This window comes from Pinus tabuliformis, chromosome 5_1 (genome assembly GCF_031772625.1).
Source record: "Pinus tabuliformis cultivar Carrire ecotype Pingquan chromosome 5_1, CPIR1, whole genome shotgun sequence".
NCBI classification, from domain to species: domain Eukaryota; kingdom Viridiplantae; phylum Streptophyta; class Pinopsida; order Pinales; family Pinaceae; genus Pinus; species Pinus tabuliformis.
In genome coordinates this window covers 16,238,179-16,382,357 of record NC_142305.1, presented here as the reverse complement: position 1 = coordinate 16,382,357, position 144,179 = coordinate 16,238,179, and the positions used below count along the sequence as shown (strand labels likewise).

Below are 144,179 nucleotides of genomic sequence, written 5' to 3'. Positions count from 1 at the left end.
TTCTTGACTCCTTGGTTCCCAGATTTTGATCCAGCAACTGCAGTCATTACCAGGACACCTGTATGGATCAGGCTTCCAAATTTACCTGCCCACTTATGGCATACTGTTGTATATAGAGCCATAGGCAACACCTTGGGTAGTTTCATTAGGGGAGATTTCTGGCGGGAAACCAAAGGTCTCTACACATATGCCAGAATATGTGTGGATCTGGATTTAAGAAAAGGACTTCGAGACCAAATCATTCTCAAGATCAATGACTTTGTTTGGACCTAGAATCTGGATTACGAAAACACTGCTTTCCGCTGCCGCCAATGTCACCTAACAGGGCACCTGCAGAATTCTTGCCCATCGCTGCCTGCAAAATCGAAAAAGGGAAACTTTGCAAAGACCAAACCCAAGCGTTGGACCCCTTGTCCTCCGCCGCCAGCAGTGAGTTCTGATTCCTCAAGCTCGGAAGATGAGGAGAGCAATGCAGAACCGGACCAGGCGCCTCAGACGATGGATCCGTCCACTGATACTCTTGCGCACACCACTGTCACAGCAATCTCCCAGAAACGCGTCCATGAGACCTCCTCTTCTGGATCAGATAAGGAGATCCCCCTGTTGGAGAACTCCAGTCTTCATGTTGTTTTAGCTCATTCTCCCCAGGATGGTTGGATAAAAGTCAACAAAAAGAAAGGGAAAAAACATCGTGTTGAGAATTCTGCCCCTGTGGGGTAAATGTCAGTTTTTTCTCTCAAGTTAATTGCTATAGCTCCGTGAATGGTTCACCCCTTCTCCGGGACCGAGGTTGATAGTTTCATCATTTCCGGTCGGCCGGTTTCTTGTCTCTCTTGATTGTAATATATTTTTCTCAATAGAAATAGTTTAATTTTACAAACAAACAAAAAACATACGATGTTGAATTGAAGTATCATTCACCTCGTTAGATTCAAAACAACAAGCTCTTTGATTTGAGACGGTTTTCGCTAAGTTTTGAGGACTTTGAAAATTTGGCCTTTTAGTATCCTCATGGATCATTCCTCCCCACTAAGGAGCTTTTGGTCCTCCAAAAGCATGAACACAATCTACAATCCATTGAACCTATACTTTGAGTGGCCTTAAGGTTTTTAGGGCATCGAAAATGCAATTTAAATAACATAAAATTACAATATCATCAAGAATTTATCCTCGAATTTGACGAAAAGGATAAAAAAAGTAGAATAATTAGACAATGCCCATATTAAATTTTACATCAAGATAAAGTCATTATTTATGGTTGGTTCCACTTAATGCTTTGTTATTTGTTATACAAAGTCATAAATATATAATTAAAATACATAATTGCATTTATTACTACAATTTGTATCCAATTACATATAGGATAATTTATTGTAATCAAGTCATTATTCATGGCTCGTTCCACTTTGCTTTGTTAATTAGGTAAATAAAAACATAAATATATTTTAATTTTTTTCTGAATCAGGCTATTCTATTATATTACAAAAAGTCAAAAATTACATCAGTATTACAACAGGGCCTTAGCCCTATAACTCCTGCCGAGAGAATGACAGTTTGCCCAAGTTTAGACATATCCGAAATTGAACAGGTACAAAAATTGGATGCGATGACAGACTAACATTACGACACATGACATTGCTTATGGCCGACACATAGAACATATGGATAGCCAACACATAGATTTTGAGATCTAGACTGAAACCGAACACATACAGATAACGATGAGCGAAAACAGAGAAAAGCTTTCCCTTCCCGGCTGCTGAGAGCGAACTGTTGGTTGAATTATTCATCGTCGGTGGTATACGGCTCGTCCTCCACCTTGCCCCTGAATTGCTTGGGGTCATCCGAGTCGGAGAGCTGGATCCTTTGAGCCGGTTCGCTGGGGCCCGCAAGGGCAGCCTGAGAGTCTGGGGAAGAGCTTTCCTTGATTGGGCGTTGCAGATCAATAGTAGGCACCTGCATATCAATTGTGGGTACAATCCCTTGAACCGGAGGAGGGTTTCCCTGCGGTGCTTCCACTTGACCTCTAGAATTACCACAATGCTCAACAGAAACCGATACGATGAATGTGGAATTTGCCAGAGTGCAGGGTATTCTATACCTGACAGTGGGATGCGCTATGTGTCCGCATTCCATGATTTCTCCATACCCAGGTGCCCTGCCACGGCCTGCTGCTCGACCCTGGGAGCGGTGATGGTCAGAAGTTACCTCAACTGAGGAAGAGGGAGAAATTGCGGACCTCTGAGCAGAAGCTCGACCCCTTGAGCTTCCTCGACGGCTGCTCATTCTCAGACGCTCGCGCTGCATTGCCAAGTTTACCAAAGAGCAGGAATGTCCCTGCGCAATCCCCCACAGAACCAGAGGATGTTCCAACGCTGCCGCCGAGTGCCCATACGCTATGAAAGAATGCGGGAATGTGACAGAGGTTCCGGGCATTTGTAGCGCCATCTCACCAATTCGCAGGAGGACAATAAAGACTGAAAGGACTGGTATTAACTCTCGCTGAGGATCAACCGCAGGCACCCTTATGAAACCATCTGCCGGGTACTGCGTTGCTCGTTCGGGCTGACACATGCCCATGTGACGAGCCTCTGGGCTGCTACGCGTGTAAGGCACCCGCATCCGGGAAAAAACATAAATATATTATTAACATATGTAATTACAATTTATTATTACAATGTGTATTCAATTGGATATAGGATTATATATTATAACCCTCACATTATTTATGGTTATTTGATTCCCACCTTAGTTTTTTTTAAAGAGATGGGTAGGTTCTTTCCATTATATAAAGTGTTATGTAAAAATTAGTTAGTTATAGATTATTAGGCAAAGAGCATGATCAAAGATCATGCCCGTTCACCAAGAGGTACCTAAGGCGGTATATCTCAAGAGAATGTAATCATCAAATATTCAATAATTAATAAAATATTTTATCATGGCTTTCAATTATTAAACTTGTGTGTTCCATTTGGTATCAGAGGTGGACGCTCCTCTAATTCGGTTTTTGTTGACCCAGTGCACACACAGTCGCTTGGTTCCCCGTCCCTCTCTGCCGTTGAACCTTCTTATCGACCCCATTGCCATCATTCCTCTATGCTCGTTGTTCCACCATTGTGCTGCGACCGTCTCACTATCTGCCATTCTTGCCGACAAGCGCCACCACCCTGCCGCAACCACATCACTGCATCCGCTTCTTGACCTCTATCTGCCGACGTCTGTTGTGTCCCTTGGTCGCCTGCGGTTGCTGTGCCGCTCCTCGACCCTGCCATCCACCATGTTGTGTCCTCACACACTTGCAGACTTTGTTGTACCATCGTATATAGTATAACGATATATATATATATATATATATATATATATATATATATATATATATATAACTTATTTACTAATTATATATTAAAAAAACTATATGTTATAAAATTAAATTAAATTATTACTTTCAAAAAAAAATGGCGAACAAGTATACACCCCCACAAACTCGTTCAATGTCGTCAATGTCAATGGTCGATTTCAATAAAAAAATTGATTGACTTGGAGAATAGAATTACTAGCCACTCCGATGATTTCAACAAAAAATTAGTCGATCTTGAAAGTAAATTTATCGGGCATTCCAACGATATCAAGAAGCTTCAAGATACGACAAATTGGATAAAACTACAGCTTGGGCACAACCAAATCCAATCCAAAATGAATCATAATCAGACATTAGCATTGTTGAACACCTTGTGTGGAAATACAAAGGTTACACCTGAACAGATATTCCAAGATGATGGAAGTAATCAAGAGCACAATTCATCAAATTCAACAAATTCAGCAGATTCTCACGAAAAAGCAGAATCTCCAAAAAAATAAGCCACGCCCCATCAAGGAAATAGTAACGCAGCTTTTTCAAATAAGCAACTCTGGGATGCATTCAACAATCAACACCCTCTTTTCGTTCCACCATTAGCAACATATCAACGAAAGGCAAAAGTCGAGATGCCTAAATTTGATGGGAACGAAAAATGCAGTGTTGCGTGGTTGAATAAAGTAGAAGAATACTTCGAGATTTACGACATCGACAATGATGACGAAAAGATTAGGCACGCTTCCATGAAAATGGAAGGAGAAGCATATAATTGGTATATGTGGTGGAAGAAGACGACAATCGCCATCAGTTGGAGAAAATTTAAAGATGCATTCTTTAAAAGATTCCAAGGTGTAAGGGAAGAAGAGTTCTTTTCAACACTCATCAAATTACGACAAAAAGGAAGTGTGGATGAGTACACTCGAGAATGGGAGACTTTAGTAACACGAGTACCTGGGTTATCAGAATCTCATCTAATTCAATCATACATCTCCAGACTTAAAACTCATCTACAAGTAGAACTTGACCTTCATGACATTACGTCAATAGAAGTAGCAAGACGAAAAGCAAAAATTGCTGAAAAGAAATTTGAACAAATACTGTGGTCAAAACCGGAAAAAGTATATTCGAGACGAAGAATGCCCCAGTCTGTGGATTCAAATAATACAAGATATGTTCCACCACATCGTTGTGAAGGTGAAAAATCTAATGTGGAAATACAAAGGATAAAAGAAGGCAAATGCAAACGTTGTGGCGAGAAGTGGGACCCTAAACATAGGTGTGCTAAAGGAAAAGAATCAAAGAACCTATATAACTGTGAAGCAATGAATGACTCAAACAGTGAGGATTCTGACATAGAAGAAACAAAAGATGCCCCAGAATTCTCTCCAGAATTAGATGACGGAAGTATTCCGCAAGTGTCATTATCAGCTATGACAGGTATATCACAACCTCAGACTCTAAAATTGAAAGGACATATAAAGAAGAACAACATAGTGGTTCTCATCGACTCTGGTAGCACCCACAATTTTTTAGATGCAACCGTGGCAAAGAGACTCAACATTTTCTCATTTCCCTTACCAAACATGAAGGTGATGGTAGTTGATGGTAAGAAGATTGAAAAGCTTGGGAAATGCCATAAGGTCAAATTGTAGATTCAAGACTTTAATTTAGAATCTATGTTCTTCACTGTACCATTAGGTGGAGTAGATGTGGTCTTAGGTATCCAATGGCTACGAACTCTAGGCACTTATGCTGCCAACCATCAAGTATAGTTCATAAGATTTAACTGGGGAGGCCAGAGGTACAAATTATATGGATTCCAAGCACCATAGAATCAAATTGTAACGTCATCTCAGATGATGAAGATGATTCGAAAAGGAGCACCCACTTACATAGTCCAATGTCACCAATTAGAAATGTTATCTGCAAATATGATAAATGAAGAGTCACCAGAGGTATAAGATCTAATTCAGAAGCATGAAAAGGTATTTCAAGACATGCATATGAAAATGCCTCCTAACAGAGAAATTGAGCATACAATAGAAATCAAAGTAGGGTCAGACCTCGTCAACATCAAGTCGTATTGATATCCACATCCCAAAAAGACGAAAATTGAGAGATTAATCCAAAACCTTTTAAAGTGTGGGATCATCTCGAAAAGTAAAAGTATGTATGCTGCTCTAGTGGTATTGGTAAGAAAGAAGGATGGTTCATTCAGGTTATGCATTGACTATAGAGGATTAAACAAAATAACGATTAAAAACAAATTCCCAATCCCCTTTATCGACGAAATGTTGGATGAGCTACATGGCACAAAATACTTTTAAAAAATGGACTTAACGTCAGGGTATTACCAAATCAAAATTAGGTTGGAAGACATACCAAAAATGGCATTATGAACACACAAAGGTCACTATGAATTTAAAGTAATGACGTTTGGGTTAACCAATGCGCCAACAACGTTTCAAGCCACTATGAATGAATTATTTCGTCCATATCTTAGGAAGTTTGTATTAGTATTTTTTGATGATATTTTAATTTACAGTAAAACTTGGAAGGAGAACTTACAACATCTGGATAAAGTTCTTACACTACTAAAAGAGCATCAATTCTACAAAAAAAAAAAAAAAAAAATCCAAATGCACCTTTGGAAAGAAAGAAGTAGAATACCTCAGACACATTATATCCCAGGAAGGTGTAAAAGTGGACCCTAATAAAATCAAAGCTATAAGGGAATGGACCAAACCGGTTAATGTATCCAAGCTAAGAGGGTTCTTAGGATTGACTGGATATTACCAAAGATTTATTAAAAACTATGCACATATAATGACACCTCTGACAAACCTTTTAAAGAAGAATTCATTTCAATGGGATGAGGAAGCAGGAAGGTGTTTTGAAGAATTGAAGGAAGTTATGTCTAGTGCCCCGATATTGGCAACTCTAGATTTCTCTAAACTATTACTGAAGATTTATTAAAAACTATGCACATATAACGACACCTCTGACAAACCTTTTAAAGAAGAATTCATTTCAATGGGATGAGGAAGCAGGAAGGTGTTTTGAAGAATTGAAGGAAGTTATGTCTAGTGCCCTGGTATTGGCAACTCCAAATTTCTCTAAACCATTTATCATCCAGTGTGATTCTTCCAGATTCAGTATAGGTGCAGTGTTAATGCAAGAAGGGCATCCAATAGCTTTTGAAACGGGAAGCTCAATAAAAGAGAATGTCTCAAGTCCACATACAACAAGGAAATGTTCGCTATTATGCACACATTGGCTAAGTGGAGACAATATCTTTTGGGAAGAAAGTTCTCCATTCGAACATAACATAACAGTCTCCAGCACCTCCTTCAACAAAAAACACTTTCCGAAGAACAACAAAAATGGATTGAAAAATTTGCCGCCTTTGACATGGAAATACTACATAAAAGGGGAAAAGACAATGTAGTAATAGATGCCCTCTCTAGGAAAGACGAAGAACCAACACTACTTGCAGTCTCGGTTATTGTGCCTGAATGGCTTAATGAGATTCGAAGTGAGTACGCCAAGGATCCAGAAATAACTGTGATAATCAATAACCTTCCAAACAACTCAAAATTTGAATGGAAGAATGATATTCTATGGTACAAAGGAAGAATCTATCTGAATGCAAACTCCAAGTTTAAATCCAAGATACTCAAAGAGTCACATGATTCACCGTCAGCCAGACATGTAGGATTCTTTAAGACTTACTACAATGCACGTCAATCATTATTTTGGAAAGGGATGAGTCGCGATATTCAAAAGCATGTAGCAGAATGTGACACATGTCAAAGAAATAAAAGTGAAAATATTATGACACCTCGATTATTTCACCCCTTAAACATTTCGAATCAGAAATGGGAAGAAATATCAATGGACTTTATTGAAGGATTACCCGTATCTAAAGGCAAGGACAAGATTTTCGTAGTGGTCGACAGACTCACCAAATATAGGTTACACGGTTTTCCGAAAGTCATTGTGAGTGATAGAGATGCCAAATTCAAGGGTAATTTTTGGAAGGAATTGTTCAACCACATAGGATCCTACCTAAATATGAGTTCCGCTTATCACCCTCAAACAGATGGACAAATAGAGGTTGTCAATAAATGTTTGGAGGCCTACCTACGTTGCTACGCTACAGAAAAACAAAATAAGTGGGCTCAATGGTTGCATCTCGCTGAGTGGTGGTATAATTCTACTTATCACACATTAGCAAAAATAACGCCATTCCAATCTTTGTATGGGTATGAACCCCCAAAATGGAAGGATCTTGCGACCGTCCAGACAAATCTACCTACTGTTAAAAACCAACTAGAAGAAACCCAAAAAAATCGTCCAAACCCTAAAAGAAAATTTGAATAATGCAAGGAACCGTATGAAGCAACAAGCGAAAGAGAATTTGAAGTCGGAGAGTGGGTATTTGTCAAGCTCCAACCATACAAACCATTTTCCTTGAAACATAAAGGAAAAGATAAATTGGCACCGAAGTTCTATGGACCATATCAGATCAATAAAAAGATCAGCCAAGTTGCATATAGTTTAAGCCTTCCATAGAAAAGTCGTGTTCACAACGTCTTCCATGTCTCCTGCCTTAAAAGGGCACTGGGTGACCATCAATCAACGCAAACAACGCTTCCATCTCTAGATGATGAAGGAAGGGTCATTCTAGAACCAGAAGGTATCTTATCTATTAGAGAAAAGAAGCTTCGATCTCGTACAATCAAGGAATACTTGATCAAGTGGAAGGACTTACTAGAAGAAGAAGCTTCATGGGAGACTGAAGCGTTTATTCAGCAACATCCGTCATTACGTATGCTTTGAGGACAAAGCATTCTTTTGAGAGGAAGGCAATGTTATGTAAAAATTAGTTAGTTATAGATTATTAGGCAAAGGGCATGATCAAAGATCATGCCTGTTCACCAAGAGGTACCTAAGGCGGTATATAGCCAGGACCTCTCAAGAGAATGTAATCATCAAATATTCAATAATTAATAAAGATGGTTGCAGCTGTCTTTATTTTATTTTATTTCCGCTTAATAAATCTTTACTGTGAAAAAATCGCTCTGAAGCAAGATGGCTAGGGTTTACATCGGGGCCGCCGTCACAGTGCGCTGCGAGGAGGCAGAGACATCAACAGATCCCTGGAGATTGAACGCCGGACTGCCCGATCTGTCTGCGCCATTCTGGATAGGGTATTGCAGAGGACTAGAACACAAACCCCCGGCAACAAATCGAGCTTTGGTTGGAGAATGCTCGGCTCACAGGTCTTTTTCGTTTTCTCATTTACTGAATGAGGTTTATTTTCACGGTAAAACCCTTGCCCATCCTGTAACAGGTCACGGCCAGGATGAAATAGAATGCCTATGTCCAGATCCGCTTTTGATAGCGCAACCTCGCCTTGATCCGCACCCTTTGATTGCGAATAAGGGCAAGTATGGAGCGCTGAGGCCGGAGTTCCGCCAATGTACAGATCCGCATCTGATAATGCAACTCCATTCGCACCCTCTGACCACGTTAAAGGGTAAGTATGGAACAGAGTGGCCGGAGTGGGCCGCGCAAGCAGGGGCCACACAGAGCATCGCCCCCCCATTTCCAGGCGGAAGAAGAAGGAGCGGCTCGGTCCCGAGATCAGAGAGCCCTGATGCCATATATCAGGCAGATCTAGCTTATAAACCTGTGAATCAGGGACTATTCCTCACCAACACAGATCTGCTCCAGATCTTTATAAAATCTATTGAAGGCAAACATTTTTGCATGAGACTCAGTAAGGGGACGCGCGTACACGAATTAAAGAAGAGGATCCAGGGGCAACTTGGAACCCCAGCTCAATATCAAAACCTTATCTATTCTGGATACAGTTTACAGGACAACCAAACTCTCCAACACTACGGTATTACCAACGATTCAACCATCATCCTTAATCTGCGACTGTGTGGTGGTAGCAGCGGTTCCAGCTCAAAAAACACCAGCTCTTTTCGAGATGCAGTGAAAGGGAAAAAAATGGAACACAAAACAGCACCACCATCAGAGCTGCCAGGTCCATACATCGTTGAACAAAAGTCAGAATCACCAACCCTACAAGTTACTATGCCAGAGGTAAATAACATATATACCGATCTATCCAATACTGCAGTTATTTGTAGATTCAATGGCTTCTGGCCTAAATCAGATGCCCTGCATCAATGGATCTACTCAACATGGTCACCTAACTGTGAAATTTATCTCTGCCCTAAGGGTTTTTTCATAGTTAGATTTAACACAGAACAGGAAAGGGACAGCATTATCAATCAGGGCCCTTGGTTCTGGGGCAGTGCTGGCCTCTTCACCACCCCCTGGTTCTCGGACTTTGATGCTACAACAATGATAGTCTCAAAAATGCCTGTATGGGTGAGGCTACATGGACTCCCACTTCACTTCTGGCATCACAAAGTATTAATCGCCATTGGGAATTCTCTAGGGAAATTCCTAAAAATGGATGAAGAAAGAGCTATCAGGGGAATCTTCACATTTGCCAGAATATGCGTAGAAGTGGACCTGAGCGAGGGGTTACCTAACCACATCACGCTGAACTTTAATAATACTCAATGGATACAACAGCTTGACTATGAAAACACATCATTCCGATGCAGGACCTGTTTGCAGACAGGGCACCTTCAAAATAACTGCCCATTAGCTCGAAAGGACCCTAGGAAAACTAAGAAACAACCAAAAAAGCCCAAAGGCTGGCAGAACACAGACCCATTAGAAGAAGAGGACATAAATGAGGAACCCACAGAGAACCTGACGGAACCAGCCTCTCAAATGGGACAGAAACAAGCACAGGCAGCGAATCCACCATCCACTCATGCGGGGCCGATCATCACAGATCTGCATCAGGAGTTACAATTGGAAGTAAGTGGCATAAAGAGAACCCACAGCTCAGAGGGCTCAGAATCAGACAAAGAACCACAAGTGAACACAATGGAAAACCAGCTAGCTATCATTACACCCACCGCTGACTCAGGAGGATGGCGACGGGTGGAAAAGAAGAAGGGAAGGAAAGTATAGGCTCGCTGGAATATACAATTTTCTTTTTACTGTTACTCTGTTGTTTCCTGACTTTACAGGAATAGTTTCTCTGCTACCTAGTGTTATTGTCTTTTTACCGCTGCCTGTTATTAACAGGATCAGCCATTTGCATATGCCTTGGGCATCTACAAAATGTAATTTTATCAATTTTTGAATAAAATTACGACTTTTTCCTAGGGGAAAAAAATAATTAATAAAATATTTTATCATGGCTTTCAATTATTAAAATTGTGTGTCCATAAAGCTAGTTTGAAGGCTAGAACCTTTTAAAATTGATACAAAATCTTCTTTTACTTTGCTCAAAAAGGCCAAAAAAGTCTTAAAACACCAACAATCTGATTACATACAAGAAGTCTAACACAACTGAATTTGGTTTGTAGATTTCTGTGGTGTGGTTTTTGAGAAACTGAACTTCGATATTCCACAGTGCTCATCTTTTATTAGTCGACGTTTCGAGTCTAGATCAAGACTCATCATCAGGACTCTCAAAAACAGGACAACTGAATTTATAAACATTTCAAAAAACTCCTAATATTTCTAAATATTTGCATAACATATAATACTTTTGAAAAGAGATCAGTCTTCAACCATTGTTCCTAACACAAAGACATCAACATTTTCAGGCACTTTTGAGCATTGGAATCATAGGGCATTCGCCAGGTGCTTGCTCACTTCATCAATCTTTAAATCTTGTTGCTTTTGTGCCTCATGCTTTACAAACATCCCTTCCTTATCATCAACAAGTGGCATTGCTAGGTCAGAAATAATTTGTTCAAGTTTGAGGACTAGTCGATTAAGAGCTATATACACATGTTCCATCTTATCCTACATCCAACCAATTTTCTAATGTAATAGAACAAGCTGAGATTGCTCTTGAGTTTGCTTCATTTCCCTTTGTTCAACCATCAAATTGATTATAAACTCCATAGTCATTGTCATATGGACCAGATGGGGCTAGTTCATTGTTCTCTGCATGCGACGACTCCATCCTACATTCATAATATACCTCTCTAACTTTTGCACTGTCAAGAGTCCTAAACCATAACTTTGGAGTAACAATGGAGCTCACTTTTTTTTTAATAGCAATTTAGGACCAGTCCATACCTCACCCTTCAACTGAATGTCGAAAATCCTCATACAATCTATTCATTAGACAATTATGCCCTCAATTAACTCCTCCACCATGATCACCTCTCGCCATCAATTCTAGAGGCTCCATTCTTGGTTGTTGCATCTTGGAAGTAAGAATTGTAACTAATTGCAATCCTCCAGTTTTAATAGTTTGATTCTTGCCTTCATCTACACACACTCTTAATGTCAGTTTCTCCCCTTCATGCTCAAGTTTACTGCCACTTGATACTCCCCTTCACGCTCAAGTTTACTGCCACTTGATATCAACTCCATTAATGAACATGGCTCAAACAAAACATTATGGTTCTAAGAATATGACTAACATATTTTCATATCCTTTCATATCTAACATAACTAAGAATCTACATTTACCTAGCTAGCATACAAACCTTGGACACATGATCTCTGGGCGTCATCCCACGAATCCATTGTTTGAATTTAATTATAGACCGTCAGTTCACAATTGGCAATATCAACCTACCCCTTTGGTATTTATTGGTTTACCTTTGGGATTGCCCCCATTTCAGGTCTTCTTTAATGCCCTTTTTTAGAGCAAGAACAAATTCAAATGACTTTTGAATTGGAATGCTCATGGGAGGTATTGGGTTAAGGTGGAGTCATCTATTTCCATTAATCTTGGTTCGAGACCTGTCCACAGTGTGCCAACAAGTGAACAATGACATTGAGATTCCTTTTAACATGAAAGAACTCAATGGTATGAAACTTGGAAATTTGCAAACATATTCAATGTAACATGGGGCATTGCATAGACAATGTGTCCTCTTCAGCTTTATATACTTGCTGGATTACGAGAATAGAGTCACTAAAATTCATCAACTATAAGATTTTCTTTACTAGTGCCAATTCTAATCCTTTCTAGAGAGCTAAGAACTCAACTTAATTGTTGGTTGATATCCCTAACCCCCATGCATATTTAATCTCTGGTTCTTTTTCGAGGCGGAAAATAACCCCTCCTACTCCAGCCTCCTTGATTTGATTCCCACCTTAGTTATTTATCAAAAGTTATTTTATTATTCAGTTGTTTTAAAACCATTAAAGAAGAATGTCCAAATCTTAAATCCTCTAATGAGCATATTCATTTGTCCTTTATCCATTTCTGTTTATTCATTTTAAATTAATGTATACTTTAATTAGACATTGTTGGAGCTCCATGTCATTTATTAAAGTTAATAAGTTTGATATGCTTTTGGTTATGAACAATTAGGCTCAAACCTTTGCTTTCCCTTTACAAAGGATCTATATTTTAGGGATATTAAAGGAAGGGTCATTACATCTTGACTCAAATTATTTTGATGTTTTATAATGCTTAATGAATTAAACAATTGTATTTGTTGAAATCATGGGTTCAACTTTCTTCAAAATCTTATTTAATGGTCAAGCATTATTGAGTAGCCTTTTAACATGAAGATTTATTATTTCTCACTTAAAAAATATTACAGGACCATAACCTTTGCACAAGACGCTACCACATGCCTGTATTAAAAAACATTGTTTACATTGGAAAACTAGATTTCATCATCCTAGTCCATTATATTCAACACAATCTGGTTGGGAGAGTATATGTTTTTGTTTTTATTTTTATTTTTTTATTTCCATGAAAATATTCATAAAGTCATATTTCATAAATGGTTCATGAGATAGATGCCACATACAAATAACATGTATGCCTAATCTTTAAGAACACAAATAAATTCGACCTTCTAACCTCCTAAAACACAAATAAATTCGAACTTCTAACCTCCTAGCTCTTAAAGCTAAAAAAACATATACTTAAATCAACATTAATACACATCCAAACATAAAATTTAAAAACTAAATTACTAATTTTTAGAAATATAATGATAAATATACCCACCAAATTTTCAAAAACTTCAATAAATAATAACTTCTAAATTTAACAAAACCTCACATATATTTAAAATAAACTTTATAATATTTGAAGAGTTTTAATATTAAACATTCACCTCGTATTAAGAAATAAAACATCTTTTAAAATTTAGATATTTAATGTTGAAATAAACTTAACAAATATACCTATACCTCCTTACCCGACAAATTTAAATTCTAACCTTAACAATACCTTAAAGTGAACTGATTACATAATTTCCCGGAATTATATATAATTGTTAAACATTCTTCAGCGATCAAAACAAACTAAGACAACTTTTAACATTTGGATATAATAAAAAAAAAACACCTTTTAACATTTGGATATTCATCTAGAATAACCCCTTTTTAGAACAACATTTCAATAGCAAACCCACAACTTCTTTGCAAATTCAAACTTAATCAAAATTATAACAATGCACCACTTTCACTCTTTTTATTGACTTTTCATGTATTCAATTTACGCGATTATAATATTTATTTACAATGTTATTTAATGAATAACGAAGTTGAATTTCATAAAGAGTTTATTTACATTGTTATTTTAATGAATAATAAAAGTTAATTTCATATTCCAACAAAGAGTTTATTTTAAAGTGTCATATTCCCTAGGTTGTCTTTTGCCTATCATTGCAGACATATAAAAACATGTTGGGTCACATGTCCCAGGGACTTGGATTTGTTATCTAGTGAATGGATTTTATATAATCCTACACTATTTTCAATGAAATCTCCTTCCTTTTTCCTTTTAATTATTTTGAATGCCAAGCATTTTCTTAAACTATTTCACAAGCAAAGGAGTGAGGCATATACAACAATAATTATTCTTACAAAATTCAATAATTATTCTTACAAAATTCCTTTCATGTATATGTGGATACCCTCCAACCAAAGTACATGCTTGCTGCATTCTAGTCACACTTTTTAAATGGAAGGATCAAGGGTCCCTTTCAATCATTTTCTTTTTTATTCATTTTTTCCAACGTGCTTGCCATAAAACAATACACCACCAACTCTAATCAACACAACACTGGACAACCAACCCACCTTGAATAGGCAACCCATAAGTAGTAATAAAAAGTCAAACAAAGCAAGTGTTCTACACCACCTTCTCTCCTCTCCCATCATAGAGAATAAGGCACCAAAGAAGGCAAGTATGAGAATGCAATGTGACACCAATCAAGGTAAACATCATGTTTTTATGAATATATGTTATGTACTTTTCTTTAAAATTCCATTGGCCAACTTTTTTTTCGCTATCACTTAACCTTAATTTCCAATAAATTGAGTTAATGTTTTTTCAAATAATATGAAGTGTGATATTATAAAGAGTTTGACTGGTTATTTGAATTAAATATTTATATATGAACAATAAAATAAAATTATTTTAAACATGTTTAAATTATAATTATAATTAAATAAAAAATAAAAGTTTTATTACTTTCATTAAAATTAAATTAATATTACATATTTAATTTGTAATATGATGATGGTTAACGTTCACTAAGACTAATATGGTTTATTGGACAATATAATAATATTTTATTTAAATAAAAATTATTTAAGAACTAGTATTTTAAAATTTTAATTCAAGTAAAAGTCATTATAATTATTTAAGCATATACTAAAAGAACTTAGCTCAAAAAGTATGGTTCACGATTTGTGTCCCAAGTGACGTGGATTCAAGTCTCCGAAGACATGTTAGCATGTGTGGCATTTATGAAATAGTTCTACTAATGGTGGAATAGTGACAACTGCTTTTACGAAGTTATCAATTGTGCCAAATAGAATGTACTCATTACTATTTAAAAATAATAATTGTTTAAGCATATTTAAAACAATTCTTGAATTTAATGTGAAAGGCAATTTTACCATACATTTAATAAAGAATATGTTAACTATATATACACACAATGTAGTTTAATTTTTTTCTTTTGGATGTGGTTCACGAACTCCAGAGATTGGTGACCGTTATGTCCACGGAAACTATCCCGGGTAGATCCCAAAGGGGCCAGTCTCGTCGGCTCATATCAGAGCCTAACCCCAAAGGGTGTCGATGAGAATTGACCTTGTGACCTCTCATAGCGAGGTTGTTATGCAACATGTACTCGACCTATTGAACTAACCCCTAGGGCTACACAATGTAGTTTAATTAATAGAATGATCATTTTCTGAGTATTTTTTCTGGTCAATTTTGTTCAAAATCTTTGCAAATATTAAATCATATGTGTGAGTTATTTAATTTGCAAAGATTGAATAACTTAGAAAGCTTTTCAGGGTGCTCAACACACACACACACACACGCGCACACACATAATAAGCAAATGAATTTACAGTATATTAATATGCAAAAAAATTACATAGTTTACATCCAAGTGTTCATTCTCTGCCTCTATGTGAGGAAACCAGAGATGAGAACTGAAAGACTTTGCCCCAAGAAGGAGAAACTAGAGCCTGGAAGTCTTACAATTTAAAAAAAAACAGCTAACATTTAACCAGAAACTTACGCCTAAGATCTAACATTACATAGCTTTGCATGAGAAATTAAAATTGGTGTGGAGCCAAAACCATCAGTGAGTCACGAGGCTCAACGACACATGTCCACCATCCACACAAAAATGAATACTAAAGGGAGCCTGCTATGAGGCTAGACCGGATTGAGAGAACCAACTTGAAAGTCGCCATAAGGCCAGTGTGCTAGATTTTGTCACATTAGAATTACATGGTTGTCACGTTGGTGCCACATTGTACCTGGGCGCTGCCTTGAGCTTGCATGTTTCCAGTGTCCACCGGAAGTTCCTCCAGGATGTAGTAGTCGTAGGGAATGGGACTAGGAGGGGAGGAAGGAGGAGCATCGTCCACCGAGGGTATGGGAGCATGAGAGGGAGGTGGTTTGGCCATGGAGCACAGGGGATGGGCAAAGATGAGGAGCCAACAGGAGGGGAGTGCGAAGGATATGGAGCAGGAGAAGAGGAGGAATGGATGTTTGGTGGGAATTTGATGTAGAGGACTCTGGCCAGACATCTGGGCAAGGAGAAAGAGTGGCTCTGGTTGGTTGAGAGCTCGATTATCCAACCAAAGGCCTTCAACCTCTCTTGAGCTCTCTCCTTAAGATGGTAGGCGAGGAGGTTTTGGAGAGCCCAGAGCGTTGGACAACCTTTGCGAGTCTCTGCCTCCTCCATAACATGAACATCTTTTCTAATGGACTTTGGTATGCCATAATTGAACATCACAACAAGGGTGGCGTTGCCAAAGGTGGTGGGAAGATGCCTATGGCCTTTGCCTCTATTAGGGCGTTGACCTCTCCCCTTGCCATAGTTCATTGTCTGATATCCATAGAGTAGGGTCGCAACGCTGGAGCCGAAGGGAGCACTGGAGGGGATGACAAAGGGAGAATGAAGTCTGGAGAAGGAAATGTCGACGGCGCTAGTCATTTTATTGTAGGGGCGCAGGAGTAAAGGAACCTTGTACGGGGACAACTTGAGCCAACGAGGTGGAGTAAAGGCCATGAGTACCGCTTGGTGAGGGACGCGAGCCAAATGGAGGTTGCTGACTAGAGGACTTGGGAATTGTGCCAATGATCTCGAGAGCACTCAGATCTAGGGATCTCATCTTTTATCCTTGCCATAGGGCAGGTATAACATATTAGATAAATGCTTTGATCTTGAATTAACTAGATTTTGACCAAAAATTAAATAACATTATAATAATGTTAACTTTACAAAACTAAATTCATTTATTTTTTGAAATATTTTAATTTTTATTTATTTTAAAGTTAATTGGTTCATTTTCTTTTCCTCTTATTCTACAACGATGACGACGTATCGCCATCGTTAGTGCACCTGAGCTTGCATATAATTACACCATGTGTTGTCCCATCATTTTTGCTTTCTCTGGAACACCTGGAAATCCCAACACGCCGCATCAAATTTGCATAAGTAATAAGTAATAACAAGAATTCTACCCTTTTATGTTACCAAATTCCAAGACCCCAAGCAAACACTTTCTAGAAATGGAGCCGCATGATCTTGCAGTGACTTGGCATATCCATTTTAAGTTGTGATGTATCCTATTACATCATAAAAAAAGTTTTGGGGTGCACATACATGATGAGTCAGGAGGACTCACTTGCTCACACAATCCTAAATGGCTTTTATTCTTAAAATCCATAGAAATGTACATACATCACATTTCATACACGCAATAATTGGAGCATAGGGACTGCCACATGCATCAAATATCTAACCCTTCACCTTTGGAATGCCTCAATTATTATAATAATTTTCAGGCCAGGAGGTAACTCCACAATGGGAATTGTGATTTTTCATTAAGATTGCTCATGGATATATACGTGGAGGAAGATATTATTGGGCTTCACCTCCTAGTGCTTCTTCATAATCCTAATCTCCTTATTTTCTATTACATTACTTTACACGAATTTCCTAATCCCAAAGATTAGGTGTCAACATTCCCCCCCTTAATCTGAAGGGATGTTGGTGAGTCCAAGCATCATTTTGAATCTTTCGAACTTTTCCCTTCCAAGCGCTTTGGTGAAGATGTCTACAATATGCTCATTTGTGGAACAATGAAGTAGATGGATTGTCTTGGCCTCAACATGATGTTGAATCAAATGGTATGTTGTATTGATGTGTTTTGTTCGATCATGGAACTTTGGGTTCTTAGCCAACTTTATTGTAGAAGTGTTATCAATCATGAGAGGAGTTGAATGCACTTGTTTCACCTGCAAATATTCCAGATTTTTCTTGAGCCACACAATTTCCTTTGTTGCTTCAGCTACTGCCACATATTTTGCCTTTGTTTTGGAATCTGTTGGAACTAATTGTTTGTGTGACCTCCAGGAGTAGCATAACCTGAAGTAGATACTCCAGTTTCGTTATCTCCATCGAAGTATGAATCAGAGTATCCAATCAAGTTGAAGTCGCCCACCCATGTATACTTGAGTCCAAAGTCTTGAGTTCCCTTCAAGTACTTTAGAACTCTTTTTGTAGCAGACCAATGTCCCTCATAAGGCTTTTGCATAAACCTAAGAGGATTCCAACAACAAATGAAATATTCGGTGTGGTAGTAGTCAAGTAGTTGAGACTTCCTACAGGTTGCCTATACCTTGTCGCATCCTCAAATTATTTTCCTTTAATGGATGTGAGCTTCAAGTTCTGTTCCATTAGAGTAGTCAAAGGATTGCACTCAGCCATGCCAAAATTGTTCAACCGATCTCCAATGTACTTCATATGAGAGAGGAATATAAATTTCAGATGTTGAGTTACTTCAATACCAAGATAGTAGTGAACATAGCCCAAGTCAACCATTTCAAAACCTTTCCTCAATTCCTTCTTTATGGATGCAATGTAGCTCTCATTGTTCCTTGTCATCAAAAGATCATCTACATACACCACAAGATATACAATTGTTTTGCCAACTTTCTTGACAAACAAAGTTGCATCATCAAGATCATAATGTTTGAAGTTGAGTTTCAAAAGATGCTCAGTTAGCTTTTCATACCAAGCTCACAATGCTTGCTTGAGGTCATACAGGGATTTCACAAGCTTGCATACTGTGTGTTCTTGGCCCTTCAGAACAAATCCTTCTGGCTGGGACATAAAAACATTCTCTTTCAAATCTCCATTCAAGAAAGCAGTTTTTACATCCATTTGATGGAATTTCCAACCGTTATGAGATGCCAAGGCAAAGAGTGTCTGAATGGTAGCCCATTTTGTTGTGGGGGAAAAAGTCTCCTCATAATCGATCCCTTCCTTCTGTGCAAAACCTTTTGCCACAAGCCTAGCTTTGTGCTTGTCAAGTGAGCCATCAACTTTATACTTGTTCTTGTAGACCCACTTGCAGCCAATTGATTTGGTTCCCAATGGAGGATCAACTAGCTTCCAAGTGTCATTCTTTATCAAGGCATCATATTCCTTTTGCATCACTTCTTTCCATTCATCATGAGAAGCGGCTTCTTTGAAGGAAGTTGGTTCAAAATCTGTAGACAAATTTAGTTCACAATCATAAGAAACATCCATATCAACAGGTGAATCAAAATCATACTACATCACCTCCATTTTGCCTAATGTACTTCGTGTTCTTGTCTTTCCAACCTCATCAGGAAGAACACTTTCAAGTGTCTTTGTTATCCATTTTGGAGGACCTTTATGAGATGGCTCAGGCTGCTCAGTTGACGGAGTTGGGGTCGAGTCAAGATTTAGTCTCCCAATTTTGTCAATCACATCACTCAAAGTATCATCAGTGGATGGAGCTTCATGTGGGGGAGAGAGTGCTTCAGAAGAAGATTCCACAAATTGATCCAGTATAAGAATCCCCCTTCAAGATGTGGAATCTGGTTATCAAATTCTTGAAATGATTTTGCATGTCTGAATCTATCCAAGCGATCAAGCTACCGCTCAACAACATTTTCAGCTTTAGAAGATTCAAGAAATATCACGTCTCTAGATAGAACAAACTTCTTATTAACTTCATCATAAAGACGGTATGCTTTGGGAGGTATTTGAATACCCCAAGAAGATACACTTACAACTCCTTGCACCAAGTTTGTTTCTTTGTTCCTTTGTTATCAAGGCATAACAGGTGGAACTAAAGACCCTAGGTGCTTTACCGAAGGAATGTGGCCATACCACATTTCATAAGGAGTCTTGTTTCTAATAGCATTAGATGGACATCTATTCTTTACATACACAACACATAGAACTGCATATGCCCCAAAAATCAATTTTACATTCTTGAAAAACATCATGGAACGTACCATATTTAAGATTGTCCCGATAATTCTTTCAGCTACTCTGTTATGTTGGGGATTATAAGGCAAAATTGTTTGATGTTTGATCCCATGCCGATGAAGATAGTTTTCAAATTCATTTGAAGTGCATTCTTTTCTATTGTTAGTGCGAATAGAGCCAATATGAGATTGTGTATCATTTTCAATCCATGCATGAAAGTTCTTGAATGTTTGAAGAGCATCAAATTTGTTCTTGAATAAATAAACCCAACACATTCTGGTGTAGTCATCAATAAATGTCATCATATATTTATTTCCATTTGCAGAAGGAACATGCATTGGGCCACATAAATTTGAATGAATAAGTTCAAGTTCCGTATGTGCTCTTGAATGTGAATTATGAAAAGACTGTTTTTTGTGCTTTCCTAAGATACAAGCATCACATTGTTTAGGTTTCCTAGGAATTGTAGGCAAACTAGTAACACCACTTTTCTTCAACATACGAAGGTTGTCATAATTCAAATGTCCAAATCTAGCATGCCATAAAAGACTTGATGGAAATGTACCTTCATCATAATGAGAAGTTTTTTGCATAAGCAAAGGTACTTTGTAGCTTCAAAAGTCTTTCTTCTTTTATCCCCATCATGACAAGTGAGTGATCTAATGCTTTTCCGACCTCAACCTTTCCATCAAACATATGAATAGAGTGTCCTTACTGGCGGATGTGGAGCAAAGACAACAAGTTTATCCTCAGCTCCGGGAGATATAAAACATCATGTAGAAGAAAGTCTGGAAGACCAGGCAGTTTGAGCTTGATTGTGCCAAGCCCCAATGTCTTGAGTTTTGACTTGGATGCAAAGTATACTGCTCCATTAACATTGTCAGTAAATTCTTCAAAAAAATCTCTTATAAAAGTCATGTGGCAAGTTTCTCTTGAATAAAGAAACAAATCATTTTTCCAAGAAGCAAGTGAAGGATTAAACTAGTCTTCAATTACTCCAATATTACAATGTGCCACAACACAGTGAGCAGATTCAGGTGCTTTACCTTTACCTTTGTCATTGGTTTTACCTTTGGCTTCATTTCTTTCCTGCTCAATTTTGTCCTAAGGAAACTTACATGTGGATGCATCATGTCCATCTCTATTGCAACATATGCAATGAAGATCAGACTTTTCTCCTTGGAAATCTCTGGCCCCTTACCTCTAAAATTTATTTTTCCTCTTCCTCTTCGTCCACCTCTCCCTCTAGAAGAATCTTGTGCGTGATTCTTCTCTATATGTGCAAGACACACAACTTCTTCAGAAGACTGAGGAGCTATCTTCTTCCCAGAAGCCTTCTCTCTCTCAACAAACTTATTCTCAAGGGAGTCAAAGGTAATCTCCTTGAGGTTTCCACTTGCTTGCAATGACTTAAGATGATAATTTGCATAAGTGGGATATAGTGCCTTGACATAAGCTATAAGAGGAATGTCTATTTGAACACCATTGGTTTTAATATCATGCATAATAGATCTTGCTTCTGATGTTAAAGCAAGAAGGTCATCATTTTTCAATTCAAGACTAAATAATTCAATCATCAATTGGACAACTTCAAGTTCCGAGTGCGAGTCATAGAGTTCCTTCAACTTCTGTAAGAAAGCATTTGAAAATTGTGAAATATGGCGACTCACCTCTTCATTTATAGATGTTGCAATCAATGCATAGGCCTTGTTGTTCTTGTTTTCCCAAATGACGATCTCCTTATATGAGGTGAGCTTTGCAGGTTCATCATCTCCTTCTCCTACACAAACTCATTTCCACAACTCATTGAAAATGAGAGTGTGTTTTATCTTCCGCAAGGGGTGTGGATTGTACAACTTTGAGATACATAGCGTTTGTTGGCTATATCTTTATTATATTTAAAATTTCCCTAGATGTTACATGATTTCAATTATATTGGAAAATTTCGTAAATGTTATATGATTTAGATATCTTAAAATAATGAATATATAATTTTTTTAGTCAAAGCATATTTTTTTCCAATTATATTTTGAAATGTAAAAGGATTTAATATTTTCTAAAAAAATTATTATATTTAAATTTTTATTTGCCATTGTTGTCACATTATGTTCTTATTGTCTTTTATTTTGATTTAATTGTTGTAGTGTATTATTTTGAAAATGATATATTAATACACTCATAAGCAATTATATATATATATATATATATATGAGTTGTCTTTAGTGCGACTTTTTGGAAGCTTTTCTGGTCTAATTTCTCTAAAATCCGGTAGGAATTCATTGAAATTACAAGATTGGACCTTGCACAATAGAAGTGCCCTAGGGGTTTTTCATGGTGCCGAATTCATATATATAGTCAAAAAACTAGCCTAAATAACACAAATCAAGATTTCACATCAAAATTTTCACTGGGTTTCGGCACCGGAAACTCCAAAAAGTCACACTAAAGACAACTCATCTATATTATACGAGTTGTCTTTAGTGCAACTTTTTGGAAGCTTTTCCGGTGGGTTTTTCCGATCTGATTTCTCTAAAATCCGACATGAATTTATTGAAATCACAAGCTTGATGGGTAACCCCTACACAATCGAAGTGCCCTAGGGGTTTTTCAGGCTGCTAAATTCATATATGCAATCAAAAAACCAGTCTAAATAACGCAAATTAATATTTTACCTCAATTTTTTCCGTCGGATTCTGGCACTAGAAAGCCCAAAAAGTTACACTAGAGACAACTCATATATATATATATATATATATATATATATATATATATAAATTACTCTTACCTACTATTAAATAATTACTTATGTTAAAAAAAATCAATAAAAAAATATTCATATAATTCGTTTCACAATTTTATATTTGTTGGGCCACTTCTTACAACACATCATGACATCAAACTATTTTATTTAAACTAACCAGCAAGAAATGCTAGCTATGTGACCTTGTATATATTAAATGTTTAATTACATGAAAAAATCAATAAAAAATATTCATATAATTCATTTCACAATTTTATCTTTATTCGGACACTTCTTACAACACATCATGACATCAAACTATTTTATTTAAATTAAGCTACAAGAAACTCTAGGTATGTGACTTGGTATATATTAATTTTAATATCTTTTACAAAAGATTTATTTATAAAACTATCATTATCAATTATTTCTTATAAATTTAATATCTTTTTAAAATAATTTATTTATATCTAGATAAATCAATAAAATAACATAATAAAATAATGAATAATTTATATATTATTTAAATTATTTTCTAAATTTAATTTGAAAGATTAAAAACAATTATATCTCCCCAATTAATAAAAAATATCAAATATTTTCCTTCTTTAATAATAAGATCTTTGAACCCTGGATGCGGGTGTTAGATGAACATTTAATGCACCTCGGCCCTCGAACAAGCAGATGGCTGATCCATATGTCAACCTGCGCCTTCCCCTGTGGGAATTTAAGGTAGGTTACTACTCCTCGGCCGACGCCTTTAACCAGTTGTGAAAATCAAGAAATTCTCTGTAAATTCAGAAATATGGAGCAAAGCCCCCAGCATTTACCCGTTCGGCCTCTCAGTTGCTCTTGCCAGCCCTTTGCAGCAGAGCAGAGCCTTCGCACTGCTACGAGAAGACATGGCAGACTCCTCTACTTCGTCGACATGGGCAATGGTCATCATTTTTCTTAGTCCTTTCTTTGCAACCTGCATTTTGAGGTCTCAGCCCTTCTCTCCAGCCTGGATTTGAATTACCCTGTTCCTCTCAACATCCCCTCCGTCGTTCTTGCCCCGCCTCCTGCCCCTGATACTCAACGCTTGCTGCAGCTTTCTAGTTGGAGAATCATGCGCCAACGCCATCGAATGCGATGTAGGCGAGGTGGTAGTCGGGGTGGCGCCACTCGCCCCTCGACTGTGCCCCCTTCTGTCTCCACTTCCCCGTCCACCTCCCCTCCCCCAAGCCCCTCCTCTTCCCGCTTCCTTGGCCGATATCCAGACACCCGCAGCGGCCGAGGTAGAATGGGCACCCACGAGGTTCGGCGTTCAGGTGGAGTTGCCCAGCACACCACTTCCACTGCTTCTTCCCAGCAAGCTCAATTCAGGTTTCGCTGCTCCATGGATAGGCCGGTCATCATTGCCACCGTCACGGTGGACTTCAGAGAGGTAATTGGCTCATGTACAGAACCAGAGCTCAGCCCGGAAATGAACCAGGCTCCTCCATCGCTCGTCAACTTTCAGGGGGAGCCGAGCTCCAGCCACCCGCCGAGAGACATGGACCACCCGTCCAGTAGCCGACAGCAGACCCTGAGAAGCGACGCCACCAGGAAAGACAAAGGAATACAAGTGGAGGATCGGGAGCCACAAGGCACTGCAGGTGGCGGGAAATCAGAAGAATATGGCTGGTGTCCGATCATGGAAGAGAAGCCACCAACCTAAGCCACCTAGTCGCTGCATGCCAGGTCACGTGTCGGGTTTTGAGTTCCGGTTTTGTTTATTTTCAGTCAATTTTACTATGGTTAATTTTGAGTCTAGCATCCAGCTCGGGTTTCGAGTTCTAGCTCTCTTGGGCTGTTTTACTGTGGTTAATTCTGAACTATATTGTGGGTTTTACTGTGGCTGTCTTTCTGAATTTTACAGTCTTTATACAGTGTTAATTTTGGTTAAAAATTTTGATTTCTGGAACTGTAGCCCCTGCGTGGGTAAAATGAACCTTTTTCTTATCTCGTTCTCGGATTGGTTTCCCCACATGGGGCAATCGCGATGTCAAGACTTGCTGTTTCAAATGGTAATATAGCTGACCTAGTATCGCAGAGATTGGTGCCTCTTTGTATATTATGTTTTTATTAATAGATCAGTTTTACTTAAGAAAAAAATATAATAAGATCTTTGAAAATTTATTTTATAATAAAATCTATTGTAATATATTTTATATTATTGAGCACTTATTTTCTACGAACATAATATTATTTTGTAAATAAATTAATTTTATAACTGCCATGGTCTCTTATTAATAAATAAAATGAAAGAACATGGGAAAAATTCAATCAATCATCTGCTGTCAACGACCATTTCGCCCATCCTTAATGTTTAGATGGACGAACACAGAATTTTGAACAAATTAAAAACCTGAATATCATTTATTTAATTGTCAAATTCACGAAGCAGATGGGCAAGGAGGCGAAGTTTCCTCGTGACAAATGCACGCAATGTATTATCTAAATTTGTACAGGAATAAATATTTATTATTGAACGAATAACAAATATCTAATACATAATATCTAATTTTGCACATGAATAAATATTTATTATTTAACGAATGACGAATAAAAGATATATTATCTAAATTTGTACAGGAATAAATCTTTAAAAAGATAGCTTTTAGCCACCATCAATTGGTGTGAAGAGGAAGCTGGTGGGATCCAGGCTTTCGTGACAACAACCCTCCAAATTTAGAGGCGAAATTGGCCCCATCGCAGTAATTTTATTACCCAGTTGAGTGAGAATCCACGCCCAACAAACATGCCAAAATTTCAAACTAAAAAATATACGGGATTTGTTGCTTGCTCCGAAATTTCGAAATTTAGGTTTGAATTAGCCTTATCGTGTTACCCAGATATTCTCCAAAAAAGTTCGAATTTGGCGTCATTCACTGATAATAATAGCAATCTCATCGCAAATCTTAAAATCTTAGGAGTGTATCGCGGAACATTAGCGCACCCAGATTGTATTGTAGGCTGAGATATCTAAAATACAAGTCAAGGCTCTCTCTGATGTTTTTCACATTGTGTGGTGTTGCAGGCCGAGATTTCTGAAATAGAAGTCAAGGCTCTGTCTGATGCTTTTCGCATTGTGGGTATTGTGCAGAAATGGGATGAAAGGAGGATGTAACAGAGCTTCTTAAAGATTAAGGTACGTTTTCGTTGTGAAACATAATTTCTTACGTTAATGCAAATTGGGAATTAAGAACAAGGGTGATTTATTATAAATGGGTTCAGATAGTTTTGTTAAATTTGCAATGATACATATGGAAATGATGAGGGCCCGCCTACCTTCTTGTCTGTGCTATTTTGAGCTTTGCAGGTAGAGAATGCAGATTCAGATGATAATGGGCCCTCCTGCAACCGAAGGTATTGTATTCCTGAATTCCGACCTGACCATGTTATGTTGGGCTATCTGTCTGCTCGTGATTTCATATCATTAGGCTGCAATGCGATGCCATACCTTCACTCATTCCAGATCATCAATGCAGGCTTTTAAATCATCTGGGTCTTTATTTGTTCAAAGACCTGATAAGACCCTTCCGGTTTCTCTCTTTCGAAGTTTTGGTAAGGACCAGCTCTTCCTTAAATAAAGGTTAATCACCTATGCCTGTGTTTTTGCGTTGAAGGTTTCATTCAATGCAGTGATTGCATTTCCTGTGACTGTTTGGTTTTGGGTTATGATGGGCCTTGCGACAAACATGGGCCTTATTTTATATCTTTGCCTGCAGGCTGGACGAAATGCCATTGGAGGGACCGAGCATGAAGGCATTGTGACGAGGTTTCTCCAATTTGCCTCTGCTTAATTGGTTTCGGCGGAGGAGCCTGGATCCTCAACCTTGTTGGGTTGATTTGATCATACAATAACCTTTGTTTGACAGATTGACTGTTCTCGGATGATTTATAGTGTGCTGATGGCCCTTCCGTGTCAATAATAATCTTATTGCTTCAATCTAAGCGTATGTTACAAACTGCAATAATTGAGTTGTGAAGATTCTTTTATTGTTGATCTCGCACACGTTCACCTTCATTGGAAAAATGGGTGTGACGGATTGAAAAAATGTATGGAGAAGAGTCTATTAAGAAATCACTAGTGACAAGGAAAAACCCACCCAGTGGCGTCTTCTGTATGTCCGGTCCTGTGGCCCATGTCGATGACGATGAAGAGCAGGAATTTTGTGTAATTGGTGGAGAGAGGGTTTATCGGAATGGAGATTTTTACTTGGGATCATGTCTTGAGAATTTACCAGATGGGTGTGGGAAGTACTTGTGGGCAGATGGCTGCATGTATGAAGGGGAGTGGTGTAAAGGGCAGAACACAGGAAAGGGCAAGGTTTCGTGGCCATCGGGGGCAACCTATGAAGGGGATTTTAAAGCCGGGTTTATGCATGGATTCGGCATATACACTGGGGTGGATGGTTCAACTTACAAGGGCCAATGGGAGATGAATGAAAAACATGGGCGTGGACGGAAATACTATGCAAATGGGGATTTCTATGAAGGATTCTGGTCGCATGGTGTTCAGGAAGGGGAGGGCCGGTATATTTGGGAAAATGGTAATGAATACGTGGGTGAATGGAAAGGGGGTCTTATGTGTGGGAAAGGCACCCTGACATGGGCTAATGGGAATAAGTACGAGGGACAGTGGCTAGATGGGTTTGAACATGGGGAAGGTATATATACATGGGCAGATGGTAGTTGTTATGTTGGAACCTGGAACAAGGATCGTAAGGATGGGAATGGTACATTTTATCCCAAGTCGAACGCCTCCTCATCTTCAAGCTGGGATAGTAGTGAAGTTTCTAATGATCCCGATGGTAAGGTTTCTCCAGAGGAGAAGAGTTCGTCTTTGTTTGCTAGTAAGTCATATGAGAATTCATCTTACATATTGACTTGCAAAACAATTGCACAGAATCAGCCATCTAGAAACACAGTAAAGAAGCCCTCATATGAATCACGCAATAATGATTCTGCAGATTTTTTGAAAAATCAGAAGTTTTTTGACAACATATGCATCTGGGATTCAGATGATCATGCGGTCAACATTACGCGTGATGGGGCTGATTTGGTTCATAAAAGAGGCAGTGCAACAATTATAGATAACATTGCGCTTTCTGCGGTGGAAAGACAGTTTGACAAAATTTTAATTAATGAGATGGACAAAGAAGATGTCGCTTCAAAGCCAGTCAGGAGAAGACAAAAGTGGCATCCAAAGGAGGCGAAAAGACCTGGAGAGACTATTCTCAAAGGGCACAAAAATTTTGACTTGATGCTAAACTTACAACAGGGAATCAGGTTGAGTTATTTTCTGGCTTACTCATCCATCTCAGGTAGAAAAATATCAAAATACTTATATCTTGATGCGAGCTGTTACTTTTTTTAAGATCTTCTAGGGGTCTTTGACTAAAGATATGCCAACCTTTATAAAGGATTTTTCGGCGAAGATCACATGAGACATCATTTGTCGACGCGTTTCGAACCAACCAGTGTGGTTCCTGGTTGGTTCGAAACGCGTCGACAAATGATGTCTCATGTGATCTTCGCCGAAAAATCCTTTATAAACTTGATATGGATCACAGAAGCCTAAACTCTACGATATGCCAACCTTTCATGCCAGATGTTTTCATAGTGCAATTTAGAGCTAGGTAATGTTTGTGCAGAGTTTCTCTAAATAAACAAAATTGAATATTAGATAAATTTTCAGACCATTGAATTGCTAACTCAATTTCTCTCTTATAATGTTGAATATTTTCCAAACTATCGAAACAATACGTATGCAATTTTTTGTTGTTAGCTAATATCTCTCTGACCTGAAGTGGGTGTTTACTAACTGGTCAGCTCTAGGTGAATGCAATGCTTCTTATTGACTCTACCTTAGCATAATGACAACCTTTGGAAGAAACTTATTGGCCTCCATTTGCACTTGGGATTGAAGAAACTTATGAATTTAGGATGCCTGAATCAATTTTTAGGCTGTATTATATAATGTAAATGCTTAGAACAGTAACTTTATCTCTGTATCTTGTATAAGTGAAACATCCATATTTTTCCTTAAAATGTGAACAATCTTAGTAAGGGAAAAAAATGGGTGTTTCACTTCTGACAGATATAGAGATGAAGTTCTGTTCAAAGTACTTACACTGTAAGATACAGACAGAAGTTTGAAGGATAGAAAAACATATTTGGAATTTACTTTATCAATTAAGTATTAACATGCGAGGATACAATTTCAACAAAATCTCACGTTCCAGGGCCAGAAGAAAACAAAACCAGCAGGTCCTTGCATCTGAAGTGCTCCTGCTGAAAGCCTGGTCAGACACGTTAGAGTTGTGGCTTTCACCCTTCATTGGACATCCCTTGAAAGTCCCACTTTTGAGACTCTGTGAAAAAGATTCCTATCACCTTCATCTCGTACAAGACGTTCTTTCAATTATGTCCATGATTTGCTATTATTATTCTTTTTATCTGAAAAAATAATTTTCGAAGGTTCACTTTGAAGCTTAATTCTTCCTTTTTGTGGATTATACCCTTTAGCTTTCATTGTAGTCTTTTTTCAAAACGATATAATCATTACAGATCCTTTAATTTGCCAAGGGAGCATAGGTATATGACACTAAACATGAAAATTTGTATCAACTAACAAAATCGTGGAGCAAGCTTTTAATTTTTGAGCATAAACAGATAAAAGCACTTGCCAAGCCTAAATTCCATCCGCCCTACTGCCAACTTTCTATCAAATTGGTGGAATTTATCTTGAAGCCTGCAATAAGTTGTGCTTTATTTTTGTTTCCTTGACCTTCAAAGTTCAAACTTCGAACACAAGAAAATACATGTTTGAACAAGACGTGTTCCAGGAGCCAGAAGAAAAACTAAACCAGCAGGCCCTAGCATCCTAAACATTTCTGCTAAAAGCCTGGTCAGGCATGTCAGAGGTGCAAGTTGAAGCAACCTTCACCCCCCATTGGACATTGATTAGAACCTCCACTCTCGAATCTATGTCAAGAAGATTCTCATCTCCTTGAGGCTTGATTTTTTACAATAGATTATTTCAATTATGTCAAATAGTTGCTCTTGATCATTATTTTATTTTTCGCAAGAAATAAATTTCAAAGATACAATTTTGAATTCTTAGCCCTTCTTTTTTATTAATTATGCCCTTTAGCTTTTAATTAATCTTTTTCTTGTATGATATACAAATCCTTTTATTTACGAAGAGAGTATAGCTACATGATTAAACTTCTAAAATTGTAATAACAAACAAAAGTTTGGCCTGACCTTGTAATTCATCAAAACAGACAAAGTGTGGGCAAAACCTGTTACCTAAGTTACATCTGCACAACTTCCAACTAGCCATCAAGTTTATAGAGTTTATCTTGAAGCCATAAGAAGTCATCCCTTGTTGCCATTTGCCTGGCCTTCAATCTTATAACCTTTAAATGCCTATCAGTGCCTTTGAATTATTCTCCACTTCCACCAGTTTCACCCAGACTTCGTCAATGCATGAATTTAATTCTTGCAAAATGAACTTGTTGTGTGGCTCTAATTTTTCTTAATTGGCACTAGTCCTTTACACTTTTGCCTAATTTCTACATTTATTCTCACATAATTCCTTTTTCATCCCTAGCAAATCTGATGCACATCCAACAATGTGGGATATTAGAGTGGTTGAAGGCCTTCATATGGTAGTCATCACTGACCTTTCAATAGCAAGATCTATTTGTATTTTGCGTTTTAAACCGTAACATGATGTATGCCATTTCACTAACATGATTTAGATTCTGAAAATTTGTTGGATTAATCTGAATTGTAATGGGTGCAAGTGTTTCCAAGCGCTAAGGTTTGTCGGGAAGGACATGATTTCCTTCAACTCAACCAATGTTCAAGTCATAAAGAGTGCCTTTGAATGCTACTTGTGTGCCTGTCATGCACTTTACTTTCCATCAATTACCAACTCACTGCCTTTTGTAGGGTTTGGGTCCAACCATTGCTGTGAGTATTATAGCTTTTTGGAAAAAGAAGAAAGGTTGTCATTGCTATAAAGTTTAACACTTGTAAAATTTAACCTGGTACTATTAAACTTCCATCTCATTGAAAGTGATCCAATTTTAATTAGAACTTGTATTTTAGACAGTAATAATTTTGTTCAACCTTCTTTCCTTTATGTTTTTACTCCTGCTAATTTTGAAATATTGGTTTTAGTTGCTTTTTGGTGTGAAAATTGAAGTTTGCCAAGCCTTATTATTAATTATATTTTGTGTCTTTTCTAACCTTTCCACTTTCTGTCAGCAATTAAACAAGAAAATCATGACCCGACATTGCGTTTAGGCTTATGTTTCTGATTTTTCTTAGGCATGTTGCATGATAGAGAGGTCAACTGCTGGAACTTGTTTTTGCAGTATTATATGGTGTGTATAATAAGTTCTTGAAGTGACTGTTGCTTGTATTTTCAGGATATCAAGTATTGTTCTTTTGGTGGCCCTTTGGCTACTTTTTTGTAAGCTAATATTTAGAAGAGCTTTATGTTGCCACTTTTCCTCTGTGGTTTGTACAAAAGCTGATCAAGAAGCAACTTTATTAACAAGGAAACACTCAGTTAATCTCACATCTACATGATATGGAAAAGCTTCATTTTACCTGTTCTTTCTCTGTGGTTTATGCAAAAATCAATCAATAAGCAACCAAGTTAAAAAAGGAGATTACAATTGTCAATACCTTGACATAGTATTCTATTTGCGTTGCTGATGTATGATTTAGAAGTGACATCAAAACAAATCTAGAACTTCATGAATTGACTATATTTTCCTGGCCATTGCACATCTATCCAACCGAAGATCAACCCTCGAAGTTGTCTCATGGAAATTCCTAGATCAGAAAAACTTTCCTTCCCTTGGGAGTTCTTAAGAAATAAATGTGCATATCTGTGGCATGATTGTGCTATATCAGTGGACTTGGCTAGTTTCTCTGCTGTCTTGGGGCACTTAGCGTGTAATGGTCAATTGAGATAAAGCCTTTTGAAGTAAATGACATCAGTTAGGTTGAAAGCAACGACTTCTCAGTGTCTTAACATGGCTGTGCAGTTTTATGAACTGAAGAAATATGGCCAAAAATAGTTGAACTTTACAGCAAGAAAGGCGCCTAATTGGAATTTTTAGTGCTTTTGATTGAGTTATATGAAATGGAATCACAATCAATAGATGATTGCGTGCTGAATATCAGAGGAACCATTGTGAAGTGGGAATTTAATCTTGCAACGTTGATACACACTATTACAATCTTTAAATCTAGATTCTAGGTAACTGGGCCACATTTGGTGTTAGAGGCCGAAAAAAAACCTTTATGATATTTGGTTGCCCATTTTGAATTTTTCAAAATTGATTCATCAGAATAAAAATGGTCTTTTTTTAAATGGTGGCAGGCCTGCAGTCTGTGCCAGTTTACTGCACAGGCCCTCCCAAACTAAAAAGCAGAAACAAAAAGGGCAAATTAAAAGCACAAGAAAAATCCAGAAAAAGAAAACTAAATATACTCTAAACTTAATACATACATTTTTGTTTGTTTGTTTCTATGTCCCGTTTGGTTCTATTGGCATTAACAGCATTTATTGATCGTTCTCAGATGGATCCTTCACTCACTTTTGATCAATATTTGTTATTTTTGGAAAATACATCTCATATTGTTTTTAAATTTTGATCAATATATCTGTGGAATTGGTGCTTCTGATCTATTATTCACTGGTTGCAGTTACTTTATTAATCTGATTGATCCTTCATCCAATTGTTCCCTTGATACCCTTTGACTTCTACCTCACCTGAATTGCTCAATAGCTTGTTTATGGAAATACTCTTCATTATTCTATTAAAATAGAAAATATTTTTGAGTATAAACAGCACATTACAAAATAAAACAGACAACAGATAAGCTGTTAACACAAATATGGGTCAAGAGCTTAAACACAGCATCCAAAATAAAAAACAAATTTCTAAGAACCACATATTCCTGAAAAAACAAAACACAGATGTAGAACAGATAAACTTCCCTTCACAAAATATGAGGCCATTGTGCAAGGGAGCAGGAGGAGCCTGGCAGATTAACCTTCCCCTTTACAATTTCTTAGGCAAAATACAAAAGGGAGCAGTGTGTGCCTGGATAAAAGAAACCAAAGAGCCTTATCCCCACAAATCATTGATAGGGCCTGCAACTGCAGTGACAAATCACACCAACAAAGTCACACGCAAACCACAAGACCTCAGCTCACTAGCTTCACAACCACGAACCACTGAACTTTAAAGCAGAGAACCCTCACTAAAAACCCTGCTGAGGATGCTTGGTTCCATCCGCAGCTCTAGGCATTAATGCAGACAAAAAGCAAATGGGCACAACAGCCTAAATGTCCGCGGGAAATGCCTTCTCCAATCAAACTGCTGTTTCAGCCTTTCTCTCACACACTTATTTGCTAAGGAATGATGCAACCAAATGCGCGCGCCAATTTTCTGTGCACCAGGGTGCAGTGTGAGGGCATTTGCAAACAAATTCTCATTTCATCCTCCACGGATCTGCCGCAAGAAAAATCATGCAGAGCATACCCAAAGGGACAAGCCTTAAATGAATGAGCCAAGAACAGAATTGACACCACAACTCCAGTGTCTATACTAAAGCCTTCAACCAGAAAACCCTGTATGGGTGTGCATACAACAAGAGACAGATGCTGTGACGCAGGAAACAACAGCATTCCTGCAACAGAAAACAACATAGGTGGTGTACAAGCTTTTATCCCAAAGTATCCATTGTCACAACCATTGTAAAAGCTTTGACATGAACTATCCCAATCCTATGTGCTAGGTTTGCCTGGTCACCTCTCTTGACCCTTTAGCATTATCTCCTTGCTTTGTCTGGCTACTAACATGCATGGTTCACTACGCAGGGGATACTCTAATAGGGTTTGAGGTAGGGACTGCCAGGATAGGAAGAAGGTAGATGCCTCTCCTCTTCCCTCTTGCTCCACCAATCAAGCAGAATTTGACATTCTTTGTAAAAAGTTTTCACAAGCATACACAATGATAAGAGCGAGGTGGAAGCTATTTGTTGGCTTCGGAAGACTTGCAGATAATATAGATAATCCAAAAGATAAGGAATAGCATGTGAGCCATTCTTATGGCTTTTCGTCATATATAATTGTGTTTTTCAATAAGTACAGAACACAATTAGAAAGAGATAAATTGTATGTGTCAATTTGCACAACTAGTCATCATATTGGTTGTCTCTTTTCTGGAGTTCAACTATGTGTAGATTTTGATTTGTCAAAATCTACACACAATTGAACTCAAGAAAAGAGAAAACCAATATGAGATAAATTGTGTCTTAATAATGATTTCCTAACATTATATGCTAGCCTAATGTGAGGTGTTACATCATTTATAATTACACCAGCCTAGATCCATCTTAACCGAAAATCTATCAAGCTCTAAGAGGAATCAAATCTCGAGATGCAAACCTTTCCTCAAGTTTTGCTCTCTAAAGGAGATTTTCACCTCGAGAGATTTGATCCCTCTTGGCGCTTGATAGGTTTTCGGTTAAGATGGATCTACCATGGTCTTAAGATTATAGATTATAAAATATTTTTGAAATTTTGGAATGGCTTTACTTAAAACTAACTTAAAACATAAATAATTATACACGACAATCCTATAAGAAAATTAAAATAAAAACTATTTAATAAACGCATTAAAATTAAGTAGTAATTGACAAGAAAGCTAATATTTAATTAAAAGGATAATATATTTTATTTACCTTTAAGAGGAATATATAAAGGATATGGAGTATATCCTTTTAACACAGTTTTAATCTAACAGAGATTTTCTTTGACAAACTCAATGGACATTAATATGCTCAACATTTCAATTTGAAATTATTATAGTGAAGCAGTAGACACCACTCAAACATCTTTCCCACGAAAATTCAAATTCAACTTAGTAATGAACAATGAAAAGTGATTGAAAATGAGGTTTAAATGTGCCTGAACAAATGAAGAGTGACATTCTGTTCCTCTGATTCTGGCATTCTATTTGAGAAGAGCTTCAAACATATTGAAATTAGGAAAAGCAAGCAAAGAATATATGATGACATCTAATAAACTTAAGCGTACATTCAAAGATTTAACAGAATTAAGAATGGACGAGTAAAGAGAATCAGTTTTTTCTTACTCATGAAAAAGGACGTTTTTCAGCCAGCATAGCTGAATTTACATATATAATAGGGACTCTGGAACCACTATTAGAACAATCCATCTCCCTAGAACATCCGTCCTGGCTACTTGCATTGTCTGCATGGCAAAGTGAGGTTGAAAAATATTATTAAAAAGTGGAATCAGTTAACAATTTATTCAAATATATCACTGTCTAAGAATCTCAAGTTCTTTTTGTGACTTAGGGATGTGATGAAAGTACTTGATATCTTTTTCAAGGAATTTTGATTACAAAATTGAAAAGCAATACCATATGACTACCTTTGTAAATCCTGCATGAATTCTATCTGCAGTTTACTATCTGAAATTCTTTTATTGTTGAAGGAAAAATAGACCTCCGATTATGAGACCACTTCTATTCTCATCTACTCATTTCTCAATATTTTCGGGAGATGCAATAGTGCTGTTATTAACTGGGACGGCCCATGTGAAAGGCATATCCATGGCTTCCAATCTGCAGGCTAATTCCATTTGTTTGTCAGACATGACGGAGTGGTTGCCTAAGCTTATTTAGAGAACGGACTCAGCCTTCTGCAAATCCAACCACTGAAGGCAACGGTACGATTCATCTTTGGAATTATTAAAACCATGAGATTGTTGAGGGCTGATTTAATATTGAGCTGACTTGTATTTTTTTTTTGTTTTACTCTAAAAGCCAATTTGTATTTTTAATTAATTAATTTATTTTTAATATAGGTATTTTTTTAAATGTAAGATTATCTGACCTAATGCGAACATGACAACCTGTGTTACCGGATCCACAGGGTCTTGATGCTGGATCTGCGGATCTGCATTTCGGATACAGATCCACCAGATCTGCGTAGTCCTTCACATAAATGGATCCCATGCTACTGAAACGGATCTTGTCCCAACTAGATTTCGCAGCTGGATCCCAAGCAAATAAGATTAGACTTTTTGGTTTATTTTTTAATGATATTTGCCTTTTGTGTGAGACCCTATAAAGCAAATAATCTATTTGGATTTTTAGTTAGATTAATTATTAGTAATTTGTAGGCTGTATAGCACTCGATAAATCTTGCAAGAAAGGTCTGACATATCAAAAATTTAATTTTCAATTTTTGATAATGCTAACAGGAAAGCTTTGAGACAATACATAGATAATAATATATAGTGTACAAAGGATGGCTGTGTCAATAATAATTTAATTAGATCAATCCCATCCAACTCTAGCTGAAGAGTCCTTTTAGAACAATATAATACATAGATTATAGCATGTTCTCAAACAGTGTACAATATTCATTTACCACTGTAACTAGATGGGAATTTTTAGATTTTAAGGCAAATTTCAAGGAAGATGACAGGTTGATCATGATGTAGAGTTGAAATATTCAATTGATGAGCATGTAGACCCATTTTTTGACATGTAGTTAGACCTACTCTACATCATCATATCAATAGAGTGATCATTGATGAGACACTAAATTTTGTATTTACAGTTATCTTTTTTGTATAAAGCATGATGCATCATGATTTCAATCTTCAGATTTATGAATTATCTAATGATTTCAGTTCTAATGTTGTGATTCATGAATTGTTTTGATTTTTAACTTTGAATATGTTTTTTAAAATTATAAAATTATTATTATATTTTAATTTTTTTATACATGGCGTTTCCCCACCTTATCTGGATCCTGGCTTTTCAAAAATCTCATGGATCCAAATCTGGATCCGTTTCCGTTTCCTGGTAACCTAGGGGACATCATCTCTCCTATACTGGGCTGCAGAGCACCTCTCAAAACAATTATGTTTTATCGTTTACTTCTAGGTTAGAAGAAATTGTCCCCCAATATTGCTTTGAGATGGGGATACTGTTGAGTTGTTGTTTGAGAGATAAACTCTACTTACAAAAGCAAAGTGCCTTTCATGGAAGTACATGGTTTCCTGTGTCGTTTGTGTTGTCTACACCCTGGTATCCAAAAGTGTAAGCAATACAACCAGATTTACACATACATCCCAGATCCAGAAAGCAATAAACCTAGTTCCAGAAAGCAATAAACCCAGTTTGAGCATCAGCATATTTAACGGATATTTCAGATGAAATAGTCAGTAATAAGGTAATAGATGAATGATGAGTGTGAATGAAGTGCAAGAATGTATTTGAACTTTATATATACATGTCAAAAGGGTAGAAGCTATATTGACATACCTAAGGCCCACCCACCTTTATTAATAGCTGCAATGGCTGTCCTCCCTTATACAAGGGGAAACAAATAAATTTGCCAGTATCCTGAAAACGGAGGACATCTTTACTTCTTTCAAGCCTCCTAATACCATAAGAGATATTATGAAATCAGTAAAAGACCCAATAGATCCCCGCATCAGAAAGGGGTGTCTGAGACTCTGTGCTTTTGTAGGAAATCTTATGTACTGGAAACAGGTCGATCTTTAAACTTGGGATAAAAGAGCATGAAGCAGATATCCTTTTTGACTTGGTTCATAACTCTGTTTTTTTTTGAACATTCCCACAATAGTAGACATCATTTGTGTCTCACTTCAAACGTAAGTTTAGAGAAGTCATTGAAGTTTTCATGCACCCTAATAATTTGAACAGAGATGGTGCGTGGGATGTGAACAGAATTGGATTCTGTTATGTTAACCAAGAATAAGAATGAATCCTAATAGTATTCACATTTGTCAATAACTAAACATTAACAATGATAATGATACTTATATGAATAATATGTTTTTCAATTTTAAGGACACCTCCTGAACTCCCCCTAACCTTTTAGTAATGATTCTATGATACTTATTCTTTTTAATATTGGTTTCTAATTATAAGGCTCTTTATAGATTTTTAAATATTTATAGAGTTCTTTTTTAGATTCTTATATGATTATGATATTAACTTCTAATAATAAGTATTGTAGTATTGCCTTTAGCCTTACCTACTTTTCATAGGTCAGTATCATTATTTCTAAACTTCTAGTTATACTTTTTAGGTTTATTTTTAATACATCATTATTCCATTGTATGTAGTAGTTTTCTGTTTTTTTACATTGTAATTATTATAATGAGTAATTTATTCAACATATGTTATATACTGGCAATGATAAATAAATTTAATAGTAGACTATGGATAGTAATATTTTTCAATAAAATTCTAGTTATCTGTTTTAAGATTAAGCCTTAAGGTAATATCGCTGTAGTTATAATGATATTTTTACTCATTGCCAATCTTCGTTACTGTCTCAATATACCTGACGTTATCTTTCTGGTTCGGTCGTGTGCGTTCAACTAGTGTTCACAGCTCTAATATTCCGGACTTCATTTTGTCCTGATGACGAACTATCGTGAGGTTCAAAACTTCGATGCACAAGATCTTTTATGTGGTTCCTCATGAAGATTTAGTGGATAATAAATAATACTCAAGCCCACCTATTCTAGTCTAAGTAGTGAAGAAGCTGTTCATTAAAAGTCCTCCCCCTTAAAGGATGCTTTGCCCTTGAAGCATGATTGGAGAAGATGCTGTAGACTGATGACTTGTTTTTGTACAAATAGCTTCAGCTGGTACATTCCTTTGATCGGGATTCGGATTGAAGATTTGTCAGTATGTCAAAATATTTTATCCGAGCTTGACAGGGTTCTTCTTCAGATGTGGCTGATCCTCTAGTTGCGTCATGGCTGCAATTGTTGTGGATACATTATCTACATGTTGAGAACCTTCTAGGGTAACTTGATTCCATTGTATAGTCTCTTCTTGATATTTGTGCTTGTGAGATGCATCTTTAGATTCAGTAGACATATTAGGTCGATGTTCAAAATTTTCTATGATATCAATTTCCACATCAAGACAAATATGTCCTCGCTTAACCCTTAGGATCAGGTCCAAGTACTCATCAACTTCTGCCTACACTTGGCCATAAATGTTTCCACCACTTCCTTCACGTCTCAGTTGATGTGATTCCGGCAACCATTTGCTGGAGAACTTCCCTTGTTTCTGAGTCATGAATTAAGGGAGGAAGGATTTTGGCAGGAATAGGCTCTGTCAAGAGCAGAGACATTCTTTTATCTTCTGGCTTATTTCCTGAAATGTGTACTTTAGTCGATTACCATTAAAAATTCCAATGGATTTATGACTTGGACGGCTCTCAATGGTTTTCAACAAACCTCATAACGTATGTTTCATTCTTGCCAAAGTCCACACTGAACCAACCCAGAATCTTGTTAACTGAAGCAATCTTGTTTTCCACATGAACTGCAATCAACCATCATCAAAAAATATCCTTCCTTAATTCCTCATCATTACTTCCCAGCAAATAATATCTGATAGCAGTGCTTGATCTTGGACCACGCAGTAGTTCAAAATGAACAAAGGTTTTGGATCTGGCAGGACGACCTGGATTGGTTTGTCATTTAAGTTAAAATGTGGGTCTTTCGTTACCACTCAAATCTCCATTTTGAATAGCTAAATGAATAAGAATAGCCTTCAATGGCATTGAAAATAATGAAAGCTCTTCTTTGCTCTAGAGGCTTGTCAAGGTAACCCACTGAACAATTGCATGAATTGCCACCATATTATACAAGTTGATAAAGATTGCAAGTTTTTCTTCTCTGGGTAAGAGGACAGTTCCACAGTCTAGACTCTATTCTTCAGCTAGAATTCACAAGCCCTTTCCATCAGGGTTGAAACCATTTTTGGTTTGGTCACCCTTCTGCACATTGGGCCCGAAGCTATGCTAACTCATCAGATCATAGAACTCGCTATTCTTACCTTGGTTATTGCTCTTTGGATGCCATAGCCACTTCCTGTACTTCTAGCTGAGCTTGTAGTTTGTTTGTGGAGATCACTTGTCTATTTCAGGTGGTTGAGATATTGATGGGCCTCAATTGCCTTTTCCTCTTCAAATATTCTTTTAATGTTCCTAGTCAACTGCTACCAACTACATAGGAGTTCAATAAGATTATCAAAGATGACATATTTAGACCGTATATTTGGGTTACTTGGGTAGATCCTATACAATTAAAGTTTAAACCGTATGGCTACATAGGTTAAACCCCAAGATAGCTTTATGTAGAGCACTTAATGGAGCTGAGGGACAGGCTTACTGTTGGGCTTTAGACACTAGATGCATGCTCTTAGGATTCCGTTTAGAAAATTTCAGATGGACTGTCATTGGCTTTGGGTCAAGATGGATCATCATATCTGATGGGACAATAAGATATGCTAGATCTGCCATCTTCAGGAGATTGAGATGGAGGAACACTTTATCTTCAAGTACCCTGTTTATGACAAAGATTAGACGGTGGTTTTAGTCTTTTTAGGGAGTCTTAGAATTCTCTCTACATTTTCTTTTGGTTTTTGGACAAAAGATGCTTGGTCCTAAACATGTGGGAGGTCCTCGACCTTATTCTTTTCAGTGCTCACATTAGACAGAGGCACCAAGATGCAGACTAAGATTAGCACTTCATCAGACATTAGATCCATCAGGACCAGGGAGACCATCCTGGTGTAACCAATGAGGACCTTATGCAGGTGTCGTCTTTAGATCTCAAGATAGTTGACACAGTGTAGGCAGACAGGGGTTCCTCTAGATCTCAGCATGACACTACATTATCAGGGAAATGACACATCACAGACTAGATTTTCCAATTCTTCTAGATCCTCTGATTTGTCATCTATCATTACTATCTTCTCTTCAGCATCATAGTTTAGGAGTGGGAGCACGGAGAATAGTTGATCAGTGCCCCTTGGGTGAGACATCATCTCCACTCCCCTCATGGGAGGAGTTATTTTTTGGTTCTCTGCATTATTTGCACCACTGATCTGTTCTCCTGTTTCATTCTACTAGGCTACAAAATCTTATCTAGTATAGCATAGTTTAGATCTGCTTTTACCTTTGCTGCTTTGTATACATTTTATAGGAACAGCCTTTGTGCTCCCACTTTGTATTCCACACTTTTGTACTTAGAAGTCCCCTTGATCTAATTGTGGTCATCTTGTTGGACATTAATACAATTATCTTATCTTAATCAACTTTAAGTACATTATAATTTTTTTGTGGACTCCAATGCTTCTATAATTTATATGCTTACCACCATCAGCAATATAAGATGCATAAATTATTAGAGTTAGGCTTCGTAGTGTCATCAACCTTGCCACCATTCTTAATTTTTAAAACAGGAGTGTGAAGTTTGCGGTCATTAAAATCAACTCTCACAGGGATATCAATTGTGGAATCCCTCTAGTCATTAGGCTTGGGTTCTTTGAGAAAATCATCTTTGGATTGAGCAATAAGCTGTAGTTGGCTTCTCGTTTGAAACATTTTTTCCTCTAGACAATTCATATTAAGGAGGTCATTTGTAAGATCATATCTCTCCTCTCCCAAAAAAGGACCTTCTCTCAAGGCCAGAAAGTTGAAACACAACTTCAATAATTCTGCAGCCTTGCAATAAAAGTTTTTGACTTGAAAAATTTCAGATCCTTGACATTTATGCATTGCATAAAATTGTCAAAAGGTAGCTTTGATACGAGTTGTACGCAATATAATCATATTCACGCCTATCATTTTGATACACAGAAATAAACTGAATTCAAGCATATATAACAAATATTTTAAATGAAATATTTGATAATAACATAGTAGATGAATGGTGAATGTGAAAGAAATACAAGGATGTGCTTGTATCAAAGTTATTTGAACAACGTGAACCAAACTGCGACCGGCCAGTCTGTAGAGGTTCACACTGGAGAAGGGCCAAAATGTATTGGGAGGCCAGTTTTGTCTTGAACATGTCAAACCAGATGACTTTGATGTGGACAGACCCTCACTCAATTGGTAACACCTGTGCATCATTCAGGCAAAAAACAAGAAAAAAGAAAAAACAATGGAGATAACAAGCGTAGAAAAGAAAAAATGGTACCCCACCTTTTAAAATCCCAAATTACTGTTATTCAATGACATCATCATCTATTTTCCTGACACATTGCTCATTGATCAATTTGTCATTTACTGTTACTGTGAAGCCACATTAAAGAGAGTTGATCAAGAGCAAGCTTGTAGCTGGTTTAGCACAGTTTTTAGATTTGAGAGGTCATTTAGAGTCTAGATGTTTATGTATTTGGTTTCAGAAATGTATCACACTTGGTGCCATTTTGTTATGTTCATTCTTACATGCTATATACATGAACTATCTTTGTGTATTAGATGTCTAATGGTTTATATGTGTGTGTTTATTTTTCAATGTACCCAAGTCAATGGTAAGATATTCTTCAGGGCTCAAGGCCATACAACTACAAGGCTCGAAACCATTACAACAATATACTCAATATGAGCTCAATGTGTCACTTGCGGAAATTGAACCTGGGTGGGGAGGATAACAATCATTCCTTCCAGCCACCCAAGATAAATCCATTTGACACACACAAATCCATTTATGTATTTGGTTTCAGAAATGTATCGCAGTTGGTGCCATTTTGTTATGTTCATTCTTACATGCTATATACATGAACAAGCTTTGCGTATTAGATGTCTAATGGTTTATATGTGTGTGTGTGTATTTTTCAATGTACCCAAGCACCTCACCCTCCAGCCCATAGTCAAGAGTAAGATATTCTTCACGGCTCAAGGCCATACAACTACAAGGCTTGAAACCATTACAACAATATACTCAATATGAGTTCAATGTGTCACTTGCGGAAATTGAACCTGGGTGGGGAGGATAACAACCATTCCTTCCACCCACACAAGATAAATCCATTTGACATGCGCGCGCGCACACACACACACACAAAATTAAAATTTGCATATTTTATGTAATTTTTAGTAAACTGGTCCTTCAAGTTGGTGTTTTGGTCAGTTCCTGTCTCCATCTGACCCTTGGCTGCTTGCAGCACTGACAACTTTGGTTTACATATACACGTTAAATGGGTGCATGCTGGTCGGGCTTACTTAAGGCAGTCCAATCTTTATTAATAAATACTCTACTCAATCCTACCTAGTCAAGCCTAAGTAATGAATGTGTATGTTGATTACAAGGACTTCATATTCAAGCTGTGATGGGTCAGACATCTTGAGGCTGCTGACATTCACAACATCATGGAAACCTAATTGTGCTCTCAAGTCCAAAAACCTTAACTCTAGCTGTCTGTTTTATAGTATAAGTACCATAACGCAAAGGCTTGAGATTATGATGTTGTGGCATGAATCTCTACTTGTCTATGTAAATTCAATTTTTTGTTTTTTTTTTTTGGTTGGGGAGTTGCTTTGAGAAACAAGCACCATGTTTTGGGGCCGCACCAAATGATGGGATTTCATTCTTTCTTAAGTGTGAGGTCTGTGGGTTATCTATTTCACCAAAATCACTCTGGATGTCTTCCAGACCTCAACCCTTTCTGAAACATACCATTTGAGTGTGGCAGATCATAGGGAGAATGGAACCCTGGTGGATGTAAACCTGAAAATTGCTTATGAGAGCTGGGAAACCTTATCGCTTCATTTTGTAAGTTCCGGGAGCTTTGGAACGTACAGGATATGTTCCAAGAGCATGAGGAACAGTTCCAGGAGCTTTGGTAAGAACCTATGTTGCACGAAACTTCTAGGAACCCAACGTTTCGGGCCGTACCCATACTTGAAACTCCGAAACTTGGACGAAACTCAGCCGAAACTGGACCATCATGTAATTATCTGAGAGTCAATATAGACATGGTTTTCCTTCTAAATTGTCATCTATGGGTCTTATTCCCTTTTTTCTTGCAAGATAATGTGTTATTCACTTATTTATAAATTTCTTTATATATATATATATATGATGATGATGATGTTTTGGCTGACATTTCCATTTTTGGGAGGTGACGTTTCTAAACATACCCATTTCAGAAACTCCAAAATGTTTCCACGCTTCGTGCAACTTAGGTAAGAGTTTTTGGGTGTAGGTATGTTGCTCCCAATGTCATACCCATGGTGTTCCACACATTTTTGGCCTGGCCAAAATTATTTGTCTTGGTGTGTTTTTGCACTTAGTTGCAATGTGACGTCAGCATAGGTAGGCCCATAAATTGCCAACAATGAGCGATGCACCCTTGTGTTTCTTGTGTATTTGTAGGGTTTGTACTTGTTGAGTTATAGTTGGGTCATTGATTTGCAGGTTTAATAGTAGTTGAATTTCTTCATTTTAATGGTTGTTGCATCTGAAGTCTGTTCACTACCTCTGTCATTGGTCATTGTATTTTGATTTGTTGTCAATGGCCCTATGTTGATTTATGATTTTAAAGGATCCAAATTGGTTTTGAAATGCATTTAGGTATTGGGTTAATTGTGCATTTCCTTGTTGATTTGGTCAAAGTTCTAACCCTTAACATGGAGAGCGAGGTACAAAATCCCCTAAGTGGATGCAGATGAGACCAGGTGAAGAAGTCTCGAGTGACTTTGACGTCATAGATATGCCCTTTATAGTGCAATAACTTAGCCAAAGTATCCTATAAAACATATTTCCCCAAAAAATAATAATATTATACATACAATTTTATATTAATAATAGTTTTATACATATTAATATTAGGCTGTTATCAATATTACTAGGTATTAATAATGATATTATGTTTTAAAAAGCATTAGAAAACTCCTTATTGTGCACAACTCCCTATATTTTCCTCTTTTGTTTTATAATATATATTATTGTTGCTCCCAACCTGCTGATTCCTGCAAATTTGGGTGAAACGTCTAGCTGTTTCAGACAGCATGTACCTGTGTTACATACATTCCCACTACAGAAGCTTGCGTGAGATGGATTAACACTTTGTCAACTTCACCAGTGAACTAAGGCCTCCTTGGCATAATGAAACTTTATCTCCAACTTGAAAGTAATGGGAAACCTGGTGCTTATCTTGCAAAGCTTTGTATTTTAGCTTGTGTTTTCAAAACAATATCTTTGATTTTGAAATGTAAGAAAGCCAAATAATGAACAAAAACATCAGTTTTACCATGTTCCTTCTCCATAACTGTGGAAGGTGAATTTATTCCATCTCATAAGGTTTTGAAGATTAACAACCATAATGTACCTCGAAAGGACAGTGACCATCAGCTTAAGTACCCTCTTATAACTCTGTTGCCCTCTAATAACTATGTTGGAACATGTAGAGGTAAAATTGCACCACTTAGATTGGTGATGGATCCTGAGGGTATGATATGGTCTCCAGCTATTAACATCTGTTTTACCTTCCGATTGTGGATGAAAAGAAGTAGAAAATTTGACTTGACAACCCATAAGTTTCCACAAAGTCTTCTAGAATTGATTGAATCGAAGATGATTGATACAGGCGAACTAAAATGTGGCTAGAGTCTAGACACGATGAAAAAACAATTGAGTGATGTTGGTTTCTCTAGTAGACTTGTTACAAGGGATGAAGATTGCTGTTTGGAAAATCTGCAAACTACTACAAGAATGCATTCATGTTGTTGTCGAGTCAAAGGGAACTGTCAGAAAAACACACAGTTATACAGACAATGAATGCAAACCACAATGTAATAAGAGAGAGAAAGTTATGCTTGTTTCACATCATTCAATATGGTGGATGTCAATACATATAATGGAAACGATGTCTTGTACTGAAATCTTGCACAACTACTTTAATAGTTGATATGATCTAACCTATGAGTGACCCAACATTAATTATGGGCCATGGCATGTCACTTGAATACCTCGAGTCTCTTTATTACAACATAATTCCTAAAACTAAATATGGACTTTATAATAAAATAACTCTATTACCCTCCCTTAGTGGTCACATGGAGAGCAAATGTGTCTCAGAATGCAAATTTATATGGACAAAATGTGTCAACGATGTCTACAACCTGCGTTTCAAATGCACTTTCAATTTCAGATTTTGTTGTTGTCATCAAATGAATAGAAATGCATGACATGTAACCGACATTGATTGCAGAGTCTGAATTAAAGTTCACTATTTCTATATCCACAGCTCCTAAAGTTGGCAAGATATTGTAGAGGCATTTTTAAAATGCTCATGTGCAAAGTTGCAAACAAAATTATTCAAAGGAGTTACAAGTTAATTGAATACTGAAGATTCTCAAAACTCTTCCTAGCCCTGTTAGTTTGGTAAAAATGACCATGAACAAAACATTTATTTCCTTGGAATTAAATTAGAAGCAACTACAAATTTATTCTATTGAAATATTTCAATGTGACCAAGGAGCCCCAAGCCTGTAAGTTTAAAAATTTAGAATTATAGCTTCTCAATCAAACTACTGAATTGATCGTTCTTTCTTCTCAGAGTAATTACTCTTTAGAGTACAGGTTATATATAAAACTTAAAGTGAATTCTTAATTTGACGTCTAATGTGATATAGTACTAATCATGCCTGGTTGAATGATGAATGCTTATAACTTAGTGCTTTTCTCAAGTGATTATCCCAAATGATTGTTATAATGCATTTTTATCCCAATTATTTCTTTCACATTCTCCATTTGACAGATTGCACTTGTGCAGGTATACTGTGGGAAGAATAACACCAGAGCCAACACGTGATATTTGCGCTGCTGATTTTGGTCCAAAAGCTCGGATATGGATGCGGTTCCCTTCAGAGGGTTCTAAGTTTACTCCTCCTCACCAGTCTGTTGACTTTAGATGGAAAGATTACTGTCCGATGGTTTTTAGGTCAGTGACTCTGTCCTCCTTCATCACGATTCTCTATCTGCTACCCTCATAGAAAGGGTACAGGTGCAGCTGTGGGTACTTCCAATTATACTTTGTCAAACTCTACCTCTCAAATTGAAGAAAGATCTTACCGGTGAATGCATCTTGCATTTTCCAGATGACTATAATCTTAAATGCACACGTTTTTTATTTCTTATAAATAGGTTGTGTACCTTGTTAAATTTTCTATTCTCCTTTTTTCATCACATCGATTTTTTTTTTAAATTGCTTTAAAAAATAGATTGCATAATTCATCCAAGTGGAGAGTAGTTTAAAATGGGGCTGTATCAGATATGTTTGATAGAATTATTTTAATCGACAGCCCAAATTGTACCACTGTAACAAGTCCAAGCAAAGAAGACAATATAAAACGTCACCTTGCCAATCTATTTTGTTAGTATATAAGATATGATGATATGATAAGATAATTTAACCTATCTCCAGCTATGGGACTAAAAAGTACATTGAGAGTAAATGCTAGTGTATGGGAGTGCAAAAGCTTCTCCTAATGGTATTCATTTTTCCCTCACAGGGAAACCCAAGGGATGCTTCCCACATTTGTGGATGACATCCCTAGTAAACCTGTTGGTATAGGTCAATGCACCTAGCACAGGAGGATTCAAATTAGGGATCAACTGTCATGGAACTAGCCAAAAGCCCGACAACATTGGCAACAACCAGTTGAGTGAACCTGTTGGGCTATCTCCTGCTGCTATTCTATCAAAAGCAGAAAGCATAAAACTTAAAAAGGGCTAAGTAGCTAATTCGACAAGAGTGCAAAATAAATGCAGAAGCAGAAACCATGACAAGAATAAAGAATAAATGTAAAATGTGTGTTGGAGCTAGAAACAAAAGTCTGAACGAGGGGGGAGGTAAGATAGGGTAATTTTATTAATATGCAATGAATCACCACAGAAGTAGGTCAGCAGAACTAAAATGGCACATCCTATGTAAATACGTAGGAGTGCCTAAGCAGCTCCCATAGCTATGCTATAGTTTCATGAAGAACATGTCAAGGTGTGTTGGAACTAGAAGCCAAGGCTGAGATAGGGGAAAGAGAAGAAGGCGGCTTCTTGTCCGAGTCATTAATCAACGTGAAATTTTGTAGGGGCTGATGCATTGATTGAGAATGTTGTCTAGAGATAATATAAGATAATTTTATTAATGTTTGACAAATGACCACAAAAGTAGGTCAATGGAAATAAAAAATACATCCAACAACATAAAGTACAAGGTGGGATTCTAAAAGTAGCTCTTAGAGCCTAGAGTTGAGGTGGCTCGTTAGGGAGTGGTTGACAAGGAAAGTGCTGATCGCCGATTAATGGTCAGGGCTGAGGTAGTGCATGGCAGCCAGCTGTCTACTCAAAGGAGACATGGGGCGATGCGCGAGGGTCACCATATGGGAGAAGTATTGACCACCCGTTAGACAGGGTTGTGTGAAGGAACAATAGGATCAAGCACTGCGAGTGAAGGTTGATGGGTTGCTGCTAAGAGTCGGGACCGCCAACCAACGTAGGCAACTATGATAGGATTAAGCTGAGGAAGAACAACGTGGAAAACACGAGGAAGGTATTGATGGTCGTGTTTATGCAAGGAACTGAAGGCTGTCGGGTGCAGAGAACAGTGGCCAGAGCGCCTAGGAATGGAGGCGAGTATCAAGGGTGTCAAGATCAAGGTGAAAGGCAATAGGTTGTTGGGTCAAGTGCCGTGAGCCAACCATCACGAGGCAGTCGAAAGTAGTAACACAAATGTGAGAGGGTACGAGTGGTTTCTGCAGATTGACGTAACAATAGTTTGCATAGTGCAACAAACGTGATTGGCGTAGGTCAACCCTCATAGGGAGAGAGGGAGACTCTACCAGTCAAGGAATTGGCAACAACTTTCGGTGCTTAAAGGACCAAACAGATTTTTCAGTTGAAATTAGGTCAAGATGATTGCAGTGGGTCTTTTGTTTGAAGAGAGGTTGAATGAAGTCTCCAATTCCCTATTTTAGAAGCCTGAAGTCGACAAATGATCCAGGTGGATATTGATGGTCACCCGCCTATTCCACCTTCAGTTTCCTTTGTTTCCTTATTTATTTTAGCATTTACTATTTTTAGCAGTTTTTTAGGTCCTGAACTTTTGGAGCAGTTTTGACCCCCTAAACAAAGTTTTTTCGAGGTCCGCTGCGGGCTTGTAGTCATAGGCAGGGGCCTGTCGCAAATCCTGTAGTACTCGGAGAGAACTTTCCAACAAGGTATTGTACGCGCCAAACAAAGATAATATGACCAAGTTATGATCCCGGGAAGTTGGCTGCCCAACTAACTCCAACGGGGCCCACAAACTCTTGGCGTTACATCTCCTGGGGTTAGGGTTTTGGTTGTTTAGGGTTTTATCTTGTTGTTCAATAATAAATAGGCCCTTGAACCTTATTGTAACATAGTTCAGAGGCATGTAACCGTCACATCTCTTCTCAGAGATAAGTTACCATTGCCCGAGCTAGTTTATTTCCATTATGTTTGTAAGCATATTTTAATATTCTGATATTAATGAAATGTAGTGTTATTTCTACTGCATCTCTGTATTTATGCTTATATCTGTAATTTGTTGCGTTCCTGTTTAAATTCGGATCAGTGGTATTGGAGTGGTCTGCTCTTTCTTTGTTTGTCTTTGCATGTCCCCAACGAGGTCAGGGTATAAGGAGTTAGGGCTCGATTTGGTTGAACCTTTGCAAGACCAGCGTCGCAAACCCTGACGACCTCCCATGGCGGAAGAAAAGAAAGACGAGGGGGTAGGAGATCCTATCAAAATATTGCTCGAGGAAGCTCTCGAGCGACAAAGGAACGCGATGATGGATAACTTTGCCCAGATCCTTCGATGGCTACCCACAAGCGATGCATCTTCATCCAGCAACCACTCTGGAGGCGCCACTCCTTTTAAGGTACAAGTTAACTTTGACATTCCCATATTTGAGGACCAGATAGATGCAAGCGCTGTAGATAAATGGTTGAATTTGTTGGAAAGATATTTTTCAGTTCATCACTTTTCCAATTGGGAAAAGATTACTTTTGCACTTCTCAAAGATGCCCCACATGTCAAGGACTGGTGGGAAACCTACTGTGAACAAAAGGACGAGAGGGAATCCTCACTATTTTCAGCCGCACCCACTTGGGATTCTTTCCGAGACGCCATCAAGGAACAATATTACCCTGTCGGGAGCTATGAAGATAAATACATAAAGTGGAGCATGCTACGACAGAGAAGGGACCAATATGTGCTTGAGTTCACAAATGTTTTTCATACCCTCTGCACAAAATTGGGCATCAAGGATTTTGAGCGGCATTTGGTACTCAAGTACCGCGACTGCCTACACAAGTACATCCAAGATGAGATGGAGTTCTTGGACATCTCCTCGCTCGGCACGACATACTGATACGTTGTCCAGATTGAGCAGAAGTTTGAACAGAAGAAGCGAGACTTTGGATTTGCGAATTTGAAGCAAGGAAAAGGCGCCCCAAAGGGCCAAACCACAGAGCAAAGGTCAAAGCCAAGGCAGGGTGACCCAGGACAACCCGCTGAAGTCGCAAGCAAAGAACAACACCACGAAGACAAAGAAGGACACGGGAAAATGTTGTGAGTTCCATAAGAGCTCCACTCACAACACAAGTGAGTGTCAGGCCAAGCAGTCAGTGGTAGTCGAGCTAAAGGCTTCCGATTCAGATGCATGTTCCGACTCTGAGTTAGAACTTGACAAGGGGAATGACAAAGAGAAGCAGATCATTGACGCGGAGCCCAATGCCATCGTGGCCACCACCAAGATCCAAAAGAATGAGCCTGAAGATCTAGAGGAGGGGGAACGCCTCTTCCACTCACAGATGTGGGTGAAGGGTTCCCTGCTGCAGTTCATTGTCGACAGTGGGAGCCAAAAGAAACTCATTTCAACGGAGGTTGAGAAGTGGCTGGGCCTACCGATGACAACACATCCACAACCGTACACCATCGGGTGGCTACACCAATGACGAGATCTCCGCGTCAGCCAACAATACCGCCTTCCCTACAACATAAAACCCTTCATGGATGAGGTACTGTGTGATGTTGCTCCTCTTGAAGTTTGTGATGTATTATTAGGACAACCATACTTGTGGAAACGACAGTGTATACTGTATATAGTCCAAATCTCACTCTATGATTATTACTTTGAGAAATAAGTTGTTCAGGTTACCTGAGGTAGTGTTAATTTTAGGTATGTTCTATGCTAGAGTAATTTATTTCAATTTTCACAGTTAGCTCAATATCTTTTCCAGATTAGCAATCACATCAGCATTAAAGTAAACTGCAGATAGAACATAAATATATATCGCAGAAGACAAGCCAAGACAAGAGGACACAAGGTGTGGCGCTAGCCAGGGACAAACCTGATCCAGATTTAAGCAGGAACGCAACAAATTACAGAGATAACCATATACACAAAGATGCAGCGGAAATAATACTTCATTTCATTAATGGAAAATACTGACATATGCTTACAAACAGAAATGGCAATAAACTAGCTAGGGCGATGGTAGCTTATCTCTGAGAAGAGATGTGATGGCTACATGCCTCTGAACTGTTCTGAACTGTATTACAATGAGGCTCGAAGGCCTATTTATTGTTGAGAAACAATGGAAAACCCTTCACATACCGAAACCTAACCCTAGAAGATGAAACGCCAAATTGTGGGCCCTGTTTGGGTAAATTGGTACATCAATTTCCCGGGGTCGTAACTTTGGCATACGATCTCCGTTTGACGCGTACGATAGCTCGTTAGAAAGATCTATCCGAGTACTACCACTTTGGGAGGCAACATAGGGCTCGGTTGCCCCAGAATTCCAAAAAAACATCGTTTAGGGCCTCAAAACGGCTCCGGAAGTTCAGGACCCGAAAAACTGCTAAAAATAGTAAACTGTGCTACAATTAAGGAAACTGAAAATGTTGAGAAAGACAATGGTGGGGGTCCAGGTGGACCTGGCAGGTGGCCACCAATATCCACCTGGATCATTCCTCCCCCCTTAGGAAGCAATGGTCCCCATTGCGTTGAGCTCCTCCATGAGATGAGGAAACCTCTGCTGAACTTGTTCCCTGGTGAGCCACTTGCCCTGCTGAAGGAGTTGGCCTGCTTTGACAACTCGATACAGTTGGATATGCTGTTGGCGAGTGTTCTTGATCTGTGTGTCCATGATCCGATCAGTTGCAGCTTGTTCCATGCAATCTGGATTTAATTCTGTGGGTTTGAGCTGTTCTGCAATGTCGGATGTGTCTAGCAATGGTGGAAAGTATGGCCGAAGGCGGTCCACATTGAACACTGGGTGCAGGCCAAGGAATGGGGGAATGCTGAGCTCAAATGCATTGTCTCCCATAGCCTTAGTAATGGTGTAAGGACCATATCGAAGTGGTCTCAATTTCCGATAGGCTCCAGTAAGGCGTTCCTTTTGCAAATGCAACCAGACTTTGTCGCCCACCTGAAACTTGTGTGGCACCCGGTGTTGATCATGTCGCTGCTTGTACTTGGCATTTGATTTCTCAAGAATGTCATGGACCTGCTGGCGAATATGTTGGATGCGCTCAATGAAGCTGGTGGCCTTATCTGTTTCGGACTGGACATGAGCTGAATTCATGTGAGTAGCTGCAAGTGGCATGGCCACATCAATGGGGCATAGTGGCTGGAATCCTAAACCCACCTGAAAAGGGCTATGGCCAGTGGAGCTGTGAAGAGCTCGGTTGTAGCTGTGCTGAACATAGGGGAGGCTCTCGTCCCATGTGCGTGGATGCTTTGAGTTATACATGCGCAGAATGTGCACAATCATCTTGTTGACAACCTCTGTCTGGCCATCAGTTTGAGGATGGAAGGCTGTGGACTTCGTGAGTTTGGTGTCCAGCATTGACCAGAGACTGGACCAAAATGTGCTGAGAAACCGACTGTCCCGATCTGAGATGATAGACTGTGGGATCCCAAAGTGCACCCACACTCGTTCAAAGAAGAGTTTAGCAGTGGCTTCTGCTGTGATATTCTTCTTGCAGGCCATCATAATGGCCATCTTTGAGAACCTGTCGACGACCACAAAAACACAGTCATTTCCATGCTTAGTGGAAGGAAGGCCTGACATGTAATCCATGGAGATGGATTCCCAAGGTCGACTAGGGGTAGGCAACGGGGTATAGAGGCCTTGCTTCTTAATGGTCGGTTTGGCAATGGCACAGGCAGTACATGATCGGATGTACTTCCCAACATCCTGTCGAAGATTCGGCCAATAGAAATAGTTTTGCAGTACTGCCACTGTTTTCTCGACCCCGAAATGCCCAGCAGCCCGACTGTAGTGTGCTTCCCAAATCATCTTGGCACGCTCGCTTGAAGGAACACAAAGGTGACCGAGGTGGCATAATAGGGCATCCTGGAGGTGAAAATCTGCAACCTGCCGACCCTCCAAGAGTGTCTGGCATGTGTGGCCGAATTCTGGGTCGCTTTTGTAGAGAAGTGGCCAATCAGAAGTCTCGTGCCCGCAAGAGTTGAGCACGGTGGTTAGCGCCATGATCGGTGGTCGACTGAGGCAATCTGCAACATTATTGGTGCTGCCCTTTTTATACTTGATATTCAAGTGAAACTGTTGCAGGTATGTAGACCACTTCTGATGGCGATCATTCTGCAATTTCCCTTGGGTCTGTATGAATTGCAGAGGTCGGTGGTCTGTGTGGATGACCGTTTCCTTCCCCAAAATGTAATGCTTCCATTGTCGGCAGGCCTGTACAATGGAATACATCTCTTTATCATAAGTGGGGTACTTCCGGACTGTGTCTGAAAGTGTTTCACTGTGATATGCCACTGGATGTCCATGTTGAGTAAGGACTGCCCCAATAGCATAGTCAGAGGCATCTGTCTCGAACTCAAATGGTTGTTGTAAATCTGGTAACGCGAGCACTGGTGCCGTGCAGAGGCGATCCTTCAACTCCCTGAATGCCTTCTGTTGAGATTCAGACCAAAAGAATTTTGCTTTCGCCCCGCCCTTGGTGACTTGACTCAAGGGCCAAGAAATATGAGAAAATCCCAACACAAACCTGCGGTAGAAGTTGGCAAGACCTAGAAAGCTGCGGAGCTCTGTTAGAGTGGTTGGAGAGGGCCAATCCCGAATGACTTGGACCTTGGCTGGATCGACATGCACCCCCTGTTCATCAATGATGTATCCCAGATACTGGACCTCGGTCATGCCAAAAGTGCATTTCTCCAAATTGGCACATAGCTTGTGTTGCCGCAGTGTTTGGAGAACCTGTCGGATGTGGTGGAGGTGCTCTTCCCAACTCTGGCTGAAGATCAGAATGTCATCCAAGTATACTACTACAAAGGAGTTGGTGAATGGCCGCAAGATGTCATCCATTAGCCTCATAAAGGTTGCAGGAGCATTCGTCAATCCGAAAGGCATGACCAACCATTCGAAGAGGCCCTCCTTGGATTTGAAGGCAGTCTTCCACACATCTGAGGGTTCAATTGGTACCTGGTGATATCCTGACTTCAGATCGATCTTGCTGAAATATTTCACCCCCTTTAGTTGGTCTAGGAGGTCATCAATCCGCGGGATCGGGTACCTATTACGGACAGTGATCTTGTTCAGCGCCCGATAGTCAATACAGAGTCTCCACGTCCCATCCTTCTTCTGTACCAACACTATCGGGCTCCCACAGGGCGAAGAACTCGGACGGATGTGACCTTTCTGTAGGAGCTCCTGAATCTGCCTCTTGATTTCATTGTTCTCCAGAACAGAGCGCCGATAAATTGGTCCATTGGGTAGCGGCGCACCTGGGGTCAGATCAATGGAGTGCTTGACTTGACAGTGCAGAGGAACCCCTGCCGGGGAGGTGAAGATGTCTTTGTACTCCTCCACAATCTTGTCCATTTGTAGCTGCCGTGCAGAGGGACCTCGTTTGGAGGCCGCGGCCACTGTCTTCTTCTTCCCTTGAGGGCGTATCATCAGGAAAACAAATTTCCTGGTTTTGGAAATGATCTTACTGCATTGTTTTGCAGTAATCAAAGAGATGGCGGCAGGTGGTGGTACCTCTGGTATCCTGAACAACTTATTTCCCAATGTAATAATAACAGCACGGGGCCTTGATTCATACACAGCATGTCGCTTCCACAAGTATGGTTGTCCTAGTAATACATCACAAACTTCAAGGGGAGCAATGTCACACAATACCTCATCCGTGAAGGGCTTGATGTTGTATGGAAGGCGACACTGCTGGCTCACGCGAAGATCTCGCCCTTGGTAAAGCCACCCAATGGTGTATGGTTGTGGATGTGCTGTGGTCGGTAAGCCCAACCGCTTCACGACCTCTGCCGAAATGAGGTTCTTTTGACTCCCGCTATCAACAATGAACTGTATCGGGGAGCCCTTGACCCACATCTGGGAGTGGAAGAGACGCTCCTCCTCCTCTGGATCTTCGGGTTCATTTTTCTGGATCTTTGCGGTAGCAACAGTGGCACTGGGATCCGCATCAATGATCTGCTTCCCTTTTTCATACCCCTTATCGGGTTCTGACTCTGAGTCGGAACATGCATCTGATTCTAAAACCTTTAGCTCAGCCACCAGTGACTGTTTGGCCCGACACTCACTTGTGTTGTGAGTGGAGCTCTTATGGAACTCGCACCATTTTCCAGTGTCCTTTCTCGGCTTCGCGGCGTTGCTCTTTGCTTGCAGCTTCAGCTGGTTGTCTTGGGCTGTCCCGCCTTGGCTTTGTCCTTTGTTCTGTGGTTTAGGGGCACCTTTCCCCTGCTTTGGATTCGCAGATCCAAAGTCTCGCTTCTTTTGTTTAAACTTCTGCTCGACTTTGACGGCATACCCGTATGCTGCGCCGAGCGAGGGGATGTTTAGGAACTGTATTTCTTCCTGGATGTACTTGTGCAGGCAGCCACGGTATTTGAGTATCAAATGTTGCTCCGAATCCTTGATACCCAACTTTGTGCGAAGGGTATGGAAAAGATTGGTGAACTCCGGCACATCTTGGTCCCTTCCCTGCCGCAGCGTGGTCCACTTTATGTATTCATCCTCATAGCTTCCGACAGGGTAGTACTGCTCCTTGATGGCATCCCGGAACGAATCCCAGGTGGGTGCGGCTGAAAATAGTGAGCCAGTACTTTCATCTTTCTGCTCGCAGTAGGTTTCCCACCAGTCCTTGACGTGGGGGGCTGCTTTGAGAAGAGCAAAAACAATCTTTTCCCGACTCGAAAATTCATGAACAGAAAAATAACCCTCTAGCAGATTTAACCATTTATCTACGGCATCGGCGTCTATCTGACCCTCGAATATGGGGATTTCAAAATTAACTTGTACCTTAAAGGGTGTGGCGTTTCCAGAGGAGCTGCTGGAAGCCGATGCGCCGCTTCTGGGTAGCCGCTGAAGGATCTGCGCAAAGCTGTCCATCATCGCGTTCCGTTGTCGCTCGAGCGCTTCTTCGAGCAAGATTTTGATGGGATCTCCTGCCCCCTCGTCTTTCTTCTCGTCCGCCATGGGAGGCCGTCGGGATTTGCGAGGCTGGTCTTGCAAAGGTTCAACCAGTTCAAGCCCTAACTCCTTATATCCCGACCTTGTTGGGGACATGCAAAGAAAAACAGAGAAAAAGCAGACCGCTCTGATACCACTGATCCAGATTTAAGCAGGAACGCAACAAATTACAGAGATAACCATATACACAAAGATGCAGCGGAAATAATACTTCATTTCATTAATGGAAAATACTGACATATGCTTACAAACAGAAATGGCAATAAACTAGCTAGGGCGATGGTAGCTTATCTCTGAGAAGAGATGTGATGGCTACATGCCTCTGAACTGTATTACAATGAGGCTCGAAGGCCTATTTATTGTTGAGAAACAATGGAAAACCCTTCACATACCGAAACCTAACCCTAGAAGATGAAACGCCAAATTGTGGGCCCCGTTTGGGTAAATTGGTACATCAATTTCCCGGGGTCGTAACTTTGGCATACGATCTCCGTTTGACGCGTACGATAGCTCGTTAGAAAGATCTATCCGAGTACTACCACTTTGGGAGGTAACAATAGGGCTCGGTCGCCCCAGAATTCCAAAAAAACGTCGTTTAGGGCCTCAAAACGGCTCCGGAAGTTCAGGACCCGAAAAACTGCTAAAAATAGTAAACTGTGCTACAATTAAGGAAACTGAAAATGCTGAGAAAGACAATGGTGGGGGTCCAGGTGGACCTGGCAGGTGGCCACCAATATCCACCTGGATCAAAACCCCAATGTGGGGAAACCCTTGATCAATTCTTCTTATATGTTCTTCAGTAGTTCAGCAGAGAGAGAGAGAGATAGTACGTTTACAACAGATGTCAACACTTTGACTTATCTAGATAAGAGCATAGATTATCTCTAAGAAGATGATACATGAGATTAGTTGAAGACATGCTGCTTCAACTGATTCTCCAAGGTGACTCCTTCACCTATCGTTGTGCTGCATTTCGTCATCATGCTGCACCTCACTGCGTTGCACCATGCTGCACCCATCATCACTATGCTGCATCTCATCACGCTTCATTAATCATGACTGTACCCATCACTGTACTGCATTATGTGTCATTGCTGCACCATGTTGCCATCCTGACCTATGTGTTGGTTGCACCTTGCTTGCTTGTTGTCCCTTGCTTGCTTGTTGTCCCTAGCATGCTTGTTGTCCTTAGCATGCTTGTTGTTGCATGCTAGTTGTCCCTTGCATGCTAGCTATAACATTGCATGCTTGGTGTATTTGCTGCTAAGTACCATACAACTGTCCCAATGTTAGTTAGTTGTCCCTTGCATGCTGCTCTCCTTTGGAGACAGATGCTCTAGCTGTTCCGGCAGTTCTGACTTTTTTGGCAGTTCTGGCTTTTCCGGCTTTTCCAGCAGTTCCAGCTTTTCCGGCAGTTCTGGATTTTTCCGGCTTTTCCAACAGTTCCAACTTTTTTGGTAATTCCAGCTTTTCCGACAATTCCGGCTTTTCTAGCTTTTCCGATAGTTCTAGCTCTTCCGGCAGTTCCAGTTTTTCCGGCAGTTCCGGCTTTTCCAGCAGTTCCGGCTTTTCCGGCTCTTTCAGCAGTTCCGGCTTTTCCGGCTTTTTCAGCAGTTCCGATAGTTCCGACTTTTCCAGCAGTTATGGCTTTTCCGACTTTTCTGGCAATTCCGGCTTTTCCGGCTTTTCCAACAGTTTCGACTTTCTGCCCTCTGGATCAGGGCAACGTTATCCCTTAGGATCTCTCCTCCTACTAAAACCCAAAGACAAGTAGAGAGAGGAAGAGATCCCAAGTGTGTGATGATGAAGTGTCCAAATGAGGAGAATGCTCCTTGTATTTATATGCAAAACGTTGAGGTTGAATAGACATGACTGTTGGGCTTCTGAGCCTACATAAGTTGTTAGCCGACTTTGACAATTTTTCCATAATCAAAATAAATTCATATCTCCATAAATACTTATCGGAATCGGATGATCTTTAGATCAATCCTACACCTCTCGATGAGAGGAATCTAGGAAAAATATCAGTAGTCACAAATAAGGTGATCCACATGGAGTTTGGCCCTAGTTGCCAATTTTAACACTCCCTCTCAACTAGGGAGAACTCCATCAGTTATTTGTCTGATCGTCGCTACTATTCATCCATCAAATGCACTGCCCTGTACAACTTGACTCCTGCTCTGCTCTGTTATGCTTTGCTCTGCTCAGCTCTTGCTCGAACTATGAAGAAGAAGAAATGACCGAGGATGTATCATACCATCCTCCACTGACCCAAAGTCAGTCTCAGAGTGTGTACCACTCTCACTGATCCTAGATCAATGGAGGTCATCCTAGCATAGGGAGTACGGTAGATACAGCGATGCGTCCATCGATAATACTACTATGGTCCCTATTCTCATTTCCCTGCTCATTGATCAGATGAGAGGTACTTCCCATGAGCCCCAGACTGCATGGGTAGGATGCCTTGATAGGAGAACGAATCATCCTGTCCACAGGAGAACGAATCATCCTGTCAATGGATGCCACGGAGAACGAATCATCCTGGCCCACAGGAGAACAAATCATCCTATTCCACAGTCGCCACAGAGAACGAATCATCCTGGCCCACAGGAGAACGTATCATTCTGTCCACAGTCGCCACGGAGAATGAATCATCTTGTTCCACAGTCGCCACGGAGAACGAATCATCGTGGCCCACAGGGGAACGAATCATCTTGTTCACAGTTGCCACGGAGAACGAATCATCGTGGCCCATAGGGGAACGAATCATCTTGTTCACAGTTGCCACGGAGAACGAATCATCCTGGCCCATAGGAGAACGAATCATCCTGGCCCACAGGAGAACTAATCATCTTGTCCTTAGCGCACCACTAGGGGAGGGTGAGTCCCCCTGTGGTCGTATGTTTCTCCAGTAAGTACCGCAAGCCCCCCAGAGCTTCTAGAGCTCAATGCATGCAACATGCAGGACCCTTATAAGAAGGTCTCTCAACGAATCCACAAGTCGTTCGGGAAAGTCACAGATTTGACCTTTCCCCGGGGCTTTGACAAAATGTCTGCGACCTATACATCAGTCTCAATGCGATGGAGCCTCCTCACTCATCGACTTACCATATCCCAGATAAGGCAGTATCTGATGTCTATCTGCTGGAGCAATCGTCGAATACGAGATTCTTCAATAATCGAATCCCACCTCTGGTTGTCATAGAGAATCACAGTGGTATTCGTCATGTGTACAAATAGCTCACTTAAGAGCTTCTGCAACCATGCAGCTTCACACGAGATCATACTCGTAGCTATGTATTCGGTCTCGACGGTGCTTATAGCAACCAACTTCTGCTTCCTTCTCATCCATGATATCAAAGCAGAATCCAAAGAGAACCAACACTAAGAAGTGCTCTAGTGATCCTCCACATTGCTTGCCCACTCAGTATTCGAATAATCATGCAATTTCATATTTCCGGCAGTGTATCTCAATCCATGAGAGATTGTGCCCTGAAGATATCTCAAAAGATTCTTGGCACCAATCCAGTGAGGCTCAACCAAATATGAGCTCACCATGCTAACTGCAAAACATATGTCCAGACGGAAGTTCACCAAGAACATCAACGCGAATGAGTTTATGAAACTCAGAGGCATTTCCCAAATCTGGTCCGACATCACTACCATATAACTTCTGAAAGTTAAGATCCTCGAGGTAGTCACAGGTTTGCTGTTTATCATTCCACATTCGGAATCCAACTCCCTCTTACTTCTGCAAATGAGAGGGTCTGCACCTGTCAGAAATAGGTCGTCCTCATAAGGTGCCGGTATGAGAGGTCTATCATCCACAACCTTTAGGTAATGGTTTGGATTGGTTTCACTCCTAGTGAATCTCAGCTTCATTAGACAGCTATCAATCCTCTCATACTACACCCGGGGTGTTTTGCTTCAAGCCATAGAGGGCTTTCTTCCACCTGTATACATGAGATTCCCGACCATGAATTTCAAACCCCTCGGGTTGTTCCAAACCTATGGACCTGCTACATGAGGGGAATGGTCCCCTTGTAAGATTTTCCTTCGGTACATCTCAGACATGTACTTTCATGCTCTTTTTGAATTCAGGCATCCTTGTCACCATCTGACTCATAGACCTTCGGTGCTATGTGTCAATGGACATGGTCCCCAGTGGACTTCCTGCAACTTGATACAACCCTGAACACAAAAACATCTTTGAAAATTCTATTTTCAAACACATACCTTTCCATTGATGAGTGCCACTCTGAACCCTTTGACTTCCATTGCTGAAATGGACACCAGGTTCTTCTTGCGATCAGGTACATTAAAGAGATTCTGTAAATGAATTGAGTTACCAACATTCAATTGAGGGATAACATTCCCTACACCCTTTCCGGGATAGGTGGCACCGGCTCCAAGTATAATCCCACGATTGTTTCGATCTCTACCAAATTAGAGAGTGCACCTATCTATTTGATGAAGTGCCTTGAAGCACTACAATCAATAAGCCAGATTCCCAAAGAATCTGAAGGAGAGGGCCAATACAAGATAACGCTTCTTTATCTTATCAAAAACAACATTTGATTCTTCATACCTGGGGTTCCTTGCTTTCTTTGAAGAGTCGACCATTTCCTTGATGACCTGCATTACCTGTCATTCCTTTGATCATTGAAGATGTCCCTGGAATGATTGTTATCTTCATTAGTTGAAGACATGCTACTTCAACTGATTCTCCAAGGTGACTCCTTCACCTATCGTTGTGCTGCATTTCGTCATCATGCTGCACCTCACCGCACTGCACCATGCTGCACCCATCATCACTATGCTGCATCTCATCACGCTTCATTAATCATGACTGTACCCATCTGTGTATTGCATTATGTGCCATTGCTGCACCATGTTGCCATCCTGAACTATGTGTTGGCTGCACCATGCTTGCTTGTTGTCCCTTGCTTGCTTGTTGTCCCTAGCATGCTTGTTGTCCTTAGCATGCTTGTTGTTGCATGCTAGTTGTCCCTTGCATGCTAGCTATAACATTGCATGCTTGGTGTATTTGCTGTTAAGTACCATACAATTGTCCCAATGTTGGTTAGTTGTCCCTTGCATGTTGCTCTCCTACGGAGACAGATGCTCCGGTTGTTCCGGTAGTTTCGGCATTTCCGGCTTTTCCAGCAGTTTCAGCTTTTTCGGCTGTTCCGGCTGTTCCGGCTTTTCCGGCTTTTCCGGCAATTCCGGCTTTTCCAGTAGTTCTATGACAACAATCATCAAAGTGAACTTTGACACTGAAGGTTTGCTAATTTGCGCTATAAAGCATTACCTCATGTGAGAAAGATTGTTTCCGGAATGCCGAAGATTAGACCTGATCATGATGGAGTTTGTCAAGGTGTGCTAGTGGGAAGCAAGTAAAGGGACCATTCCCTTCAAGCAAAAGAAAAACTAGATAGGTATTGCATCTTGTACATTCTGATTTATGTGTACAGTGCCTATAACTTCTCTTGGTGGTTACTTGCATTATATAATCTTTGTGGATGATTTTTCTCGCAAGAAATGGATTTATTTTATTAAAAATAAAAGTCAAGCATTTAACACGTTTAAAGATTACAAAGCTCTAGTAGAAAAACTACTTTGTAAGTATATCAAAATCTTCACACCTGACAATGGAGGAGAGTTCACTTCCAAAGATTTCATTGACTTCTGCAAAGAAGCTGGAATAAGAAAAGAGACCATATAATCCTGAACAAAATGGTGTGGCCAAGAGAAATAATAGAACTATCATGGAAGCAATCAAAGTTATGTTGCATGATAAAAAACTGCCAAAATTTCTATGGGGAGAAGTTGCGAACACAACTGTTTATGTTCAAAATAGATCTCTTCATTGTGCTCTAGAGTCTAAACAACAAGACTCCTAAAGAAGTCTCCACTGGGGAAAAGCCCGAAGTTGGGCACCTAAGGATCTTTGGCTGCCTTGTCTACTTCCATGTCCCAAAAGAGGAAGAAGCTAGAAGCTTTAGGTAAGAAAGGTACATTTGTTGGTTATTGTGAGAATTCGAAAGCTTGCAGAATATATGTACCGGGACAAAGAAATATAGAGTTTAGCAAAGATGTTACATTTGATGAAGATGTAGCTCTTGGAAAGGCAAGAGACACTCCTTTTCCTCTTGCTATTGTTGATAGTCAAAATGATGTTTTTGAGATACAAGAAAATCCTGAACCTGAAGTTGATCTTGTTGATGAACCCATGGAGCTCGTGGATCCTTTAGATCATCCTCCATGTGATCCTCCTGCTAAAAGGAGACCTTTATGGCTTCATGACACCCTTCAAGATGTTGATAAACATGCTGCTCCCAAAGGAACCTTTATGTAGGAATTTACAGGGTAAGTTCCTCAGAAAGAATACCAAAAGGACACCGCTCACAACCAGATCTCAAATCAATACACCAGTATTTTTGACGTGGTTAAAACCCTCAGAGTGCAAGGAGGGAAACAGTCCACGGCCTGTCCCAACGTGGGTACAGACAATTTATTAATCAAAGAATGAAAATTTACATAAGCTTCTCTCATGCACGGATTACCCGAACAATGACCCTCCATGCGCTTTAAATAGAACTCATGGACCAATCGGGTGTCAAGCCACGGATCAAGTGTCGGTAATACCGAGGTGAGAGTGAACCGTCGGATCACTACATATCGTGACCGTCGGATTGTAAGTTACAAAATGTACAACGGTAAAGAAACACACTTTACCTAACTCTAACCTAACTCTATACTAGACCAAGTTGAACTTAACTATATCCTATGTGTCGGAATATCCTAACATCCCCCCTTAAGAACAACTTGGGATAGGATTGAAGGATTTACAAATATGACACAATAGGAGAAGGAAGGAGGCACTAGAGCCTATCCCCCCTTAGTGACAACTTCCTGAACTCCAAGCATATATCGAAGTTTAGTGAACTTCGCCTCTGTGAGAGCCTTTGTGAAGATGTCTGCAACCTGATCATCTGTTGGACAATATTGCACTTCAAGAACATGGTCATGAATGAGCTTTCTGATGAAGTGCATGTGTAGTTCAATGTGTTTGCTGCGCTGATGCTGGACTGGATCTTTGCATAGCTGAATGGCACTTTGATTATCACACCAAAGTGTGGTTGGATGCTGCTGCTCAAAGCCAAACTCTGATAGGATCTGACGAAGCCACAAGGCTTCCTTACTAGCTTCCACGGCACCACGATACTCTGCTTCTGCTGATGAAAGAGAAATGGCAGCCTGTTTCTTACAAGCCCATGTAATAGGTCCTGAACCAAGAGTGAAGACATAACCGGCAGTAGACTTCCGATCATCAAGGTCACCAGCCCAATCAGAATCAGTGAAACCAACTAACAGAGGAGCTGCTTTGGCACTGTAATGAATCCCAAACTGTACTGTACCTCGAACATAACGAAGTATTCTTTTAGCTGCTTTCCAATGACTTTCACGGGGGTTTTGCATAAAACGAGCAACAAGGCCAACAGCAAAGGAAAGATCAGGACGAGTATGGGTTAAATACAAGAGTTTTCCGACAAGTTGACGGTATAAGGTAGCATCAACTTCAGGAGAAGTACAAGAGACTGAAAGTTTGACTCCAGACTGAAAGGGAGAAGTGGCTGGCTTACAGTCTTCCATGTGAAAATGACGAAGAATATCACAAGCATACTTGGACTGGGAAAGGAAAATACCCTCTTGGGATTGCAAGACTTGAAGACCGAGAAAATAGTGTAAGTGTCCTAAGTCTGTCATTTCAAATTTCTTTTTAAGGCTGGACTTCACATGGTTTATAAGGTTGGGATCACTACCAGTAAGAATAAGATCATCAACATAAAGAACAAGGATGATGAGAGAGTTGCCCACTTTCTTGGTGTAGACAGTATTGTCAGAATGACACCTAGAAAAGCCAGATTCTAAAAGAAAGCTATCCATTTTGGCATACCAAGCTCGAGGAGCTTGCTTGAGGCCATAAAGGGATTTCTTAAGTCGACAAACGAGGCTGGAGTCTGTTTGTATGAAGCCAATGGGTTGTTCCATATAGATTTCTTCCTGCAAGTCACCATGCAAGAAGGCAGATTTAACATCCATTTGATGGACTTCCCATTTTAAAGAGGCAGCAAGGGAAAGAACAAGGCGGATAGAGTTCATTTTGGCAACTGGAGAGAAGGTTTCAGTGTAGTCAATGCCTTCAACCTGTGAAAAGCCCTTAGCAACTAGACGAGCTTTATGTTTATCAACTTTCCCATCTGGTCCATACTTGGTTCTGTAAACCCATTTGCATCTAACAAGTTTGCGTCCCTTTGGTAGAGGAACAAGATCCCATGTATCATTTGTCATCAATGAATGATATTCTTCATTCATAGCTGTTTCCCAATGTGGATGGCCTGAAGCTTCTGCAAAAGTGTCAGGATCATGATTTACTGGAGCTTGAGCCAGTAAAGAAGAGGCTCTTTCAAACTGAGAACGTGTACGTCGCTGATCTGTAGGATCACCGGCAAGATCACCTGCTGCATCCCGAGTAGCACGGACCCATCTTGGAAGTTGAGGATCCTGAGAAGGTGGGGAAGGATTATCATCCTCGCTTTCATCATCAGAAGAAGAAATGTTTTCAAAGATAGAAGAGATAGGAAGAGGTGGCACATCCGCCGGACTAGGCTCGCAGGCCGATTTATTTTCATCAAATTTTACATCTCTTCTAATGATAACATTTTTGGACTTAAATGGAATAAGTCTATAGCCTTTTACATCTTCAGAATATCCAACAAAAGTACATTTCTCACTCTTAGGTTCTAAGGCTTTATGCTTTTCATCTGGAATATGGGCCCATGCTTCACTTCCAAACACACGAAAGTGACTTACATCTGGTTTAATGGAACTCCAAGCTTCTTCTGGAGTGATATTCTCTAGAACCTTAGTAGGAGTGCGATTGATTATATAATTTGCACAATTAATTGCTTCGGCCCAAAAACTAAGACTGAGTCCTTTAGATTGCAGCATACAATTAGCCATTTCCTTTAAGGTGCGATTTTTCCTTTCAGCTACACCATTTTGTTGTGGAGTGTATGGAACAGTATGTTGCATTTGAATTCCATTTTCGGTGCAAAAGTTGATGAATGCATTTTTAACATATTCTCCACCATTATCAGTTCTTAGCTTAAGAATTTGATGTCCAGATTGTTTTTCAACGAATGCTTTGAAGGCCAAAAAGGTGGTAAATACTTCGCTCTTGAGTTTTAAGAAGTATACCCAAGTGCGTCTAGAGAAATCATCAATGAAAGTTAAGAAGTACTTGCAGCCAGAGAATGAAGCAACAGGAAGAGGACCACATAAATCACTGTGCACAAGCTGTAAAGGGGCTGAGGCGTGCCAAGAGGCACGTTTGTCAAAACTGTCCCGATGATGTTTTCCGAGTACACATCCGGAACAAACACCATCTTTGCAAGATACCATAGGAAGACCTGTCACCATGTTTTCTTTACATAGATGCTGAAGGGAGCGATAGTTTAAGTGACCATACCGCTCATGCCAAAGTTTGCTCACTTCATCATTATGAGCAACAAATACTGAGGGAAGATGGGATGACCCAAAGTTGTGAAACTTATACAACCTTTTGGAATCATCAGCAAGACCAGTAGCTAGAATCTGTTTAGGATCTTTTAGATCCTTGATTACAACATCATGAGGTGAAAATTCAACAATTTTACCTTCACCTGAATGAGTTATCTGATAGACAGATAGAAGGTTGCAGGATAAGTTTGGAACACATAATACATCATTGAACTGACCATTGTCTAGATGAACAGTTCCAGTCCCTACAACATTAAGAGATCTATCATCACCAACATATATATTTTTGGTGTTACAATCATTTAAAGAAGAAAACATGGCTTGGTTTTTGGCCATGTGACAAGAGGCTCCAGAATCAATGAGCCACTCATGAGAATGAGAAGAAGAAGAAGATACATTTAATGCATAACCAGACTGAGATGATTGACGATGACATGCAGAAAACGCCGTTCCGGAAGTTGAAGTTGAAGTAGGCTCCAGATGGATGTTATGTTTCTTCATTGCGGCTTCCAAGGCTTCCATCTTCTTAAAGCATTTAGATTCTAAGTGGCCATCTCGATTACAAAAGTTACAATGTCTGTCAGTCTTCTTCCATTTGTTTTTATTGGTCTTGTCATATTGCTGAAATGATCTTTCATCTTGAGGCTGAGTTGGTTTAGGACCATTCCTTTGAGGATAAGACTTCTTAGGATTCTTTGAATTTGGTTGCTGCTGGGCGGCTAACGCTTTCGAGGAAGAGTTTCCAAGATTAAGAAGACCAAGGTGTAAGAGTTTTTCTTGTTCTCTTATTAAGGAATCACAAAAGGAGTCAAAGGAAGGGGGCTTGTAGTCTTTGCCTTGACAAATGAAAGCTTCCCTGGTAGAATGGAAAGTGGAAACAAATACAGAGTAGGCTGGTCCCAACTTAGTAAGGATGGAATAAATAAGGTTACCATCTTCTTTCTTAACTTTAACACCTTCCAAGAGATATCTAAGGGTCTTGAATTTGGACAAGAAATCTTCAATGCAAGAAAAATTATTAGGATCCAAAGTAAGCAACTCATTCTCAAGTTGATGGGCTCTAATTTCATTTTTAATCCCAAAAACTTTAGCAAGTTTTTCTAATGCTTCATGAGGAGTTTCAATTTCTGCAATGTGGAATCTAAGATCAGGAGAAACAGACATTCCTATCAAACCACGTGCTTGATCTTGTCGATTTTCCCATTTTTCGGCCTTGTCTTCATCTTTGGGTTTCTTCTCTTGGTCTGTGGCTATTCTGAAGAGACCTTTACTTCTAAGTAAATCTCCCATGTAGGCTACCCATTGGAAGTAGTTAGTGCTGTCAAGAATGACTTGGCATGGACTTTCCATTTTTTGAAAAACAACTGAAGCTGAAGATGCTGAAAGTAAGTGGTCCAATGGATAGATCTCGAAAAAATAGGCGGTTTTAAAAAAAACGGCTCTGAAAAAGGCTTCCGGATGAAGAAGTTATGGCTTTTTGAAAAAAAAATTGTTGACGTTGCCGGCAAAGTGCGCGAATGTGCGGGAATGAAAAAATCCGCCCCCACAAAATGGAGACTTGAACCCAAGACCTCTACTCTCTTAAAAGGTCTTTGAACCAATTGATCTATACAAAATATTTGAGAGAGAGAGAGAGAGAGAGAGAGAGAGAGAGGGGGGGGGGGGGGGGGGCCTCGATTTGCGTGCTTGCCTTGGGAAGACTCTTTTCCCCTACAAAACACAAAACACAAAACCCAACACGAATATCCAAAGAAAAACGAACCTTACGGCTCGAAGTTAGCTTTAGCCAAAAAACTAGAAATTTTAAAAAAAATCTCAAAGTTAGCTTTTAGCCGAAAAACTAAATATTTTTCTCAATGTTTCTGATTTTCCGAGATCACACTAAGGTGCAGGGAAAAGAGCATACGCATGAGAAAAATCCTTTCTTTCTGTTTCTGATTTGCCCAGATCGCACAGAGTCGCAGGGCAAAGAGCATACGCAGAAATGAAAGGTATAGATCCGGAAAAAAAAGGCTAAATAAACCGAAACCGAAATAAGCAGAGAGAAAATGACAGTAAACTGCAAAAAAAAACACTGTATACCTCCCGATCTGAAAAATGACGCAGCTAGGGCTACCGGAAACCTTTTCGCGTGAAACGAAAGGGGTTCCTCACTGAAACAGATGCTCCGAACGCAACAGAGCAGTCCTCTCGGCCCGAAAGCAGTCAGAAACAACAGATCTAGGAAACGACAGCCGCATGCAGTTCTACCGGCTTCAGATTTGGATCACCAACGGACGCGGCCCTCAAATAGCTCTGATACCATGTAGGAATTTACAGGGTAAGTTCCTCAGAAAGAATACCAAAAGGACACCGCTCACAACCAGATCTCAAATCAATACACCAGTATTTTTGACGTGGTTAAAACCCTCAGAGTGCAAGGAGGGAAACAGTCCACGGCCTGTCCCAACGTGGGTACAGACAATTTATTAATCAAAGAATGAAAATTTACATAAGCTTCTCTCATGCACGGATTACCCGAACAATGACCCTCCATGCGCTTTAAATAGAACTCATGGACCAATCGGGTGTCAAGCCACGGATCAAGTGTCGGTAATACCGAGGTGAGAGTGAACCGTCGGATCACTACATATCGTGACCGTCGGATTGTAAGTTACAAAATGTACAACGGTAAAGAAACACACTTTACCTAACTCTAACCTAACTCTATACTAGACCAAGTTGAACTTAACTATATCCTATGTGTCGGAATATCCTAACACTTTAGACAAAGCAAGAAACCATACTGGTTCCAAGGATATGTTGTAGCCATGAGCAACATTATTCACGCTGAACCATGCACTTTTGAAGAAGCTGTGAAGGCTCCGGTGCGGAAAATGCAATCTCTGAAGAATGTGAGTCCATCATTCATAATGATGTATGAGAAGTGGTTCCAAAACCCCAAGGTAAATCTGTTGTCTTCTAAATGGTTGTATAAAATTAAACATGGTGTCGATGGCAATATCGAAGAATATAAAGCTAGATTTGTGGCTAGAGGTTTCTCTCAGAAAGAGGGAATAGACTATGATGAGATCTTTGCACTAGTTTCCCATTATACAACCATCCGATCCATTGTGGCTCTAGTTGCGAGCCAATGATGGTCTGTTCACCAAATGGATGTGAAGACTGCTTTTCTACATTGATACCTCAAGGAAGAAGTATTTGTGAAGCAACCACAAGGCTTTGAAGTACATGACCGAAAATCTCATGTGTGTAGACTAAAGAAAGCCCTCGATGGTTTGAAGCAAACTCCAAGAGCTTGGTATGTCCACATTGATGGATTCTTGATGAAGCTTGGTTTTACTAAAGTAATGCTGATCCAAATCTTTACTTCAAGATAGTCCAAGGTATGCCTTTGATTTTGGTACTATATATTGATGATTTATTTATGACTGGTAGTAAACCTCTTATTCTCTAGTGTAAGAGGGAGTTAGCTTCCAAATTTGAAATGAAAGGTCTTCACTTAATGCACTACTTTCTTGGTCTTGAAGTATGGCAGAAACCTGGTGAGATTTTCCTTTCTGATGGAAAATATGTTGTCAAACTGCTTGAAAGATTTGATATCACAAAATTTAAATCCATGAATACTCCAATGGAGATGAACTTCAAGAAGCTATGTGGTGAAATTGTAGGTCCTAATTTGGCAAATCCTTTTCAGTATTGTCAATTGATTATGGTACTGATGTTTTTAGTGAACAGTAGACCAAACCTATGTTTTCCGGTCAATACTCTGAGCCAATATATGATTAAAACATCTCATGCACCCTGGATTGCTGAAAAGCATGTGTTGAGATACCCTCATGGGACCATCAATCTACGGTTGAAATATACTGCCGGTGATATAACACTATTGAGAAATGGCAACAAGAAATTCCAGTTTAATTTGTCCTTGAATTAAACTGTGAATTAAATTCGAATTCTATTCTCATAGCAACTTAAAATAGTTAAATTAAGTTTATTAAACTTACTTAACTTAGGAAATTCGAGTTGGAAGTCTTTTGGAAGTCATGTATATGTTCTCTCTACTTTGTAGGAGTCCAGTGTGATTTAATTGTGAGTTGTAAAATAGAAGACTCAGTTTCATGAGTCAGTTCAGTTAAATTAGTTCTCAAACTGATTGAGAGAACTAATAGTGAGTTAACAGTCAGTGGTGACACTAATGAACTCCACCAGTGCTACTCTAGTTAACTGAATATTTACTCATCAGAAACTCATGCATGTCGATTTTTAGAAAGACTCAGTTGAGACTAGAGTGTAGGGATAGTGTACTATTTGTTTTAGATTTTTCTGAGTTGCACTGATAGTACATGCATTCAGGGACTAATCCTTGAGGGATTGCGCTATTTTTAGGGGCTTTATTTCCCTTTAAATACAAGCTATCCTTCGTAGGAATTACACATTGGAATAGAGACTTGGAGAGCTTATGAAGAGGTTAAGCTTTGGCCTTGAGCTTTCTTATGAGTTGGAGATTGAATTTGCTGAGTGCTGGGATTGTTCTAGAGAGAACAAGCATTGTAATTTCATCTTGATTTTCTGGATTAATACAAAACAGATAGTGGGGTTTTGAGCTGTGGCTTTCCTCAGATATTTATTGTGTTATGTGCCTTGATTCTCTTCCTCTATTGATTGTTGTTCGCTCGATGTTTATGGGCTTCCGCTGTAAAGAGTAGAAGTAGATTCTTGTCTCTTGCTTTAGCAAATTGCATTAGCTTGTGAATCTACAGGATTTTCTACATGGTATCAGAGCAAGATTGTTTTTTGGGCTGAGAGTTTGCAGAGCAAATATGAGAATTTTTGTGCAAAATTTTCAGAAACAAATTGTAGATCTGAATTCCTTGGGAAAAGATACCCAAATTTAAAAAAAAAATCGACCGAAACGAAGTTCGGATGAGGGAGATATCGCTGATTTAAAGTCATGTCCCTAGAGGAGATTTCAAAGTTTTGAGTTTTTGGGTTACAATTGAAAGTCGAATTTGCATACATACTTCAAGATCGACATATGGCGTTCCATGGGTTGAGACTTGAGTATGCCTTGGAAGGAAACTCGAATTTCATAGCCTGAAGGGACAGGGTGGAGGCTGTGCTAGAGGACAATGGGTTGAAGGAATTTGTTGAACAAGCAATTCCTAAGCCAGCAGCTATTGATGCATCGAACTTGGTCGAGTGGAAGAAGTGTGTGGCGAAGGCAAGGTGGATAATCCTTGAGGGAGTTCGAGATCATATTGTCTCGAGTCTCCATGGAAAGGAAACCCCGCATGCTATGTGGAAAACATTGACAGACTTGTATAAGAATAACAATGATTAAAGGAAGTTAGCATTAAAGGATAAACTTCATAAAATTAAGATGGAGAAAGGCGAGATGATTCCAAAGTACTTGACAAAGTTCACTCAATGTCAGATGAACTTGGAAGTGTTGGAATTTGGGTTGCTGAGGAGGATAGGGTGAGCTTTGCTCTTCTTGGACTCCCAAAGAGTTGGCATAGTTATCAGGACTTTGTCAATGGTCGGGAGAAGCTGCCAGATTGGGAACGACTATGGTTAGATTTGATGCAGGATGAGATCAGGAGGAACACCAGGGATGGCTTTTCATCAAACACTGATGATGAAGAGAACTGTGCCTTAGTGATTAAGGCGAGGAAGGGGAAAGGTAAAATTTCTCGTTCCAAATCAGATTCTTATCATGGAGGTAAGAAGAAGGACATGATGAAAGTTAAATGCTTTCATTGTCACAAGATGGGACACTGCTACAAATTGTCCATTGCAGAAGTCCAAGGAGAAGTCCTCAGGGGGAGCGACGGGTGAGGCTTTGGCCTCCCAATTCGAATTGGACTTTTCCCTCATTGCATGCATGGTGTCTTCAATGATGGAAGTGTCTGGTACTTTGACAGTGGAGCTTCTTTTCACATGACTAGCGACAAAGAGTTATTCAATGAACTAGAGGAGAAAGATCTCAAGATGCATATCGAGATGGGTGATGACGGTAAGTATAGTGTTACTGGTGTGGGCACTATTACTTTTCAGAGGGAGCATGCGGCTCCACTCACCTTGAAGAATGTTATGCATGTACCTGGACTGACGAAGAACTTGGTATCCGTTGCCATGCTTGAGGATAGAGGCTATGATGTGATCTTTTTGAAAGGAAAGGCGTTCCTTCGACACATAGCCACAGGTCAAGTAAAGAAGATAGGGATTCGAGTTCAGAATCTCTATAAGATAGAGGTAGAGGATTGTGCTGCTTTGAGTTCAAAAGCGGAAAAGATGTTGAGCTGAGACGTCGGCGAGTTGTGGCACAGGCGATTGGGCCACTTGCATCATGGGGCTTTGAAGATATTGCAGCAAATCTCTACCGAACTTCCCAAAGGTACGCTTGAGAAAGTTGATACATGCAAGGGCTGTACTTTGGGAAAATACGCCAAGTCTTCCTTTGGAGACAGAGACAGTCGAGTAGAGTCTATTCTAGAGAGAGTCCATTCAGATGTGTGTGGACCATTCTCGACAGCATCCACGGCCAAACACAAGTATTATGTTATATTTGTTGATGATTATTCTCGTAAATGCTGGGTATTTTTTATGCAAAAAAAGGATCAAACTTTCACAAAGTTTTGTGAGTTCAAAGCATTGGTAGAGAAAGAGTCTGGCAAGAAGGTTAAAGCTCTACGGAGTGATAACGGTGGTGAGTATGTCTCCAATGAGTTTAAGAACTTCTATGCAGCGGAAGGGATTAAATGAGAGTTGACGACACCCCATAACCCTCAACATAATGGGGTTGCCGAGAGGAAGAACAAGAGCATAGTAGGGGTAGCAAGGGTGATGTTGCATGATCAGGGCCTACCACTACACTTGTGGGCTGAGGCATGCAACACAACGGTTTATGTTTAGAACCGTAGCCCACATCAGATACTTGAGATGAAGACACCAGAGGAGGCTTATTCTAGTAAGAGGCCAGATGTTGGTCACTTCAGGATTTTTGGGTCATCGGTTTATTGCCATGTGACCAAAGATGCACAAAAGAAGCTTGAGCCAACAACAGAGTTGGGGATCTTTGTGGGGTACACTGATACACCCCACAACTATCAGGTGTACATGCCGACCAGTTGGATGACAGTGGTTCGCAGGGATATCAGGTTCAATGAGGAGAAGGCCATGCAAGTATCCCTTGAGAGGGAGCTTGAGCTACATGCAGATGAGGAGATTTTAGCTCCTAAGGTTGAGAGACCTCAGATTGATGTGGAGCAGCCACATGCAAAGGTTCAAAGAGTGGAGAGATCCACTCAGGTAGAGTCTTCCAGAGAGGGAAGAAAGCGCACTAGAGAGGCTGACAGATTGTTGGATGATGCACGGGAGAATGTGGGAGCACCCACTTCTCAGTGCAGATGGAGGAGGTCACCAAAGAGGTAAACTGGATACATGGCACTTATGGGTGCCTGTGTTGTGACAGAGCCATCTTCCTTTGAGGAAGCAGTGCAATAGCCGGTTTGGGTTGATGCGATGGTGGAGGAGTATGACTACATAGTTCGAAACAATGTTTGGGATGTGGTCTCGACACCAGAGGACAAGTTAGTTGTGAGCTCATGTTGGCTTTACAAGGTAAAGCAAGATGCAAATGGTAGTGTGGAGAAGCATAAGGCCATACTTGTGGCCCGTGGCTTTTCCCAGGTAGAGGGGATTGACTATAATAAGACCTTTGCTCTTGTTGCAAGGTAATTTTCAATCAGACTATTTTGGCACTATCAGCACAAATGGGTTGGAAGATCCATCAGATGGATGTGAAGACTGCCTTCCTCAATGGCTTGATTGAGGAAGAGGTGTACAGAGAGCAACTCGAAGGCTTTGAAACCTTGGACCGTGAGTCGCATGTGTTCCGACTCAAGAGAGTGTTGTATGGGCTGAAGCAAGCACCCCATTCTTGGTACACCATGATAGATAGCTATTTCACTGGGTTGGGCTTCACAAAGAGTGAAGAGGATGCAAACTTGTATCACATAGTGGTGGAAGGTAAGTTGTTGATCATTGTGCTTTGTGTAGATGATCTTATATTGACAAGTGATGAGAATCTCATCAAATCTTGCAAGGAGGACCTTGCAAGAGAGTTTGAGATGAAGGACATGGGGCTCATGTATTACTTTCTTGGCATGGAGGTATGGCAGGGAGATGGGGAGTTGTTTGTATCTCAGGGCAAGTATGCCAATGAGATACTCAGGAGATTCCGCATGGAGAGCAGTAAACCCATGGAGACTCCTTTAGCTGGTAACTGGAGGAAGGAGGATGCTACTTTAGGGGAAGTAGTGGAAGCTACTGTTTACAAGCAACTTGTGGGTTCACTCATGTACTTGGTGAACACACGACCGGATATGTGCTATGCAGTTAACCAACTTAGTCAAGCAATGGTTAGGCCTACCAAGCTATATTGGAAGGCGACAAAGCATGTATTGAGATACCTTAGAGGCACTACTTAGTTTGGGTTATGGTACAGACGGACAGAGGGAGTGAAGCTTCAAGGCTTCACTGATGCAGATTGGGCAGGGAGTCCATTCGACAGGAAGAGCACATCAGGAGGGATCTTTAGTATTGGGTCAACGACAGTTTCTTGGTACAATAGGAAACATAGATCGGTTGCACTCAGTTCGGCAGAGGCAGAGTACATGGCTGCAAGTTAGGCAACATGTGAGGCTATCTGGATGAGGAAGATCCTGGTTGGTTTGTTTGGTCAGCAAATGGATCCGATAGTGATTTATTGTGATAATTAGAGTTGTATCAAACTCTCTGAAAATCCAATCTTTCATGATCGGTCCAAGCATATTGATATCCGGTATCATCATCTCAGAGATTGTGTATTGAGGCAGATCATGTTGTTAGATTACATTCCCACAGAGGAGCAAGATGCTGACATCTTGACAAAGGCATTGTCAAGATGTAAATTTGAGTTTCACAGAGATAGGATCGAGGTAGTTGATAATCCCTTTCTTGTTGAGAGGGAGTGTTGAGAAATGGCAACAAGAAATTCCAGTTTGTGAATTCAATTCGAATTCTATTCTAATCGCAACTTAAAATAGTTAAATTAAGTTTATTAAACTTACTTAACTTAGGAAATTTGAGTTGGAAGTCTTTTGGAAGTCATGTATATGTTCTCCCTACTTTGTAGGAGTCCAATGTGATTTAATTGTGAGTTGTAAAATAGAAGACTCAGTTTCATGAGTCAGTTCAGTTAAATTAGTTCTCAAACTGATTGAGAGAACTAATAGTGAGTTAATAGTCAGTGGTGACATTAATGAACTCCACCAGTGCTACTCTAGTTAACTGAATATTTACTCATCAGAAACTCATGCATGTCGATTCTGAGAAAGACCCAGTTGAGACTAGAGTGCAGGGATAGTGTACTATTTGTTTTAGATTTTTCTGAGTTGCATTGATAGTGCATGCATTCAGGAACTGATCCTTGAGGGATTGCGCTATTTTTAGAGGCTTTATTTCCCTTTAAATACAAGCTATCCTTCATAGGAATTACACATTGGAATAAAGACTTGGAGAGCTTGTGAAGAGGCTAAGATTTGGCCTTGAGCTTGCTTATGAGTTGGAGATTGAATTTGCTGAGTGTTGGGATTGTTCTAGAGAGAACAAGCATTGTAATTTCATCTTGATTTTCCGGATTAATACAAAACAGATAGTGGGGTTTTGAGCTGTGGCTTTCCCCATATATTTATTGTGTTATGTGCCTTTGATTCTCTTCCTCTATTGATTATTGTTTGCTCAATGTTTATGGGCTTCCGCTGTAAAGAGTAGAAGTAGATTCTTGTCTCTTGCTTTAGAAAATTGCATTAACTTGTGAATCTACAGGATTTTCGACAAAGACTACATGGATACTTAGATGTTGATTGGGCTGGTAACTCTACTGATAAAAAAAGCACATCTGGGTGCTGCTTTAGCTTAGGATTTGCCATGATATCTTGGATGAGAAGGAAGCAAAAATCTGTAGCCCTCAACACGGCTAAAGCTGAGTACATTGCTGCTAGCATGGCTAGCTGTGAGGAAGTATGGCTAAGGAAGCTCTTTGGAGAGCTATTTGAGCATGCTCTGGACACAACAATAATTTACTATGACAATAAGAATGGGATTCGACTTGCAAAAAATCTTGTGTTCCATGACAAGTCCAAGCATATTGAGATCAAATATCACTATATCTGGGATATTTGCAAAGAGGTGCAGTAAGACTACATCATATAGCCACTGCTGATTAGATTGCTGACATTCTTACCAAGCCTTTGTCGAAAGGGAAGTTCTTGGTTTTCAGAGCGCTGCTTGGATTGACTAATGTGACCCTTCTTAGAGAGGGTGGTCATGGATGATGAGCCTTGGATGTGCGAGATCCTTGACATGTGTTGACAAGTGGATCGCCCCAAGAAGTGATGAACCTTGGATGTGCGAGATCCTTGTCATGTGTTGACAAAGTGGATCCCCCAAGTAGAGATGAGACTTGGTTGTGCTAGATCCTTGTCATATGTTGACAAGTGGATCCCTCTAAGCAAAGATGTAACTTGCCTGTGCGCAATCCTTGTCAAGTAGGTTATCCCCCCCAAAAGCAGAGATGAGACTTGGTTGTGCAAGATCCTTGACAAGTGGGTCATCCCCCCAAGTGAATATAGGGTGATGAGTGGATCTCCCTTATAATGATTCTTCTTCATTAAATTGTAACATCATTGTTCCAAAGCAAAGATCCATGTATCAGAAAGAAAATCCTCCCTAGTAGAGACAGAGTGTTGAAAATTGGCAGCTAAGGGATGGATTTCCGTGAATAAAATTTCATTTTTGACTATTCTAGAGTGACTTTCTAAAAATAGAAAGTCATGTCTATCATTGCAACCATGAATTTCCAAAATTAGTAAGTCACCTTCTTTCTATTGGTAATCATATATATATGATGGAAAAGCACTCAACTTATCCTTAATCATGGAAATCTCAATTGTTTAATTTTTAATCATTAATATATATTTAATAATATTAATTATTATCTTTATGATACTATAGTATTATCATTAAAATGAAATTCCATGTCACCTTTCTTACTTGGCACTAAATCATTCCACTTCACATCTCTCTCTCCTTGATGGCAAATCGAATTCTCATTCAATGATACATTACTCTCTCTTCCTCTCTCTTTAATGCTCTTACACACCTCTTACACTCTTATACACACTTTAATGGCTCGTCATAAAAGATTGCTCTTACACCTTTTTAATGCATATGTTACACTTCTCCTTAATGGCTCGAATTACTAAGGCATGCGTACTCCCTCTTGATGGCATGAGTTACTAAAGCAAAGCGCACCTCCTTTATGGCATAAGTTACACTCCTATTTTGGCATATGTAACTCCTTCTAAGGCATGGGAGTCACTCCTTCATGAATTTGACCTCCTTCCTCTTCCTATATATTTGTGCCTCTCATCCTCTCTATTGCTCGCTTGTGCATTATGAAAGAAGAGTACGAACTTGAGAAAGAGAGTTAGAGAGACTAGAGAAGAATTCTGAGAGAGAGAGAGAGTGACAGAGAGAGAGTATTGAAGAGTAAGAGCAGATCTTGGTGAGCCAAGGTAATTTAGTGTTTGCATCAGCTACAACTATCAAAGATCTTTTTCATATATGGGTGAACTTTTTCTTTCTCTCATTGTATTATGTATCTCTGACGAACAATTGATTTTTAATAGAAAAAGTATTTGGTTGGCTTTTCCCCTTGTGGGTTTTGCCCTGGTCATTGGATCTAAATTCTTTGTGTTTACTTTGTTGAATTTCCACGACCGTGGTGCTAGGATAGAATCTTAACAAAAGCTACTTTGCACAGTGGAATATAAATAACAGTAAATCACACATGCAAAAATATAGACAACTTTTTATAAAATACTGTACAAATATGTACGACAACCTAATCTTCGTTATATTAAACCAACTGAATAATACAACTGTCTAGGGATAGTGGCCCTCAATTATCCAATGGTACAAGAATACAAGATATAATGACAAACTTGTTGCTCTAGTGCACAATCATAGCCTCTATGTTGTATCTCGTTCTGTTGGTTCTTCGCTCCCGATCTGCAATAACACAACTCTGCCTCTATCAATGAAACAAGTCCATTTGCTCACTGAAAATGGCTCCACCTGCTCTCGCGCTGATTGTAAATTCATATACACATCAACACATCGAGACTCTGTTATGTAACCAACTCACAAAATAGAAGAAAAGATAGATCAATGACTTCAAAATCAGCCTCTTCAAGGGGGCAACCTCCTTTACATTACACAAATGAACAATTCTTGGATGATTCAAATGAAAAAACCTCCTTTCTATATATAGGAGTCTAAAGGGTCACAATATAATCTGAGCCGACATAACAATAATAATGTAAGGGCACAACAATAACAATAGTGGGCTTCTATGGGCACAAAAATAACAATAAGGTGGCTAAACTAATAACAATGAGGGAATACACTAGTATTATAGTGACCTAATAGACTTTGCTTGAGTTGTTCGCAACTTTCTTTGTGAACAACTACCTCTGCCCACCGCTGCTCCTCATCTACTCAAGGTCTTCTTCCTACTATAGCCTTCCATTGCTATTATATGAAGGCTAACATAGGGCAAGAGGGCTGCCACCTATCACTACTGCAAGTCTCTTCTCCAACAATGAACATGGGATGATCCAATCTGCTCCTCTAGGCTGGCCAATCCTTGAGCTCTCAAACTTCCTCCTTCTAGTAGCTTCTTTCGTCCATCGAAGAGCTACAAATAGGCTCAACACTTCACCCAACTCACAACTGTCCAAGTCTGTTGTTCTAGGGCTACCTTGGACACTTTCTTGTTTCCCTCCACCAACCACTAAGTGTCCAATACTTCTGTCCACACTAGGACTCCATCCTTAGCATCAAAACAACCTCACAACATCAAATACATACCTCTTTGGACTGTTGTACACTGTTGTCACCTTGGCTGCTTGGTTAGGGCTTCTTAACAGCCCTTGTTAAGCCCTTCCAATTAGCTCCTAAGGCCTTCTACAGCTGCGACCTTCCTTCCTAGGCTTGCTGCTCCAACTCGCTGTCCCTAGGGCTAATTCCCAGCCCCAAAACTCACCAACCAGCCCTCTGTTTACACCAGAATAGGCCTCGGTCCCCTTGCTATGGTAGCCGCTGCCTTAAATCACAAGAAGACAACCCTAAACATGTCACAAACAACCCAAAAATGCTCTCTACCACTACAACCTCCTCCTGCAATGAATTCAAACTTGCAGTGAGGGAAAAACATGCCCAAAACAACCCTCTTCCTCCACGCCTTGTCCTCCTCTGTCTGTGACCAATTTTAGAGATGTAATTGATGTGTTTTGATGCACTTGCATGGTGAAAATAACATCAACTCACCTTATATTTATACCAATATGAGGGCTCCACGAATTCCTTGAAGAAACATGCCTTTTGGACAATCTTACCTCAAGCCTACATGACTTGATTATACAAAAACCCACTATTATCTTCAAAAATTCATATCTCATTGTAGACAACGCAGAATTTGATGATTCTTGTTGCATTGGATTCTCCTCCACGCCCTCTATCACCTCCATCCATCACATTTCTAAAATGCTCCATGGTTTTGGCCCAAACATTGATGGGTGCAAAACCCCAACCTTGGGTTCCAAGCCCACAAATGACTTTTGTGGTGCTCCAACCTCCAAACCTTGAACCCTAGGCCTTGGAGTACCTCCCAACATACTTGTGTTCGTGGCTATCTTTTATTTTGCATATGGTTTATGTGGTGTATGTTCTATCTACAATTGCTTAATTAATATTGCAAAAGAAAGAAGTTTTGGAATAAGTAATTGTTGCAACATAGAATGCCAAAATTTCAACAGATTAGACAATGAGAAATGCATTTGAATATCTTGTAAGCAATATAATAGCTAAATTGATATTAGAGATAAAGTAAAATTAACATCATGTTAGTGGGATAACAACCATAGTATGAATCGAGGCATGAGTAGGTCTAGTTTTTATGACAATAATAGAAACTAAATGATAATGAAAGCTATGAGAGATCTCACCATCATGAAAGGTGTATGACAATTAGATCATGATCTATATATTGGAAAGGAAACATGGAGGTAAGAGTGAGGGCGATACCTACTCCATGATTGTGGGGGACTGCCCCCCTCCATCCCCCCCCCTTCCCCCGTTTGCACTTACTCCCAAAGCATGCTCCAAAGGAAAGCACTCTGGGAGTGTGCTCCGGTAAGAGTGAGGGTGATACCTACTCCATGATTGTGGGGGACTGCCCCCCCCCCCGTTTGCACTTGCTCCTAAAGCATGCTCCAAAGGAAAGCACTCTGGGAGTGTGCTCCCGTTGGGAGCGATTTCCAGGAGCGTGCTCCTGCAAATTATTTTTTGCTCCCTAGTAGATTTCTTTTCTTTTCTTTGCAAAAAAACATTTGCTCCACTGTTCAACACCCTTGTAAAAGTGTTCGACAAAGCTAGTGAGAAGGAAAAGGGTTGGGACAACAAATTTTACATGCTCCCATTGTAAAACAACATACACTAGTTCATATACTTCTGTAAGAGTCAAAACTTGTGATAAAATGAGTCAAAAATAGTAATAAATACAAAATAATACCCATCTGCAATACAATACCCTCGTACAAACTGAAGTTTGCGTTCTGGGGCGAAAAACCCTAAATTAACATAACTTCTACCGTCAGATCTTCTGCAAGCCCCCCCACACCCCCAGTTAGGTATTGGGATTGAAACACGACTGAAACAAGATCTCTGAATCAGGGAAATAATTAGGCTCCACAGCCAACATGATGAGAATCGAGATGTTGTAACTTGTGGACCTGTGGTTGATGAAGATTATAACTACTAGATGATTGATGTTATATGGTTTAATCCATATTTTTATGTTTTTTATAATTAATTCATCATTCTACGTGTTTTTGTTGATATATATGCATCAAAATATATATTATATAAAAAATGCTCCCCAAATCGCTTCCGACGTGGAAGCTTCTGAAAATTGTCGCTCCCTGCTCTTGCTTCCAAGCAGCCTTGACCCACTCTTCCTTGGTTGTAGGAGTTGCTCTTCCCTAATTGTATGAGTTGATGATGAGAAAGAGGTATGTTGATATCGATGTTCAATTAAGCTAAGTTCCTGCACAACAAAATTTAGTGACTTACCTCAAGAGGGGAAAGGGATGGTGACAACAACCCCTAGGGAAAGCCATGGAATGGGTGTAAGGAAAAAAAGAAAAAGGAGGTGGGAAGGCATGAGGTAATAGTGATGGTGAGATGGCATCAAAGAAGGCATGAAGTGGTACTATGGTATGATGGTGAGGTGGCATCAATGAAGGCAGGGGGGCAATAAGGTATAAGGTGATGATGCTGGAAAGAACTATAAAAAATGCCTAAGATAGTGATGTGTTGTCAAGTAAGGCACAAGGTATCCATGAGCCAACACCACTGGAAACCACCATTGAAGGCGTGAGATGACAACACCAGTATGGGGCTAACAAAGGTGTGAGAGGCGAGAGGGAGGTCATTAGCACAGCAGGGGAGACTATATAGTTGCAGGGTAAGGAATGCAACCTGCCAACCAATAGAGGTGACATCTCAAGACAGGGACCAAGGGAGTGGTTGTTAGTCCTAACTAGGGGAAAGTCATCTTGAATAAGCTGTACCTGAGATAATGATCTAGGAAGAACCAAGTCATTGATCATGTGAGGAAGTAAGGGGAGAGGAAGAAAAAATGGTAGAAAGAAGCAACAGGAAGAATGCGGGCTCCCCAAGTGTATCAGGGCAGTTGAAAAAAAGTGAGGGTGGTGAAATTTAAAATTTCAGCAAAATAGGCCTTTTGGTACCTTGAATTGATTTCTTTATGTCTGTGTAACTACTAGTCCAAACAGTCTCGAAATCTTATTGGCGATTTTTCTCTTGATGCTCTTTCATATCCCTTGTGAATGAAACTGTTGTCTTGAGCATGCAGATATACTCGCCTCAAGTCAGATTACTGTTTCCCACAACAAAAATGACAATTCTGGGTGGTCAACCTTGACAGGTCATGTATGCAGCCCGCTAAGCCCCTGTCTTTGGTAACTCCTTTGTCGGCTCATGATGGTCTTTCTCTTCAATGCCTGGACTTACGACTTAAAAATATTTGTAAATAATTTAATTTTTGCATTTATCTAATGTTTGATTCTTGAGTCTTATAAAATATTTTAACTTGCTTAATCTTATATTTTCACATCTGAAATGTTCTCTTGCATTCAACACTTCCGATTATGGGTTTAACTTTGATATTTTTGCTCATAAGATGTGATTCTGGAACTTGGTTCTTTTTTTCTGACTTCAAACATGGCTCGAGCATTAGTATCATGCCTTGATACCCTGTAAAAATTCAGGTGGAAATACATGAATGTGGAGATTATAAAGTGAAAAGGATTTTTATTTATGCTGAGCCAGTATATCCCTCTCTGACCTTTACGCGACATTTCATTATGGTTTATAGAACCCCCAAGTAGTTTTGGTGGTTTAACTACCTAACCCATAACCTCGATATTTAATTGTTAAATTTGCTCTCTTGTCACTAACATAAATTGATCACTATACATGTATTTTATGGTTTTAAATATTATTGGAGTGTTTATAGCAGTGTTGCGAAAATCTCGATAACATCCTGATTTTATCTCGAAATCACGATTTTTTAGCTTAGCCGATGTTTGCAGATTTTTAAAGAAATTTTTATGGTATCTTAATTTTGCCGATGTTTGCTGATTTTTACCGATATTTTCCCGATTTTCCCGATTTTTTGGTTTTCCGGACCCTTGCCAATTTTATCCCGATGCCAACGCTTGCAACATTGGTTTGTAGTCCAATGCCTGCAAATAGATAACACTTTTCTGTTTGCATCACTGAAATCTTTTATGTTTTGTCAGTATTATAAGAGTTTGTGTGTAACTCTCTTTTACTGAAGTTCTTTGGTTTTGTTATCATGTTAAATATTGGCTATCTTAACATGATTTCTGATGCTGGACTTTGAGGTGGGAGTCAGGACACTTAAGATAATTATATTAGTGTCCAATGAATGACCACAAAAGTAGGTCAATGGGACTGAAAAGTACAGCTGGTATGAATACAATGTGGGAGTGCAAGCACAATTCCTAGAAAATACAAAAAATAATATTAAGAAAGAAACTTACATAACATCAGGACATATGTATAAAACTGCGACAAAGGTGCAAAGTATTTGCTGTTAAGTGCTTTTAGTATGACTTTTACAGTTCTTGATTAGTTTGATCTAGTTGTAGGAATAGTTTAACTTGTAATTTATTTCCAACTTGTCAATTTCCTAATGCTCAGGCACCTGCGAGAGTTGTTCAAGATTGATGCAGCTGAATATATGCTTTCTATATGTGGAAATGATGCACTAAGGGAGCTGTCATCCCCAGGGAAGAGTGGGAGTGTATTCTATCTTTCTCATGATGATAAATTTATGATAAAGACAATGCGGAAATCTGAAGTGAAGGTAAAAGTTTGAAATTTGAATTATTTAATTAAATAATTTGGAAGGTTTCAATGAGCAATAGCAGTTTGGAGAATGTCATTTAGTGGACACATTTTCTTCAGGTGTTTGTCATGTATTCCTTTCTTGCATTCCATTTTTCTTATTTGTGGACATAATATAAATAATCACACTCAACGAGTGATCTTTACATGGCTTTTGTCAATTCAAAGGGAGAAATGCCCTCATTTTTTTTATTATTTGATAGCAATCATAAAAAAATACACACTGTTTTTAGCCAGTTGTACATGTGTCTATTTATTTCTTTGTTATTGATACTACCTTTTCTTCCCCAAAATATTTATATATTAGGAAAATAGTACAAAGATAGGGTCTAGACAGATAAATAAGAACACAATCTTTAGTCAGTAGATTCTAGACTAAAGAGCATTATTTCCCATTCCTACACAGTTAAGGAGAGAAGCATATCTAATTGACTAAGTTACTGTACCTGGAAGGCTCAGTTTCTGGATTGGAAACACTGGAGGATCCACCTGGGATATGTTTCTAGCCTGACAGAAATATATTGCTATTGGATTCTCCAAAAAACTCAATGTTTTTAATCAAAAACACTTTAAAGAAGCATAAAATAAAGGGGAAAACAAATTAAAGTACGGGGTCCCTAAAACCCTAACTTTGCCTGAAAATTTCCCCTTCATTCCGAAACACACCAGTTTGAGTTTTCCGTAGCTGTTTGCATATCTAACTTTGTGATTTGTTTAGTGTATATGTCAATTGTTTGCAAGTCATGTATGTGTGCAATATTTACATATGATTCCATTGTTCAAACACTGATTTTGTACATGTGCAATGTTTACATATCATGTCTGGACTCTTAATGGATATTTTATATGTCAATGGGAACACTCCTTTTGGTTATATTTTCAAAGTTATGAATGCTTTAGATTCTCGACATATGAATTTTCTTTGTTTCTAGTTCATGTTCATTTGTTAACTATATATATCTATACACACACACACACATTTTCTGTACCTAGATTCTGGTAACTTTTTTAGCTATTTAATTTCACAAATCAGCAGATGCATATAATTTCTAAGCAAAAGAAGCTTAGACCATGCCCGGGTTGCTAAGTCATCTACAAAACACTGAAAGTTAGTTTTGCAGAGTTCTCATTTTGTAACTCTGAGAGTTATTTTACATCTTACTGATGAGATAGGAGTTAGCTATAGGTATAAGAATAGTCTTGGGAAGTTTTGTTTTACTCTATCAAGTGTTCCTACGATCTAGCAAGAGGTGGGACACCATTTACACATTTTCGGTGTGTGATCATCTGGCCTGAATTAAGAGCCATAACGACTCAACTGCTTATCAACAGCTCCCTTATGGGAGTGTCCCATCAAACCCTGGTGAGGGCTATAACACTACCCTCTTTCACTGATCCGGTTGTCTTCTCATGGCTGAGAACGGAAAAAATACCAAACTACTCGCTCGCAGAACCATGAGTCTCCAGATAGAGTAGTTCACTTGATCTTTATGTCCTCCGTTTTCTCACTGTGAGCAAGGGAGCCGCATATCCAAGGCAGCCTAATGAAGGAGAAAGGGGATTGGTTTTATGGTTATCTTTTGTGACAACAGGCTGGAGGAATAGCCAACGAGTAGGAGAAGAGTTATGTTGGGGAGTTCTGTGCCTAATTTGTGGTTAGTTTTCTGGTATAACAGGTCCGTAACCTTCAGTGGAGATCCCTGAGCAAGCCGAGCTCCTGTAGGTAACTTTTTGAGAGTGGAAATGGCCTATGGTGGGCTGAGAAGGAGTTTAAGGGGCAATGAGTAGGTGGTACGTGTAGAAGAAGGCTAACTGTGGGCATTTGAAGGAGATTTGAGGGCATTTTTGGGGTTGTAACAGAAGTTACAGTCAGCCCTAATTGCAGACCAAAGATCTCAGATTGTGCACACAAGCTAAGGTCAAAGGGAGCAGAAGAATTATGAGGAACAAAGGTATGTTTACTCTCTTTGAATTGATGTATTGCTAAATGGATGTAGTGTCTAGTTGTACAGGTTGGTTGGACACTTTTGGATTGTTGGAGGGTAGCAAGAAATTATTCCAAGTGTGCCCTAAGTGCAAACCTTAGGAAGGATTCTAGGGCTGCTAGAAGAGGCAGAGAAGAGAAGAGCTCAGGGTCTGATCAGCCAGAGGAGCAGTTTTGGATAGCCCAAGTTCATTGTGCAAAGAAGGATGTTTGGCAATGATAGGTGGCAACCCTCCTGTCCTATGTTTGTCTTCATTGGAGCAGTGCAAGATGACAATAGTGAGAAGAAGTCCCTAAGTAGTAGAGGAGTAGCAGTGGGCAAGAAGACTCAAGTGTTGTGGCTTTGAAGGACTAAGGAGTAGCTAGTGAGCGTGAAGACCCTATGTGTTGGTTGTAGATGGACTTATGATCAGCTAGAGGGCAGATTGGAGAGCCGAGTTTAGTGACCTAAAGGACCAGGACCATTGATAGAGGCAGTGCTGCAGAACAGAAGCGAAGGACCTGCAGTGTGTTTAGGATACGACAAAGAAGCTGTGATTGTGCACTACATTAGCTAGATCGTCAGTGTATCTTGTTCTTGTATTCTTGTACTAGTGGATGTATGAGGGCCATTATCCTTGGTACGGGAGCCCTAGACTGTTGTATTATCAGTTTGTTAATATAACGAAGTTGGGTTTTGTAAAAAGTTGTCTATATTTTGTGCACTAGTAGATTTACTGTTGTATATTGTTTTGTAGTGCAAAGTAGTTTGTTGTGATACATGGATTGGTAGCGTCAGTGATTGTAAGATTCTATCCTAGACTCCAGTATGGTGGAAATTCAACATGGTATGAGGTATCAAAGCTACTTTGAAGGGCCAATGAATTAGAGTGCGTACAACGAAGTACGACTTAAGAGGGAGTTGGTCACATTGTTGTTGAAGGGCTCACAACAATGTCAAAGTTGCAGGTTGGCCTCTAGTATGAGAATAGGTTGGAAGGCTTCTCCAACTATAGTCCATGGAAGGAATGAATCAAGTTGGTTCAAATGGTGAACAAGATCTGGGAGTTTGTCGAGAAAGAAGTCAAGAAGCCCAATGACCCTAAGGAGTTGGAAGTGTATGAAGAGTTGGATACTAAGGTGAAGTTGATCATCCTAAACGGTGTTAGGGAGTCCTTAATACCTCATTTGTTCGGGAAGAACACTGCCCATGAGACGTGGGAGGCTCTTCAAAATTTGTTCCAGAATAAGAACGAGAACTGGGTATTGGTATTGTAGGATAAGTTGAAGGCCACCAAGATGATGCAGGGTGAAGGGGTGACTTCGTATTTGACGAGGTTGTCTCAAGTTCGAGATGAGCTTGCTGCCATCAGTGAGATTATTTCAGATTTCGAGATGGTGAGGATTGCCTTGAAGGGGTTTACTCCAGAGTGGAAGCCGTTCATCAAGGGGATCATTGCCAGGGACAAGTTGCCAGATTGGAACAGGTTGTGGGATGACTTCATTTAGGAAGAGTTGCGAGACAAGGATCTTCGTCCGAACAAGAAGGGTTCAGACGATGAAGTGGCACTTGCAGTAAGGATGAAGGGCAAGCAAAAGAAGGACTTGAGTAAGATCAAGTGTTTCAACTATGGCGAGATGGGTCATTTTTTGACGAAGTGTTCGATGCAGAAGAAGGGAGATGATGAGAAGAAGAAAGGAAAACAGGTTACATGTGTCGCCACTCCTACCGAGATAGATGATCTCTCCAGGAGATTGGAGAATGAGGACTTTGCTTTGATCTCTCATTTCTCACAAGGTACCATCAACGAGGCTGCATGGTGCATGGCCAGTGGTGTGTCGAAGCACATGACAGGTTCACGGGATGTGTTCGAGACTCTAGCTAAGTGGGACTTGAAGTTGCACATGGTGTTGGGCGACAAGAGTCAAAAAGAGATCAGGGGATTAGGTGTCATGCCATTCAGGATGGAGTTAGGTCAGGTGATGTGAGTTTAGGATGTACTGTTTGTACCAGGACTCATATATAACATGATGTTTGTCTTAGCGATCGAGCTTAAGGGGTTTGAGGTGCTGTTCCAGGGTGGGAAGACAAGACTCAGGCCTAGAGGCTCTAGCTCCGTAGGTGTTGTGATTGGAGTTCTAGAGCATGGTCTATGTAGGTTGACGGGGCAAGCCTATAGATCATGAGAAGACGCAGAACTAGGTACAGGTTTCAGAGAAGTAGGTGCAGGTTTTAGAGGAGCAGGTATAGGTTCTAGAGAAGAAGGTCCACGTTCTAGAGGTTCAGAGGGAGCCGAGTTCTAGAGGGAGTTTGCAGGTTCACATGGAGAATGTGCATCCCATGAAGAGTGTGTGGTCAGTAGGGAGCAAGGGTGCTTCCACATCTAGCAAGAAGGGATCATGGAGAGAGTGTTTTAGGAGAAGAAGCAGGAGACTTCCAGTGATAGTGACACTTTCGAGAAGGGCGTAGGTCATACTATAGGGTTTGCTTTAGTGATGAACGCCAGGAGTTGGGCAAGTGTTGCGATCAGTGACAGTGATGAAGAGTTACTTCCTAGTCTTGGAAGTACCTCCCAAGCTAAGAGGGAGTGTTTAGATTAGTAACTTGGGAGGTACTCCAAGCCCTAGGGTTCGGGGTTTGGAGGAAGGAGCGCCACAAAAGTGGTTTGTGGGCTTAGAACCCAAGGTGTGGGCTTTGCACCCAAGCTTGTGGGTCTGAAACTACAAGGGTTTGAATGATTTTATGCTTGAAGGTGTTAGAGGACCCCTAGAGGAGCAAGGGGCAACTGCAAGCATTCAAATCTGAGGTCTAGAAATGAAGATACATATTTATTTATGTTGCTGGTGGGTTTTGTGGCACATAAGTCAGGTTGGCCTGGTGTATTAGTGTGCCACAAGGGCAGTTTGTTGACACCCATGGTTTGCAGATAAATAAAGGTTTGTTGGAGGACATTCACACATCATCCAAGTGCCAACATCAAAGAGGACTCACCTCAGAGAGAGCCGCAAAACGAAGGCAACCTAGAAAAGGAGAAAGAGGATTGGTTTTATGGTTATCTTTTGTGACTGCAGGCCGAGTTTTGAGGAGTAGCCAGTGAGGAGGAGAAGAGTTCTGTTTGGGAATTTTGTGCCTAATTTGAGGTTAGTTTTCTGGTATAACAAGTTTGAAACCTTAAGTGGAGATCCCTGAACAGGTCGAGTTCTTGTAGGTGACTTTTTGAGGGTCGAAAAGGCCTATAGTAGGCTGGAAAGGAGTTTAAGGGGTAGCGAGTAAGTGGGACGTGTAGAAGAATGTTCACTGCAGGCATTTGAAGGAGATTGAGGGCAAGTTTGGGGTTGTAACAAAAGTTACAACTTGCCCTAATTGCAGACCAAAGATCTCAAATTGTGCACAAAAGCCAAGGTTAAAGGGATCAAAAGAATTATGAGGAACAAAGGTATGTTTACTCCCTTTGAATTGATGTATTGCTAAGTGGATGTAGAGCCTAGTTGGACAGTTTGGTTGGACACTTCTGGACTGTTGGAGGGCAGTGAGAAAGTGTTCCAAGTGTGCCCTAAGTGCAGACCTTAGGAAGGATTCTAGGGCTACTAGAAGAGGCAGAGAAGAGAAGAGCTCAAGGTTTGATCAGCCAGAGGAGCAGTTTTGGATAGCCCAAGTTCATTGTGCAAAGAAGGATGTTTGACAGTGATAGGTGGCAACCCTCCTGCCTTATGTTTCTCTTCCTTGGAACAACACAGGAAGATGATAGTGGGAGGAAGTCCCCAAGTAGCTAAGGAGCAACAGTGGGCAAGAAGACTCAAATGTTGTGGCCTTGAAGGAATAAGGAGCAACTAGTGAGCATGAAGACCCTATGTGTTGGTTGTAGATGGACTTATGATCAACTAGAGGGTAGATTGGAGAGCCGAGTTTAGTGACCTAAAGGACCAAGACCACTAATAGAGGAAGTGTTGCAAAACAAAAGTGAAGGACCTGCAGTGTGTTTAGAATATGACAAAGAAGCTGTGATTGTGCACTACATTAGCTAGACTTTCAGTGTGTCTTGTTCTTGTATTCTTCTACTAATGGATGTATGAGAGCCATTATCCCTGATACGAGAGTCCTAGATTGTTGGATTATCAGTTTGTTAATATAACGAAGTTGGGTTTTGTAAAAAGTTGTCTATATTTTATGCGCTAGTGGATTTACTGTTGTATATTGTTCTGCAGTGCAAAGTAGTTTGTTGTGATACTTGGATTGGTAGCGTCAGTGATTGTAAGATTCTACCCTAGACTCAAGTATCGTGGAAATTCAACAGTGCCCATGTTGAAATGTTGTTTTTACAGCCATCTGCCATACCTCAAGATTAAATGTTCCAGTGAGAGACAAAATCTAATGGAAGTCAATTTTGCAATAGGAGAAAAAATATCACCAAATTCAATTCGCTCTACCTGAGAATAATTTTTGCTCTTGGGCAAGCCGTGTACTTCTTGATCTTTCTTGCTACATTTAATTTCTTTTTGAATACCTTTTTGCTACCAATGATTTTACTCCCATTAGGCAATTCAACCAAATCCCAATCATCATTTTTCTCAGGGGCCTCCATTTCTTCTGCCATGGTCTCCTTCTAAAGTTTTCTCTCTTCAAAATTTATTGCCTCTATAGCATATCTGGGTTCATCATTAATACACGATAGAACAAAAGAAGAATGGATATCAGGTCGACTATACCTTGTCGTATGTCTCCTTGCACTGTCATACCTTCTGAAGATTGGAGTTGTGGTTCTACCTTATCATTTCATTCAAATGACTCTACCCCCTAAAATGATTTAGATTCGTCAATCTTTAGCTCAAACTCCACTTTCTTTGGTTCTAGTTCTTTTGGTTCATCTTCATTCTGGGAAGTGCTTTCAACTTCTTTCAAGATTACATCTTGACTGTACATTGTTTTCCTTGTTATAGGATTCCATGATTTGTAACCTCTCACTCCATCTTTGTAATCTATGAAGATGTATTTCTTTGCCTTATTGTTCAACTTGCTCATCTTTCCTTTGGAACATGCATGAAAGCATTACACCCAAATACTCCGAGAAGCGAAACAAATGGTTTTTGACCAGACCATACCTCATGTGGAGTATTGTCAACTAGTGCTGAACTGGGTGAGCGATTTACTAGATAATGGGTTGTGACAACAACTTTCATTAAGACTTCTTGTGCCAATCATACATCATTAAGAATACACATTGCTTTTTCCATTAGTGTCTTGTTCATCCTTTCTCCCACTCCATTTTGCTAAGGTGTGTATGGTGTAGAGTTCTACCACGCTACAAAACACACAAAAATGTTCAAATTCTTTGTCACATAAGTCAATTCCATTATTTATTCTCAACACTTTTATCCTTTTTTTAGTTTGGTTTTCCACAAGGGCTTTGAACTCTTTGAATTTGCTAAAAAACTCAGATTTCTTTTTCAACAAATACAACCATGTATTCCTGAAGAAATCATATATGAATGGAACAAACTACAAAGGTCTTGCTAGTGATGGAATAAGTATAGGACTAAACACATCACTATGTATAAATCCAAGATCTCTCTTGCCCTTATAGAGCTAAAAGAGAATTCACTCAATTCTGTTTACCATATAAACAATGTTCACAAAAATCAAAATTTGATGCACATTCAAACATACCTTTACCGTGTAATAATCGAAGACCCTTCTCTTCGATATGTCTTGATCTTTCGATGCAAAAGCATTATATTATCTCCAAAATGAGCCAGGGTTCTGATTTCTTTGTTTTCGCCTTCAAGAACAATAGTATTGTTACACCCATCAATGATAGTGCTTCCCAATATCTTATATAAACTTCCACAACGAACTGCCCTCATGAACACCATTGCTCCTCAAACCATTTGACTCTATCCTTTTCAAATATAACATGTACACTTGCACCAACCATCTTACCCATAGATATCAGGTTTCTAGCTAGATATGGAATGTGCAAAATACGAAGAAGTGTTCTAACCCTTCCGTGTTTCAATTGCAACTTGAATTTTCCACGTCTTGTGATTTTGGTTGGCCAATCATCTCCTAGTAAGATGTCATCGTCACACATTTCATATTGACGAAACCAACCCCTATGAGGAGTCATATGAAAGGAGCCATTTGAGTTGATGGACTTTAGAACCTATAAACAATGCATATAGATTCTAAAGTTAAAATAAAACATAAATAATGGAATTCAGACACCACTCAAAAATATCTTTTTACCGTGGAAACCCAAATGGGAAAACCATCATTCTTAGAGCTTCTCTACCCTTCTTTTCTTTTCATTATATTTTCAACCATGCACATACAATATATAAATATTTTCATTTTCACCAACCTCTGAAACCCCAATTCCTTGACCAAAATTTGATTACAATGGACGAAACAATTAGCCAAAATACCATCGACCAAAAAACCATTGGCTGAAAGCATGAGCCAAAAACCTTGACCCAAAGCCACTGCGATAAGATAAGATAATTATATTAATGTCCAACACCTGACCGCCAAAATAGGTCAATGGGATTGAGGACTTCAACCAATATGAATACAATGTGGGAGTGCAAGCACAACTCCTAGAAATGTCGAAAATAATATAAATAAAGAAACATACATAGGCATAACATCAGAATATATGGATAAATGTATAAAACCATGACAAAGGTACGACGTTACAAAATACTAAGTGATTTTGGACAACTCAAAACTTGTCAAGAGAGAGAGTGATCCAACAATTTTACAATTTTATAACCAGACACGAATCTTGGGGAATGAACAACTACTTGCTTTAAAGTCTGTGAGTGTTCCTTTTTAATTCTTTCTTTTTGGCAAAATGCTGATTTGTATTGACAATTTTCAGTGAATACATCATGTTTTGTTAAGAGCTTTGCTTCTGATCTAGGCTAGAAGAGCCAACATGTTAGATTGTGCCCCATAATTGAGGCCCTATTATATTTTCACAAAACATGACCTTTAGTAGGTATTTGAATTACTATTTCATCCAAGAACTTGAACATATGAAAAATCAAACTATCATAAGTATGTTTGTGACCTTTAAAGGTAGATTTATATTGATTTGATCAAGAAAAAGATAGAATTATCAATCAATGTGTGGACCAAGGTTGAAAGTCAGCGTAGCACAACACTAAATCACCAAGAAGAACAATCTTTAAGTGAAGAGGGTGGAGAAACAAGGGTAAACAAATTTAGGGAAATTCCTTTTCATAAAGACCCTAACAAACCACACTTCTAGAAAATATGCTGCCTTCTAGTTGTGAGGATGGAGAAACAAGAGGAAACAAGCATAGGGAGATGTCTTTACATAAGGACCCTAGCAAAGCCACACTTTTAGAAAATATGCTTTATGTGTTCCTTTCTTTTGCATTGCACACATAGGCAATTTCTAAATGCTGTCCTCGCTTAGCCTATGATTTTTACTTAGAGATTGATGAAAAATAAGCAATCTAGTTGCTCTGTGTATAAAGGCACACAATGATCTTCATATATCGTTAGTTCTTTTAAGTGAATTTCCTTTTGAGTCATTCATATTTGATGTCTTATTTACAATATCACAAATTGAGGGGCTTTGCTTGATCCACCCATAAAGTGCATGTGTGTCCAATTTCATTGAAAAGCACTTTGAAGCTCTCTCTTGGTTCAAACACTGAGATAATGTCCATTATTATAGCTTTATATTTCCTGTGAAGCAACAAGTTCCCAAAAAAATTCTTCTAGGAAGATTACACCCTTTATTGAGGTCCCAAAGATTCAACCATGAGAACAAACTTTTCTTAATTAGAAAGATTTGTTCGACCCTCGAGGAGGTTGGAGATCTTGATAAAGACTTGAAGCACCATATGCTACTTTTTGAGCCCAAGATCCTGCCATTATGAAATCCTTGGAAGCTTCAAGAAAAATGTCGTGAGATATGGTGATCTTCATATATCATTAGTTCTTTTAAGTGACTTTTCTTTTGAGTCATTCAAATTTGATGTCTTATTTACAATATCACAAATTGGGGGGCTTTGCTTGATCCGCCCATAAAGTGCATGTGTGTCCAGTTTCATTGAAAACCACTTTGAATCTTGATCTTGGTTCAGACACTGAGATAATGTCCATTATAATAGCTTTATATTTCCTATAAAGCAACAAGTTCCCAAAAAAATCTTCTAGGAAGATTATTCCCCTTTATTAAGGTCCCAAAGATTCAACCATGAGAACAAACTTTTCTTAATTTTGTTTGACCCTCGAGAAGGTTGGAGATCTTGATAAAGACTTGAAGCACCATATGGTACTTTTTGAGCCCAATACCTTGCCATTGTGAAATCCTTGGAAGCTTCAAGAAAGATGTCGTGAGATGATGTTTTCTAAGCTAAATCTTCCTTTAAAACTAAAATATATGAAAGTCAAACTAACCAGTTTTGACGAAATTGTCAATTCACATCTCCTTGTAGTGCTTTTGCTACCTATTTAGCAACAACCACTGGACATTGAGTGTAAACATCCACTTGTCCTAAGCCCATTTCATTTTTCTTGGGAGTGTAAATATCCCAAAGTTCTAGCATCAACTCCTCTTTCCCTCATGGTTTGTCCCAAGGTTAGTTGCATAAGATGTGCCCTAGTTTGGAAAAATTGGAAATAATGGGAAACCTACAAGAGGTATAATTCACATGACCAATAACAAGAACCCTGGACACAATTGGAGTACTTATTGCTAAAGAGATGTCTTAATTGTAACACACTCTTTGATTTAAGGCCATGTTGCTTCTAATGTATAATTGTGGTTTGTTTCTCCATTACAATGGCAAACCTTGTGCTCTGTATGAGCCTTGTAAGATTTGAAATTTTGAACTTTTGCAAACTTGTCTAGATTAATGAGTCTTTTCCTTTGGTACTATTAGTGCAAAATCTGGTTACTTAGTGCAAAGCCTCACTAAGCAAGCTAGATTGAGCACAACAATGGGAGTGCTACCACTGTCACCTCAGTAACAACTCCCCTATTTTTAGTGATGGACGCAATCCAATGCAAGGGAGACTTCCTTATTAGATCTCAGGGAGCAAGTAACCTAATTCAACTTAGGCTAAATCCCCCCTATGGGTTCTATAATAAACTTTCACCAAACAAAAGGATATACATTAGGGTTTTGGGTGAGGTATAATTTCAAGAATATGAGTTCTAGGGTTCCTATGGCTCAATCTAAAGGCTTAGATCAACTAATAAAGGCTTAAATAAGTTCCCAAACACAATACAATCAAGAAATTATTCTTGGTTGTCATAGACTAGGGTTTAAAATCGGAATTGCAACAAGCAAATAGTTTATAACAACAATAAGAAAAAGCCACATAATCTATGATGAAAAGTGTAAAATTAGGGCTAAATAAAGAGTAAACAAGAGAATATATTACATTACATTTCCCATGGTAGAAATAAGTATAACAACACAATAAATCCTAAACGTCATCCCCAATTTCGAAATAAAAAATGCATGTAAATAAATACTTTTGCGGTTCCAATTAATTACAAACAAATCCTAACCCTAGGACAATGACATTCAAGATAAATAATGCTGAAAATGTACTATTTTACTAAAATAAAACCCTAATTTATACTAGAACAAATAGAATAAGAAAATATTTAGGTTTTAAAGGATTGGCACAAGAGATAAGACTAGTTCCTTTCTCCATCTAGGGCTGATGGAGTCTATGAGTAAAAATCCATGCAGGAAGATAGATGAATTGGATTTAAAAAATTAAGGGAGACATACTTATGCCCCTCAAATTTGTAACCCTAGTGCTCTTTTGCCTTAGTGGAGATTTAAATGCAGGGAGATAAGCCTACGCCATCTCAAGAGAAGCTTGATGAAATCCTTGTCCAAGGAGATTTTAGTGCCATAAATATCAACAAAACCTTGGTGAAAATTTTAACAAACCCTAATTCATCGAAGAGAACATGATCGAAGAAGATAACTTACATCTATATAGTACTTATCATCATAGATTCACAATCAATCTTCCAAAAGAGAGAACCATACATAAAGTATCCTCCAAGAGGAATTTGCTACACTAGGGTTCCATAGGGAACAAGAGAGAAAATACAAGTAGCCAATAAATGATCTCCAAGTGTGGGTGATAATGATCCAAGGGAAATCAACTTCCCTCTATTTATATGATGGTAGCCAAGTCAATTTTCCCTAAAATAGGCTAAAAGCCCTACAAATATTAAAGATCCATGATCACAAGTTGGAGAGGTCACAAGGTGACCCCCAAAGATAGCTAAATCAATGAAATAACATTAAATTGTGCCTCATTCCACCCACACATATGAGTAAGGTATCCTGCAAGGGTAACATCATGCTCCAAAAGGTGTCTCTTCATGAAATTTGCAATAAATGGTTCCAAGGGGTGTATCTTGTTATCACTCCTTCGGATCTCCAGGGCTAAGGAAGAGTCCAGCTGAGGTAGCCATAGACCGACCTTTTGACTTGGTAGCTAGCCTACCAAGCCAGAGAGGGCTCTCTCCAAAGAATCACAGCCAAGAGGGTGGATGGATTAGGGTTTTAGGCTAGGTATAAAGTGCAAAGGTTGTTTTGATTTGATTTTTGATGGGGTTGCTGATGAGGATATTAAGTCAAAGAGCCTAGGTCAGGGCAAATCAGATATGATTGCAGACATCCAAAGGGGCAAGGTAGGCAGAAGGTTTAGCACTTAAAAGGTGATTTGGTGAGATGGTTTAAGACTGATGAGGAGTTAGGAAGAGCATAGGAGATGTATTCTTCCTAAACTGAAGAAAAATGGACAAATTATGATAACTTTCCCAAAACAGAGCATGAGCAAACATGTATTCTGCCTATCAACTTGAAAATTACCATATAATAGACATGAAATGGTTTATGAGCATACAAAACATTCATACAAATGATCACAAAGAAGAAACAATGCTAAACATCCATACCACATGTATCCCAAAGAAATAGCTGCAACTCATCTATTAATACTGGCCAAAATCTGATACAATAGTGTCTCTGATCACTAGTACAACATCCAACTAAGTCCAACCTCTGAAAAGAGTGAAGAAAGGGAAGATATAGATATAAAAACAAACTCCTCTTTCCTCAGGGGTCGAATCCATGAGAAGAGGAGCAGTTCCACCAAAAACTGAACTGATAGCTAGAGTGTAGGGTGGTCAAAGTGACTCATCCCTAATTACATTGAAACTGATTCATTTGACTTGATGAAGTCTATTTACCTAATGTATTTACCCCTAGGTAATAGTAAAAGACCATAATTACATTTACCATATCAATTACATCAGTAAAAAGTTGATTCCCAAGGATGAAAATCAAAATCGGAGAAAAACAATGAAAAATCAGGGAAATTGTCAAGTGCGCCATCTTTCTGTCAAGTGCACCCTCCATCTTGCAGGTTGATTTTGACTACCTTCCCGTTGTCCAAATTGAGCACAGGATAGCTCATTGGAAAGCTTGTCCTGTGTAGTTTCCAAATCTGCGTTCAGTTTCCAAAATGGACTTGATTTGGCACTCCAAATCTTCATTCTCCCAAGACTCGTTAAGTGCGCAACGCCTGGGCCAAAAATGAGGCAGAAACATGATTTTTTGCTAGTTTTTTACCCTTTTCACCTGCCAGTTTTGCAAACTAAGGTTGGAAACATGGTTTTCCTAGATATATTTGTCCTTTTGCATCCAGTGGTGGTCTCCATTTCTTCAAAAAGTGTCCCAAAAAAGTGCGCAGCGACATGCTGCTGATTTCTGGGCAAGTTCGTAGCGCCAGAAGGAAGTGCGCAACGCCGACTTCAAATGCCTTCCCAAAGTCCAAATTGAGCCCATGATAGCTCGTTGGAAATATCTCTCTCTTGGCTACACAATGGACCTATCAAGCACTGAAAATGATCAATTATAGCCCCTCAAAAATCAATTCTCCCAAGACTGGTCAAAAAGTGCAGAATGAGGGTGCAAAAATGAAGTGTGATCTTGCAGGAAACTTTTGGAGGTCTTCCTCAACTCCAAATTGAGCTCATGATAGCTCATTGGAAAGCTCTTTCTGTCTAGTTATCATTTGACTCATCAAGCAAGTCATTTGGACACTCCAGCTAGGAGAAAAATTGATTTTCCCAAGGTCACTCAAGAAGTGCAACAACTCTCTTGTAGCAACTGTATTTTTGACATTTCTCCAAAACCATAACACTTGTGTAAAAACTGAAGGAGGTTTTTCATCCTTGGACTATTATGGATAAAAACCTCTCTCACTTTTGTAAAATTCATCTTTGTTTGGTTGGAAACATACTTTGAAGCAAAACTGGCCCTATGTGTGGCAAATGATTTGTCCCTTGGAATGACTTCTTGAAAAATGATGGAGACATGATTTCTATGAGTTGGAATGGCCTCATACTTGCTGAAATGACCTCCCTTATGCCTCCTTTGCTCAGATGTCTTTGATTCCATAGCCAACCCTAGCTCAGTGGGAGAGGAAATTAGGGTTTAGTGCTTGTGGAAAATGATGATTTGGACACCCTTGGGAAAAGACAACTCCCTTTGGCATTCACTTAACTTTTTGAAACATTACCCTTTCAATTGACTATTTCCTTTGACCAATTGATTTTTTGATGGTCTTTGAGAACTCTTTGAATTTGACTTTGCTTTAATGAAGTTGGCATATAGAGATTGAGTTGGCAGCTTAGGAACAATACTTATTACATATAGTGAACATAAAATTACATGATGAAATAAGCATTTCTCTTTACAAATCATCTTCACATGGTGAAGAGATGTTATTTGATCACCCTTTACTTGCTGGTCTTATGCAATGGAATGGAGTTTTATTGGAACCTTGGAAACCCTAATGACCTAATGAAACCTTGAAAAACCCTAAAAGACCTAATGAGACCTTGAAGGACTGAATTTCAAGATGACATGATTGATGTGATGGCATGATGTCATTAACTTTATGGACAATGGATACTCAGCAAGGTTGAAATGAGCCAACAAGGGGTAAATTTTTAAAAGGAGCAAAGGAAACCCTAATTCAACATTCAGTGACCAAATTTTTGCATGACGACCTAGTGGAATGACAAAAATTTCAGAATGGGACCCTAATATGATATGAAAAGAGGATTTTTGATCACTGATTGCAGTATGCAAATACTGACACTAACACATCTTACCCCAAAAATCATGCGCCCTCATCATGTGGGTGCCCAATCATTAAGCAAAACATCCTCAAACCCGATGTCATTCATTAGGGTGCTCATGCCATCATCCATAGCATAAAAAAGATGACTTCATCATGCTAGGGCATGATGTCATCATCTTCAAAAATGTATGATCCCCTCCAAATGGGTACCTTGTCATCATCATTACCAAACATCCTCAAAAGTAGGGCAACGTCTGTCAAGTAGGTGCAATGATAGTCTGGGAGCATCTTGGCATCTCAAGGGTACATCTGCTCTCAGGTCAACGTCCTAGCTCTGATAGACAATGTCCAAGCTCTTGGAGGGGGGGAAGAGTATCATCAACTGTGTTAGGTCATCCAAGGTCAGTGCTCCTTAAAGGGTGCTCAATGTTCTTTGTCAAAGTAGCTTGTGTCATCATTAAAGTGGTTGGACATCCTTTCTAAAGTGCTGCAAAAGCATCATATAATCCTTCAAGGGATGTCAGTTGTACCTGAGAGCAAATATTTAATACATAAAGAATCAAGTGAGATCAACATCATGGGTGCAAGAACCATAAGAGTATCAAAGTGTACCATATTGAATGTTCAAGCCATTAAAGTACTTCACACAAGCATCTTCTTTGAATGTCCTATTGGCTTATGAATGTACACAAATTACTATGGTTAAGTATGGGAGGATTATCACATGGCCCTATTAAGTGCTTTCAAACCCTAAGTGGAGGAAAGTTCCTAGGTCGATCCTTTTAGAAGATAGGTGTAGGTGATAGGCATTATGGACTAGGGTTTACTTCAATGAATTGTGTCATAGACTTAAGCTACTTTATATCGATAATGCCATGAACACCTCTGTAGAGGGTGCATTTAGGTTGCTTGACTTACCTAAGCCTTCCCTCACCTTTTTTTTTCCCAAGCTCCCATATTTGCCTTTTTCTTTCTTTAAATAGCTTGTTTAACAAGCTTCATTTAATATCATGTAATCACAATGAGATAACCCTTTTTCATGATGAGCAGTTTATCGCTTCATTGGGGCTGGGAGGTTCTTAAAGAGTTCCTTTTACTTTGATAGGCGTGATATGATAGATATTCTTGGGGATGAGTGGCTATATAAGAGAGGGAAGAGCTCATGCTACAGTTCGACTTTTTGTCGCTTTACATCCCTTGCCATTCTTTTGCATTTTGATATTTTGGCTCATGCTCTCTCTTTTCTTTCAATTGCATCAACCTCAGTATATATAACCTCTTCTTCTGATAGGACAATGCCAACAGGGAATTGGTATGAGTGATTGACAGCAACCAATCAAAAGATGGGACAATGGATCAAAGGGGAATGATGACAAATGTTAAGTATGGATAATATGGAATGCTACCATCATCAAAGCCTTCTATTTGTGCCCCTTCTAGATGGTGAAAGGAACGTCCTAAGGAAGGTAACTAGTGGTAAGTGATAACCACCAAGGTGATGTGAGGGAACAGGTGTACAATCAATAACAGTTAATCATCCAATTCAAACTGTGCTACATACTAGAATGCCTTTAACAATTACATAAAAACACTTGAGTACAAAAATGGTTAATGTATCTCACAATGAATGAACCACCTTCATTGGATGAATAAGCTAGAAGAATGAATGCACTGACTGGAGAATAGATGAGAGGCATCTAAGGCGGGCTATCTGTGGATCATGGTAGGGCTACTGGCTGGAAAACTGCATCTCATCTATTTCTCCTAGGGTTACCCAGATATGTGGGTGGGAACAGTTACTACACATCGTGGATCAAGAAGCACTGGTTGAGTGACTAAAAGCCAGTTTCGGGAACCTAAAGTAAAGGTTCCATATATATATATATATTTGTTTTTTTTTGTTTTTCTTTTGTTTTTGAGCTCACCTGAAGGAAGTCCATAAAGGTTGATCTTACTCCTATGATGATGGAATCTTGTTCCCAAACTTTAAAATATTGACTTCAGTACTGACTCTATGGAGGAGACATATCTGGTCTTTGCCCCAATTAAAATAATAGTTGTGTTTACGTGAATGTGAATTAAATGAAAGTAATTTTCTTATTATAAAAAAATGCGCCTGTAGTCTATTCCTTGTCAAGAGGGAACTGGCATATGGCATTGGAAAAGAAGGGACACATTGCCAAAGAGTTTAATAACATGGTTAGACAGGCTTACTACATGCTATTATATTTCTCATGTTAAAGCTACATTTATACTTCGACGTTTGATTCCGAATTGTGAGAGTGTTTTCAGTGAAGTTTGTTCAGAATCTTCAAGGATATTATGAATTGGATTGGAATATTAAAGAATGTGGAAATCTTGACATTGTTGCAAAAATTTAAGTAGTGAGTTGAGTGAGTTTCTTTGGCTGCTTGCCTAGCTTATTTTCCCAATGGTCAGGCAATTGGTGCTTCATTTATGCTGAGAGCGTTGATTTTCTTAATTAACATATTAAATTGATTGGGATCTCCAAACAATGTCTGGAAGAGAAGAGATAAGATAGTTAATTTTATTAATTCCCAACAAATAACCACAAAAGTAGGTCAATGGGACTGAAGAAAAGTACAATCAGTATGAAATTACAATGTGGGACTGCAAGCGTAGCTTCTAGAAAATGCTGAAAATAACTTAAAGGAAAAAAAAACAAGCAGCATTGCTGCCACTACACGCATATAAAAGACCATGGCACGATACCAAATAATAAATAGCCTGCCAGGAAATAATGAGTGAATTAGGAAGATCTGGCAATCGAGCTAAGGATGTCAAGGGCTTCTGAGTCTGATGACTAATGGCGAGGGAGGCGAAGTTGTGAACTGGGCATTGGCTTGCTGTTGAAGTCCCCTGGAACCAGCAGTGGGTCTGGCTGTATGATCCTTGGGGGGGGGGGATGTGGGAGTGAGGGATACTCCTAGCATCCAGGATCGAAAGAAAGAAACTCTGAATAGATCTCTGGCTGCTCTTACGGAACTGGGAAGTAATCGGATGGGTTGTATTCTTTATCCAGTATAATCATGTGTGACTGGGATCTCCAAACAATGTCTGGAAGAGGAGAAAAGATAGATAATTTATTAATGCCCAACAAATAACCACAAAAGTAGGTCAATGGGACTGAAGACAAGTACAATCAGTATGAAATTACAATGTGGGACTGCAAGTGCAGCTTCTAGAAAATGCTGAAAATAACTTAAAGAAAAAAAAACAAGCGGTATTGCTCCCACTACACGCATTTAAAAGATTGGCATGATACCAAATAATCAATAGCCTGCCAAGAAAGAATGAGTGAGATAGGAAGATCTGGCAATTGAGCTAAAGATGTCAACGGCTTCCGAGTCTGATGATTAATAGCGAGGGAGGTGAACTGGGGCATTGGCTCGCTGTTGAAGTCCCCTGGAGCCAGGGCCCAGCAGTGGGTCTGGCTGTATGATCCTGGGGGGGGGATGTGGGAGTGAGGGATACTCCTAGCATCCAAGATCGAAAGAAAGAAACTCTGAATAGATCTATGGCTGCTCTTATGAAACTGGGAAGTAATCGGATGGGCTGTATTCTTTATCCAGTATAATCATATGTGACAAAGAAATAAATGTGCTACCGAATTTCTGAAATTTGAAAGGGTGGCTTTCAAATTTAGACTGTGACCAAGGAAGGGATGTAAGTCTGTGGGATATATATGAATAATACATCTTATGATTTTCCGGCATGTTACATTCATGTTTGATATGCTTCATGGGTTTTTACTGCAAAGTACTTCATAAGGCATGGGCCAGGATGGAGTATACACATGCAACACTTTGTATTACTTTTGTCATTATTTCATATATTTTTAATTGGTTTGATGCTCACAATTTGTAGCCTTACTAGTTCTACCATGTTACAGGTACTCCTTGGAATGCTACCAAACTACTATAATCATGTTCGTGCCTATGAACATACTCTGATCACAAGGTTTTTTGGCCTTCACAGTGTAAAATTAGTAGGAGGCCAGAAGGTATGACATCATTCAATTTTTATTTGATAGCCTTTGGGTTTTAGGCTTCTTTGACTTGTTCAATATGCTTCAAGATAAATGTTAACATTCTTTGTCTGTGCTTTTCGCTTTTCATTTCACTACACATCTTTGCTTGTCAGAGAACTTTGGTTGAACATCATTATGAGCCTAACATGTAGAAACTTGACCATAGTGCAGAAGAAGCATTAATATATTGTAGAAACAAGAATTATAAGTATGGAAGGGGGCAAATGAATTGTTTTTTTGCATCTTTTTCAGGTTTACTACTTCTTTATGAAGGAACTGATGAGATTTTGTTCATCAAGTCTTTGCCAAGCATTTTTGTTTTAGTTTTAAATGTGTAAATGCTTTGGCATTGTGTTTGTCGACTCATTGTGAAGCATACATGTTACAACTTAAAATTGACATGTGAGATTGAACAGATCCGTTTTATGGTGATGGGGAATATACTATGTTCAGAAAAACAAATACACAGACGTTATGATTTGAAAGGCTCGTCTCAAGGTCGCTCAACAGATAAAATTGAAATTAATGAAGCAACTACTCTCAAGGATCTTGACCTGGACTTTGTGTTTCGTCTTGACCCGTTTTGGTACCAAACTCTTCTCCAGTAAGTGCTTTTGTCATAATTTAATCCTTTCTGTTATTGTTCTGTGATACATAATTTAAGATAAGTTGAAACATTGTATATCTATGAATAGCTAATTTATAAACAAGTTTTTTCAGACAATCTGCCTATGTTTCTACTTGCACAGGTTAGAATATTATCTTGTAGTTATTGTCAGAACTATGTTCATGTCATATATACCTGAAAATTAATCTACAACTTTATCAAATGTTTATGGTCCTGATCTTCTACTTAAAGGACATACGATATCTTAGTGCAGATGATTGTATGTTATACACAAGTGGATTTATGGAGGCTTGATAAGTTCAGTCAAGTATTTAGGCATTTTTTGTATTCTCATCAGTATTGCACTTACCAGCAGCAAGCTACTCTCCATACACTGGAGGAAGGCCATAGCTCTGAAAATGGGATACTTCCACCCCATAATTCAGCCATCATCCCCCTTGGTCTGGAAATCAAGTTCCAAATTCTTTTAATGTATGCAATACAACTTAGGCTTTTGAGGTCTGAGACATTCAAAATGAGGCGGGTCCAATACACCCTCATTGTTTCGGCTCCCCAGGAGGTAAAAAAACATATTGGTTGATGATCTTAAAGGGTGGCCTTCCCTAGGATGGGTAACCCATCCCCTTGTACATTCAAAATAGAAGGAACCTTGTTCAGAAAGGATGGCCAATTCTGAACTTCTCAAGCTTTGCTCAGGGCCTTTGCCAAAATTATTCCACGTAAACCAGAATTCAAGAGAGTTTGAGCTCTGGAATTGATTAGGATTGTACATTCCCAACTAAGGTTTGAAGGCAAGGCAAGCATCTTTTTCCACTTGGGCCTGTTGGACCAGTAACAATCCTTTCTTACTGATTTTGCACCATGTTAATGTTCCCATAGACAAGTTGGGAACCTTTGGTAACTCATAAACTAACCATCATGGTTGAGGAATAAAAAACTCATAAACTATCAATCAACCTTTTTCTCTGCATCATTAGAATCTAGATACATACATATTTGCCAAGCCAAATTGATGGTGTTGTTTGCATAACCACATCATCTTTATTGGGTCTTAGACTCGTCACTATCTATGTGAGCTATTTTGTATGTATGGCTGGGATTCTAATATTTGGAAACAACCATTTTTATGTAATAAAGGCCTTAGCACTTTTATTAGAGACTTCAACTTGAAGTAAGGTTTTGGGCCTCATTTTAGCATAAATAGGCGTTTTCCCCCATATGTGTAATTCTTGCGATTTTACCAATATAATCAACCAAATTTATTGGTGCTTATTGGATAAGTTTTCCTCCATTACTTAGATTTGTAGGTGCAATTCAAGCTTGGGTGTTTATTGTCTCAACTATTTTTCTTTGTTTTGAGCTCATTAGTTCTATTACTCTAGTTATCTGTTTCCTTCACTTCAATAATTGTAATTGTAATTCCATTTGGATGCATAAATGTTGTTAGTTATTCTCGGAGCTTAAGAAAATGCCAATATGTGACTTGTACGAGTTGGAATAAAGCTTCATGATATTTGTTGAAGAAATGGGGTAGCGAGTGTGGGTTGTAACAACACCTTGAGGGAAAGGGCCTACGGCCACAAAGCTCAATACCACAATCCACAACAACAAAACTGTGAGGAAGAGGAGTTCAACTCTTGTGGAATGAAAGGTAGCACTCCTCTTTACTCATCAATGGGACAATACTCTAACATGCCCACTTTAAACCTTCAAAGGAAGTGGAAGTGCATGCATGGTTAAGCAAGATCAAGTTAACATTCAAAGCACAACAGATTCATAGTGCCCCGTAAGCTAAATGTGGCTCTACAACATTTGCATGTGGGTTGGATGTGGCAAGTGCAACCCATATTTGGGGAGCAAGATGGATTACCAGAAACTCTAAAGGGGTCTTTGGTGAGTTTGCAGATGGATTAACTTAGGGATGAAATTGAAATTGGGATGAGTCGTATGATTTTCAACTCATGCAATTGTTCTAGAAGGACATGTCAATTGAAGAATACGCTAAAAAGTTCGAAGTCTTGGAGTCAAAAACCAAACTTGACTTTTGAAATGATCACAATCAAAAGATCCTATTTGCTTGCATGCTTGAAAACCTGATCCCTCAACCTCAAACCTGTGTCATAAATACTCTTAGCCTAAGTTTGCAACCCTTGAAATCTTTTTATTTTTGAAGGTTTATGTGAATCTAGTGTTGAGTTTAATATCGAGAGGATACTTTTCTTGAACAATTAGATAATGAATTTGATTGACTAGACCAATCCCCCTACCATTAGAAACAATGGAATCCTTAGTTTTCCTTGCTGCGATGACTAGATTTGGTTGTCTTAATACCTTCAAGTTTTATGTTTACATTTTAAAACAGTAACTTCTTGTTTTGGTTGAAGAATACACTAAAAAGTTCAAAGTCGTGGTGTCAAAAGCCGAACTCGAATTTTGAAATATCACAATCAAAAGATCCTATTTGTTTGCATGCTTGAAAACCTAATACCTCAACCTCTAACCTGTGTCATAAATACTCTTAGCCTTGGTTTAAGAGACAAGTTTGCAACTCTTTAAAATTTTTTATTTTTGAAGGTCTATGCAAATCTAGTGTTGAGTTCAAATACGGGGAGGATACTTTTCTTGAACAATTAGATAATGAATTTGATTGACTAGACCAACCCCCTTACTATTAGAAACAATGGAACCCTTAGTTTCCCTTGCTGCGATGACTAGATTTGTTTGTCCTGACACCTAATACTTTAAAGTTTTATGTTATACATTTTAAAACAATAACTTCTTGTTTTGGTTGATATTGATAGTAAGTTGAACGTTCTTGATAAGAAAGAAAATCTGTACTAAAGCATGTACAACTCATCTTCCTTTTGTGTTAGCTCATCATTACCCTCTCTTGCAAGTTTCTCTCTCATAACTCACCTTATCACTCCACCTCTCAGCACCTCACTCGTGATAGTAGGGACTCACAGTGTAACAGAAAATCTATTTGATCCTTTTTAATTATATGTATTGTGAACCCCAAGGCAAAGGAACTAATGTTTGTTACATTTACCCATGCTTTCTGGAAATTTATATGGAAATAAATCTTGAAAGGCCCTAGAAAGAATCTGGAAGGTTCTAAAAGGTACCACTCATAAAAAAATATGAAAGTGATGTATTATTATTCCAAATCTGCAATTTATTTATTAGAAGAATGGAAGTAAAATGAAACAAGAAGTAAATCAAGAGGGAGAAATCTCCTCACATTGATTTACTTATAAATAAAATACTTAGGCTCGTATATTTAATTGAAAAACTAGAAAAATTTCTGTAAAATTTCATAACAATGAAAGCATTAAACCTTGATCCAAAATAGAAAGCTATACCTCATGTTTTCATTAGTCATCCATCTTGATAGTACAAGGGAACTCCATCAAGCTTCAACTCCTAAGCTCCAATAGCTTGTCACTTCTCTAACTTCTAACTCCCCACTCATCAATCAGTGATGAAATGGAGAGAAAGCTCCTTTATATAGAGTGAGCTAAGTGTCACTTATAATAAAATACATTACTTTCCTAACTAACTTCATGACAAATCTAACAATAATAAAATATTGGAGCTATGTCCTCAACCATCAAAGTTGACTTGTGAACTATGAGCAGTAGTTTCTCCTTTCTCCAGTGGTGGTAGTCCCATCTAAATATGAGGTATTGTGCAAGATATAGCTGTAAGAGAGGGAGCACACCATTAAAATTTAGCATGAATGAGTAAAATATTACAATAATTCTCCTAGCCGAGTGCTCCAAAATTTCCTCCATGGGAGAAAAACAAATAATACAATAAAGGAGCGGTTGCAACCTCCAACAAGATAAATCCAAGGAGATACGATGAATTGGGGTTTTGACCATGCTTTGACTTCAACAAATATTAAAATATCTCCTCCACATGTGTTCTCTTGAAGATGAAACTCCAAGCATAGTAAGAAGATAAAGTAAATGCATGCAATGTGCCACATGTGGCCCTCAAGCTCAAAGTTCTTGCATACAAGGGGACAGTTGTCCTTGTCATGTGCCATACAATGCCAAGTGTAGCTGAAATATCAATGCAATAATGATGAGAGAGCACATCGGAGAGGTGCACCCTAGAACACTATCCCATGTGACTACCTCAACCAACCATCAATTATAAAATATTCTCCATGTTAAGTGTTCCCTAGGAAGACGTGCTAAAGTGGTTAGCCTCATCAATTCGCTTGGCAAAACCATGTGTTGTTTTCTAAAACTGTTAAACTATCTGCTTGATATCATGTGCACAGTAAACAAGCAACCTAGGAAAGTGTGCCAAAGTGGTCACACCTGTGATCAATATAATATTCCTCCACAACGAACTCCATAATGATGCCCAAGTTTCAACAATCTCAAACAGAGTGCACCCTAGAGAAGTGTGCCATGCTGTCCAACATCAATAAAATATCGTTGCATGCCTTGAAAAGTGCGCGAATGAGGGGAGTGCTCCATCAAAACCCCTAAACCTCATCCAAATAAACCCCTGCAGGTGTGGAAGGATGCCAAGCGAAATAGGGTGCTCAAGCAATTAGCCTCCAAGTGGTCACAATAGGGTCAAAAACCAGTAGAATGATCAAAGAATGTGTCCAAAGGTTAATGAACGTAGCCCACCTCAAATTAATCCCTATATGATTAAATCACCATGAACATGTGGACCAATGAGGGGGGCATGCCCCATCAAGGTTTTGTACCATGCAAATAAAAATATTTCTCCCTAGTAAAACGTCCACCATGATAAAAACAAAACTTAAGGCTCAATTTAGGGTGCACCACCAATGGATATTTACACCACAGTATGCCATCTAACCATGGGAAAAGTCTAGATCATGAAAATATTTGTAGTGCTTCCCATTTAACTCAAATTTAGGGAAAAGTACATCAACAAAGATAGTAACATTATCAAACATGTTTCCACAGAGGTGATGTTTGGAAAATGTTATCTGTGAAGTCAGATAGGGAAAATCCCATCACAACTTCATATCATAGGAAATAAACATAGGCAAAGTGCTAACTCCATCAAATATGTTCACAGTTCTATCATCCATAGCAAGAAAAAAAATATCATGTTGGACACCCTTTCCTAGTGACACCAATAATACAACATCATTATGCAAAAAGTCAAGAGGAGTAAGTTACCATCATTCTCATGGCGATGGATGTCAATGTCCACCCTGAGAACCTGTCTTCTAATGCCCCTTTGGAGAAATTCCTGGACTGATGGACCCTTAGGGAGTGATCCAATGTGGCCGCTGGATGTTTCTACTGTAGAAATTGGAGTTGAGGTGGAAGCTAGGGTGAAAGCTCACTAGCATCCAAGAATGAAGAACTCCTGGTATAGAGAAGAAACTGGTAGTTGAACACTTTCAATTGAATAAGCAATTTCACCACTTGCCTTGTGAGTGATGAAAGGATCTTGACTTTGCCTTACATGTGTAAATGCATATCTCTGTATTTTTCTATTCAGACTTCCAAAGTATTCTTCTATCTGTTAGATATTTATTGTCATTTATGATCACTAAATTTGCAATCCTTTTAACTGACGCTGAATCATTTTCATGTCATAAAGAGGTCTCTCCACTAATCTTTTACCTGCTAGTAGTGTACCCATATAGCTAATTATTTTCTTCTTTGTTGCTAGTTACCGTTAGAGTTTGTTTTCTGACAGGTAAACTTTAATTAATTTCAAGTTAATTTCTACTCTTTATATTTTATTTTTATAACTGTGAACTGTGTATGCTTATGCTAAAGTTCAACTGTTTTCTCCAGATTCATTAATTGTTGGAGAGCACCTTTTCTTTTCAATAGAAATGTAAATTCAAAATTCACTATGCTGAAGTTCCACCCAAAATATTTGACTGATAGCAGATGCCATATTTTACAGACAAATAGATTGTGACTGCAAGTTCCTGGAGTCCCAGAGAATCATGGATTACAGTCTTTTGCTGGGTCTTCACTTCCTAGCCCCTCAAAATGCTAAAATGTATTTGCCATGGCCTTCTACTGAGTTGCGAGTGCCACAGGGCGCCATTGATACACTGACAAGTTTTGATGGTAATTAATCTTTTTCCCAGAAATTTTCTTTAGCTCTCATCCCAAATGATTGTGCTATTTATAATTCCATGGTTTAGTTGTTTCTAGGATTATTGGTAAGTTGTTTTCCTGACTTAACCAGAAAACACAATAAAATGGCTAACTCTGTTGTTTAGTTGACTTCATCTGAAGGGTAATTTTGCTGTTTTTTCGAAGTTGTATAAAAGAGGGGTGTTGAAAGCTGAAAACTGAGGCAACAAAACTGGAAATAGGAAACAGGAAAGGGAAGCCTGTAAGAGGTATTGGAAATAGGGATATTATGAAAGACTGGGGATGATGACCTGGGAAACATCAAAAGAGCTTTGATAAGAATCAAAAGTAATAAATTTTTTTGGATACGTGGAAGAGATTGTCTTCATAGCCCTTACATTAACAGCATGGGTGAGTGAATATACTGGAGTCATTCGAGGCAGGATATAATCTCAACTTACACTACGATTGAAATTTGCCTTAGAGCACTAGAGCTGATTGTTATGCTCCAAGGATGCTCTTAACCCATAATTGATGCTCTCTCTAAAAATTACAGTCGTAATTAGAGCATAGCTTTGCACAATCTCCCTTTTATTTAATTGAATATTTTTTGAATGCCAAGCATTTCCTTAATAAGAGTATTAGAGAGCCTGTTGAGGTATTCGTTTTTGATGTTTGCATAGAAGAATTATGTAATCTGAATTTTTATACGAGGGCATCTTTTAAGATGATTAAATGCAATATAAAATGACCTTTATTGGAGAAGAGGACAGCAACAGCCCTTCGGCTGAAAAACCTGGATTAAGAGAATAAGAGATCTCAGAGAGGAGAAGCTGTTGTGGTTCCATTTTTGTTATATATCTTGTACATGTGTTATATCTTTAACAAGTACCCCATAACCTGAACCTGTGTTTTATATATAATTTTAATCCATGCACGTTTTCTTATTGTTGGCTTCTTTTTTTTCCCTGATATGGATGCGAGTTATTAGCTAGCAAGCTCAATAATGATAACAATTTTGTCCTGAGTCTGCAGGACCAGTAGAGGATAAGTGGAATTCTACTAAACCTTCAGACTTTGTTGCTTTAACACCAGATCAAAATGGTGATTTACTGTTGTCACATGGCCTTGGTGACCCTTTAAAACCAATACAAGTTGGTAAAGTAGATGTAGCCCTGCCAGGAACAGCCAGGTAGTGTATTGCAAGTCATTAATCTTTAATAATTGTTTTTTAGGAAATTATTGTAAGAAATAGACTTTTCTCATAGGCATAAACTGCCATCCTTGAGTTGAACTCGCATGCTTGATTATCTGAATGTTTTTTGTGACAGCAAGCTGGGAATGCAACAACTGGGCATAAACATGCCTGCCAAGGCTGAGCAAAGTATGGCTGGCAGTGAATCAGATTCTCATCTGGAGAGAGAGTTGTTTGGTGAGGTTTATGATGTGGTGTTGCACTTTGGAATCATAGATATCCTTCAAGACTATGATATCAGCAAGAAACTCGAGCATGCCTACAAGTCCCTTCAGTTTGATTCCCTCTCAATATCTGCAGTCGATCCTAAACTATACTCTAAGCGGTTTCAAGATTTTATTTGCAGAATCTTTCTTGAGGAATCATAGCAGTTGGGAGTTTTTGGTCTTGCATCAATTTCATCTTCACCTTGAAGCTACAAGACAGATTCAATGAAGTATATGATTTGCTTGGATTCTCTTCTTGCCTGCAAGAAAGGTATAGCATCTATAGAAACTATGTCTAACTGCATATCCAAGTCTTGTTTTGTATGGCCAGAGACCTTTGCTTCTCTATTTTTGAAAGCACAAGAAACTGTTCAGCATCTGCAGTTATTGAATGGAGAGCAATTACATAGTCCAAAGGGTGCACAGGATTCTTGAAGGTTCTCTCTGTGAAATGCATTGCTGCTAGTTCAATATAGTGTAATTATGGCTCAGCAGTTCTTCACAGGTACGGTAAAAATGGTGGCATTTGCTTGCTGAGCAGTCTCTAATTTCAAATGTATTTTATTTTCCCTGTGAGGGTAAATTCAGCATTGAATTTATTTGTTGCCCAGAATCTCCTGGAGATTATTAGTTGCCAAATGCTACCAGGTTTCTGGGGAGATCGAGAATAAAATGTAAAAGTATATAATGGAAATTTGATCTGCTTTTGGGCTTCACAATTTCGAAGCATCAAAATTTGTCCTTTCTTGGAGGCAGCTATGCAGTAATGAATTCAACCCACTTATCAATGAACCTAATCAGAAAGGAAGGCTTTTGACCTGCCATTGGTTAAAAAAAATCTGGCGAATGTCTATTGGATGCAATGTTACAGCTTTATATTTTACATTGTTGTCCTTGACATTCGATGTGCATCCTTGAAGTTAATGATGTTGTAACGAATCAGTGTGGATAGTGTTGTATGTTGCTGACGGAACTACTGATACCAGGTCTGTAAATATGGATTGTTCAACACGTTATGGCTTCAGAATGGAAAATCATTAATCCTAATAGTTAAAGAAAGCTTACATCTATCCCTCCATGAGGCTGGAAACCTCTATTTTGAAAAGCAGGTATGATCGTCTTTTCATGGCACGAAATTATATATATAATGTTACTGCAAGCGACTCTGCATTGAATCAGTAAACTTTAAAGCCTGTGGTGTACCTTACTGCACGAGGGAATGGCATAACAAATCCGAACTTTCGAAGCTATCGGCCTAAGTAAACTTATCTAATTGGTACTACAAGTGGATGCTTAGCTTGTTTAAAATTTCTAGTCGCTAGTACTTATTTGTTTGCTTAGAATTTATATAGCTGTAAGCCAAGGTACTTAATTGAAGTTCTCTTCAACATGATTACAGAGTAAAGATGCAGCAAACCCGCAAATCACACATATTCAACAGACTAATTAGAAAAGGACTATACCCTTCTGTGATTTAGGGCGCAATTTTACTTAGGGATTATGTCTGAACCTAGTTTTAACAACATTTATTGACACCTTTAAAGCATCAAACTAGATGATTCAGTCTTTTAATACCGCTTAATCATTCACATTCAACAAGGATTTTTCTTTTCTTTTTTTCCATTATAATTATAACTATAATTTTTTGGTTTTTTGTTTTGGGTCTTTTCCATTATAATTTTAAAACTACTACCAAACGCTGTACTGTAATAATTTAAAAGCTACTACCAAATGCTGTTATGTTCATTTAAAAGCTATTACAAAATGTGGAGCGAAGATATTAGCTTCTGCATTCGACGGCATGATTTTTATTGAAAATAAATAATAATTGCTTGTGTGGATGAAATTTTTAGTGAACTTATTGGCATAGATTAATGTACCGCATCTTGAGCACCCACTCCCACTGACATGGAACTAGCAAAATTAGTCGCAACTGGTTGAATCAACTCTTTGGGTTCGTGGAAATGCATACACATGTACATGTTTGTTCTATTTATTGATGATAAACAGTAGACTAATTGTAAAAATAACGGTTTCAATAGTCGCCAAGGATAAGATCAAGTTGAACCATGTACTTCATTAATTAAGAGAAAAATTGAAGATGACAAATTTTAGGAGTAAGAATGATGTATTCTGTAAAAGCTCAGTAAAGATTTAAATTCAAGGCAACCTAGATACAAATTTAAATTGATTAATATAGGGATTGAAAATATTCACGAAAGGGTTTTGTTATTTTGGTCAAAGCCCTTACCTTCTATTAAAATGAGCTCTGGACATTAAATTGCAGTGCCATTAAGGGATGTTTCAAGCAGAGGGTTTGATGATATATTAACATTCCGTGCAAATTATAATTATTTGTATATTTATTATGTGAAAACAAGTATTATGGCTTTATAATTTTTTAATTTGATTTGAAAACACTAAATGCACCCCTCGAAAAGTAGAGAAGTATTACAATATCATCGTTATTAAAAATTATTTAGTAATATTTATAAAATAGTGTTACAATGCATAAAAGTAAACCTTTTTAAAATTAATTAATATCTCTTATTTGAATGGGCGTTGATATAATTTCACAATATCACTATTTTTGGGTTAATATTTAATAATTTTATAAAAAATATAATAGTAAAATATTATCACACTTTTTAATTTCTTTTCGGCTATATTATAAATAATAGTTGTCTCATATGAATGAGCGTTGATATAATTTCACATTTTTTGGGTTAATATTTAATAATTTTATAAAAAATATAATAGTAAAATATTATCACCTTTTAATTAATTTTTATTTTTTTGCTATATTATAAATAAGGGTTTTGGGTTAATATTTAATAATTTTATAAAAAATATAATAGTAAAATATTATCACCTTTTAATTAATTTTTATTTCTTTTGCTATATTATAAATAAGGGTTGAAGTGGTTTTTTAGTTTTCCAAGGAAAAGATTTGTTGGGTACTTTTTAATTATTTTTGGGCTATATTATAAATAATGAGTCACAGTGAGTTTTTTAGTTTTCCAAGGAAAAATTTGTTGGGCATTTTCTTGTGTTTTGTTGATGATTCTCTAGGTAAATCTGTTGGTGCTGATTACGGTGCTCTGATTACAACTTCTGAACTAGTAGGGATATAGAGTAAGACGCAACAAATACAAGTAGCTTGAGGGACTAACCTTGAGGCATCTTGCATGAAGCTTGAAACACTTGATTACTTGAGATGAGGTAACCGGTGTAACTCTATTATCTATATTTTTCTAAGATTGTTATTTCAATCTTTATTTGTTTTCAATCATAGTTTATTAATCTATGATGCTATATCAATTTAAAATTTTGTTTGTTTATCATACAAACTACTCATGAAAAGAAATGTTTTTATTGTCATGTGCATCAACACAATTTTTTTTTTTTTTTTTTTCTAAGTAAAGGCTACTGCTATATTAAAAAAGAAAAATATGTACAAAGTTTAGATCTTGCGAGGAGGTCGAGGCCAGCCTTCAAACAGAAGAAGCTGGACTATACTGTCTATCTGCTTTAACCGAGTCATAAAACACAGTCCATAATAATGCTTCCTGGACATCAAATAACCTCGACTCAAACTGCCAAAAGCACCATAGCTACTGGCAGGACAGAGCCATTTTACATCATTGACACTAAAACAAGAAGAGCATGCTGCTGAAGCTTGAAATTTGCAGCAGTAGCCAAACTGAGACCTAGGACTGAATTGGACACAAGGAAACAACACCATTTGTATCGACATGATTGCAAAAAAGACAAAACAGTGCACCCGAAGGGAACTAGGCTGTCTGGCTGGGCGAGGCCGCCTGCATTCCTTTGTCCGGGCTGGGCGAGTCGAGCCAGATGACCATCCCGTCCACGCCCTGAGGCAGCTCTCCCGGACCTGGCTGAGCACGAGCGCTGAAGACTTCCATTTCCATATTCGAATTTGGCGGCGGCAAAACCTCTTGCACAGAGGCGGCATGCCCTGAAATTTCCTGAGTCGGAGCTTGCTGGACCAGGGCGTTCTGAGCTGGAGCTTCCTCGTAACGGTGGGCTCTATAAACCAAACCGTTCATGTCGCCTAGAAGGATATCACTATCTTGAACACTAGTAGAGGCAGGGGAGTTAGAATTGGGCATTCCAGGCTCTTCCTCAGAGATGAAAACCGTGAAATTGACCACCACTTCTGGTCTGACTAGGCGGCTAGGAAACCTGAAGCGAAAAGTCTGGTAGGTGCCCTGTGGAAGAAGGCATTCCTGCTCAGAGCTGGGAGACGAGGGTGGCGCTGAGGCAATGGGCGCAATTGGTTGTAAATCTTCCATGTCCAGGCCAACACGGGTACCAGACCTCCCTCCTCGCCTGGGTACTCCACGGCTGCGCGGCATGGCGCTTAAGACCAGAGACCCCAAACACTCAACAATCCCTCGAATACTGGAAGCCGGTATAACCTCTCTCCGAACACGGGAAGCAGTAATGGGCCAGTTATGTTCTATAATTGACATGTTAATCCCAATATACGACGTAGCATCCATTCTCACCACGGGGGAAAGGCCTTGGGCTCTACTCCTGTTCTGCATCGAGTCCTGAGCAGCCATGCTCGGCTTGAATGCAGCGTCCCGTCTCCTCTGCTGCAAACTAAATTCGCTTACCTTGTGCATTAACTTGTAATTCCTTTTGCAGGCCTCCGCGTACAGGTGCCGGCGATCTGTCCTGCTCCCAGGTGGTGTGGCGTATGCCATATTTAATGCCTAGTAGAAGCACCCGCATCTGGGTATGTGCATCAACACAATTACTGTGTGGCATAGTTGCTAATATTTTGTTTAGATTTTTTAGATTGCTTTGGGAAGTTGTAAAATCATTACTTGCAAGAAAATGTTCCCCATTTATATAAAAAAATAGGTTTTTATTATTACCAAATAGTTATTTTGAAAATGTTTTGGTACTTGTAACTAATTCTAGAAGAAATCAAAATTAGAGCCCTCGTTTAGATTGCCAGCTAAACTTCTGAAATATTTAAATTTTCTGTAAGAAAAGGGTTTGAAAGAAATTAAAAGTAAGGCCTTAATTTAGATCATTGTTTTAAAGCTTGGACTTGGATTCAAAATCAGTGGAGTCAATTTGGTCTTAGACTCTGATTGACTAGGATTGACCTCATTTCAGTGACTTGGTTTACTAAAAAATACATAAAATATTTAAATTTTAATTAAAAGATGTATATTTTAATGATTCCCAATCACAATTTCAAATTACTAAGAGTTAACGTGCAAAGTATGCTCATGGCACATACATATACCATTAAGCATTTAAAAAAGAATTGTTTTAATCACATATAGGTCGTGACAGTGGGTTCTGGGGATTGACTCGATCAAGTAATGATAGAGTTAGTTGAGTTGTATTATTTTAGTAATGAACCAATTGAGTCAAGCATTGACTTGGTTGATTCAGTACCAAATTGAGCAAGTCAAGCTTGACTCCATTGGCTTGATCTCGAACTAGTCACCTGAGCCAATTCACAAGTTGGGTTGATGAAGGTAAAGGTTGACTCAACTAAGTTGACCAAGTCTGAATTAATTTGGTTAGAGTTTGATAACTACGATCTAGATTGCTAGTTGTACTTCAGTCTAAAAATATTAAAATATTCTAAAGAAAAGGGGTGTGATTGTTGATCTCGAGTTTGATAACTACTAGTTGTACTTCCCTCTAAAATTATTAAAATATTCTAAAGAAAAGGGGTGTGATTGTTGACCTCGTGATGCTTGGCCTCTGTGGTAGGGAAAAGGATGACAAGCAAACTTCTAACCTCTTAAGTTTTTAAACTTATAATATAACAAAGTAGCTAGTATTTTATTTAATGTTTTTCATTTTAAAATAAATTTACAAAAATAATTGAATAAGCTTCCATTATTTATTTTTAAATTTTATGTAAAGCTTGCTCAACCGCTAACCGCAAATTGCAACTTTCACTCCCTTAATTTTTTAAAATTAAAGTTCAGTGATGATTTTTTGGTATTTTTTAAAATGATTTGTTTGACTCCTATATTAAATTGTTTATTTTTATTCAAAAATTTTCATTTAAGAAAAAATATTATTACAAAATTTCTTTCTAATTTAAATTGTAAAAATATACATTACATTTTACAAAATTTGAATGGTTCTTTTTCTTAAATTATGTTTTTTGGGACATTAAGAGAACACTATATTATTTTTGCAACAAGTAAAAGGAATTCCACAAAAAAAAAGCCTTCATTACTAAAGTTAAAAACAATAGTAACAATAAATGACTACAAAAACCTCCATTCTTTAAAATAGAAAAATAAGAAGGGTGCAAACTCATTTTAGAATAAGAATTTATTTTAAAATAAAATGGCTAGAATGTTTGCATTCCCTCACATCACTCTTTTTCAACAAATATATTTTAACTAACACTCCCACCATTTTATTTTATTTATTTGGTTGGAAAAGGTAGATATCATCCTCTCCATGCCAATCTCAACCCCAATTTTTCAATGATAACTTCCCACTTTCACTTCCCTTCTTGAGTTGAAGCAAACTCCAATAACATGAGTTGTTGAGGCGAGCTCCTGTGGTGGCACTGATTAGGCATTTGTTATGGTAGTGTTGCTTAGGTGACTTTAGCGCAAGAATCACTAATAATGTAATTCTATTTTTGGTAGTTGCTCACCATATGAAGGCTTTATACATCTTGATGGACGGGGGATAACATTGTATGACTAGTGATTTTAATTCGTCCCCTCCCTTTGTGCAGTATTCAAACACATTGATGTGGAATTTGTCCTACTTCAAGCTTTGAATATTCTAGCTTCTAATGAGGTTAGGAGTGAGAATATAGAGATAATTTTCAAGTTAAACATGAATGATTAAATTGACATATTTGGCTAGGTAGGATTGTTCAAGGAATAGTTGGTAGTTATATGAATAATACATTGAAAATGGAAGTTATAATATTACAAAATTTGTCAAAAATGACTTCATGAAAGTGATCAGGATCTTTTGTTTATGAGCCTATGATTTGTCTTCTTAAACAGAGTGTGAAATACCAAACTTGATAAAAAACATTGGAAGGACTATGAACAAAAGAAATAATTGCAACAAAATAAGAACAACACAACATGGTTGATAATGAAGTTAATCCAGTGTGGGCTACGTCTCTGGGTCCTTTTTCAATGGAGTGGCCTCTTCAATTATGATGCAAAATGACAAAATTTTACATCAAGTCAATCTCAAAAGTTGGCTGTTTATTCTACAACTGTACAATAGCCTCTAAGAACCCTAGAAAACACTCTCCTTTCTCTGATTTCCAAAAGGGCACAAAAGAGTATATTTATCACATACGTAGTGATAAACTTGCCAACATAAGCCAAGGGCTACTCCTTTTTGATCAACATTCGATTGCCTTGGGATGGTGGCAATGTGTCCTATTTATAAAGTTTAAGCCGTAACCGATCCGTGGTCGAACCTGCGGGGGTTGCGCCATATACCAATACTCTCAGTGTACATTCTTTAAATATACTTGTGGTCGATGCCATTTCAAGTCACATGTCATTGGTGTATTGGTTGGCGGAGGTAACGAGAGGTGTTTGTTACAGGAGGTTGCAGAGTTGAGCTCGCGGACCTCCCATATGTGGTATTATGTTATAACTGAACTTTAAATTTAGTTATTCTAATTCCATTCCAAATAGTTCATTGGTTTGTTGGTGAAGTTGTTCTACTTGCTTCCATGAGGTTAGGGGTTTGATTCCCCTTCTAGTCATTCTGTGGTGGTTATGTTTATTTTGTCCAATCGGGGCACTACATGGAATCACGTGATTAGTCCACATGTCACTGTAGGATTGGTCCATTTGGCACATAGTCAATGCCAAAAGCCTAGTCCCCTACTGAGTCAGCTGCCACATAATGCTACACCAATTGCCACGCCATTGCCCTTGCCATGTGTCATCTCCAAGTCTCACCATGTCACTTGTATGGCCCTGCCATGTGTCATCTGTATAAACTGCCACATGACACATGTATGTTGAAATTCTATGGCAAGTGCACTAGAATACAATTTTATGCTTTGATGATTACTTCTTGATGATTTTCAAACATTATTTCTCATGCCATTGATATCATTAAATAATTACACACAAAAATCTCAACTGTAAATGTAGAGGAAACATTAAACATCATAGAAAGACAACCATGCACAATAGACACTATTTATAACCGGGGAAACCCAATCTTGGGAGAAAACCCAACAATATTTTCTTGAGGAGAAATTGTCTTTTCAACAAGGTTTACAAATCAAAATTTGTCTAGAAATCTGTGCCAACATTACAAGTCAAAACACCAGTTAAACTAGGTCAAACACTTGAAATTCAATGTTGGTCAAACTAGTAAAAAAATAGAAGTCAACATTGGTCAACGACCTAGTCAAACTCAACCCTATGATCAAACTTGGTGTGCGATCAACTTAGTCAACTATTTAGACATGTGCCTATGGTCAAAGTCGAATTACGGTCAATTGTTCACATGTGTGACTATAGTCCAAGATGGTCAAACTCGGCTGTATAGATCACACGTGTTGTCTCCAAGAGAGATATAAATGATGAAGGAAACATAAAAGATGATCTCTAGCAATAGATATCTCCTTAGCCAAATTTCTCCTCCACTAGAAAAGATCAATTGAGCTTGCTATGTTCATGATTTGTCTACTCACATGCTTTTTTATTTATATAGAGCTCTAATGTTGAGTGGAGACCCATAAAGAGGCACCTCATCACAAGAAACCCCTTCACTTATGGAATCTACTTTACAACTCAACATTATAATATAATTGTTTATTCCACTAATGGGTGAAAAACCACATTACGTAAACAAATCAAACTCGATCTATAAAAAAATAGATCACTCCATCCCTGAGCAAACAATGTGAGCATCGTGGGCCAATCTCCCCTAACATGGCCCAATCAGCATGGGCCCATGCGAGAAACACTGCCCTTGGGCCATTCACCCCTAGCCAAATCAACATGACCCCATGGGTGAATGTATCATCCCCTAATCAAATCAACATGACCCCAAGGGAGAATGTCTGCCTGATGTCACAAAAACATCAACACTCCCTCTCAACGAGGGAGACATTCTGCATCTTGCCAAACTTATATATGAAGTATACAAACTTCCCTTTAGGTAGAGGCTTGGTGTGAATGTCCGTAATTTGATCGTCTGTGGATATGTACTAGAGCTCCAATTCTCCCTTCTTCACCATGTCTCAGACAAAGTGATATTTGATTTCAATGTGCTTTGATCTGTCATGAAACATTGCCTTCTCTAGAACCTTGACACAACTATGATTATCACAATATATCAAGGTCATCTCTAGCACCTGATAAAATGGTCCTACAAGTAGCTTTCGAAGCCACATTTCTTCTTCACTCATGACACTGGTTGCGATATACTCTGATTTTGCTGTAGTAAGTGTGACAAAAGTCTACTTCTTGCTAATCCAGGATATCATCGTTGATCCCAAACTGAAGCAGCGTCCTGTGGTGCTCTTTCTGTCTACTGTACTCTCGGCCCGATCAATATCAACATATCTCTGCAACCTCATTTCACCACCTAAGACATATATCATACCATATCCAACTGTACCATGTAGGTACCTCAACACATGCTTTGCTGCAACCCAATGTACATGCCTCGACTCAACCATAAAATGGCTTAGGGTTTTTTTGCTACAAAGAAAATATCTAGCTTGGTGTTAACTAAGAACATTAAGGATCTAAACAAATACCTCATTAGAGAAATTTTGAGGTCTAAAATGGGCCTCAAAACAAAAATGTACAACCAAAATCAACTTTATGAGAACTAATAGGATTCAAGATGATGATGTCAACCATGGGGGATGATTCACCATTTTTGGTGTTAACAAAAAAAAAAAAAAAAAAAAAAAAAAAACTACTTTTTAAACTCACATTTTCAACTTATCTTGCTATGGTTTTACTCAAATTTCGAGTGGCAACACTCACTGGATGAAAAATTTAATTCCTCATTTAAGGAGTACCCATGTTGAATACTTTTGATGGACTCTGCTAGACGAAAAAGTGCAAAATACATAAAAAAAGTGATTGCAATCACATCTTTTCATGTATTTCTCATTTTTCGTGTAGCACGGTCCATCGAAAGTATGCAACATGGGTACTCCCTGGACGAAGAATTAAACTTCACATCCAATGAGTGCTCTCGCTCGAAATTTGAGTAAAATCGTTGGGAGACAAGTTAAGAATACGAGTTAAAAAAATCATTTTTACTTTTTTTCCCTTTAAAATTTGATGATGTAATCTAATCTTATTTTATTATTTCCACTATAATTTTATAATATTCCTTAGGAGTCTCATTTTAGACCTCAAAATTTATCTAATGTGTACATAGTGGGATCCACCAAATCTAAATTTGAAGTGGAATCACTCAACTTTTTTAGATTTGTTACCATAGGTGTAGCCATGGACTTGCAGTCCATCATACTAAATCTCCTCAAGATTTGAAATGTGTACTTCCCTTGTCCAAGGAATATATCTCCTAGTCTTTGCCACACCTCCAATCCCAATAAATGATGCATCAAACCAAGATCATTCATCTCAAACTTCGAATCCAACTTCCTCATTCGCCCGATAATGAGCCTCTCTTACCCAATAAGGAACATATCATCAACAATACAACACCAAGATCAAATGATCACCATCAAAAACCATGAAGGTAAATATCCACACCACTCTTGGTGAAACCCAAACTCATGAAGTATCCATCAATCCTAGAATACCATGCTCTTGGTGCCTGCTTAAGTTTGTATAAAGCTTTCTTCAATCTGCAAACATGGAACTCCTTCCCATGTATCACAAATCCTTGAGGTTTCTCTATGTACACTTCTTCCTTAATCACACCATTGAGGAAAGCAGTCTTTTCATCCATCTCATGTAACCTCCAACCCATAAATGAAGCAAGAGAAACAATAATCATGATGGAAGTGTACTTAGCAACTGGAGCAAAGATCTCCTCATAGTCATCTCCCTCTTTCTGGGAGAACCCTCTTGCCACAAAATTCGCTTTGTAATTCTCGATGTTTCCATCTATTGCATGCTTGATCTTATAGACCCACTTGGAAGTCACTACCAACTTCCCCTCTGGTCTCATAATTACTTCCCACAAATCATTCTTCCTGATGGGATGATACTCCTCCATCATGGCATCCTTCCAAACCTACTGGCCTACTGCCTCCTTATAATTGGAAGGTCATGAATGACCCACCATTGCTTAGAATTTCATCCAGTTGAGAATTGCATCCAATTGCTAAGCAATGGTGGCTCGAAAGATAACTTTAGAACCTCTATGGTCGTCTTCTCTCCTTGAAAGTACCCCTGAGAGTTGCATGCTGCTTAACATCCTGCAATGTGTCATGAAGCCATGCCAACCTCTTCCTGGTCATTGCAACATCTCTAGGTTGGTCCACTGGCTTTTTTGGCTCTATTGACTCCTCCTGATAGTCTAAAGGATGAACATGAGGACTAGAGGTATCCACATCCTTTGGAGCCTCACGCTCCTCACTATCAATATCGATATGGGACTCTCTAGAACTCTCGAAGGCTACCTCATCATCAAAAGTAACATTCTGACTAACCTTAATCTGATGTTGTCTTGGAATGTAGATCCTGTAGGCCTTCAAAGTCTCGTTGTATCTCACAAAAGTATACTTCCTCCCAGAAGGTTTTAACTTATTTCTCTTCTCCTTGGGCATGTGGATGTATACTGGACAAATAAAGATCCTCAAATGACTAGCCTATGGATTCACTCTTGCAAATGCCTCCTCAAAAGTCTTGTCCCCCAAAATCCGGTGAAGACTCTTGTTCTGAACATAAAATGTCGTGTTGGATTCTTCTACCCATAAGAACATGGGTAAATCCTGATCATGAGTCATCACCTTAACAACCTACACAATGAACCTATTCTCCCTTTCGCAACCCCATTCTGCTAAGGGTTGTAAAGAACTATCCACTCCCTCTTGATCCCTGCCTCCTTGCGAAAATCATCAAAGTCCTTGGAAATATACTCTCATCCATTATCTGACGTCAAAACCTTTATCTTTTTCCCTATCAGCTTCTGTACCTGAGCCCTGAACTCCTATAACCTGTTGAAGGCCTCATCCTTGGTCTTCATGAAGTAGATCCTGTTGGACACAGATTGTCATTGATGTCAATATGGCAATATTTGAGGAGCAGATAGAGATGAGAGGAGCAGACAGAGCCGAAGAAGAGGAGCACACAGAGCCATCGGAGCAGAAACCATTATCGGAACCATATAAATACAGTGATTTCAATCCAGCGTTGGGGAATATTTTGATAAGCGCGTGGGGAAGCGTTTTCTCAACAAGTTTATTTCAGGTGTTTTGTTTGCAAATTTTAGATTTCAAAATGTAGATATTTGTGAAGACATTGACCGGGAAAACCATAACTCTCGAGGTCGAGAGCTCAGACACCATAGACAATGTAAAGGCGAAGATTCAGGACAAGGAGGGAATTCCTCCTGATCAACAGAGGCTCATTTTCGCTGGAAAACAACTTGAGGATGGCCGAACACTCGCAGATTATAATATTCAGAAGGAATCCACTCTTCATCTCATCCTCCGTCTCAGAGGAGGAATGCAGATCTTTGTCAAAACCCTCACTGGAAATACCATCATTCTGGAAGTCGAAAGCTCTGACACGATTGAATGTGAACAGTCGGATCAAAGAGCAGCGGATCCAACGGTCGTCGCACACGAAAGATGCGTGGACGATAATGCGCGGGAGACGTACAGGCCGTAAGCGGTATTCCTCGCACCGCCCACCGGGGTTCGGTGGTATACGTATAATGGCCGCGCGATCCAGTCACAATACGACACGTGGCGGATGAAAATCGCCGCCCTCGCAGGTTAACGCGTATGCAGGTTGCGCGATCAGGGCTTGCGACTGCCGTCCGATCGTGCGACGGACAGTTAGATGGCGAGGAATATGCACGATGTTTAACGTGCGGGAAAAAGAACTGTGATCGTTGGATCGCGACGATCAATGGCTGTGATTGCAAATGCACAGTTTATGATCCCTTTGGAACACAGTTGCGGCGTCGGGATCACATTTAATTTATTTATTTGGCTAAGCAGAAGGCATGATCGTCCCTATTGGTCATTTCTTTTGTAAGGATCTAGTGCCTTGTTTTGCCTGTGAAGTGGGTGGGTGAAACACTTCGAAGGCTTGATTCGAAGCAATGGATAAGTAGAAGAGAAAAGTTGATTTGCGAGCCGCTGGTAAAATAAAAAAAAAGAAGACTTGAGGAATTCAGGCAGAAGAAACAGAATAAAGGAAGCCATACTAAGTCTTCAGATAAACCTAAAAATTATGCAGAGGTAACATCGATGGAAACTACCTTGGATCCGGATCATAAACAGGATTCTGAATTGGAGGCTGGCGTTCCTTCCAAATTACCTGAAGATGATGATAATTCCAATACGGGAGTGGATACAAGCAGGATGGAACAGTCAGTCACAGCGATCAAGGAGGGAAGCTGAAAAATCAAGCGAGTCAGAGGAAACGACAGCGACTGAGGAGGAAGCCTAAGAGACGGTGTAAGCGGAAACGAATGGACAAAGGCATGGGAATGTATAAAATAGTAGAAACAGAGAACTGTTGGTGAGGTTATGGTGGTGAAGAACCCGAGGGTGAGATAGTAGAAGCAACGGAGACAAAAGAGGCAGAAAAAGCAGCGGAGGCTGTAGAGGTAGCAGAAGCAACAGAGGCAGGAGAGCAGGAGTGAGACAACCTCAATTGAATAGAGCGCAGCAACATACCTGTTTATACCAAGGTTGGGTTGGAGCCTAAGAGGTTGGAGCCTCAGAATTGAACAGGACTAAAGTCATTGGGGTAGGTGCTCCTAAGTGCAGAACCACTGCAAAACAGAGTTGGTGCTCTGGAGGTTGGAGCCTCACTGAAGTCCAAGTTGGAGCTTGGCAACTATTCACAATTAGATTTATACTTATATTGTATTTATTTCTTTGCACTGTCTTGAGTTTTAATAAAAGCATTAAATTCAGCTGTTGATTTCTGTGTTCTGTGTATACATATACATATCTATATAGGTTGTTGGCAATCACTAGAACAATTAAAAAATAAATAGTAAGAAACAATGATTCACCCCCCTCTCAGTATTTCCAACAGATCCATGTCTTCTGGGAGAAATCATCAACTAATGTCACATAGTACAAGAACCCACCCAAAGATGATAATGCCATCAGTCCACATACATCTGAATTCACTAGATCCAAGATCCCCTTGGACCTACTAGCACTGTTTGAAAAATATCACTTGGTATTCTTTCCACATGCATAACCCATGAAAACACCCTCATGCTCTGCTTGGAGCTCTGGAAGACCTATAACTATCCTCCTTAATGCTGGAAAATCCATGTAATGCACGCGAGAAAATATCCAATGCCACAACTAAGATAAATGGATATTGTCATGTACCAATGCCACAACTAAGATAAATGGATATTGTCATGTACCAATGCCTAAGATGGATGTTGTAACAATCTATACAATCCTCCCATTCAAACACCAATCAGTCATGGTGAGTCCATGCTCAAGACCATAGGTCATACAAGAATTTTACCAACTACAGTTGCAACTCTGTAACCTAAATCCTCCAACGTTGAAACAAAGAGCAAGTTCTTCATTAATCCCGATACAAACACTATATCTCTCATGTGTAGAGAATCTCTGGACTCTAGCTAAAACGATGTTGTCCCAACTCCTTTTACTCCATAATTGGCATTATCTCCACATTCCACCCGGTATGCTGAATCCTTCTCTGTCAAATCTATGAGAGAATATCGTGAAGCTTTCATGTGCCTACAACCAACACTGTTGACCAACCAAATATCATTTTTATATGTAATAGTGTCTCTAAAAGTAGAGACAAAGAAATATTATTTTCAAATTCTATCTGCAATCTCATCAAGTTTATATTCCTTTGTCTTCTTCTATGGTAGATTCTCATCATCATCATCAACATTAACTATTGATTCATGATGCTTTCCCTTCCTTTTCTTCTGAGGACACTAAGAGGCATAGTGACAAAATGTATGACATTTGAAGCACTTGACCTTTGAAATACCCTTTTACTCCATAATTGGCATTATCTCCACATTCCACCCGGTATGTTGAATCCTTCTCTGTCAAATCTATGAGAGAATATCGTGAATCTTTCATGTGCCTACAACCAACACTGTCGACCAACCAAATATCATTTTTATATGTAATAGTGTCTCTAAAAGTAGAGACAAAGAAATATTATTTTCAAATTCTATCTGCAATCTCATCAAGTTTATATTCCTTTGTCTTCTTCTATGGTAGATTCTCATCATCATCATCAACATTAACTATTGATTCATGATGCTTTCCCTTCCTTTTCTTCTGAGGACACTAAGAGGCATAGTGAGAAAATGTATGACATTTGAAGCACTTGACCTTTGAAATACCCTTTTACTCCATAATTGGCATTATCTCCACATTCCACCTGCTATGCTGAATCCTTCTTTGTCAAATCTATGAGAGAATATCGTGAAGCTTTCATGTGCCTACAACCAACACTGTCGACCAACCAAATATCATTTTTATATGTAATAGTGTCTCTAAAAGTAGAGACAAAGAAATATTATTTTCAAATTCTATCTGCAATCTCATCAAGTTTATATTCCTTTGTCTTCTTCTATGGTAGATTCTCATCATCATCATCAACATTAACTACTGATTCATGATGCTTTCCCTTCCTTTTCTTCTGAGGACACTAAGAGGCATAGTGACAAAATGTATGACATTTGAAGCACTTGACGTTTGAAATACCCTTTTACTCCATAATTGGCATTATCTCCACATTCCACCCGGTATGCTGAATCCTTCTCTGTCAAATCTATGAGAGAATATCGTGAAGCTTTCATGTGCCTACAACCAACACTGTCGACCAACCAAATATCATTTTTATATGTAATAGTGTCTCTAAAAGTAGAGACAAAGAAATATTATTTTCAAATTCTATCTGCAATCTCATCAAGTTTATATTCCTTTGTCTTCTTCTATGGTAGATTCTCATCATCATCATCAACATTAACTATTGATTCATGATGCTTTCCATTCCTTTTCTTCTGAGGACACTAAGAGGCATAGTGACAAAATGTATGACATTTGAAGCACTTGACCTTTGAAATACCCTTCTTTTTATCTTGGACTAGATCTATTCTTCCACCTGTATTTGTCTTATCAAAATTTCTTCTTCCTTTTCCTTTCCTTGCATGAATTGCAAGGGCTTTCATTTATTCATCTTGAGGTCTTTGCAAGTTGTTCTTGGATAACAATATGGCCTCCTATTGGATACAATAAGTCCAAATTTTATCAAACTTGGGTAACTCGGATCATGCACAAATACCTTGTACAAATGGATTCCATGAAGAAGGAAATCCATTAAGAGTCCCTATAACAAGTTCTGCATCATCAATGGTATCTCCAATGGCTCTAAGTTGATCTCTCAACTAGGAGGCTCTCATGAGATAAGTAGCAACTAAATTTGATTTCGACATCATAATACTACGAAGCTCATGCCTCAAGGCTAATTTCCTTCTTTCTCTCGAACAATCCCAATAAGGAATCATATATCTTTTTTGTAGTCTTCAACTACAACATGTGGAATCAAATGGTCCTTTCAATGGAATCTATAAAGATCCTCTTAGCCTTTGCTTGATTCTTCTTATAAGTAATTTTCCTTCACATCTTGTGGTTTTGAGACAAGGATTATCCTAGTCTTCCAAGATCTGAAATTTGTAGCACCATCCAACCCATCTTCTACTTTGAGACTAGGAACCATCTTGACAAGAGATATGTACAGGCTACTGAATATCGGTATTTAAGGTCAAAATCAATCATTGATCTTCATTAATGCTTTGATACTATTGTACCTATTTCCCGTAGGCAGTCCTTGGTTGCAAAAACTACGCCAAGAAACCAACTCAACCAACCTTTATGTTCAAGCTGGCCCTTGAACCAGAGGGGGCTCCCTCAATGTTTAAGAGGCTTTGTTTAACACTGTTCACCTATCACTGAACAACAACCTATGAAACACAATGGCCAGATTTATGGTTTTAATTGGGGGTGGTTGGCGATTAATGACAATCCATAATCATGATTAAAGGCCTCTCTCACAGGGTTCCTTCTGAAAGTGTTAGCGTCCATCTTGACAGAGTGACTTAGTTTTTTCAAGAATTATGGTAGAAGAATGTAAGGAGATTCCTAATAATTAAGTAGTCAGACAGACTTCTTAACAACTAGGGAAATTTGGATGCATGTAGAAGATTTCTACAGCCCAACAAAACACATTGCAGAGTATTCAAGAAGGCCAAACTGAAACCAATTCTAAGAGGAGCTATTTCAGACAGATAGTCCAATAAGCTAATCTCTTTTGATGGCTATCAGAAGGCATAAAGCAAAAACCAATCAAAGAGGAGTTATCTTGGACAAACAGTCCAATAAGATAATCTATTTCTAAAGTTTATGATTTTACAGGGGATTTAAGAATAAATTGATACTCAATCTACACTTACCCAGACCTTCCTATAAATGCTTGAACATGTGCAGAAAACAAATATGGAAATACTGGAAAAACATACAAGAAACACAAAATTCTGTCAAACCAGAGCCATAAGGCTTTCATTAGAAATCAAATAAGAGAAGCTATTACAAAGTGTAGAGTCTTGGCATCAAAATGCCACACATATTACTTCAATTGATGAAGTATTTATACAATTTCTTCACAAAATATCTTGATAAAAAATATCAAGAGCTATTACAAATATCTGAAAACTGTATTACAAAAATAGAACACAAATAAACGGAACTAAAACTATTTTAAGAGTTCTTGTACTATCCTTGAATATTTTTATTGATAAAGAAGAGAAATGCAAATTTGATTGCAACTCATATTTGATGAGATGGCTTCCAAGTCACTAACTGTCTTTGAGCTTTTTCCTCCTGAATTTCTGAAAAATAGGGTCTTGTAATACCTTTATTTCTTCCAAATCATAAAATATATTAGAAAATTGAGAGAGATTTTTTTAAGTGAGGATGTTCGCAGCAAAAACATCTTTCCGTTTTTGAAAATTCATTTCCACCTACTCGGAAACCACATTTTAAAATACTGGCTAAAAACAGGAAAATCTAGGAAAACATGCCTGCAAAGAGTCATCCGAATCTCCCAAATCATAACCTATGTTACAAAACTGAGTGAGGTTTTTGTAGACTAGAATCTAAGGAACAAAAAATCCTCCAATTTACCATAATTAATTTTTGATTATCCACAATATGATCTCCAAAAAGGTGACTGAAACATGACATTTTTGGAAAATATGCCTTTAAAGATGCATTTGTATCTCCCAAACCATAACAGTTGTTAGAAAAATGAGAGAGGTTTTTGTATATGAGGAGGTTATCAACAAAAAAATCTTTCAGTTTTGGAAAATTCGTTCTCAGCTATTTGTAAACCATGTTTGAATTTACTTTATTACATCATTTAATCATGTTTAAATGCATGATTAACTAAATCAACCAGCTAATGAAACTTAAATTTACATTTTGAGGGTGAATTTACTCTTGTAGACCCATTATTATTTATAAACTACTAAATCATATTATATCAACAAATCTAAATTATCAAAACTAATCATGTTACAACATCGGCTCCAATGGGGACTGCTTCCCCCTGTGGGATGCAGAGAACTAGTAGACCAGTTGACTTTAGTGTTGGGCATGGAATCATACCATAAAACCATCAATCACTGATATGCCATCATGTAATTTATAACCAATCCCCATCATCCAACTATTGCATATTAAACCTGCAACTGTGAATGACAACCATATTCTTGCATTAATTCGGATACTCTTTCATATTGAAATCTAAAAACTGAAAATTTCTAAAGACAGAAAATATAAGTTGATCTATCATATACTCTTCAAATCCCACCACTCATAAACAACGAACATGCTGATCTACTGCACACTGAAACTCAGAATATCTATTCAATCCCCACACATCTATCTCACTGAACTGAAAACTTTACATTGTTAAGTGTAATCTGCTTTCCAATGTAACCAAGTGTGGAGTGGATTTATTGACAAACCACATTGCCAACAACTGAAAATATGAAGAATATATACAATATGAACATGAAATACCATGGAAAACTTATACTCACAGGTGTACTTTAACAACTGCTTCCTCTGTAGACATCTTAGATTTTTAACCATGGCCGAGAGGGAGAGGAATATACTGTTGATTGCAAGTATCAATGAACCTTGCATAGTAGTAAAGGTAGATGAAATTTCGAAACAGTGGGATCGATTACCCAGTGGAATCGCCATGTGACAAAGTGGAGTCGCCAGGTGAAAGAAATGCAACCAATAATAAATGCTTACTCCTTGTTCACTAGCAAGGAATAGATATAATCTTTATCATTCCCCGGAGAAAGATGTCTTCGTTACTTCGCTCCCCGGCAACGTCACTAGATGTTGTACCTGTTTCCTGTAGTCATTAACCAATGTTGACTTCTGATTGGTTAATAACCTGGTCAAAATTCACCCTACAATCAAACTTGAATTGTGGTTAACTCAGTGAAACCCTTGGTTAGCGATTCCCACGTGTAGCTACAACCAAAGACAAACTACAGTCAATTTCTCACACATGTGGCTGTAATCCAAGCTAGTCAAATTCGGTCAAAATCGACTGGTCAAATTTGGCTGTGCAGATCACACATGTGGCCTCCAAGAGAGAGATAGTCATGATGAAGGAAATATAAATGATGATCTCCAAAAATATATTTCTCCTTAGCCGAATTTCTCCTCCACTAGAAAATATCAATTGAGCTTGCTATGTTGATGATTTGTCTCCTCACATGCTTGCCTATTTATTTAGAGCTCTAATGTTGAGTAGAGACCGATAAAGAGACAGCTCATCACAATAGACCCCTTCACTTCTGGAGCTTGTATTACAACTCAACAATAGACTAGAATTGTTTATTCCACTAATGGGTGAAAAACCCCATTATATAAACAAATCAATCTTGCTCTACTTAAAATTATATCAGTCCATCCCAGAGAAAGCAATATGGGCATCATGGGCCAATCTCCCCTAGACAAATTAGCATGGCCCCATGGGAGAAAGACTACCCTTAGGCCATTCGGCCCTGGCTAAATCAGGATGGTGCCATGGGTGAATGTATCATTCCCTTAGTCAAATCAACATGACCCCATGGGAGAATATTTTCCCAATTTCGCAAAAACATCAACAATGTATATCCTTCCACGTGTCACCTGGGGATGCCACATATCACCCTATAAGACTTCCATGTGTCACCAATGTCATTCCTTTTTACTTATTTTTTCAAAATTTTAGAACACAACAACTTTTCATACGTAGTCTGCTTGAGACCATTCAAGTTTCGTTGCAAACATCTTGTCTAGCGCGTTGTCATGACAATATTTTCTTCTAAGATTTGAGACTATTGAATTTTGAGGCATCTAGGATCCTCCTAGATCAATCCTCTCCAATGGGAAGCTTTTGAACCATGAAAAGTTGAATTACATACTGAATAGGTCAGGGTATTTCTCCCTTACTTTCCCTATCTCGATCCACCATGATTTTCTTGGATGCATTCCTTAAGGACCGCCCTAATATATTGCACATTTCCTCATCGTGAATTCCTTGTCTTCATGTCTAGAATGACAACTTCTTACAACTCATTCAGATACTCAGCAGCAAAATCATCGATGGAGGGAACTTGAATACTCTCATCCTCATCTATGATCATTGAAGGCTCCTATAGTTTCAAGTTATCCACATTTACAAATGAATACATCTGCTTGTAGGGTGGTATATCTAATTGAAAATAATTAGTGCTATTCTTCTCCAAAATAGTAATCGGGACATATTGGATTGGCTTGAGATTTTTACCTTCCCTTGTTAACTTTTCTTTGTTGATATGCAACCAAACTCGATCACCAAATTGGAAGTGACGATCCATCCGATGTTTATCGTACCTAGCCTTGTACTAGGCTGAACTCTTCTCCATTTGTTCCTCTATTGTTTGATAAACCATTTGGACTATTTGAATGATTTTTTGGGCTTTTTATTTATCAATATGCTCTTTGGAATCAACATATTTCCCAAAAATCAAATTCAATGGATACTTTGGTAGGTACTCGAAACAAGTCTCGAATGGAGATCCCTACATAAAATAATGCAAGGCTCGATTATAGGCATGTTGCATATAATGTAGATGTTCATCCCAAATCTTAAGATGTTGAGAAATGGAAACAAGAAATTCTAGTTTAATTTGTTCTTGAATTAAACTGAGACTTAAAATCGAATTCTATTCTCATAGCAACTTGTAAATAGTTAATTAAGTTTAATTAAATTAATTAGCTTGGGAATTTCAAGTTGGAAGTATTTTTGAAATCATGTATATGTTGTCCCTATATTATAGGGATCCGAGATGAGTTAATTGTGAGTTGTAATTAGATAACTCAGTTTACTGAGTTGTTGGGTGCATGATTTGCACTTAAGCAACTCCTCAACACTTAATTGTCAACCCGAGGGATCCGTAAACTTAGAGACAAAGCACAGGAAATGCCAGAGATGGTATGAACCCTTCTGATGTAAATTCCTACCTTCTTAAATGAGAACTTGTAGAATCAAATTGGAAAGAGTAAAAGACAACTGGATCATCAAAGTAATCTAGTGCTGGAACAAGAAAGAATGCATTTTCAAAGGAATCAAAATAAAAAGACAATCACTCCAATTGATCAATGTTTAATCACTGAGTATATGCTTATATTTCTCTTTAGTAGAAACACTTTAGCAGTCTCGTAAAGTGGGCCCTTAAACCTGCTTTCTTAAGGATTTCCTTCTTGCACTAGTCAGTCCTGCACTTATCGCAATCTGCTTGCACTAGTGCAGGCGCAAAGATTTATGTGAGAGGTATAAATTGTGTCTTACCAAAGATTCTTGACTTCACGCAAGGGCTTGAACCTCAAGGGTTATGAGCACTCAGATCTTGTGACAAGAAACCAGTTCTTGCGCTTGAGCAGAGTTCCTTGCACTTCGTTATCAGTTCTACAAATAAGCGTTAACTATTGCAAATGAAACTTAATTGCATAAATAATTTTCACATGTAGATGTTTCCAATCTTAACTGTATGTAAAATGAAAGTAAATAACCATAACTGGAAACAAACACTAAAGAATCACCCTGCCATATGCATATATATTACTTAGAAGAACAGAAAAGAAACAATACATGAAAGAGACTTGAAATACTTGCTGCGACACACCAACGTGCACTGGTGCAGGTTCATTTCTCCTGCTTGGACCAGGCGAGGAAATCCAACCAAAAGGAATTGCATGAAAATAAATTGGAGGAAAGGATTAATCACACCAACGTGCACTGGTGCAGGTTCATTTCTCCTACTTGGACCAAGCAAGGAATTCCAACCAAAACGAATTGCATGAAAATAATTGCAGGAAAGGATTAATCACACCAACGTGCACTGGTGCAGGTTCATTTCTCCTGCTTGGACTAGGCGGGGAAAACCAACTGAAATAAATTGCATGAAATGAAATTGCAGGAAAGTGAATCTAGCTAATTCACACGACGGATCCGCTCACACTTCGGCAGGAATATGTGCATGGAAATAGAATTCAATTAAATCACACTTTAACAATAAGAACACATAAATAAATATGAAACCAAAATTAGGGTAAACAAGCTGGGTTGGCTGGGCCATAGCCAACCAGCTCATTTCCTGTCTAAGAAATGACGCTACTTAGTAATTTAGATTAGACTCATTGGATTTAAAAGAACAGATAAGATTTGAAAATCATGAGGTGGAGCTCCTTCTTTCAATTAATTCACAAAGGCAAAGTACATTGTGGAATACAGAGTCCAGCCCAGATTTGGCCGATAACAAAAATATACAATACGCTTGGAACACAGTGCTGTTATCTCCTCTATTTGCTAATCCCCTAATTTTATTTACATTCTATGATTTATAGACTGTCGACACAAGGCTGTAACTACTAAACTTAGTACAGGCCATTCAGTCAACCATTTACATAACAAAATGTAGATTTTAGCCTCTTGGCTTTTAAATATAGACAATTGAATTTGCCAGCCGTGGGCCAAATCTTCAGCCTCCATTCAAGCAATCTGCAACTTCAGTCTTGTCTTTGGCTACCTTTGGCTGATCTAGTCTTTGTAGCCAACAATGCACATAATGTGCTGGTGGTTAGGGAAGTCCGGATTTTCCGTGCGGATTCGTTGTGCTGGCAATATTACGAGATTTGATCCTGCACTTAAATCAGTAGTCACGTTAAGTGGCTTTATTTACCAAGTATTTATCAGAGATAAAGATAAGTTACAAAAGTGCATTAAAAGTGAATTAGATTATAGAAAAATAAGAAGAGGTTTCAGAACGCGAAAAATTGCACAGCTAGGGTTTCCAAGAGTTTCAGAGCTTGATCCCAATGGAGGGACGCAGAGGAGGGAGCTCCACTCCCTCCTACAAGGAGGCCGTAGCCAGTATGGGCAAGTCCCCACTGAGTAATGTTAGAGGTTCGGTGGAAAAGGAAAAAAAATAATAATGAAAAGGAGACAGATGGGGTCAGGCCCAAGGAAAATGTCTGCACTAAAGACAAGGAGGAAGAAGACAAAAGCCAGAGAACAAGGGACAATAAACAAAAGGGACCATGTAGAGACCCAAAACGGAGACTACTCCTAGAGTAGTGCTAAATGATCCGACATTGCAGGCACACAAGGAATATATGGGAACTTACACTATAATCTGCAAATTCATGGGACTATGACCCACAAAAAAGGATTTACAGATTTGGATCAAGTACCACTGGAAACCCAAAGGAAGCATCGATCTGCATCTTGGGTCAAAGGGATTTTTCACAGTGGTGTTCACAAGCATCGAAGACAAAGACAGAATATTCGAAGGAGGACCCTACCTTTATGCAGCAGCTGGCCTCTATATGCGGCCTTGGATGATGAACTTTGTGCCAGAGTGAGAGAATTTTACTTTGGTACCTGTCTGGGTAAGGCTCTATTCTCTTCCTCTTGATTACTGGCAAACTGAATCGCTTGCTGCCATTGGAAATAAACTAGGTCGTTTTGTCAAATCTTCGAAAGCCACAAGAAGAGGCAAATACACTTCCTATGAAAGAATCTGTGTAGAAATGGATCTATCAGGAGCCCTTCCGGAGAAAGTCATCCTGGAAGTTTTTGATGAGGATTGGGTGCAAACAGTGGACTATGAACGTATCCCGTTCAGATGTCGTAAATGCCACGAACATGGACACTTGTTCAGAGACTGCCCTCTTAGTAGAGAAGACAACAGGAGTAAACAAAATGCAATGAAGGACACATAAAGCTTTCAGAAGGCGGCAAGTAGAGGAAAATGAGGAAAAAAAGAACCAAAGCACCTTCATAATGAGGGTCAAAAGGCTAGTCAAAATAGGTATCGAGCACTGGAAGAGAATGAAGAAATGGAATATGAAGACCATTCTATGGAGGAAGGCCCTAATGAAAAGGAAAAGGAAGTAAAACACAACCCAACACAAGAGATTGACAATAAGAAAGAAACTATGATGAGTGAAACAGAACTAGAGATGGATCAAGAAATGACCCAGAGTGAAACAGATCTGGAGGATCATGAACTTCAAGAAATCCTAGATAAGGAACACCTAGATCTAGAAGGGTTCTTGATGCAAGGAATCTCGGGAGGAATAGATTCACTACCCCAAGAAGATTGCAACAGAATTCAATAGTTGTTTTTATGGAAAACTCAGGAAAGGGGGTTAGATAAAGGAAAAACCATTGATAAGCAGGAGTACAGAGGTGTGAAAACAATTAAATCAACTCCATGATTAGCTACCAGAAATGCAAGAAAGAAAAGGGGCAGGAAAAAGCAGAAGGATCTATTGATGGAATGTGGAAAGTTAATGATAGACTCAGGTAAGATGAAAGACCTAACCAGTTACTCCTTTACAGATCTTGAATCATGAAGTTCACATCGTGGAATATTAGAGGTCTAGGTAGTAAAAGAAAACAAAGAATGCTAAGTTATAGAACGAAACAAGAAATGCCGGACATGATCTTCATCCAAGAAACAAAATGTTCCATTCAGAAAATAAAGAAAATTCGTAGCAAATGGCTCAATAGGTTTGAGTTTCTAGAGGTTAAAGCTGAAAGCACAGCGGGGGGAATTCTAACTCTTTGGAATCCCCAAAAAATCAGCATTATAGATGTTGAAGCATCCAGAAATTACTTATCAGTGGTCATGCAACCAATGGGAGTATCAAAAACCTTCCTAGTCACTAATGTTTATGGTCCTCAAAAAATAGATGATAAACTCAAATTGCTAGAATCACTTATTGATCTCAGGAACAGACAGGTTGGGATTCCTTGGATCATGGGAGGTGATTTCAATATGATCAAGTCTCTTTTGGAAAAAAAAGGAGGAACTAGAGCGCTAACCAAATACTCTTTAGCGTTCCAATTATTCACATATGATATGAAATTGGTTGATTCAGAATTGAACAATGGCATTTTTACATGGAACAACAAAAGAGGTGGTGAGGCACAGGTAGCCTCTAAACTAGATAGGTTCATGATTTCAGAGGAGCTGATGATATCAGATAAATAAATAACAGCAAGAGTCCTTCCCTTCGGAGGGTCAGATCACTAGCCGATTCAATTGGAAATCAAAGGTATGGTTTCTCCCATAAACAGGCCCTTCAGGTTCGAGAATATCTGGCTCTCTCACCAGGATTTCATCAGTAACATTGAAAAATGGTGGCCTGAAGACTTGCAATTACAAGGATCACATATGTACCTCCTTCATAAAAGACTAAAGCATGTCAAGTTCAAGCTCAAAGAATGGAACAAGAGGGATTTTGGAAATATTTTTGTGAAAAAAAATTAATTGGAAATCAAAATGCAGGAACTCAACCAGGCATTGATCCAAGGCGGCTTTGACAAAGTTAAAAGTGATCAGGTTGACAAACATCATCAATAATGGGAAAATTTATGCAAACGAGAGGAAATATTTTGTAGGAAAAAAGTCTAGAGTTCAATGGCTCAACGAAGGAGAGCAGAACACAAGATTTTTCCATAGATCCACCATAGCTAATAGAGCATACAATAGAATCTCTATGATAAAGAACGAGAATGGGGAGCTTCAGAATACTCATAAGAATATTGAAGTTGTGCTTGTTAAGCATTTTCGAAACATCACTCGGGAAAACAATCCAGACAGGGAACAAGCCATCAGGGAAATTATAAGGCATATCCCTAAGTTGGTGTCTAGAGAGGATAATTTTAACCTCAACAGACCTATTACTGAAGAGGAAGTAAGCGAGGTTCTCAAAGACATGCAGAATTGAAAAGCACCAGGCTTGAATGGTTTCAATGTGGATTTTTTAAAAGCTTGTTGGCATATTGTCAAACAGGATATTCTGAATGTGGTGGAGGATTCTAGGTGTAGCAAAACCATCCTGAAAGCCCTCAACACCTCCTTCATTTCCCTGATCCCCAAACAGGATTCAACTCAAACTGCAGATAAGTTTAGACCCATAGCTTTATGTAATGTAGTATACAAGATAATATCCAAGGTTGTTGCTAATAGACTAAGACCTCTCCTTCCCCACTTAGTGTCAGAGGAACAGACAGGTTATGTGGAGGGCAGACAAATTTTAAATAACATTATTCAAGCACATGAGGTGGTTCACACGCTTACTAGTAAAAAGCAGGTGGGGATGATCATGCAATTGGATATTGCCAAAGCTTATGACAAGGTGAATTGGATTTACATCAAGAATGTTCTTTCTGCTTTTGGTTTCGATCACAACTGGGTCAAATGGGTCATTTCCCTGGTGACTTCTTCCAGCTTTTCTATTTTGGTGAATGGCTCTCCCTCAGAGATTTTCATTCCTTCTAGAGGCCTTAGGCAGGGAGACCCTCTCTCTCCCTTTCTTTTTATTCCCATGATGGAAGGACTTGGCAGATCCATTAAGCATGCCAATGAAATGGTCAAAATCAAAAGTCTTAAATTATTTGAGAATGGTCAAGCTCTGACGCACCAACAATTTGTTGATGACACCATGCTGCAAGGAATACCCACAGTCAAAGAAGCTTCGGCCTACAATCAAATCCTAAAGGAATTTTCCATGGCTACAGGTATGGAAGTCAATCTCTCTAAGTCAAAAATCTTGTTCTTAAACACTAACATTGCTATTCAGAGAAATATTTCAAGAATTCTTGGATTCCAAAGGGATTCCCTCCCCACAAAGTATTTGGGAATCCCTCTCACAGCCAGACCTATGCACAAGAATATATGGGAATCAGTGCTTAATAAGTTGTAGGACAGAGTAAAAAATTGGACCTTCAGAGTCTTGAACCTAGCAAGTAGGTTGGTTCTAACAAAGGCGATTTTGCAATCTATCCCGGTTTTTATGTTATCCCAACACCCAAAGGAGTTTTAGAGAAATTCAGGAATATACAAAGAGATTTCCTCTGGGGTAAGGAAGAAACAAAGAATAAGTTGGCCCTGGTCTCTTGGGATAAAATCAGTAAACTGAAGAGTCATGGGGGTCTAGGCTTAGACGATCAAGAGATTCTTAGTGAAGTGCTAGGAGCCAAGCTTTGGTGGCGATGGGTTCAAAAGCCAACAACCCAGTGGGCAAGGATCTGGAAAGAGAAATATGCCAGTTCTTGGCACACTAATGATCTCATAAGAATTTCTGGAAATTCAAAAGGATCTCACATATGGAATAGAGCCTAGGAAAATAGAAGCCTAGTTCAAAAAAACAGTTTTTGGGAAATCAGAGCAGGGGATCTTGCGTTCTTTTGGGAGGAAAAATGGCAACAAGAACCAATGCTGTTAATAGAGGATTTCTTAAGCCTCAAGAAAGAAACAGATTCCCAATGGTTAGACAAAGTCAAGGACTTCTGGGATCCTGCTCAGAACTTAGGAAAGTGGAGAAGCTGGAGAAAAATTGAATGCAGAGATAATAGCCCCATTAAAACTAAAGCAGAGGCTCTTGGGAGCCTGCTTAAACAAGGAATGATCTTAGTTACAGAGGGGCATGATCAATTGAGATGGGGCAATAACAATAAAGGCAACTTTAATCTTAAGGAAGCTAAAAGTATTCTCCTTGAGCTTGATTCCAGTGTTCTAGAAAAGACCTGGCAACACCTCTAGAGACACCAAGGTTGGATGAAGATCAAGCTTTTCATGTGGTTGGTTCATGATAAGAAAATTTTAACTTGGGACAAAATTAGGAAAAAGGGGGTTATGGGGCCTTCCAGATGCCAGCGCTGTGAAAATCAGGAGGAAACGATGGAGCACATTCTTAACAGCTGCTCTTACTCCACCTGGGTGTGGGATTCTTTCTCTACCATTTTCCAACAGTCAGATAGAGACAGAAGTAGTATTACAAATACCCTAAACAAGTGGAGAGGAAAATATTCGGAGAATGAGTTCCTTAATTTGGCCTGGGCCTTCACGCCAGGCTTCATTATCTGGAATGTTTGGAAAGAACAAAATAAAAGAATTTTTAAGAATGAAAAGGTTACTCCTCAAAGAATGTTTGATCTGATCCTAAAATAGCTCAGGGAGATAGTTAGTATTACAGTTCGTAATCTCCCTAAAAATACCCCCTCTGAGACTGAGCTGAGAATTCTTGGACAACTGGGAATGAAAGGGATTACTCCCCAAGGTCTGAGCAGGAAGGACATAACTATGGATACAACGAAGGATTTCTGGCAACCACCACTGAAAGGCTATTTGAAATACAACATTGATGGTCCTTCAAAAGGCAACCCAAGAATAGCCAGTTTTGGAGGAATGTTAAGAGATGAAAAGGGCAGTATCATCTCTATCTTCCACTGCCATTTGGGAAGAGCCACAAATAATATGGCAGAATTAATGGCTCTGGACAATGTTTAGAGTTTTTGATCCAAAACCATGGCTGAAATGTCATTGTAGAAGCGGACTCAGAGATTACCATTAACTCTGTGAAAAGAATTAACTGTGGTACTCGGCCGGAGAAAGTTTCTACTCACTGGAAACTAATCCAAGTCTACCAAAGAATCCACGTTCACCTCCAGGAACTTCGAACGGTTAGTTTCAACCACGTTCAAAGATCTGCCAATAAACTAGCGGACCTTCTGGCCAACCAAGGGGTGAACAATGCTGATGGCGGAATGGCGAAAAAGTGGCAGGAGATACCCCAAAACCATTTAAATGTTCTCTGCGAAGATCAAGCTGCAGAAGACAGAGAAGTGTTTAACTATCGAACCAGGTTGACAAGCATGAATTGATTTTTCTGGTAAGAACTCATACAACCTATCAGTATGTACTTTGCAGAAAAGAAAGCTAAAGTTGGTCTTATTTTTTCCCAGAGTCATTTGAACAAGGGTCTCAGTTCATCGAAAGACAAGTTGCCAGGTCTTTTCCCAAACAAGCTTAGTATCAGATTCCAGTTCCATAGCAAGAAAAAACAGTACGCGTGGTTAGCTTTTCCAGCAGCCGGAATTTCCCATTCTACGTTCGGGCTTGGAAACCATGACATGGTCGGTTTTCCGGTGATCGTGAGCTTCATTAGCGGTTTATGGTTTTGGAGTTTTGGGAGCAATCCCATAGAGATTGTAACACGTGGCAGGTGGTTGACTTTGAAACCACCTTCGATCGCACACTATCTCTGAATCGTGTTAGGTCGTGTGATATTTTTGCTAACCGTTGGATTTAGCAGCCAAGATCAATGGCTGGGATAGATCGTTTTGTTTTTGTGGGGCCATCTGGGATCTATCCATTTTTCTGGTTTGGCGTGACTTTTCACTCTTTCAAGGTTTGTGTTTTTTGCGCGGTCGGGGATGTCTATGTTCGTTTATTTTCTTTGGGGAGTTTGTTTCCAAAATTGCCCTAGTGGGTGGGGGCTCTTGTAGCCTTTTCTTGTTTATTTCTTATAGGTACGGTGATCAATGTAATAGCTTGGGGAGTCTTGGTCATGGGCAGGGACTCCTTTCTCCCGATTTCTTGTAATGGAACGAGTTTTATGTACAATATGTATTTTTTTCTTTTGAATTAATGAATTAGAAGGTCTAGTGCTTGCTTCAGCAAAAAAAAAAAAGGTGCATTAGTAAGAAATCTGAATTAAATAATTAATTAAATTCTAAATTGAAATAAAATATGAAAAATAAAGTACATGTGAAATATATCACCATGCTTGGACTAGTGCAGGATGAGGGTATGTGAAAAAGGTAAAACACAGGTAAATATCTGTGGTTTATAAAGGGAAAAGGACAAGAATGGGGACAATTTAGGGGACTAACATCCTCCCATCCCTAAGTTGTTGTGTGTCCTCACACAACTTTTTACCTGCTTCAAAAAAACCTCAAAAATTTGGGTGCTTCACTTCAATCCTGTACTGTAATATTGATGCTAGCCTGCACTATCTTGGACTTCTTCTCTTTGATCTTCAATTTCTTTGTCACCTTCTTGAGATGCTTAAAACACTGTGAAGCTCGATACTTCCACACCCTGACTTCTCTTTTCTACCTCTTGACCTCCGTGGTCAATTCTTCCTTACTATGTTGCTTATCATCCTGCTCTTTAACCATAAGCTCTTCTAAATCCCGAACTTGGTGTTCCAGCTCGGCTATATGACTACTAAGATGAGATACTTGTGTCTCTGACTTGTCGGGTGGAGGCATTTCAGTACCCTGTGCTTCCTTCTCTTTAACTGCTATGGCAGGGGATTCAGTACCCTATCGAAATGGGGACTGCGCCATATCAACATCCAACCCTTCAACCAAATCCTTGCTTGCACTCGATTCTTCTTTCTTCTTCTGAGGTTTCCGGATAAAATTAGCCAGCAAGGCATCATCTTCAATTTCTTCAAATTCTGTTTCTTTGGAGTGGACCGTCGCATCCGCAAGGACTGACAAATTATTCCCTTCAGAGGCACTTGTATGCACTAGAGAGGTAGTCTGAGGGGAGGGGTTCTTCTCAATGGAGGCGCTGGTTGCCTTCTCTGTCGGAGATGGGGCTTCCTCTTCTGTTGTCTCTATGGGTCTCTTTCTTTTTGTACCAGTGCGAGAAGAACCTCCCACATTGTTTTTAACCGAACCCTTGCTTGTACTTGGACTAGCAGGGTCCTTTGTCCTTTTCCTGACGGGTGTCTCTTTGTGTAACTGCTCTAATAATGCTGCCCAGGTCATGCCTTTGGCTTCCAACTCCTTCTTGACCAAGATCTTGATTAACCCGTGATGGTATAATTTTTGGTCAGCCTGGTCTTCTCATCTAGTTTGCACGCCCTTGGCCATCCTCTTTAAACTCCTGAGCAAGAAGTGGGGGAAATTGATTTTCCACTAGAGGTGTCGGCCCGCTTCGAAATGTAGCAATATTTTTAAATGGTAGAAAAATGTGAAGGAATAACATCCCTCGCAGGTCAAAAACTTCTGCAAAATATAAAGGAGATCTCGCCATTGATCCAACAGGGCACTGTGGGGGATGGCATTCTTCCAATTCACATGCATTTCCTTGTCAACGACAAATCTACGCCACCGCTTATTCTCCAACTTCTGATTCTTGAACAATTTCTCGCCAATGTTCTCTAACCCTGTGGCCTCTGCGATGAATTCTTCTATGACCTTGAACAACAAGGGGCCAATTTTGACTTGGATATCCTTAAAAATCTTAGCAAATTATAGGGCCACCTCCCTGTCGTGCCCATCAAACCTCTGTAAAAACTGAAGAAACCCCGATTCTTGTAATAGTGCAAAACTATTGTGGTATTCGGCAGTTTTCTCTACTTTCCTTAGGGACGACGGTTCACTTCTAATGGGCGGCATCGTTGCTTAACAGCTATGTGTTGGATACCTATAGTAATAGGTTTCATATTTCATGATTGGCAAGAGAAAAGCCAAATATGCTCTGCTCTGGTATCCCAAAGATCCCATATTTCCTAGAAAGCAAGAGCTGGGTAAAGTGTTTCAAGTATTGAGGACCTTATTTCAATTTTTGTGGATGATTCAACAGTCTAAACTGGATCATGCCATGTTTCAATTTTGAGTTGTAGAATAGAGAAAGAGGTCTGTCCAAACAGCTTAATCTTGGCAGACAAGTAGTTCAGGTAGAGAAGCAAAGGTTCCCAAAAGTTTAATCTGGGACCTTGGAGGACATAAGGGTAGAAGTAGATAGAGAGAAAAGGAAAAAGCCAAAGAAAAGAAAAGGCAATTGAGGGTTGCAAGTCCAAGTGCCCCTCCAAGAAGAAACAAAAAATGCTAGGCAAAATAGTTGGGTAGGCAGTTGTGGTTGCAGAAAGAATATGATCACCATTACACAGGTATCAATAGGTCTCTTGCCAAGGCAATAAATCTATCAGCAAACAAAGTGGTGAATTCCATGAACTCACAGCAAAGAGGATCACTAACTTCTTTTCTTTCCCTCTCTAGTCCATCACTAACACCCCCTTTCTAATTCCCCTCCTTCATCCATATTAACTCCTAATTCTACTATATAACCTCCCCTATCTTACCCCCACCCCTAATAATACTAACACTAAGGTGTATAAAACCCCAAATCTTATGTATATTCCCTCCCCTAGGCATAATAGCCGTGTATTTTTCAAAAGGGACCAAAATGGCATCTGGCCACTTTGGTGAACCTATTCCACCCTATTTCCCCTTTGCTGCAAGTTAATTTACCCTCAAATCACCTCTGCATTGATAAAACCCCCTCTCCAAACCCCTTTTGCCTATAAAAACCTTTGCAAAGGTTAATACCCGCCTCTGGCACGTTCCCCGATCCTACCACATTATTGGTTAACCAAAACATTTGAAAAATCCATAAAAACCCACAAACTCTAATCTTTTCCGCCCGCAGTATGAAGCGCGCACCTTTCTCCTCCGCCAGCCGTCGGATCAAGCCCATCAGATCCGACGGTCCACATCAATATCGGAGCGCATCCTATGGCGGCACTTTAACCTCCGGGAAAGTGAC

General features: G+C 38.9%; 2 protein-coding genes across 2 annotated transcripts; both read left to right on the top strand.

Moving 5' to 3' along the window:
• Nucleotides 1–25,825: 25,825 nt before the first annotated feature.
• Nucleotides 25,826–111,935, top strand: LOC149163306 (phosphatidylinositol 4-phosphate 5-kinase 1-like). The gene is made up of 11 exons (XM_089431675.1): nt 25,826–26,144; nt 26,316–26,362; nt 26,485–26,560; nt 26,725–28,288; nt 46,699–46,866; nt 83,418–83,583; nt 102,666–102,776; nt 103,220–103,407; nt 109,354–109,523; nt 110,568–110,724; nt 110,864–111,935. Exons 4-11 carry the CDS (start codon nt 27,054–27,056, stop codon nt 111,153–111,155), a joined length of 2,487 nt encoding a protein of 828 aa, XP_089287801.1. The 5' UTR covers nt 25,826–26,144; nt 26,316–26,362; nt 26,485–26,560; nt 26,725–27,053; the 3' UTR covers nt 111,156–111,935.
• Nucleotides 111,936–122,900: 10,965 nt separating this feature from the next.
• LOC149163305 (polyubiquitin-like) lies at nt 122,901–123,844 on the top strand. Its single transcript, XM_089429067.1, has 2 exons — nt 122,901–122,936; nt 123,458–123,844. Exons 1-2 carry the CDS (start codon nt 122,901–122,903, stop codon nt 123,842–123,844), a joined length of 423 nt encoding a protein of 140 aa, XP_089285193.1.
• Nucleotides 123,845–144,179: the final 20,335 nt, after the last annotated feature.

What these genes read in the sequence shown, in the direction of transcription:
- LOC149163305 (XM_089429067.1), top strand. Translation starts at nt 122,901, where the DNA reads ATGTCGTGTTGGATTCTTCTACCCATAAGAACATGG. An exon ending in TTCTACCCATAAGAACATGG is followed by an intron (nt 122,937 to 123,457) that starts GTAAATCCTGAT and finishes TTCAAAATGTAG; the next exon opens with ATATTTGTGAAGACATTGAC.
- LOC149163306 (XM_089431675.1), top strand. Translation starts at nt 27,054, where the DNA reads ATGTATGGAGAAGAGTCTATTAAGAAATCACTAGTGACAAGGAAAAAC. An exon ending in TGGTACCAAACTCTTCTCCA is followed by an intron (nt 103,408 to 109,353) that starts GTAAGTGCTTTT and finishes CATATTTTACAG; the next exon opens with ACAAATAGATTGTGACTGCA. An exon ending in GCCCTGCCAGGAACAGCCAG is followed by an intron (nt 110,725 to 110,863) that starts GTAGTGTATTGC and finishes TTTTTGTGACAG; the next exon opens with CAAGCTGGGAATGCAACAAC.